At 38.4% G+C, this 144,179-nt stretch overlaps 1 protein-coding gene across 9 annotated transcripts; it reads left to right on the forward strand.

Moving 5' to 3' along the window:
* Positions 1 to 10,261: 10,261 nt before the first annotated feature.
* Positions 10,262 to 113,297, forward strand: LOC127432849 (myocyte-specific enhancer factor 2C-like). Of its 9 annotated transcripts, none has more exons than XM_051684314.1 (11): positions 10,262 to 10,454; positions 22,223 to 22,332; positions 59,049 to 59,233; positions 74,073 to 74,276; positions 96,685 to 96,831; positions 98,512 to 98,656; positions 99,494 to 99,568; positions 107,739 to 107,911; positions 110,044 to 110,173; positions 111,097 to 111,232; positions 111,917 to 113,297. In XM_051684314.1, exons 3-11 carry the CDS (start codon positions 59,180 to 59,182, stop codon positions 112,278 to 112,280), a joined length of 1,428 nt encoding a protein of 475 aa, XP_051540274.1. In that variant the 5' UTR covers positions 10,262 to 10,454; positions 22,223 to 22,332; positions 59,049 to 59,179; the 3' UTR covers positions 112,281 to 113,297. The 9 variants fall into 9 exon arrangements, with proteins under 9 accessions (XP_051540274.1, XP_051540337.1, XP_051540265.1 ...); XM_051684377.1 differs by lacking the exons at positions 10,262 to 10,454; positions 22,223 to 22,332 and adding exons at positions 26,920 to 27,186; positions 96,939 to 97,076 and having other exon boundaries at positions 96,685 to 96,744; positions 99,494 to 99,541; XM_051684305.1 differs by lacking the exons at positions 10,262 to 10,454; positions 22,223 to 22,332 and adding an exon at positions 26,920 to 27,186.
* The last annotated feature ends 30,882 nt before the right edge of the window (positions 113,298 to 144,179 follow it).

A 144,179-nucleotide genomic window follows, 5' to 3' on the forward strand; every position in this document is an offset into this window, starting at 1 on the left:
TCGTATGTATAATGTGTGTGAACTGGAAGAAGGACAATGGACAACAACTGGAGCAAGAATAAATTATAAAGAAAAAACAATTATGTGGTATATGTAATAATTCATGCATAAAAATGTATAACATGTGGGTCATCACAGGGGAAAAAACCATGTCACACACATCACCCTAAAAATTTAATTCTAACCCAAACCCTACTAATATATATATATAATTTTTTTATTATTTATTTTTTTATTTATTTTATTTTATTTATTTGTTTTTATTTTTTTATTTTTTTTGCATTTTTTTGCATTTTAGCATTTTTAGAATTTAACCAATTTTTCCATTTTTCCAATTTCAGATTTAGCTCACTTCCAGTTACAATTGTGTCCCCACACTATACACATACATACACGCATATACACATAGATAAATATTCATCATCAGTTTAGGTCGGCTAAGAGGGCAACCAGGGCCCTGGTCACATAGCCATGACCGTTGACATGCCTAACACCTCTGAGTTTTCATCCTGATGGCTTCATTTGTCACTCTCGACTACCACCAAAACAGCGTCACGGCAGCTATGGTGAGATTAGATAATTACACAAATGGAAGAGTGGAAAGGTATAATTGAAAATGGCAAAGGGTTGAATGGCTTAGACATTTAAAATGAGTGCTCTGTGCTGTTAAGCTGGCAGGATGTTGGGAAGTCTTGGAGGGGCATGCAGAAGAATCATTTCACTTTGTGACAAGGCTCCAGGACAGCGTCCATTGGAGAAAGCTGGCACGCCATGCACAGACAAACAAGAGCAGAGTTTAATCACGGAGATTACTGCACTGCTGCTGCTGCTGCTGCCATGACAGGGACTAATTGAGGAAATACAAGACACCTTGTAATGAACATCTAATTAAAGCCACACAATATCCCAAGAAGCTTTTTAAAGAATTTACTATGGAAAATATACTTGGTTTCCCAAAACCCTGAGTGGAACATAAGTAGTGTGCAGACTGCTTCATCTTTGCAGCTTGTTTTCCTAAAGCATTTACACATACAGCAAATTCAGTTGTAGATTAACATGAGAAACCAGTCCATGATTTGAAGTTTAGTGCAATTGTGGTTGTAGAGGGTGTATTTTTGTTTGTTTGTTTGTTTGTGTTTTTTTTTTTTTTAATTATTGTTTTGCTGAAAATGCTGAAGTCGACCTGAAATGCTGCTAGCAACAAATTTAACATATGCAATCTGATGTATTTCTGAGTGAAAAAATAAAATAAAATAAAAATAAATTAATAAAACAAGGGTGAGATTTGATTATATCTATTGGGAGTTGATTGGAACATAAAAAGTGGGTGTTACATAATAGAGCCATATGGTTGGATTAAAGGATTTGAAAATCTTGTGATGTTAGTTAAAGAAAGTCATTTCAGAAGCAAAGCAAATTATTAGATGTTTATTAAAATGTTTTTTTTTTTTTTTTTTTTAAATAAAGTGCACCACTGAATAATGCACAATAGGAAAAGTACAACATGCCATAAAAAATAAATAGGTTACATTTTGATTTCATGCTGATTTAAAATATTTTTAAGTTTTTCAGCCATTCAAGTTGAAGTTCAAGTTGAAAAGACATTTTAAATTAATTAGATTTTCTAATTTTTTTTCTTTTACCACCAATTAAAATAATGCTAATTAAGGCCTTTTGTAATTCACAGAACAATTGGCATGCATGAAATGAAACTGTAAGCTGGGGAACCATCATGGCTTGAAGCCTTTCCTGTGATTTATTCTTTACGAGTGCACTTGAAGACACAAAGGTCATTCCACAGATTTAGTGGAGATGCAATTGGAAACATCAATGAGCTTTATTAGTAGCCGTCTTTTTTTTTCTTTGATTGCTGGCCTTCTGGTAATGACCCTATATTTCCAGCTCACTGAGGAGCACATGTTTTGCAGAAGAATGACCAATCCTCAATGCTTAACTTCCCTGATTACTAAGCCCTCTCCTAAAGGACCTCTTCAGGACAATGTCTTCATGTCAGGCTCCTCTTTAACACCATCGACTGACATGCATTTAATTTAACCAAGGTGTCAAGTTGGATGCCAAGAATGTGACCTTAAATGGTACCTTAATTTGGACCTCTGCTGCTCCCATTAAATTTAGATTTGCAGAAGTCTTGGAGTTGCATCAGAAAATTACCCTTAGCAACCAAGTCATGTAACAACAATATTATCTGCATTCTAACAAGCCAGGGACATTTTGGAGAGCCTTATGACATTGCCATTCAATTCTGTCTTGTATAGGCGACATAATGAAGCCAACTCTGAGGACGTATGCCAAGGATGAGACGCATTTTCAAGCTGTCACTTAGCTGGTCAAATTTCACCCTAATTTGGATATCACCGACCTGTTTTCCCTGAAAATATGTCATGGATTGGCCTTGTAATTGTGCTGTACCTGTCAAAGGCTGTAATATCACACCAAACAACTCAACTTTTGCTTATTTTACCTGCATAAAGTAGACTTTTTTATGATATGTAACCTTAGAAATTTTGTATGTACCATAAAATAACACGGAAGCAGTTTATCTGCACCCATTTAGTGTTTCTTCGTACACCAGTCTGCAATATAAAAACAATGGAACATATTATTCCCTTCCATTGCCAAGTTTAATCAAAATCTTTCAAGTTTTTCCATATTAAAATATAAGTTGATGCTCAAAAAGTTTTTATTTTTATTCATGGGCACAGAAATTGACCCAAGTTGCTGGATACCACTAAATGTTGGGCTTTCTCTTTTATTTTCCTGAAGTGCTGTCCAAAAGAGTTGGGGTTATTGGAATCTCTTTCGTTTCACTATGGATGACCTGGATCAGAAACCAAATTCTATTGATGTAAATATACACTAAACATAATTTTCATTTGTAGAATGTGCTTTTGGACATCCTTTACTATGTGTATCTGGTGTTGGCGATAACATTATAGCATGATAATCTTTATTTTCCATTGTAGTACCATGTGCAAGATGTTAAATAAGTAAAATAACATTTTGTGAAAAACGTCATCAAGGATGTTGGAGGATAACCATACATTTGGAGCCAAAAAGTGTGCAGTTTAGCTGACTAGTTATTTAAACTTTAAAAGATGCCAAGAATGCTTACCATCACAAATCACACCAACATCATTGGAGCTATTGTTTCATCTACATGTTTACAAGAGCTAAATTTGTACAAAAGAAGAGACCAGGACTTTATCTTTGTGTAGGTTTTTCTTGGCTTTCAACCCAAATAATCTGCCACCAAAATTTAGTCAGGGACAGAAAAATGGTAATAGAAATAGCCTTCAGGTTAAAACCCATTTTTACGCATGTTTTAAGTGACAATTGCCAAAATTCAAAGCATGAACATTAATTAAAGAACTCTGAGAAAAAAATAAATAAATAAATAAATCAGTCCAATTTACCCACAGGAGATTTAGTGAGCGGGATTCACTTTATCAAACAGTTTGCCAATTTTATTCTTCACTTAGTAGCTAATATGTTTGACAAGTCCTTTAAATCAGTGATACTGAGAAGGCTGTTTGATTGGACTAGTTGTCACTTAAAAAAAGGATGCCTGAGGCTGCTGATTGACTCGCTTTATATGGAAAGAGAGAGCTTTGTGAGGGATGCTGCACTGGAAGTGTCCATTAGATTAAGAGCTATTATGGGAACATCTATTATGACACCTAAATCATCAGCTGCAAGGCACAGCCAAATGCGCCATGAAACATACCCGAGAAGACCTCTATCCTCACACTCCATCTGTGCTACTTGTCACACGCTTTTCCGCAAGTGGAGACAGAACTGCAAAGAGATTGGGCTGGAGAGAAACAGAAGGGTGTACATATGTAAGCACTTCATATATTCAGCATGTGACATAGAACACATGAAAGGGTCTCATTTATGTGCTTGTCTTGGGTAAGATTGGGGTCCTTCCATCACCCCTCCAAAAAGTCATGCACTGCATTGCGTTGTTCTGTGTCACCATGTTCACCAAGGTGAAATGTGTAATCTACAACACCAGCATCAACAAATGGAATTGCAAAAATAATCACTGTTTTGAAATGTTTTTTGGGCAGACTGATACAATCGGAAACAATAGATTGACCTTTTGGTAACACTTTACATTAAGGTTCCCTTTGTAAAGGGTTTATAAAAGGGGTTCATTAAGGACTAATAACTCATCTATAAATGCATTATAAATAATTTATATACAGTTATAACAACAGGAATATAAAGGGTAACTTTCATGCAATACTTGCCAAATATTGAGCCAATTTATACTCACATGTTATACATGTTTAATAAAGGTACTTATTAATACCTATTTTAATTAAAATCATGAAATTTCATAATGATTTATGTCATGATGCAACAAAAATGGACTATAGTGAGATTAAACTCAATAAACAGGCCATGGTTGTCCAACTTGCATTATGGTACCATTTTTAAGTTTACTAAATAAGTTTGTAAATCCACCTTATGTTAAGACTTGTATAGCAAGGTACAGATATTGTCACTTAATTCATTAATGACCAATAAAATGAAGGGACATAAAGAATATAGAAATACTTTTGATAAATGAGGGAAATCAAAGTTACAGGTATACACTATTGCTGTGGATGAGCATGAAGACCTGAAAGATGTTTGGCTGAGACTGTCCAAGTTTGATATGTAGGTTACCACTCTGAGTAGAGGCATTCTTTTGTCACCAACTCGACAAGCAAAGTGACATGAGTCAAGACATTAGAATAATGAATAAAAATAAATTAAAAAAAAAAAAAAACACTTTTTATTCTCTCAATAATAATCTTTTTTTTTAATTTTTTTTATTTATTTATTTATTTATTTATTTTTTTGCTGCATCATGACATAAATCAGAAAATATGACATTTCATGATTTTCAAATTAGTATTAATATGTACCTTAATTAAGCATTTATAACATAAAACTGGCTATATTACACTTGGCAAGTGTCATATGAAAGTCAACCTTTTTATTCATATTGTTGTAACTGCATATAAATAATTTAAAATGCATTTGTAGATGAGTTATAAGTCATTAATTGACCCCTTTATCAACCCTTCACGAAGGGAACCTTTCGGCAGTGGTAAGTTTTGTTGGGCGTATGGTATGAGCAAGTGTCAGCTCCATTTTCAGGGTGTATTGTCCACTGAGGGGTGCCAAAAGTGAGTTGAAAAGTGAGTTGTTTTGAGCTGTACAGCATGTGAAACAGTAAAGAGGAATGCATATTTTATAAACTCTACCAGCTAACCCAAACCCCAAACCTAAACCTAACCATCAGTGAAGTAAAAATGTAATGTTTGGGGTAAAAATGCTACCTCTGAATCGTGCTTGTCACTGATTATGCAAACGTGATTACTTCCTGGTTTCAATGCGGGATGCAAACCCAGATCTACCACACTCCTGACGCAACGCACTACCGGTTGCACCACAAAGGAAGGTAAACACGCTGGAGCCAATGCAAAAATGTCTGATGGGAGATGGTACTTGTCAGTGAGTCAGCATTATAAGGCTGATCCTAGGGTACTGAAACGTTTGGAAACAGCATGCCAACTTCCTGTGTGATTGTGTTGTTCTGGAGCAGTCCACCTGTCTGCCATTGGTAAGACAAAAACCAGTAGTCCTGCCTCAAATTCACACAACTGGTTTAGCCAATATTGCAGTGTCGGGCTTGTCAGGATGCTCAAATAAACAAAGTTATAATTGACAGAGCCACATTGTTTACACTTTTTAGGGAGAATCAACCTGCAAATGCCTTATTTTTGTTTCCGCATGTTAAGACAAGAACAATCTATGTGAACAGTCCCATTACTCCCATTATTAAATGTAGTCTTTAGAATAAATCCTGAAATATGAATCAGATATACAGTACAGAGATAACTTGGATCAAAGGGCCATGCGGGGTCTTGCCCCACTTGCACTTACCTTGAGGTGAGTTCCTTCCATCTAATTAGAAGATAAAAGCTGCCACTTTCAGAGTGCTCAGGGCATGCTCAGAGTGAAGGAGAGAGAGAATGAATGAGTGAGTGGGAAAGGTTGAGTGTGCTCTCAGGTTGCCATGGACACCTGCCAGAGCATTCAGGTTTGAGCTCAGTAAGTGCTGAGGAGACAGAGATTTCTGTGAAGATCTACTGCATTTTCAACTGAAACAAATTAAAATTAAGCTATATTATTCATACATTCAGTTTTTTGTGATTCAATGCTGAAAGTGTTTATGGACAGTAACACTGGTCTTAAATAATACGTATCACACATAGTCTGTTTTAAAGCATGCGTAGATAACCCATTGTAGTTTTGAGAGCTGTTCATGAAGCAGCAGGGTGGTTGTCATCATAGAGGGTCTTCATGCAAGCCAGTGGCTGTGTCTGTGGCAACCAGAGTGGTAATAGGTGGAAAAAAATAAGCTGAGGCACCAGCCGTAATCCTGCCTTCAGAAGATCCAGATGGCTAACCTTTCAGTCAAAATATTGTTTTTGGAAAGAGGTGTGCAGACTCCTACCTCTCTCCAGCTCTCTGTCTCCCGCTCTCTCCTTCCCCCTTCTCTAATCCTTTTCCCTTTTCTGTACTTCATCAGATCTATTCAGGCTTCATCAGTGTGTTACAAACTGGAGTTGAGTTTTAGCATGGAACATGGAATCATACGATGTGTATAGCGTGTCCAGACACATATGTGTGTGTATGGATGGATGGATATGCGTGTTGAATGTGGGCTTCCCTCAGTCTCTTGGGCAGGACACACACAGAGCGACCTTGTGTTAAGGAGAGGGCTGACTCGAACCTGCCCACACCACTCAGTACCGCTGATATAGAGACCACCAGTTGAATTTCCAACACATAAACACAGTTGCTGAGAGTTAGCTAAGTAGTACATAACATGTGCTATGACATATGTTATTGAGGATATTTACAATATTAAAATGGCCAGACGATTTTGATTATTGCAAAAACCACCATTCAAATGCAGCAGGAAACAGTTAAAGAATTCCATTTACAGCTTTGATAAACGAACATTGTTTGTATTACTTTATTCGTAATACTTTATTGAGTCAAATTAGATGTTAATAAGTTAAATATAATACAAAGTGATAGTTAAATATTTAAGTACAGTAGCTGAGTGTTTTTAATTAAATCGTTTTTTTATTATTTGAAATATTACAGTGATATTTTGTGCTTTAAAGAACTTTCACTTACTGCACTGCAATAAAAACAAATCACAGACACAAAAATATAAATCTGTCAGTAAATTCATCAAGATAATTACTGTTAATGTGCTGCCAATGATTAAAAAAAAAAATTCTAATTGCACTAAAGGCTTAAAGAAAACAAATATGCCATTTCGGGCTCCCTGATAGTCTTCTGTCACCTTTAAGATAACACATGGTGTATAATACAGACATACTCGCCACACTTAAATATACACATAAAAAATCCAACAAATCTGACTCTTATTCTCTCTCTCTTTCTCCCTCATGCGCAAACACTTGGGTCCAGTCAGTGTGCCTCATGGGGGGAGCCGGGCTGGCTCCTGTGGTTGATGGCTGGGGCGTCTCTGCTGCTGTGCATAGCCACACTGGTCCTCTTTCCTTAAGAGCTGCACAGACAGGCAGACTCCTGCATGCTGCTGCTGCTCCTGCTGCTGCTGGAGCATGCAGCCTGTCAAGCAATGAGTGCTCTAACTGCGCCTGGCCCCTACACACAGTCATTAGCTGGCCAGTGGAGAGAGAGACATTCAGCCTGAATATTGGTTTATTAAATATAAGAAAGAACTGTCTATGAGTAATTTAGTGCAGAGGAGAGACACAGCAAAGAGGGAGAATATAGAAAGGTGTACTGACTCGGACATGCACTTATCCAGGCAAAAACCTTGTTGACCTGAATGCTGAATGAGGGTAGTAGGGGACCTGTTTACAAGATAACATATCGATGTCTGGGTTGCAATAAAATAATATGTGATTCTTTGTTTAGAGGATAGCAATATTAAGCTCATTCATCTTCAATGGACTTCGGTACTTTGCACAACAAGTGCTGAACTTTCTGCTTTACTTCAACACTTAGAATAAGAAGCACTATAGCATAGCATAAGCATGTCAGTGGCAGTAAAAAATAACAATGTGAGAGAACAGTGCACCTTGGTTCCAGCATGTTTATCATTACATAAATACCCAATCTAGCTGTATGGAGGATCTTTACATTCATCCTTTCAAATGTAGCAATCGAGAGACTTATATTGTTAGATTGTTAGAGTTTGCTATTTATTTGTCAAATAGAAATAATTGAGTGTTATTTGACATAATGTCACATTATTTATTTATTTCTATTTTTGTCTTCTTATATGCTTGCTTTGAGTGGTGCAATGTTCTTTTTTTTTTTTTTCAAAATAAATATTGTTGGAAAATGTAACTAAAAATATTGATTCTTTACATTAGAATATCAATCCAGTATGCTTTTTTGTTTTAAAATACTATGTTATTAAATGTATTGGTTAACTCTCAGGGCACCACTACATTTAACACAATTTCAGTGAAGAGTGCGACAGGAGTGAAAGATGTTCTGCAGACTTTATTAAACAGGAAAGAAGGGCTGATTTTCGCTTCAAGTTAACTCTAATAAGTATGGTTCTTTGATCCTGACACAGAGGAAAAGATATAAATGTAATCCTGACTATGCACATTACAATTGTGACTTTATTTCTTGTAATAATCAACTGCAAGCAGTAAATTCACAATTGATTATTACGAGTTATAAAGTAGTAATTGAAAGAAATAAAGTACCAGTTGTGAGATATAATGTAAGAATTGCCTTCTTTATTTTCCTCATCTCTGTCAGGATCAGATTTAAATAGCTAAGTGATTTTTCTGTGAGTTTTTTTTTTTTTTTTTTTTTTTATTTCAACAAGTTTATTAAAGTTAAAACTAGGCTGGTTATGCAGTAATTATGCGGTATTAAAATATGCATTTTCTCTTTTCTAGGGACATCACTTAGAATCAACGAGAGCAAAATCAACCATAATATTTACTGATCTCAATAATAGTGATAATAAAGGTTCAACAATCGTCAATGTGTCATTTTTGGTTTATAATATCCCACATAAATCAATATGCATTATTAATTACAACACATGGCAAGTGATGGAGATTTACTGTAAGTCTGTTCAAAGAGCCATATTCACTGTGAAACAGTGTTTTCTTGAATCATATTGAAGCCTTATATTCAACATGCATGGGCTGCCACTGAGTACATTTTATAATGTTATAAAGTGCTCAGTACATAAAGGGATAATTACTCGTATTTATCCTCAACAGTTTCCTCCTCCCTTGTGACTGACCCAGGCTACTGTACATCCTGTTTCAGTGTTTTTTTTTTTTTTTTTTTTTTTGTTTTTTTTTTGTTTTGTTTTTTTACAGTAAGCACACACCTTTACTGCTTTATGCCATATTTTTTTGTGTCCCAACTCCCATAAAGATATTGTAGCTATATATGATGAACTCAAATTCCATCAAATCAAAACCCATTCCCATTAAAGGTCAGATATCCCCAGGATATTGTAAACAGAGTCAATACAAATGTGATGTCACAGAGAGAATGGAATTCTGTGACCTCCTGGGAATAAATGTTTGAAGCCGTAAATGGCTGTCTTCCCTGTAGTTGTGCTATTTCAGTTAAAATATCATTTAAAATTAGATTGTTATAAATTCAGCTTGAAAATTCATGTTGTGACCCTGACAGTATAATGTGTATTTGTGTGAGTTTGAACTGTAAAGAGATACAGCTAATTAATGCCACATACAGGAATGGACAGTATGGTTTTACACCACTAGATAGATAGATAGATAGATAGATAGATAGATAGATAGATAGATAGATAGATAGAATTTGTTTTATATTATTTTCTTCATGACAGCAGGGGACAGCAATCCTGGACTGCCATTCCAGCAACGATAAAGGTCTGGGTGCCACTGATATCTCTAAAACCTAAATATACCTCCACGACTGGAGAGACAGGAACAGGTGGAGATCAGACACTGGCAAATACTTTTGCAACGGGAACACAAATGTTACGATAGACCTTTTCCCATGGGGGTGTGTGTGTGTGTGTGTGTGTGTGTGTGTGGGGTGGGGGGTGGGGGGTGGGGTGGGGGGTTAGGGAGCAAGTGTCTCATTTCTGTGGGTACGCATAGCAACCGTTTCAGATCCAAGAGAGTTTGCAGGGCAACACAACCCAGATCAGGGTTTTCGTTCAAAGCCAGCTGGTCTGGCTATATTAATGCAGGGCATTTGTTTGGTTTTGATTTTTCTTCTTTTTATTTATTTATTTATTTATTATTTTTTTTTATTAAGTTTTGAAATGGTTTGATTAACCTGGCCTACAGCTGGACCTGCAGGGTGTGACTTCCTGGGGAAGCACAAGATCGGCACCGGTGAGTTTTTCCTTTCAAGCTCTTCTCTTCCTCCTTCCCCTCTTGTGATGAGCCGAAACAATGTGTCTGTGGAAAAATCGAGAGCTGCACAGTGACCAGGCACAGTGTGTGCTGACTGTCTGCACCAAAAAAGTATATTTTTTTTCTTTTATCTTTTGTAGGAAAGGACTTAAGAATTCAGAATGAGCTGTGAAGTTTGGGGGTCTGAAACAGTCATTTCAGGCAAAACAAAAACTTAAAATCCACATAATGATTTGTTCTTATTGTTTAAGTACAGTAAGGGATAGACATATTCTAAAATATATCAGAGGCAGGACACTAAAATTATGTGGTGCTTTATGTTGACCTAATTCCTCAAAGTCAGACTTCATTATTACTCCTGTTTAGAGTAATTGAATCCAGCAACTATTTGCTTGGTTGGAAGTGAAGCATGGGGGAAACTACCTAGCCTCCGCACAGTGTTTGTATTAGATTCTCCTCACTTTGGAGCAAGTCACCATGACATAATCAATATCAATTTGTATCACTCTGGACTTAGTACAAGTTTGACATTGCTAGTTTAAGTTTGAAATAACAAGGGAATTGGTGAGCTTATGCTAGCAGGACCAACGTGAACAATATGAACAGTTTGCAAATGAGAACTTTAGAGCTTGGGGGAACTGTAGGGAGAGTTTGAAATCAAAGAAACTTCGAAAAACACATTTTATAATATTGTTTTCCTTATTTTTATTAATAAAGATGAATGGCTATATTATTCTGAAAACAATATGTCCGAAAGGCAAAAAGAGATGCAAAATATAACACATTGGGGGTCCTTGTTCGTTTTTCATCAACCCTCGGGTCCACTGTCATTTGAATGGTTTCTTTTGGTTGACCGTTGCAGGCCACCTCTCACCCCGGGCCCTAGGGCAGCTGCCGGCTGCCCAAACTGCCCTCCCTCTAGTTACGCCCCTGTTCAAGACACAACAATGTAACTGAACTTAGTTTTGACATTAATTCGGTCCTTTGACAATAAAATCCCAATTACTTTGGCTTCTTCCTCTAGGATAGTATATATACATTCTGAGAACAATATTTCTGAGGCAGCATATTTTTAAGGAAGCATCTCTCACAAGCTTTATGCTCCCTCTCTTCTTGGGTGTTCAGGGTGTGACATTCTGCACCCCCACCAACCCACCTCATTGGAGACAGCCAAGGCAGCTCTGACCCAGTTTACCAAAGCTCCCATGTTTGTCGTTTGAAAAACTTTCTCACTGCCAAAATAAATAAATAAATACGAATCTTTGATCTGCATTGTGGTTGGAAAAGAGTGTTGTTTTCTTGCAGCAAAGGTGGTGCACTTTGTAGAGGAGGCACCCTTTTCTGTTTGAACACTTCTATGTCTATTCGCCAGTGGCTATGTCAGGATTCAGTTTGTCTGTTTGTGTGTGTGTGTGTATTTGCCTATTGCTAGTCCCCTTCTCCTAACTCCCGTAGGCTCACGTTATTTGCAAAATCCATAATAGCCCCAAATTAACTGGAAATTACACAAATATGGCAATCTGCCTTGTGTGGTTTTCTTCTTATTTATCACAGTGTCTACAAGCATGAGTGATCTGGCTTTAGCTGAGAACTGAAGTACCACTACTTGCCGGTAAGTGAGAGACAAAGACGAACCTGTTTGCGTACTGATGCAGCTATTAAGCCTGCATTAACTACGAAACATATACGGAGTCTATGGAATGTATCCCCCACATTTATTTATATTAATCACAGTTGGCACGCAGGCGTCACAGTAGTTACCATCCTTATGTTGCATATTGCAGATCCAGATGCTATGTTCTTAGGTTACACGACTCTAAATTATTGTCTGTCTGAGGAGTATTTCATATTTAAAACAAATTTACAGCAAACGGTGACATATTAAACACATGGAAGCAGTTACATCTCTCCAGCAGTGAAAAAAGGGAGAATAGTCTTTGTTCTGCTACAATTGCTTGCGGTAACGGCTTAGTTTTTTCTTTCTTCTCTCTTTTCACCCTTTCTCTTTTTCATAATCTAATTCCAATATTTCACATTGGGGCTGTAGTCTTGGCCCTCTGTCGTTAATCAGTTCTTTCTTTATTGTCTCTCTCTCTCTCTCTCTCTCTCTCTCTCTCTCTCATATCTTACTACTCTCTGCCCCTTGGAGAGGGTGGCATCTGTGCAGCGCTCCATTCCTCCATGGATCTTACATGTTGGATGGGACCCTTCTGAATCTACAAAACACAAGTGCTTCACCGCCTTTTGATCTCTGGCTAATCTCTGTTGCCTGCCTCCAGTCTCATCTTGTTTGAATAAGAATGAGTCTGGGGTGCTACTGAAGGCACAAAGAGGTTTAGACGGCATCCGTTCAACAGAGCAGCTCTCCGCTGGTATGTGTACACCCAGCACCAAGAGTCGGTGCGCTGCGCTCCTATGCTTCTGTATTCTCCAGTGTGAAGCTTCTGTAGGCATCTGTGGGCGAGCAGTTTTCTGACATGCTTTTATTAAGTAAAAGTACTGCTACTGAAGAAATAATTCACTTGAAATTCACTAAGTAGAAGTACTTAGAAATATAATGACTCAAGTAAGAGTAAATAAGTAGTTTGCCGAAAAACTACTCAAGTAATTATGTTACAAGTTACTTTATGTAAATTATATTCTATGTAGTATATATACGCTTCAATTTTTAGAACACAAAGACATTTTTGTTTTTGAAAGAAACTGATGCTTCCTTTCACCAAGGATGCATTAAATTGACAAAAATACTGCCAAAATCATTAATTGCAAATTATTATTATGGTTTGAAAAAACAGTTTTAAGTGGAATTTATTAATTTTTTTCTTTACCCGTGATGGCAAACATATACGGTGTCACCTATTCCTTACAAAAGCATTCTAAAATGCCAATTTGGTACTCAAGAACATTTTCTTATTATTGGAACAATTGAAAATGGTTGAGCTACCATGTGGAAATCACAATACAGTTGTTGATTTTTCCCCATTTGCTGAGGTATTGAGTTCTTACAAGTTGCTTTACACTTGCAAGTCAAATTTTGGTTTTAAAAATAGGCAAAAAAGAAACACATTTCTTTTTTCTCCTAAAGTCTATTGTTTTAGAGCGATGAAGGCTATTCCATGCATTACTGTTTTGAAAACCTCTAACCAGGATAGAGAGGGAAGTGGACAGCCCAGATGCACAACAAAAAGACAAGTAAATCACAGTCTCTAGTTTGAGAAACAGACTCCTTACAGGTCCTAAACTAGCAGCTTCTTAATGCCAAAGATCTGCATTGCTGCAAAAGGATTCTTGGACAAACAGAACATTTTAAGAAAACAACATGTATTTACATAGAAATAGCCATTTGTAACATTCTCAATGACTCTAAATCGTCTCTAAACTATATGATGTGCTTTGTGACTGAAACACATTCCTATTTCAGGTTTATTCTCATTCATGTATGCCCAAGTGTCCAAGTATACTGTAAAAAAACTAATATAATGCAATATCATAGAGTAGGAAATGTATCCTCTATGATATTGCAGCAATTATCCAGATATGGAATGAGACTATTAAGCAAACTGTTATCAACTCCTACATGCCAACTGAATAAAATAAGGCAAAAATAAACATTTCACACAGTGTTTAGTGAGAGATACGATTGATTCAAACACTAAAAGTGGCTGTTCTGTATATGTATTATTGTATTTCAGTTGTAATAATAAAGTCTTAATTAACATTATTTTTATTTAACATATTGAGATATTATTACGTAAATTGTAGCATTTAGATACATTATGCTTTGTGATTTCTCATACATTCTTAATATAACATCCATACCTTGTGTATTTTTGGCCTCTAGCGGGTGAGGCTTTTCACCCGCTAGAGCAGTACAGGGCAGGGAAGTACAGTACAGCATCGTGAGCGAGAGTGTTACCCGCTAGAACAGTTAATTTTGAACTAGAGGGGCAAATGGTTACGGAATTGAAAGTGGGAGTACAATACCAAACTGATGCGGATTGATAAGCGGAGAGCCCGTCTGTGCGTGCGATGGTGCGAGGAACCGGATGGCGGGGAAAAAAATAATGTTCAGTGAAAAGTCAAAAGAAGATCACAATGTTTATAACTGTAACTGTATCAAATATTATTAATAAAACATGGGAACTCGTTGCGTGGGCATTTTTTGCCCCTATTTTGAATTTCAGTGATATTTTGTCAATTTCGGTGGCATTTTTGCACCGAGTCCCCGTTTTTAAAAAGTTTGTTTTAGACATATAGTAGCAAGTAAACAAGATATCCCTACATATGTGTCAAACTACATTGTGTTAATGTTTGACACAGTTAAAACATTGCCTACCTTAAAAACAAGTGAAGTTTGATCAGTTGTTAAACGTGTTCAGATGGTTCCCTCGTACCTGAATGAACAGCCCCTTTCCAGAATAAAATGAAATATGAAGAAAATCACAGTATTACAGTTTTTGTATAGTGACAGGGCAGAAAGTCTTGAAGAAGCTAGAGAAGAGAAGACACCGGCGGCAGTTTATGCAAGCTGCTGTGCTCATAATGCTGTGCCCTGTGGGCTCCCGTCGTGCTGCACACAGTGCGTTTTAGTTTATAAACAGATTTAGTGCTTATAACTTGCCGATTTCGTCTTCCCAAAAAACTTCCCAAAAATTCTGAAATTTTCTTTTTTTGTACTTTGTAATTGTGGTGAAAAATAATTGTAGCGAAGTTGAATACTTCATTTGTAATCAACTCAAGTAAAAGTAAAATTACTATTATTTATTTATACTTAAAAAAGTAGAACTTTTTGAGAAATGTACTCAAGTACTGTAATGAGAGTAGTTGTAATTTGTTACTTTCCACCTCTGTGTTAAATATTGTCTGGATAGGAAATTGTTGACTTTTCCTGCAAACATAATGAGGATGTGTGATCCAATAATTTTTTTTTTAAATGACATTGAAATGGCTCATTTAAAAAGTCACCAGTTTTTTACCGTATAAAACTTCACATTTGTAAATCTCAACTGGTTTTGCTCCTGGAACCAGAGTTTATGCCCCAACTCAGTACCAAGATTATTTATCATATAATAGTAAACAAAATGTCTTTAAATTGAAACATAGAAATGTGTTACTTATTTGTGTATGTATTTATTTTTATATATATTTTAATGTATTTATTTTTTGTCATATTTATTAAGCCAGTAATGTACTATACAGAACACATTGTAGCTGGAACAAACCATGTTTATCCTTGTTGCAAGTGAACCTGAATTTCATGTACTATGGGTCGTTTTTTTTTTTTATTTATTTTTTTACTTTGCTTAATTGTTCAGTTTCAAGGATGAGGACCTGTCAATGTTGGCTAGCTTTGACCAAATGGCGCCAAACAAGCAACCTTTTTGTAGTCAATTTTATTTCATATTTGTATTAAGAATTGTTTCTCTGATATCTATGAACCTATCAGAGCAAACCTGCAAACAGTTATTGGGTCGCAACACACCAATTGAGAAACCCTTATTTAAGTTGTCAGAGCTTTGTGAATTGATACTTAAGGCTTGTTATAAAAGCACAACCTTTTCATTGTGATGTGGTTCTAAGAGCAAGTCAGTTATGCAGTGTCTGTCGCACAGAGTGGGCCTTTTCATTTTAAGTCTCAGGTAAAACAAAACAGCAGTCCTGGTCCAATTAGATTTTGTACAAAAAACAAACCCTTAAACCCTTATACATTACAAATTATTTTATTGTTACTTAACCCCACACCCATGCACAGAAAATGTAGACTGTCTGGTGCAGCAACTATTATATGGCCAGTTAGGCATAAATATCAGAAAATACAGTAAGATTTTTCTATTGCCTGTCCATAATGCCCAACATCTGTTACGGCCCGACATCTGCACTAGCTCAGGAAACACCGGTTGGCACTCTGAGTCTGGAGACAGAAAAATGTGATGTTGGCATCTTTTTTATTGCCCCCGTCCTGAAAAAAAGTGTTGAAACAATGAAATAACTGTGCAAGTTTTGCCGAGGTTATGAGTAAATTAGTTTCCAGCCTTTCAAAGGAGAAAAAATAATTATAGGTGTATTTTTTATTTTTCCAGCTTTTAGTATTAGACAAAGGGAACGTTGAGCTGAAGGGTGACATATACAAAGACACAACAGTGATCCATCTAACTTAGGAATTCGGGATGCAGCAGGACCTGTCTATTTCAGAAATGTGAATACAGAAATAAAAGGAGACAGTTGGACTCTCATGTGTGACAGACAGTATGTACCAGCATTCTTACTGGTTAATTGAGATATTTGCATGTCTGTATATATATATATATATATATATATATATATATATATATATATATATATAATTGGTAATTTACTCACCCTTATGTTGTTCCAAACACATTTCACTTTCATTGGAAAAAAAGATGCATTAAAGGTTTTTCAGTCCTGACAATGCTGTCATCTTCCTTTGTGTTCAATGGAAAAAAGAAAGTCATACAGGTTTGGAACGATATTTCATTTATGTGTGAACTATTTTTTATTTATTTTTTTACATGCTTACATAGGCTTTATAATGCATATAGCATATGTTAAGTCATTTACCTTTCAGTTATACTATAGTTTTTTTTATCTTTGATGGACAGAAGGCCTTAGTGTGCCCCTGCTGGAATGAGTGTGCATTACAGTTACACATTTATGTCAGAGACAGAGATGTCTTCTGAGAAAATGCCCTTTAAGCCATGCTTATACAAGTACGAAACTTAAACAAATATAGTTTTCAACTTTTACTGCCATTTGACACTAACTCTGATTTAGGCCTCCATTAGCAAGTGGGACAGAGTACAGGTGTATTGACAGGGGACATAAAAACTTCAGTAGAGTGCAGGGTAACTGGAACTGGGGTGGCTTTTTCCAGCACACAGCTTTAATACTGAAACCAGAGCAGCAGCATTCTGCACAAAGGCTTAACCGTGTTGTGCTGCTAGTGGTTCATCTATAATGAATCAAAGGTGTAGCGTTCATGCGCTGTTTGCCCAACAGAACATGCAAATTACCAAATTTGTCCCCACACGAGTCAACACTTCACTACCAGTTTTCTTCCAACCACAATATGTGTTAGCGTGCTCAGGTGCTATTTAAATGCCATGAATAGAAGGCTCAAACCATGATGATTGCATCAGCTATGCACTTTTTAGAAGTTAAATGTACACTTGGAAAGTGAAAGTTGAACTTTTCTTTATTACTTTGAGGTTCATAGAAAGTTTCTGAGATAGAAACTTGCTATAGATAAGGACTGTGAAGGGTCAGAAGGGATAGGTAATGTATTCTTGCATGAATTATGTTTCTATTGAAAACCATATTTCTGCTGTATTTGCATCAATCAAATTGATTAGTTAGCTTGCAGGATCTTTTAGAACTTAATGAATGCTAGTATTAAAGGTGCAAAGAGACCCGTCTAATGTACAGTTTGGAATTTGTTAAGCATAAATTATCATTATGCTCTCGGGTGTTTCATTATATGTTGGTTTCAATTTCAAAAACAGAAAAGAAAAAAAAAAAAAAAGAAGGACAAATACATAGTGCACTGAAGCAGAAACAAAAGAGCCATTTCGTAGCCCTTTAAAGCCATTTCTAGACTCTTACATAACTCTGTGTGCTGTATATATACCCCAGTTAGTACAGTAAGTCTGTTTTTCTTTCCTTCTGTCTGTCTGCCTGTCCAATACTTCAAAGTTAAGGTGAGGGAAGAGAGGAAATTAGTTAAATTAAAGGTGGCAGAGAGAGAAGCAGAGGGGAGGAGTGAGATAAACTGAGATAATGAGGAGGGAAAGAGTCAAATCTACGTCTGATCTGGCCAGACTTCGGAGACCAGACTCATCCCCTGTGATCTCTTGCACTGTGAAAGCTCAGTGCTGCTGTTTGAGCACTTGACAATGTTATCAGCAGTGACAGCCAGATTGTGTTTTCACAAGCACGATCAGCAACAGATTGCACATGCACACTTGCACACATACATACACAAACGGCCTTGCTTGTTCCTGTTTGCCAAAGAAAATGTGTTGATGTTTATCGTGCTCTTAAAATAAAACGAAATAGAGGCCTTGTCCCTCCTTCCTCCCCGAACACTACTTATGTCTGACTGAAGATAATAAAACACATGTGGGTAACTACCGGGCTCCTGAAAAGAAAACAACGTAGGAGGGATTGTTGTCAGCCACTAACATTGTGTATTTATCTTCCATCTCCTTACAGCTGCTCATTGCGAAAATGAACAGATGAGGCCAAAACCTCAAAATTAACTTTTACTGAAAAGCCTCTCGAATGTGTGCACAAAATGACATAATAGTTACTGAACACTTTCTACGCTGTTTTGAAGTAATTGGAAATCATGTTGTTGATCCGAAAGTAACAGCAAGCAGGTTTAATTTGGACCCATACGTTAGTGTTCCCTTTGTTAAGTGTTTACAAAGGGGTTCAATAATGACTAATAAGTCATTTACAAATGCATTATAAATCATTGTTATAACAACATGAATAAAAAGGGTGACTTCATGCAATACTTGCTAAATAGTGAGTTTTTCAAGTCACTTGTTTTAAATGCTTTATAATTACACTTATAATAATCAAATACATAAAATGCCATAATTTGTGATTTATGTCACAACACAGCAAAAATAAACTATAATAGACCTTATTCACAGCAGTGTCATCTTTGATTTTTTAATGGGAATGACAATGAGGCTGTGAGGGATAGATGTACATTCTCTTCAATGGGATGAACTGCAGTTTAAAGTGTTTTTGGATCATTCCGCAGACAAAACAATGAAAAAAATATCTGTCCAAGAACATCCAGTATACAAAGAACTCCAGAGAGCATGAGTTGTGGAAAATCAGATGTGATATAGGCGTTTTATACAGCTTTATACCGTTCATGCCATTGAAGAGATGGTAAGTCTATCCCTCAAAGCCTCGTTGTCATTCCCATTAAAAATCAAAGATGGTGCTAGCATGAATAAGGTCTACAGTTAGATTAAATTTATATATCATATAATAAAGCCTGATGACCATTTAACAATACAGAACATTATGGTTTCTTATGTTGGCAACTCCTAATAAATTATTTATATATACGTATATCTATTATATATATATATATATTACGGTCAATTTTCATTAGTTACTTAATAAGTAACTGTAATAAGTGTTATTAAGCTTTTATAACATCTAAGGTAAAATGACTCACTATCTCTCCATTTTTGTTTATTTTGTAACAACCACACATCAATGATTTAGAATGCATTTGCAAATATGTGCTTATGTATGAGTGTTTGTAAATTATAATACATCATTAATTCTAAGTAATCATTGACAGAAATCCCATTTGGAGATATTTCAATAAGGTGCCTTTTGGGAATATGTAAATAATAGGCCAAATTATAAGTAATCTTAACAATATCTCATTAGTCAACTTTTCTTGAGAAAACATCTTTATACGTCCCCTTAGTTATGAAGCAAAATGCATAGCAGAATAAACTGATTTAGTGAAAATATCCAGCTCGTTGGTTGCATTGTATCCTATATTTCTGAAATAATCCTATATTGCTGTTAGAAGTAAAATACCAAATTGCTTACTACATACAGGTGCATCTCAATAAATTAGAATGTCGTGGAAAAGTTCATTTATTTCAGTAATTCAACTCAAATTGTGAAACTCGTGTATTAAATAAATTCAGTGCACACAGAATGAAGTAGTTTAAGTCTTTGGTTCTTTTAATTGTGATGATTTTGGCTCACATTTAATAAAAACCCACCAATTCAGTATCTCAAAAAATTAGAATACATCATAAGACCAATAAAAAAAACATTTTTAGTGAATTGTTGGCCTTCTGGAAAGTATGTTCATTTACTGTATATGTACTCAATACTTGGTAGGGGCTCCTTTTGCTTTAATTACTGCCTCAATTCGGCGTGGCATGGAGGTGATCAGTTTGTGGCACTGCTGAGGTGGTATGGAAGCCCAGGTTTCTTTGACAGTGGCCTTCAGCTCATCTGCATTTTTTGGTCTCTTGTTTCTCATTTTCCTCTTGACAATACCCCATAGAGTCTCTATGGGGTTCAGGTCTGGTGAGTTTGCTGGCCAGTCAAGCACACCAACACCATGGTTATTTAACCAACTTTTGGTGCTTTTGGCAGTGTGGGCAGGTGCCAAATCCTGCTGGAAAATGAAATCAGTATCTTTAAAAAGCTGGTCAGCAGAAGGAAGCCTGAAGTGCTCCAAAATTTCTTGGTAAACGGGTGCAGTGACTTTGGTTTTCAAAAAACACAATGGACCAACACCAGCAGATGACATTGCACCCCAAATCATCACGGACTGTGGAAACTTAACACTGGACTTCAAGCAACTTGGGCTATGAGCTTCTCCACCCTTCCTCCAGACTCTAGGACCTTGGTTTCCAAATGAAATACAAAACTTGCTCTCATCTGAAAAGAGGACTTTGGAACACTGGGCAACAGTCCAGTTCTTCTTCTCCTTAGCCCAGGTAAGACGCCTCTGATGTTGTCTGTGGTTCAGGAGTGGCTTAACAAGAGGAATACGACAACTGTAGCCAAATTCCTTGACACGTCTGTGTGTGGTGGCTCTTGATGCCTTGACCCCAGCCTCAGTCCATTCCTTGTGAAGTTCACCCAAATTCTTGAATCGATTTTGCTTGACAATCCTCATACGGCTGTGGTTCTCTCGGTTGGTTGTGCATCTTTTTCTTCCACACTTTTTCCTTCCACTCAACTTTCTGTTAACATGCTTGGATACAGCACTCTGTGAACAGCCAGCTTCTTTGGCAATGAATGTTTGTGGCTTACCCTCCTTGTGAAGGGTGTCAATGATTGTCTTCTGGACAACTGTCAGATCAGCAGTCTTCCCCATGATTGTGTAGCCTAGTGAACCAAACTGAGAGACCATTTTGAAGGCTCAGGAAACCTTTGCAGGTGTTTTGAGCTGATTAGCTGATTGGCATGTCACCATATTCTAATTTTTTGAGATAGTGAATTGGTGGGTTTTTGTTAAATGTGAGCCAAAATCATCACAATTAAAAGAACCAAAGACTTAAACTACTTCAGTCTGTGTGCATTGAATTTATTTAATACACGAGTTTCACAATTTGAGTTGAATTATTGAAATAAATGAACTTTTCCACGACATTCTAATTTATTGAGATGCACCTGTATGTATATAAATAGTGTGTCTAGGAAGGAACAAATATGTAAAAGTTTTAACATGACCACAATAGTCTTTGAAGATTGGAGGCAGAACCTGATAGTAAAAAAAAAGGCCCAAATAATTGTAAGAACCAGGCAGAGAAGAAAAACAGGGAGAGCGAAGGAAAATGGTTGGAAATAGCAGGGAAAATTTGTGCAAAGTGTGTGTAAATATTTGTAATGATGGCTATTTTCTTAATAAGAGAAACAAGACATATAGAGCAAAGGATTATTTGTAGTTAAAGTGGCAAATGGCTTATGCAGAAGTCAACTAGGGCAACATAAATGATATACAGTATAGTTGCTGTAGTTACTGTTGTTTCTGTTCCTCTTCCTGTTGTTTATCTAGTTTACCTAGCACATGAATATGCAAGTGGCAACTCAATAACATTGTTTATATATTTATTTATTCCTTTTGTAGTTCCCCCAGCCATGTAGTGCATCATGAATGCTGTGCCTAGATATGGCTATTAACACAGGAATAATTTTTCTCTCTCTCTTTGTGTCACTAGGTGCCAACTAGACAACCAAAACCGCTCACTGAAACCTAAAAGGGCCTTCCTGGTGAAACCAAGGCAAACTCCAAGCTGGATCCAGAATAACTGAAGGAACTGTGAACGTGGTAAGTATTGAATGATAAATAGATTATGCTTTTGCAACTGTACATATATAAAGGTTAATAAAAATGACATTGTGGCCCTCTGTGCTCTTTTCATGACACTGAAGACATTTTCATTGGCTTGTACAGTAGACTGTCAAAATGTGAGGAACTGTCAACACAAAAACGTGGTGAATCAGAGAATCTGATGAAACATAGCACGTGGTATCGCATAGCTGGTGGAACCAAAGCTGTATTGATCTGGATATTGAAATTACCAATAAAAATGAAATTCAAGATTACAGTGTTTTGTGACCCAGAAGTGGGATCACACACAAGCTGACACCACTGGGTCTAGTTACAGTCTGTCAGGCAGATTAGCAGGTTTGTTTAATTCATTAACTGATTTCATGTTTTACCTCTACCTCTGGTTGTCTGACAGTGACTCTAGTGGCACTTAAGGTTGATTTTAAGGCAAGAGTTTTGTAGAGTGATGGAATATCTACATGAAGAAATTCGTAAGCAGATGTCAGATTTGGAAGTCAAAATGGGGAACTGAAACAACAGCAAAATGATAGCACTATGTAACACATTTTTTGTTCCTGGATAGTAAGTGTTATATCCTAATTGCTTATGCCTCAAAAGTATATAAAATGGCTATTATTCCCTACAAACTTTGCTTTTGTGACCTGGACAGTGATATTTTGAAATTTCCAATGAGAAAATGGGCGAATTTGTGTCTTTCGTTCACATAAAGTCAGAAAAAAACAACATATGAATCCAAATTAACATGTATTTATACTAAAATTATACAAAAATGACTACAAAAGATTTAGAAGTGAGTAGTTTTTCGAGATTTACGATTATACTGTAAATCACTTTCACGAATCAGCCCCCAAATGTAGTCTCCCATCATGTTCTCGTTATACTGTCCTTGGTAGTCCAGTATATCCTGATGGAAGTGCTCGCCTTAATCCTCCGAGTACGGGCCCATGTTCTTCTTAAATTTATCAAGATGAGCATCAAGGATGTGGACTTTGAGGGACATCCTACAGCCCATTGTGCCATAGTTCTTCACCAGAGTCTCAACCAGCTCCACATAGTTTTCGGCCTTGTGTTTGCCCTGATAGCCCCGAACCACTGCGACAAAGCTGTTCCAAGCCGCTTTCTCCTTACTAGTGAGCTTCTTGGGGAATTCATTGCACTCCAGGATCTTCTTTATCTGTGGTCTGACGAAGACACCGGCTTTGACCTTTGCCTCAGACAGCTAAGGGAAGAAGACTTGAAGGTACTTGAAGGCTGCCGACTCCTTATCTAGAGCTCTGACAAATTGTTTCATAAGGCCCAATTTGATGTGCAGTGGTGGCATCAGCATCTTCCGGGGGTCCACCAGTGGCTCCCACTTGACGTTGTTCCTCCCCACAGAGAACTTGGTCCGCTGAGGCCAGTCCTGCCTGTGGTAGTGCGGCTTGGTGTCCCTGCTGTCCCAAAGGCAAAGATAGCAGGGAAACTTGGTAAAACTGCCTTGGAGACCCATCAGGAATGCCACCATTTTGAAGTCTCCTATGACCTCCCAGCCATACTCATCATACTTCAAGGCATCCAGCAATGTCTTGATGCTGTTGTAATCCTCTTTGAGGTGCACTGAATGAGCCAGGAGAAGAGATGGGTACTTGTTACCATTATGGAGCAGCATGGCTTTGAGGCTCCTGGATGAGCTGTCAATGAAGAGGTGCCACTCATTCTGGTTACAGGCGATTCCGATTGCCTCGAACAGACTGGTCACATTGTGGCAGAAGCAGAGCCAATCTTGACGGGTGAAGAAGCTGGAAAAAGCTTCCTCTGATCTGCGACTTGCACACTTTCATTCAACAAGTTCCACTGCTTGAGCCTAGACGTCAAAAGCTCGGCATTGGACTTGGTGAGACCAAGATCTCTAATCAAGTCGTTGAGGTCTTTTTGGTTGGGGTAGTATGGGGTTCTCTCCTCAGCTCCACCTCTGAAATCCCTCAAAGTCCATATCCTTGATGCTCATCTTGATAAATTCAAGGAGAACATGGGAGCGTACCCGGAGGAGCAAGGCGAGCGCTTCCATCAGGATATACTGGACTTTGAACGCAGCTAACAAGGACAGTATAATGAGAACATGATGGGAGACTACATTTAGGGGCTGATTCGTGAAAGTGATTTACAGTATAATCGTAAATCTCAAAAACTACTCACTTCTAAATCTTTTGTAGTCAATTTTGTATTACTTTAGTATAAATACATGTTAAATTGGATTCATATGTTGTTTTTTTCTGAATTTATGTGAATGAAAAGACACAAATTCGCCCGTTTTCTCATTGGAAATAGGTAAATTTCAAAATATCACTGTCCTGGTCACAAAAGCAAAGTCTGTGGGGAAAAATAGCCATTTTCTATACTTTGGAGGCATAAGGAATTAGGAAATAACACTTACTACCCAGGAACCAAAAAAAAAAAAAAAAAAAAAAAAAAAAACATTTGTTACACAGTGTAGTTTCTATTCCTATATCAAGCATCAAACATGGATTGAATTATTATTTCTAAATATTCTTAAGGTGTTGGTCATTGGAATGGGGAGGTTTTGTGATTGTAACCAAGGTGTCTCTCTGTATAAATTCTCATCTGCTCATCTGGATGCGTATGAATCATTTCATCATATGATAGAACTGCACTCAAAAAATAACTCTTTGGCTGAACTTGATTCAATCATGGACCGTGGTTCCACATGTTTGAAATGAGTTTCCTTAAATTAAAATCACCATGTAATTTCAGCTTAAATACTTTAAGTAGAAGAAGCCTTACTGAATCAAGTAAACCCTACAAAATGTGACATGTCTAAATAACTCAAATGAAACTCTTTCAGTGATATGCAAACTAGTGACAATAGCTATGTTATCCATGCTAAACATGTGCTGTTGGGGCACATTTGAGTGCCACTTGGGCACTATGCTTTTATTAACATAGCAATTGCTTAATGGAGAAAGCAATATGTAGTATGTTCAAAATTTACCCATCACTATGATGGTAACCCCCAAAACTACAACATTACAGAAGTATAACAAAAAATTAAAAGCTAACAAGTATTTCCCTATATAGTCATCTTGCACAAAGACACAACAAATAACACTTTAATTTAAAATCTACTGTCCATGTCAAGTTTATTATATATATATATATATATATATATATATATATATATATATATATATATATATATATATATATATATATATATATTAGTGTTGCGTGATTTACTCATCTTTTGTAGTATATTCCAGTAATAAGGAAACCCTTTTGAATGAAAGGTAGAGAGATTTTCTTCTTAGGGTAGGAGAAAGCACTTAGCAAAAAAGAGAAAAAGGTGATTATTATAAAATGGGCCATTTTTATGCATATGAATACTTTTATCTTTGATGTTTTGCTGTTATTTTGTCATTTTAAAGTCTTCACTCTTAGATAATGTGATAATGTGCAGGTACAGAGGAACAAAATATATCAAATGTACCTTTAAAGGTAAAGAATACGGCCTTAGAGTACAATTTTGTACCCTAAACAAGTTATAGGCTATTTTATGTTTATAGCATTCTTTATGAACAAGTTATAAACAAGTTATAGGCTATTTTAACTAGATACTGTACAAACTAGGTATTTTATTGTTGTTAGAAAATAAATTTTAAGTTTAACAACCAACAACAACAACAATTAAAGAAATAATAACCTATATATATATATATATATATATATATATATATATATATATATATATATATATATACAAATCGCTTAAAAAAAACATACTAAACTATGATTTATTGAAAATGTAAAAATGCAGAAAGTTTTTTGTGAGGGTTTTGTTTAGGGTTAGGGTTAGGGGATAGAATCTATAGTTTGTACAGTATAAAAATCATTATGTCTATGTAGATTCCTCATAATGATAGCTGCACCAATGTGTGTGTGTGTGGGGGGGGGGGGGGGGGGGTGGCAGGTTTAAGTGGTTTACGGGGACTTTTTTTAGGTTACAAACTGGTAATTACAAGGATATTATGCTAAAAATTTGGTTTATAAGGAAATTTCTAGTGTCCCCATAATTCAAATAGCTTAAAAAACATACTAAATTATGTTTTATTGAAAATGTAAAAATGCAGAAAGTTTTTTTTTTTGTGATGCTTAGGGTTAGGGGATAGAATCTATAGTTTGTACAGTATAAAAATCATTATGTCTGTGGAGAGTCCTCATAATGATAGCTGCACCAACATGTGTGTGCGTATAGGATAACGTTTTTTATATACTATTATACTCTAAAATCAGATATATAAATAAAATCAAAAAGCTAAAAGTGCGACTGTGCGCATCTGACAAGCTTCAGTCATCCCTGGTACTTCTCAGTCACCTTAAAGGTGTGGTTTCACTTTATCAGGTAGGAGATACAAGTGCATTAGTATTGCGCTTCCTTCATCAAAGCACTCGAGTGATCTAAGCCCGTCCCCCTTCAAGAGTAAACCCGATTATTCGTCCTGCGTGAGAGAGAGAGAGAGAGAGAGAGAGAGAGAGAGAGAGAGAGAGAGAGAGAGAGAGAGAGAGAGAGGCTGAGGCTCGCTCGCAGCTCAACATCATCAGTCGCGATAACGGCTTAATCATTCCTCACCGTGGACGACCGACACCGAGCTCTGTAACCTCGCCATCTGAAACACTTCATTAGAAAAACACGCGTTTAGAAAACGACGCTTTTTCTTGGTGGTGATTTTTTTGTGGATTTTAATAAGTGTGAAGCGGCGAAGTCCACCCCGGCGGCTCAACACCTTCCGTCACGCAGGACAAACTTCATCGGGCGCACTTCATACACACCATGAAGTAAGTAGATATCAGTGATACCTGACAGTGGTGTGTGTTTGCATATTGTGAAATTATGTGATTGTGTCCAGTAAACAATAATCTCAGTTATTTCCTGAGTCCACGATGGAGAAGAGTGTTACAGAAGACTCCGTTAAGAAGTTGACAGAGCCCTAACATGACAAACGCATGTTAATTCATGGACAAGCACATGTTATTTCGATAACTACTAACATGTACACTAACAAGAGAGTTAGCTAAAGGCGAGACTTTATTTTAAACTGGGGCCCGTTAGTTTTACTCTTTCAAAGCGCTTTATCTTCTCGCACGATAAACCAACTCACTTTCAAGCAGTTTAAAACAAATCTGGGAGATCACGAATTAACTTATAGTAAGGTATTTATTTTGACGCTTATGGCTGTTATGAATGTAGTTAATAAAGAGCTGAGCGGTAATGTATGGAAGTCCGGGGAGTCATCAAAAGATAAATGCATTGATGAAATAACAGGCGTCCGATTAGGATTAACTTTCATTAGTTTAGTTGAGACTATTCTGCTTTGTATTTGTTGTTTTTGTTTTTTATGCATACATTTATTAATTTAGCTACAGCCTAAATTTGTTTCAGTGACCAACTTTTTCCAAAAAATACAAAAATAAATAAATAAATCAAATACAAAACTCAGCAGAAAAAAATGATGTAGATCAAGAATAGCAAACTATATCCAAAAATCCATAATCAGATGTCCATTTTGTGAGCTCATGTGACATATCTGTCTTTTCTTCATTGAGACTGAGAACTATATATATATATATATATATATATATATATATATATAGTTATGTGTAAGTTATGTGTTAGTTGTACTGTATTTTATTGCCATTTAAATGCCATTGAAACTGAGTGACGGATTTGTGAGGTTGATTTTAAATAAATTAAAGGATACTTCAAGACAAAGAGGTGACATTTTATACAAAAGAATGTAGCACTTGTAATAAATGTAGCAGTTGCAAAGATATGAATCAGTGTCTACTACCAATTTTTTATAAGAGTTTGTGGAAGGAGCTGTCATAACCTAATTACATTTTTATGCCACTAATTAAGCTGGTATTTGCAAAAATATGAGAATTAGCATAGTTCTTCAAGTAAAGGTGAAGACAGACCCAGATGTAAATGACTGAAAGTGATTGTTTAATTAAGAAGCAAAACACTTTTTTTGACACTTCTTTATCTCAACAGAGATTTTCTGTTGAATTCCTGTACTGAACTGTGAAAGAATATGATAGGTTGCTTATCACAGTTCTCTTTGTTAATATTTAAGTAGCACTTCAAAATTTCAGATATAAATAGACCTTCTCTTTCCATATTGTATTTCTGTCACTTCAACCTCGAGTGCACTCTCTTTTTAGACTATAGTGTCGGACAGGCAAACACAATCAATGAAGCTCCTGTGTGTGTGTGTGTGTGTGTGTGTGTGTATGGACATGTGTGTGTGAGTGTCTCACCTGTTGCTCTCGTGGGATTTAGTGTTTGGTTAATCTGGCCAAGAGGAAAATGAACAAACTCGCATGTGGACTCTCTTGATTACACTCAGAGGGTCCTCTCATAGACCTGCACATATACGCATATAGACGCACACACAAACACGAGTGTCCTCCTCAGACCTGTCGTCTCTAGGAAATCACCGGGGATTAGGCTTCTGTCAATTCACAAAACCAACAGTGACAACATGGCCTTACACTTCTCTCAAAGAGGGATCAGCTCTCCACGTGTCACTCTGATTGGCTGAGGTACTTAAGCCGATTGTCAGGGACATTTACAGGCAGACTTTGTGTGCTCCTCCGAACTAAAAATCTGCCGTACATAATAATGGCTCTAAATGTTTGTAAATGGTTCGCAGATTTTTTTCCTGTTAAACAAACAAACAAACAAAAATTATGTAGTATATATAATTTATTTATTTTTTTATTTGGAGATGACATATTGGCAAAATGAAGCAGTCCATGTATGAGTTTTTGTGCCCACAGATAAAGAAAGCAGTGTAGTTTTTGTCTTCAAGAGAGGCATTATATAGAATATTTCATAATGATTCATATTTTAAAATTATTTTATTTAATATAAGTAATGTAGTGACATTAATCTAAAAATGTAGTAATTTCTTTGACTAAAATAAATCATTATACATTATAAGTGTGTAAACCAAATATATCCTAATATGTTTCAAGTGCTCACAGTGAAAGAAACAATCTTTTTTTTCATTGCAACTCTTAAGCAATAATAATAAAAAGACGTAATATCAGTCCATTTTATTACAAAGCAGTGTGTTAATGTTGAGTCAAACATTTTCTCATTTCAGTTTTCCATACTCTCTCGGCTTCATTTATTAGGCAAAAAATTTTTATTTAATATAGCAAATGAACCAGCTTCAGATCAGAATTTTTTTTTACCTTTGAAGAAGTTATGATGTCTGGTATTATGAATGTACCCAGCTCATTTGAGTCTGTCCTGGTTTTTGCCTAATGACTTTAACTTTGCTTCTGTCTATTTCGTAATTAGCAGTGGCACTTGGCAACTTTCTTTCGCTCTGTAAAGTGGAAGGTAGTGTATGGAGTGAATTCACTTGAGTGCTGCATGATCACAGAGGAATAGTTCTGCCTTTGATGTTTAATTGTATTGTAAAATGCATTTTAGAATATTTCTGCATAAAATTGAATTTTTCAGCATTCGTGCGCTCTCTGTTCTAAAGATCTGCTGTGGGCTTACGTGGTATATACAGAGCGGCGTGTAATTATTATGTATGCAGAAAAATTCTGCCTGTATGTGGCTGGAAATAGTTCTGAGAGTTGTGTATGTGTGTGCATTTGCATGATATGAAAAACTATATTTTAGTGTGTGTTAGTGCATTAGCAGATGATAGAACGCTGTGAAAGATGGTAGAAACTGCCATGAGGAGACTGTGATGACAGACAAGTCAGTGTGTGTGTGTGTGTGTGTGTGTGTTTGCAACATATCACACTGTGAACATAAAAGAGGACCTGTTTAATAAGATCAGATGGGTAGAGGTGACTCCTGTTTCTCATAAACTCTCATCTTCACGATAGACACTCTCTGCTCAGGGTGGTCTAGCAAAGAGACTTCTGGCCTTCCTCCCCTTAAACTCAAAAATTCAAACCCATAGACATCCAAAAACTCTTCCATTCAGGTCAGTACCTTTGAAGGAAAATATAAAGAGTTTCATGCAAGATAAGAGTCCACAGAACAGTAAAACAGAATGAGAAAGTCATCTGTTTAGAAAAAGGTTCACCCATTCACGGGCGTAACACATTTTATCTCGTCATGTGTATTAGGATTGACTCGTTTACAAAGTGTTTACATACTTTATGTGTGGTTCGGTGAGAGTTGGCCTTTTTTTTTTTAAATATTTAGTCTAAAAACAGGCAAAGTTCAGAGACTTCACGGTGTCCCATTTCCAAATAAACCATAAAAACTTATCTGGTTAAGTTTTACTCCTAATCAGTCTGGTGATTCCAGTAGTCTTGATGGCACCCAACTTAAATTCCAACTTTTCTTTAACGTGCCGAGACTGTGCTTAGACACTGTAGACAAAGGGCTTGTTCCTTAATAAAGCACAGTGTGTGCATCTCGCTTCATGGCAGAGGGACCCATGGCACAGTGGTGGACGTCAGCCAAGAAAAAAGCGAAAATATAAAAAAAAAAAAAAAATAAAAACATGGGAGACGAGTCGAGAGGGGAGGAGAGAGGAAAAAATGCTGAAATATTTTCCAGCAAATGTAATTTATCTTTGTCAGTGGGGCAGCATAGCCCAGTCATTCTGTAAGGTTCTCCGGTGAGAGGGGGGACAGAAAGGCTTCTGTGCCCCAGCTTCACGTAACATTCATAAACCCCGACGTCTCTGTCGCTGGAGCTACCCGTAGCACAGTGCCATGTGGCAAGGCAAATATTTTTAGCAGTTCCTGCACTTTCAATGGACTTGAAGGCAGAGGTTCCCTTGACATTTTTAAAGTGTTCCGATGATGTGATTTTTTTCACATTTAGATGCCACGCATCTCCATTGGGCGACAATTGAAAGAGATGCTTTAAATGCATTTCAGCATAAAACAAGGGGGAGCAAATAAGAGTTTCCTTTCATTAGTGTGAAGATGAGGTATTTCATTCAGCAAAGCTTGCAAAGACAGCTTCTCAGCACAGATCTGGTGCTCGCAAAAGCAGCTCTCACGAGCAGTGTCCTGCCAAGCCACACACGTGTGTCTTTCTACAGTCATCTGCACCTTTCTCAACAACGGCCTGTCAGCATCGGAGGCTGAAGCTCCGAAAAAAGCATGCCTTGCTGGACGGTCTACATTCAAGACAGAGAAAGAAAAAGAAAAGTAGTGAAATAGAAGAGGAAATGTGTCTCTGAGCTTGGCAATGTGACACTTAATGCCTTTGTGTTTGTGGTGCTGTTTGCACAGGGTCCTTCAACAGGCTGTCATCCACCTCCAAAACAACCAATCAGATGAGCCAATTTCAGCAATTGGCTGTCTGCTCTGTCTTCAATCAGTTTGATTTAAAATCAGTGCTGAGCACATAAATGTACACGTTTAGACTAATGACAGTAATAAATGTAAGGGTTTTTTTTTTTTTTTTCTCACAGAGCTCTAGCATTGCTTTAATTTTTTAACCTCTAAATTTTCATCTTTATGCAGTATATAAAATAAGAAGCACAACATGTCCATTTACTTTTTATCTTTTGATGAACATCAAGATTTTAGTTATATGAATGTGTATGTCTGGGTCTTTCCGTTTATATGTCCATTTTTTGCTTTGTCTTATATCGGGCAATGGAAAAAGATCAGGCTAATGACTTAGGAGCTATCCATTTTATTTATATATTTATATATATATATATATATATATATATATATATATATATATATATATATATATATATATATATTCTTAAAGTGTTTTTTACATTATCCTCTATACAGTGTTTACTTTGATAAATAACTTTTTTTCCAGTAGTTACTGCAAAGTACAGCCAATGATGTCAATAATTTTATTACAGATGCTCCATCTGGAAAAGAAGAAAAATTAAAGAGAGAGAGAAAGAAAGAGAGAGGAAATGTACGGCACAAAGCTGTATGCATAATTATTAAGCACTTCATTTGAAACTTCAAGGTTTGCTGGGCATTGCAGGGTGGACTGTGAAGGGTGTGGGGGGGGGGGGGGGGGGTTCCGATCTGCTTTGTATAGTAAAGTACGGAGGTGGCTCCTTTCACCTGCAGCTGCTCAGTTACAGCCCCTCTGGAAAAACAAATAACCTTGTGTTTGTGTTTGTGTGTGTGTGTGTGTGTGTGTGTGTGTGTGTGTGTGCGTGAGTGCTTGCTCTCAACCCTAACAATGGCGGGAGCTCCTGTGACAAGAGACCACGTGATGCAGGTGTGTCATTAAGCTGCTAGCTGGCCTGTGGCCCACACTTCCTAAACGTTGCTGTCCCGACAGATATAGCTCTGCCATGAGATTGACTTTTTTGCCTGTGTTTGTCTGCCTGTGTGTGTGTGTGTGTGTGTTGTGCATATGTGTGCCAGGGACTACGATTGTGAGCCTACAGTGTTGTTCAGGTTAAAATTGGTCACTGTCTTATTTTTGGATCAGTGCGCCTCACAGGTTATAAATAGAAGAGGAAGTGAAGGGAGATACCTGCCGAGATTCTGGCTAGCGCTGCCATCCCCCCATCACCCAATATCCATGTCTTAGTCCTTGCTCTGTTTCTTTCTCTGTACAGCCTTTGATCTAGGCTGTTTTAACTGGCATTGTTAAACTTATTAAATGGAAAAATAGCACATTCTCTTTTTTCGGTCACAGCACTGTACATTAGGCTTGAGTGCTCTGAGAAAAAGCTTTCAACCTGTTTTTAGTTTTTTTGGGGGTGGGGGGGGGTGGTGTTCACTATTGGCAAAGAGAGGTAGTGTGTGAAGAGAAGTGCTAATTTTATTTCTTCATTACAAGCTGTTTATGAGCACTGAAGTTTTCCAATCTCCCATTGAAGTACCACATATTTGTAACAACACTGGGTGAAGATAGTTAATGTTTGACTTTCAAATGTGTGTAGAGTGAAAGTTTGAAGGTGTTTGATAATGAGTCTCTAATTTCAATTGACATACTGTTTTTCTTTATGACTTATCTATATTTTATTCAATTAAGCTTCAGCATAAATAGCTCTTCACCTATATTAACAAATTACAATGTCTACAGTCCTGTTGCTAGCACTGTTAAGATTTTGAATTAATGATGTGGCATGATTGAATTTGACTCAGCAAACACTCCTGCTAGCTTGCCTCAGTTACCTGCTGGTGTTTCTCTGGAGGGATTGTTTATTGAACCTGTGGACTCTACGTTAGCACCTGTAAACCGCAAAGAGAGGCCTGAACATAGGCCTGCCACCTTGGTTAGATTAGAACAACTTTAAAATTAAAGAGTTGTAGAGTCTGAAGTTGTAGTTGTGCTTTTGAAGGTGTCCTTTTCTGAGGGTGAGCTGCTTCCTAGTGAAGTTCTGTATTACTTAGATGTGATGCAAAAAGGTTCCAGTGACAAGCAATTTTTAAGACCACACTGAAGGAGAAAATGCTACGTAACACAACAGAATCACAGCCAAACAGAACAGAGTATGGATGAATCTCTGTATTTGCGCACTCACTTACCAATGCACTGTACAGCTAAAGAGCAATGAAATGTTCCTTTTATTTGCATGACTTCCATGATGATTCTACAGACAACATCCTTTTAATGTTTACATTGTGGAACTTGAGGGATTTTTCATGCAATATCTTCCACTATTAATCTCTTCTCGTCCATGTTTGATGTTTAATATACATGAGAAGCGGGTGAGTTTTCAGATGGGGCAGGGCTACCTGACACATTCCGCAGAAATGGAAACCAAGCGACTGACAAAATGCTTGTTGCTATTGTTTTTTTTTTTTGTATTATTGAGTTTCTCCCCATTTTTCTCCCTAATTTGGAATGCCCAATTCCCAATGCACTCTAAGTCCTCGTGGAGGTTACCCCATGTGACTCTACCCTCCCTAACAACCGGGCCAATTTGGTTGCTTAGGAGACCTGGCTGCAGTCACTCAGCACGCCCTGAATTCAAACTCACTACTCCTTGGGTGGTAGTCAGCGTCTTTAATCGCTGAGCTACCCAGGCCCCCTGTTGCTATTGTTTAGGACACAAAAAACTCCAATTAACAAACACGATCACATAAGAAATCAACATGTTGATTTCGAAAGTTCATGTACCCTGAAATCTACCCCATTCAGCCGAATTACTGACAAATGCCGTCCCCCATCAGACATTCATCAATCCAAGCATGAACACATTTCCCTCTAGCGTTACTGATGACAGGTTCTGGTCCATTGTAAACCAGGAAGTAATCACATTCACATAAACAATGGTAAGCATGATTCGGTGGTTGTATTTTCACTTTAAAATAAAATTTTTACTTAAGTTTGGTACTTGAGTTAGGCCATATGGTTAATAAAATATTCTTTCCTGATGAATGATTTCCATCATTTACAACTAAAAATGCAACTGTTTTTTGCGCTGTGAACTTTTCATCTTGGAAATTGGAGCTCACACAAACCAATACGTTTAACAACACTTCCATGTTTGGCCACTGGGGGACAGTGATTCAAATTTAGGTAAACACAGACTGATTTCAACAGCAAAACATTTGATCTACTACTGCTGAATTCACAGTGTGATCAGTCTGAATTAACATGAAAGAGATTTTTTGCAATGCTGCATTGTTGTGCCTATTTAGGACCACAGCATAACTGACAACAGGAAAACTGATCTCTAAAATATGTTTCTATCCAATTATACTGTGATTATCTCTTTCAACAGCACTGCATGTGTAGGTCCAAACAGAGTGTAGGACACACAATGGACATATTTTCATTATATCAGCATGGTTGCTGCTTGCGTTTATCCTCAGTTATTGTTTCCCTGGTCAGATTAAAAGCACTGTGCACTGTAGGCCTGTTAATGGATAGGTATAATCTTTTTGTAGATTTGTCATCTTTATTGAGAAAGAGGGAACTGCTCTTGACAAGTTTCAGTGCACAGATGAAGAAACCATTTACCTATTGTGTTAATAAAGTGGTAGTTAGCCTTTATCCCTCTTTCCCTGTATGGGAATGTGTTGTTCTTAATGTGTTTATGACAGGTTAATTGGATAAACAGTCCACTCATAAAAAGTCTACAACTTTTTTTGCCAGGGAGAGAGCAGACCTTTTTTTCATGTTCTTCAAAATGCTGCTAGGCAGCCTGTCGATGACCCACTTCTAAGACGGTCGAGAAAACAAGGAAGAGCAGAGCGCAATCCGTGGAGAATGCCAGAGAGAGAAAATGAGAGAAAGAGAATGAGACAGAGAGAGGGCAAAAAAAAAAAAAAAAATTTAATTTTGTTAGGAAGTCGATTTTAAATCCTTTTTTCACTTTCCCTCCCTTTCTTCCATCTCCTGAACACAGCCCACAGCAGAATCAGAATAGAGAGAGAGACTGGGTATGCTGGTGTGGATAAGCTTCCGATGCTTGGCTAACCCCCTCGTTTAATTACATGTGTAATGAGTTGTTTATTTGGGATAATGCACAGCAGGAACGTCTGCCTAACGCCGGAGCTGGGAACAGACCCAGTGAGAGTGAAGGATAGGATAGGAGGATGGAGGAGAGTAGGAGAGTCACCACTGCCGGCGCCAGAATGAGAAAGGGGAGGATTGGTGGAGGTGGGGTGGCCATTCTCATCCCATCTTAGGGTCAGACAGCCATAGGAATTTTCTCAGGGTTAGGGGAAAAAGAAATCTGAAAAAAAATTATAATAATAAATAAATATATATATATATATATATATATATATATATATATAAATGAGGAAAAAATTAAAAAACGTACAAGGGGAGAAAGGAGCTATACAGTATGTACCCAGCAATGCAGATGGGAGTGGAAAAGTCCATGGGTGCAAATGCAAGGGAAGTGGGGAGGGAGGAAAGGGAGAGACAAGTTATGCTATCATAAGCCGAGGGGGACAGCTGGGGTTATGTGAACACTGCAGCTGGATCGGGAGTCAAGGGAGAAGGCTGGGCAGGTCCCTGTGCTGCAGAGTGGCTGGAGCCTTGAGAAAAAGCTTCCCTCCCAGTCGCAACCTTCTGCAGCCTGTACTTTCCCAACCCCCCCCCCCCCCAAAAAAACCCAAGATGGTATAGATAAGCCTCTGGATCACGAATGAAAACAAACGCACACACACACACACACACACACACACACACAGAGAGACCTGATTTATACAGAGCTGGCTGTAAGCACTTGCTTTTCCTTGTTTTTCTTTCCGTAGTTATCAGCTCGAATCGAGAAGTGGTCATTATTTAGTGAGAGTGAGCGATAACCATCAGAATAACAGCAATTAGAAGGGTGATTATTTGTTATATAAATTCCTGAAAAAACAACATGATATGTATCTCTCAATTTTTAATTTTTCCTGTAAGTAGAGATTTTTCCTTATTTTTCTCCTTCATTGAAACAGAAAAGTGAAGTTGTTTAACATGACCTGCAGCATCGGAAAACTTTTGCTGTCACTGTTGTCTGATCACATAAAAAAAAAAAAACAGATCCGTCACAGCTGCAAGACACAAGAAACACACAGTAAAGGAAGCTATGCAAATGTATTCAACCCTGACACACTATTGAACAACAAGGTAAAGCCTGAGAAAATGAATAAAAAATAAACTAAAAAAAATACACAAACACATTACACCTGGATAGTCCTGTAAAAGATATTTTGGGGGATTTGAAAGGCGAATGGAAAATAAAAATGTACAAGTTGTGGAACATGCTCAAAAAGAGAGAGACTGAGAATAATTGCAGCGATGCATGGCAGAACATTTTGAATGTCACTATGAGGGTGAAATTTGTTGTAGAAAAAAATATTTAAAAATTACCCTTAAAAGGAAACTTACATGTATAGATTATTTTAAGATAGCTATGTTAGGCACTGTAGTGTTGAGTGCCAACTAAAAATAGCTCACAGGACGGAGTGGGAGGGGTTTGGCATGAGGGGTCATCTGTGTGTAATCTAGTAGCTTTTTATGAAGTCACATCCAGTCAGCATGTGTGTGCGTGAAATAAATTAATGTTTTGGTGCTTTTAGTTAATGTGTGAATGCTTTGAGGCCATCTATGTGCTAGTATACTCCTAAACAAAATGTACTTTTCGCAGATATGTGCATTTAAAATTCACAGTCTTTCTCTTCTGGGAAAACAGACAAAAAATATTCATAACTCATCTTGCACTACATGGTGTTTTGTCCAATCAAATGCTCTCTAAAATGAGAATGTGGAGTGGTGGTGGCGTAGTTGGCTGAACATAACTGGTTACCAGAAGGTTGTTGGTTCAATTCCCACAGCCATCACCATTGTGTCCTTGAGCAAGGCACTTAACTCCAGGTTTCTCCAGGGGGATTGTCCCTGTAATAAGTGCACTGTAAGTTGCTTTGGATAAAAGCGTCTGCCAAATGCATAAATGTAGCAAAATAGGCAAAAATGTAGGCAATGATTGATACACAAATGGTTCTTCTTGATAATTTTAATAATTGCATTTATTTATCACGTTATACATTTGCACATATACAGTGAATTATTTTTTTTCACATATCCCAGCTAAGCTGGGGTCAGAGTGCTGGGTCAGCCATGTTACAGCACCCCTGGAGCAGACAGGGTCAAGGGCCTTGCTCAAGAGCCCAACAGTGGCATCTTGGCAGTGCTGGGGCTTGAACCCCCCACCTTCTGATCAGTAACCCAGAGCCTTAACCACTGAGCCACCACTGCCTTTTGTACATTTAATATACTCTTGTACATTGTATATTGCAGATACAGACATTTCCTGCAGTGAAAATACTTAAAGATTTGTTTTTATGCTTCACAAAACCCAGCTCCGGTTTATGTCACGCCATCTTGGAAATTACGTCAAGTGACACTACTCACTGAAGTCGGGGTTCATCGATCTACCCCGAGTTCACAAATTAGATGTCCGATTTCAAGCAGCATTCCAGTCATTATTTTCAAGTCGGATTTGGGAAAATACTGAGTTCCAAGTTGTCTGGAATGCAGTATCAGCAGCAAATCATGCTTCTTGGATGTGATGTAATTAAAACGTAATGGCTTTTTTTTTATTATTATTAAAAAGGATGAGCCGTTTGATATGTCCCATATAAACTTCCTGTTTCAATATGAAATGCGTTAATGCTTTAACACACTACCAGTAACAGCCCCTCCACCATTTCAGACAAAAATTTAAAATGTAATATTTACTTGTGCTTTTATTTTGTTCTTTTTTTTTCTTTTCAAGGGTTAACCAGCAGTGCTCTTTATCAGATCTCACCAGCTGAGCACTCTAATCCTCCCGTTCATGTTTAAGGTTTTTCTTTGAAAGTCCGGGCTGTTTTGATTCACCACAGCTGCGCTGACTCTTTAATCAAATGGTATCTTTTCACTGGTTTGCCCCATCTACCCTTCCCTCTCTCCCTCCCCTCCCTCATCCCTTAACGCATCTTAATTGGTTGCTTTCTATGACAAATTACGAGTGCACCCTTTGATGAGGTCGGGCCGAGCCGGTACTGGAGTAACTTGTGCCAGCCCCTGGTGGTTCCTCTCACCACTACAAACGGGGCCTGAGAGACTAATGAGAGACTGAGCCTGGGGCTGCCTGGTCCCCCTGCTCCTAGATGAAGAAGAGATGGGGGTTTGCAGGTATCTTACCACAGGGAGATTGAATTGGTATATAACTATATTTTCATTTAAAAAACCAGTTAGTTCCGGTCCTCTTGTCTGATTGGACAAGCGTTCCCAGAGTGTTAATATTTAGTATAACAGCACTGGACAATGTCACTGTTTGTATCACTCTGGTTGTCTAAGTTTGTGGCATTCCAGACAGGCTGCCAGTCTATGCTATGTTTGGCTACATGCAACGGTTAATCCTGCTTTAGATTCGTTTGGAACTATTTTCGTCTAAACTCACCCTGCGGCCTTCTGCTGCTGACTGATCTTACTGTGAATTCTGCAGTAGTAGGTCGCCAGTTTTGCTTCTGGAATCGGCTTGTGCTTACTGAAATTTGATGTCTGATTGGGGATGGCACTTGTCAGTAATTTGGCTGAATGGGGTCGATTTCAGGGTACATAAACTTTCGGAAGCAACATGTTGATTCCCTTTGTGATCTTGTTGCCGAATCACAGCCTCACTGATATTCAGTACAGCAGCTCTCTTGCTCGTGTGATATTGAGTACATAAAATACTATGTGTGCTTTGAGGTTGCAGTTGAGAAATTGTAACTGATTTTGTTTGTGTCCTGCATAGACCTTATTCACGGTAGCGCCATCTTTGATTTTTAATGGGAATGACAACGAGGCTGTGAGGGATAGTCTTACTAATCTCTTCAATGGCACACATGGTATAAAGCTGTATAAAGGGCTTAGATTACATCTGATTTTCCACAACTCATGTTGTCTGGAGTTTTTTGTCTACTGAATGTTCTTAGAAAGATATTTTGTCAATGTTTTGACTGTGGAACAACCCAAAAACACTTAAAACTGCAGTACAGTCCATTGAAGAGACTGTACATCTATCCCTCACAGCCTCATAGTAATTCCTATGAAAAATCAAAGATGCCGCTGCTGTGAATAAGGCATATTAAGAGAAGTGAGGGAAAGAAATAAAGGGAGTGAATAAAAAAGGAAGTGTACAAGAGAAGGGAAATATAAAAAGAGATATAGGCGTCACCTAGTAATTTTTGCACTCATGTTTAGACAAACACTAACTGCAACAATCACAGTTTAATGATTCACATTTAATCATGTCAAAAACACAGCAATGCTTCCAAGGTAACACTTTATAATAATGGTCCATCATTAATAGGTAAACATGCAGGAATTAATGCAGGACAAATGAGTAGTACTACATTAACACTTTAGTTACTACTATTAACTAAGATGGAAACATGATTAACCAATCAGTAGAGTATCATAAGGATGTAACCACATATTTAGGATTGATGGGGACCAAATTTAATAATGTAATAATTAACCATGGAAAAAAACACGGGGGGGGGGCATGTCCCCCTCAATGTCGATGGTGGTTACGGCCATGATCATAATTAGTTTACTTTACAGAAATATAGGGATGTATGTGCCCAACCTGTGTATTCCTTGGGATATCTCAATTACAATTACAATTAATTACAAATTATAACTTCTGCATGTTTGATATTGCTGAAGGTCTTTTTTTTTATATAATTCTGGTAACCCATACGTAATAAGTCAAGTGTTACCACATAAACATCAAGAAATTACTAATTATCTGGACCATAATTACATAGGACCATTATTATAAAGTGTTACCGCTTCCAACAATCAGGCAGATTGTGGTGAAACTGAATTGTGACATCATTTTGGAAAACTCATGGGCAGGTTGGGGGGCAGGGGAATGGCATAATATTTTACAGCAGGAGATCTGAGATAATGTCTGTGCTCACACAATCTCTCTCTCCTCTTCCACACTCTCTTCTTCCTATCTGGGTTACTCTGTTTCCCCGCAGAGCTTTGGGAACACTGAGAGAAAAAAAAATTTGGGGGAAAAGAGTCAGGTCAATTTATGAAGGACATCCTTGTTGAATGGGTTTCAACTTCAAACTATGCTATCCCGGACAGATCTACAATGTGTATCGTGATCAGTGTAGATGGCTTGAGGTCACCTCAAGGAGGTTCAAAAATGCAGTGTGTGGTAGAGCATGTTAGGGCAGATATTGATTCATTTCTCTGGTCAGTGTAGGTACAGTTAACAGTCATTTGGAAATATTGCTTTGTCAGTTTGCAACCGTGCCCCTGCAGTTCTGAGAGTCATATAATTTGCTTACAGAGCAGGTCACATTACAAATTATATCATCTGCTTAACAATTTGAGTGAAAATCTTAATTTAATTTTTTTTTCTTTTTTTTTTTTTTTGTATTTTGAATGTCCCCCATTAGCTTTAATAACTTAAGAACTTCACAATTGTTTGCAAAATCCATGTTATCCCAGCATGATTTAAGAATGCTTCAAACAGCATCATGTGTGCTTCAATTGAAGCAAGGAAATATGTCAAACATATGCTTAATTGTGACCTAGAAACTGGGAAGAATCTTTTTTTTTTTTTTTTTTTGTTTTTTTTTTCACACATTATAATATTAATTTGTTTAAAATTTTTGAAGATCTTAACAATTTCTGTTTATGTATAGGTTTAAATTAAATTTTGAATCCCAGATTTTCAGGGTGGAGTCAAACTTTTGGACCCCACTCTCTGAAAACTCCATGACACTTTAAATGACTTTATGTTTTGATGATATAGTCATAGCTGTCAGCTTTTTAATTATTTTTTCTTCTTTTAGAATACAGTGAAAGTGAAAACAACATCTGGTAGCCTACCATAATTGTTTCACCATCATTACTGAAACATTACTTATAAAAATAACTCTCGCGCAATCACTGCTGATTGATCAGAGGCAGATAGATGTTGCTCAACTTCCCTTTTCTACCTTACCCCCTCAACAACCCCCCACGCCCCCTTCACCACCCCCACTTCACCCAGCATCTCGTAAGGCCACTGCAAGAAGGAACCAAAATACCCGCAATTTCTATAAATCATTACAATAAGATTTAGCCAAGTTGCTTATGAAAAATCTAAAGAAAAGAGAGAGATAAAGTGGTGAAGGAAGCATCTTGGCCCTCACTCTTGCCTGGTGAGCCATGTTAGCCTCTGGGCTTAATTGAAACCAGGAGGGAGCATTTAATAATTGCTGTCAGAAGATCAAATTTAATTCTCTTTTCACAGGACCGCTGTAGGGTAGAGTGAAATAAATTGTCATCGGAGATTTCCAAATGAACAAAGCTTTTAATTAGTCTGATTAGAATGCTGTGGTGGTGGGAGAAGAGGGTACGAAGAAGATGTGCAATGAAATAATCAGAGGATCAGCCAGGCATGCTGTCTGGTGTTGCAGGGAGGTCACATTACTTTATCTGCAGTCACCCTCTCAACCCTCGACCCCACCAACATGGCTTACATCATGAGACATTGTCATCCTCAGCTGATAACATGTTCTCTTTTTTTGTCTTCCTTGACCTTTAATGTGGTATGTTTACCTGCAATGGTTTCTATGTGATTATCAAGGGTGGTGTGGAAACACCAAATTCTGTTTCCATTTTTTCCATCAGCAGTGTGCATCAAAGTAGAGGATCCACCTGGGTCTGGTCCGGTTCCACTAATTCTGATAAATGGAAATCTAGAGTCACAAATGTAAGCAGAACTACATTAGAATTGTAGATAGTGTTTCTTACAAATGAAATAAATTGTCAGTTATTCAAACAAGTCTGTTTCTCTCTACTCTCTCTCTCTCTCTCTCTCTCTCTCTCTCTCTCGCTCGCTCTCTCTTTCTCTCTCTTTAATGACATACTCAATTCATAGCCTTATTTCAGTTCTCCTTTCTTTGTTCAACTCTGTTCCACTATACTAAGAACGCACCCAGAAGTCGGAACACTTCTTTGAGGTAACGTCTTTGGCATTTTGACCTATGAAACAACCTAAAACAGCACACGCAATCACCATTGTGTGCCCAGCGCAGGGCCATAGCCCTCTTCTCAAGAAGACCTGAAACCACTGGGCTGAAAATACTAGCTTAGATCACTTTACATTCCCTAGTCTCAGCTGTTTTATTCTGGGTTTTGCTAGTCTGTTGTTAGTCTAGCTGGTGAACCAGCATAGCCATTTTTTTTTCACCAGCAAAACTGAGCTAATGATGCTGGTTGACCAAAGAGTCTTGCCTGTTAAGCTAGTTAAAATAAAGGGAATCAGCATTAAACCAAAACACTTGATGGTGACGAGCTATGCTGGTCTTTTAAGCAGGGCAAGCCACTCTTGGGGCTATAATTTTGCCTTATTTCTCTGGTAAAGCTGTCCAGCCAGAACAGGACAGTGATCAGTCATTACACGATTCACTCAGTATGTATCTGTTAGCTGAGCAGCTGGCTTCTCCACGCCTCTTTTAGTAAGGGTTGACACAGTTTGTTATTCCATGCTTTCCTTGGGCCAGTAAGCAATCGCTAATTGAAAGACAACTCTCACTTTCCACAGTTCTGGCTATAGTGGGCCACCCTGACTATTTACTGGGTTTGTGAAGGATGCAACTGCTGTTAACACCCTTTCATCCCATTTTACACTGACACTTTTTTATTTATATTCATATATTTTTATTTATAGGCTACCTTTATAGTACCAGGTTAGTTTCTTGAGATTACATATCTCTTTTACGAGAGAGACTGAGCAAAAATGGAGGCATTAAATGTTGTAATAATAAACATCAAACACACAAGTAAAAACAAGTATACAAAATTTGGTAAATAAAACAAAATAAAATAAAAATTAGGCTAACTATACATTAAAACATTTAAAAAGTCTCTGACTTGACTCCTAAAGACAGTTTCCTAAAGTTTTTGTCATTTCAAAGTTTGCTGAAGAACATTCCAAGAAAAAGCAGCAGAAAATCAAAAAGCTTTCTTTCCAAATTCATTTCTCACCTTAGTGACTAGGACCAACCTGGCCTCATAGAATGAGCGTTACTCTATATAAATTTTTTGCAAACTGACTTCTACGTGCTGCTTTCTAGGTTTCGCTGCAGTTCCCTGTTGAAATGAACACTAGAGGTGCTACAACAACTGTGTGGTTTAATCATTGTCACACAAATCACAAGTACGATTGCTGATTTTTATTTGATAAAAACTTGTTTGTCACTCTTTTACTCACCCGCTACATTATGATATCAAAACACTTTTACTTTAACACATGATTTGAAAAACTGAACATCTTAACACTTGTATTACGAACCCACCTAAATACTATATACACACTTATTCCTATGTCATTAGCTTGCTTGGTAGATCACCTGATAATGCATTCAACTTTGGGCTCGACGGCCACAGTTCAAGTCTAGCCAATGACGCACGAAAGTGAAAGTGGCATAGATGTGACACAAAATGACATGTTTGCTTAAGTGTAACACTTGGGACATTCTCCCTAGTGGCCACTAGAGGTCGCTGGAAGGATAAAAACTTTTAGTTTGAAGATTGGTTTTTGTTTTTGTTGTGTCTCTGTTCTCCATGTTCCCCTTGATTGATCCCAGCTGTGTCTTGTTAACCTTGTTAGTTCTTGTGTAAATATTGCCCTGGTGTTCTCTCTGTTTTTGTCAGTTGTTAACTTTCATGGATGTAACGGTTTGCTCTGTTGTCGTGTTTTGAGTTCTTTTATGTTTGTTTCTCTGAGTTTTAAATAAAAAGCCTGCACATAGATCCTCCTTCTCTCGCCTCTTTCCTGCAAATGTTACAGAACAACTGACCAGACTATGGATCTAGCAGATTGGCAATTGTTATCTCTCAGACAAGGAGGTGATACCATCAAGCACTATACAGAGCAGTTCTGCAGTCTTGCCCAGGATTTCAATTGGGGAGATATTTGTTTCAAGGGCTGCTATCGGTTCGGACTTAATGAGCCTGTCTGCCAGGTGGCAGATGTGAACTTTCCTTGGTCAAATTAATTGACTATGCTTTGAGGCTCACATTCTCCCCTTACACTGTGGGGTACAGTAATCCCGTGCCGCTGCCAGTGGCTCGCCTGCCATGGTCAACGAGCCAGTGCCCACGCCTACCACAATCAATGAGTCAGAGCCAGTGCCTGAAGCCTCGACTGTCCCAGAGCCAGCGCCCGAAGCCTCGACCGTCCCAGAGCCAGCGCCCGAAGCCTCGACCGTCCCAGAGCCAGCGCCAGAAGCTTCGACTATCCCAAAGCCAGCGCCTGAAGCCTCGACTGTCCCAGAGACAGCGCCTGAAGCCTCGACCATCCCAAAGCCAGCGCCTGAACCTCGACCGTCCCAGAGCCAGAGCCAGTGCCTGAAGCCTCGACTGTACCACAGCCAACACCTGAAGCCTCGGCCGTTCCAGTGCCAGCATCCTCGGCAACAGAGGCCGTACCCAGAGCAGTGCTCCTGGCCGTCCGGAAGAGGAGGAGAAGGGCCCTTGCTCTCCAGTCACAGCCTGCACTCATGGTCACAGAGGCTGTTCCCCTGTTGTTGACAGCTCTCCTGGCTATGGAGGTCGAGCCCCAGTCTCTGCCGGCACTCCCAGCCACGGAGACCATTCCCCAGTCGCTACCAGCGCTCCCTGCCACGGAGGACGTTCCCCAATCGCTGCCAATGCTCCTGGCCACGGAGGACGTTCCTGAAGCCTCGACCGTCCCAGAGCCAGCGCCTGAAGCCTCGACCGTCCCAGAGCCAGCGCCTGTAGCCTCGGCCTTCCCAGTGCTACCGGCCATCCGGAAGAGTAGGAGAAGGGCCCTTGCTCTCCAGTCACAGCCTGCATTCACGGCCATGGAGGCCATTCCCCTGTCGGAGCCTGCACTCATGGCCACAGAGGCCGTTCCCCAGTCACTGCCAGCTCTCCTGGCCACAGAGGCTGTTCCCCAGTCCCTGCCAGTTCTCCCGGCCACGGAGGCCATTCCCCAGTCACTGCCAGCTCTCCCAACCGCTGAGTCTGTTGACGAGCCTGTCCAGTTCCCCGAGGCTGTCGACGAGTCTGTCCAGTTCCCTAAATCTTTCCAGTTCCCCGCACCTGTCCAGTTCCCTGAGGCTGTCCATGAGCCTGTCCAGTTTCCTGAGGCTGTCCACGAGCCTGTCTAGTTCCTTGTACTCATTGAGCCTGTCCAGTTCCCTTAGGCAGTCCACAAATCCGTAGCGCCCCCAGTGACATTTGAGCTTGTTCAGTCCCCTGTGACCATTGACGATCCTGTCCAGTCCCCAGCAGCTGTCGACCAGTCTGTTGCTCAATCCAGTGGTCAGTACCTGTCAGACACAAGCTACCAGTCTGTTCAGTGTCCAGCGGCCTCCCAGTTCCAGTATGATCTATGTACAGCAGCCGTTCTCCAGTCTGCTGACCCCTGTCCAGCAACTGCCGTCCAGTCTGCTGATCTCTGTCCAGTGACTCTGCCCTCTGAGTCTCCACCTCCTGTGGCTCTGCCTCCTGCTGCTCCACCCCTTGAGTCTCCGCCCCCTGAGCTTCTGCCTCCTGCAGCTCCTCCACCTGAATCCTTTCCTCCTGTGGCTCCATCTCCTGTGGCTCCGCCTCCTGCAGCTCCACCCCCAGAGTCTCTGCTTCCTATTAACTATTTTTTTGTTTGTTTGTTTTGTTTTATATGTTATGGAGCGTCAGGAGCCGCTCTTTAGATGGGGGGCTCTGTAACACTTGGGACATTCTCCATAGTGGCCACTAGAGGTCGCTAGAAGGATAAAGAATTTTAGTTTGAAGATTGGTTTTGGTTTTTGTTGTGTCTCTGTTCTCTGTGTTCCCCTTGATTGATCCCAGCTGTGTCTTGTTAACCTTGTTAGTTCTTGTGTATATATTGCCCTGGTGTTCTCTCTGTCATTGTCAGTTGTTAACCTTTCATTGATGTAACAGTTTGTTCTGTTGTCATGTTTTGAGTTATTTTATGTTTGTTTCTCTGAGTTTTAATTAAAAAGCCTGCACATAGATCCTTCTTCTCTTACCTCTTTCCTGCTAATGTTACAATCAGTTAATGTTTTTTTTTTTGTTTTTTTTTTGTTTTTTTGCATTTTAAAAACACTATCGGTTAGGTGTTGGTTTAGGGTAAGGATGTCTATTCTGTTAAACTCTCATTTATCTTTTCAGACACTATTGGTTAGGTTTAGAGTAAAGTTTTAGATTAGGGCTACGTTTTACTTATTAAAACCTCCATCTAAAATTCACCTTAAAAACCGTGTCTGATCACAACATCATTTCGCTCAGCTGTTGATTCTTGTAGAAACAAAAGGAAGGTATTGCAGCAGAGAGTCCTGAAAGAGCACCCTGTATCACATAAATAAATCTCTCCACCCAGTGCCTTAATCTAGCAAAATACCTGCAAAGAGATATTCACTAATCACTGCAATAACAGAAATGCAGTTCATCCATAATTTTACACACTTGCTAATAAAATTTCACATTTCGAAAATGTCTCTTTTCATCTTTGCTTTTTTTTCCTCAGGGCTGAGTTGAATGAATTTATGGCAAAAGAAGAAATGAATAACTTAAATGAATTGGAAAATAAGCTATCATAGAATGAGATTGTTTTTTGTGATTAGGGAGTTCAAATCTAACAAAGGTGTGAATGCAGTGAGGTTTTTGAAAAAAATGTATGTATGTAAAACTTTGTTTTGTACAGATTTGGTCATCATTTTGACCAAGTGCTTGCGAAAAATACAAATAAAAACTTTTCGGTCAGTGTTTGCATCAGAGAAGCCAGTTTGATTACAGTCAGCTGTGGTGGCTCTAGTCCTCAACTCTTTTTCTCTCTATTCTTTACTTCGTTTTGCTTCTTTTTTTGGTCTGGACAAGGAAGCACAGGAGTTTTGGTTCCCATTTTGTGCATACTGGAACAGTTTAGGAAAGGAAACACCTTTACACCTTTGATTGTCTGTGGCTGCTGATGTCACATCCTTCCACCATGCCATGTGTGTATGTGTATGTTTCCTGTCTTACTATCTATCCAATTGTACAGTGGGGGGTGTTGAGGGTATAGATGAGTGTGGAGGAACCCGGAGAGACACTGATGAACCCTTACAGTAATGAGACAGTGTGCCTTAGCTGCTTTTAGTTTCTCTGTACTTGGCTGCAAGTGTTTTGATTACATTCAACATACAGTCAGTGGAAATTAGGGGGAATGCAAATCAGAAGTGTGTCATATCTATACTAACCACTTTTCAGCAGTGCATGTCCAAATATTAGCTTATAGGCAGTATCACCGTAAACAGGTAATGAAGTATACAGTACATCTGATTTGCATTGTGTAATTTGCACTTATACACAGTATATACTGTACTGTATACACACACACACATATCTCTAACCACTTTGTATTAAGTCAAACATAAAACAATAAACGGAATTCACATGCACAGCCAAATTTAACCTGTGTGCCAACCCATTAGGCTAGCACTGATTTAGGAGACCCCAAAATGAAAACTCTGTCATAGTTTTCTCATCCTCATGCCATTCTAAACCTGTATGACTTTCTTCTGTGAAACACTGCAGCTGTCATTTTGCCTAACATCTGCTTTGTGTTCCATGAAAAAAAAAAAAAAAGAAAGAAAAAGAAAGTCATACAGGTTTGGAACAATATGTAGGGTGAGTAAACGATGACTGAAATTAATTTTTGGGCACCTCCTACACTCATCCTGATCTCACGTTCAGGTCACACATGATGTGTCTTTTCCACGGCTGAGATTTATAAGCACTCGTCAGCTAAGTCCTGCAGGCAGACGCTGCCACACTTAAGAACCATAATGGCATTATTCAGACAATAGGCTGTTAACTCTCTCCACATTGGCCTCCCTGCCACTCTGTAAACAAAACATCTGCACCACAATAAGTATGTGCATATAAGAAAAACCTTTTGGGTGTAAAAAAAATGCAGTATTAATTTAGTTGTAAAGATTACAACATGAAAAGTTCTAAGAATTTAAATGTGAATACATTTTTAGAATTCAAGACAGTCCAAAAGCATGCCCTTGTATTCAAATTGTTCAAAAGACGTATTAAAATTTGTTTTTTTGCCTCTTCAAGGAAATGGGAGTTTATTTTAAAAGAGTGAGTGTTTATTTAATGTATCATGCACCTCCTAAAAGGTTTACTTTCTGCCTTGTAATATGTTATTTCAAATCTTTGCGACCACATTTCCCCATGAGGATAGAGGATACTGCCCTTTTTTCAAAAACACGCTTGTACCAAATGTCTTGCAGATGTGCTGTGAAGAAAAAAGAAGAGAGTAAGTTGAAGGGATGGAAAAGGAGTTTACGAAGGGTGACAAGTTTGTGCTGAGCCCGATTTCTTGAAAAATCAGCTCCTGTCTGATTGTAATAATAATGTACAGATGATTTAAATGTGGTTGGAATTAAGCAGGGCTGTACATTAGCTCCTCCGTATCGCACAGATAGAGTCAAGACTCAATGAGAGTGAAACTTGTTAGAGTTGTGTATCTCGTCAAATTTTCCATACATCCTCTTTACAAGTGTTTCATTTTCAGATACTGTTTCTGTACTTTTTACAAATGTAATTCACAATATTTGTTTCTTAATAATTTTTCATTCTCAGCACGAGACCCCTTAGAGAAATAAAAATAGCTTTATTTCTTTTTCTTCTCTTACAGTGTTATATCGCTGAGCATGAAGAAGTCATATTAATTTTAATAATAGGACTTTGACAAAACAATTGCGTGCAATATATATATATATATATATATATATATATATATATATATTTTTTTTTTTTTTTATTTTTTTTTTTGGGAGGAACACTAGGGAATGAGATGACACAGAATTCTGCCTGTTTGTGAACGCACTTATTGCCCTCACAATTCCAGTTCTTAAAGGGAGAGAGAAAGAGAGGTATAGAGAGAGAAGAACACACAGCAAGGCAGTACACTGATTTTTATTGAAAAGAAATGTCTGTGTACATTTTCAATTAATCATGGCAACAGCAGCTTATCAAATAATGATCAAATGATGAAGAACAGTGTTATAACTTAGCATATAACCAGATGAGTGATGTTGTCAAGCAAACTTTTGGCATGTTACAGAAATGATTCTTGTGTCTGGATCACAGTAGTGGAGTGATGTTGTACAGTCCCAGCAGAGTGAGCCAGATTGCGGTAGTCTACTACATCCTCCACTGTAATCAGAATTACATGTGCAAACTGATTTTGATTTATGGGCACATTTGCTCTGTTGCTTGATTTGCATAATTCCTTTAGTGAACCTGCACTAAACAAGCACAGACAGCATGTGCAAATAAACAAAGCTTTTACTGGCACAATTCATACTTAGTGCACCCTACCCCAGTGTGTTCTTTTGAAAAAGTGAGTCCCTGCATTCTTTTTCATTCCGTCTAGCTTTTTTGAAAGCAAAAACACATCTTATGAGTGAACCTCCTAAAATATGTGTAAAATCACTCTCAGGTGAACCCTAATGATACAGGGCTTCCTGAAGATGGATTAGTTATAATAAATTATTAGGTTGCATATCCCTAAATTACATATTTTCAAAGTCAGTGGATTATCTGAACAATTTTTAAAATCTGTAGCTTTTCACATCCCTAGTTTAGGGTTAACTTGTCCTGTCTTTCTCTCCTTTTTCTCTGTGACCCTTCAGCCCTTGGTGGTGACACTTCTTCCATGCTTTCTTGTGCCAGTCACAATAAGTCAAGCCTGTCTTGGGGTTCACTTTGAGGGAGGAATCTTTCTCGCCCTTTTCTCTCTCTTTCTCTACCGCTCCATATGCTTTGGCTATGGATTAGTGAATAGGCTTATCATGGCAGAGAAAGCCTGTTAGTAGCCTCTCTCCACCTCACTCTCTCCCTCTCTAGCATAAATGCACTTACTAAACACTCAAACCCTCACATACACACATATTCAATCTCAAACACACATATACACACACATAATATTTGCTCTTATGCTTTTGTCAGGGCTACCGGTCAGTCACACTTGAGTGTCAACTGCAGCATTGCCCATTTTTCAGGTTATTTGCTCGGGTTTTGCAGAAGTGCATGTGAGTTGGCACATGTGAAGTACTTACGTGGTGGAAACGGGACTGTTTTTACATCTTAAATGCCTCTGGCTGCTGATCAACCACAGCTTGTCTGCGCTGTAGTTTGGCCTTACTGGTGTAAATTGGATTGTGCTCATCTGTGGTAATATGAAAGCAGATGAATGTGAGCATGTGTACATCTGAAGGAGGGGGTTGACAGAGAGAGAGAGTGGAGTTGGGAGGGCATACTGTGTGAACTGATTAAATTATTAAATTACATTTACATTTATTGATTTGGCAGCAAGATTATTATAGTTTTAGAAATCTATTCTGAATATGTTATCTAAAATAAAAAGACTAGTTTGCAAAATAAGGAAAACTAAACTGATATATTGTAAATAGGCAAAAATAATAATAATAATAATAATATAATCTGACTTTATCAATGTACAGTGTTCTGTCAAAAAGACACAACTAAGACTAGCAGCAGTCATCTGATTGACATGTAAAAGCAACCAGTCACAATTTGCTTTGTGTTTTCAGATAAAGTGTTGTGTGTGTGTGTTGTCAGATGGAGAGATTTGTGGAGTTAAAACTAGTAATGAAATGAGCTAAAAATAAACTATGTAGTATTTTTTTTTAAAAAATACAAACAAAATAAAAACAATTTACGAGCAATTAAAACTAACTAAAGATCAATTGAAATTGAAAATCAAACTAAAAAAAAAAGAAAAAAGAAATGAAATGAAAACCTTTTTCCCTATCTGTCACTCACTCGACGTTGTGTCGATGTAGTGACACTAGGGGTCACTCTTGGGAGCCCGAGACACCTCTGGTTTTTGATAAAAGGCCAATGAAAATTGGCGAGTGGTAATTTGCATACCACTCCCCCAGACATACGGGTATAAAAGGAGCTGATATGCAACCACTCATTCAGATTTTCTCTTCGGAGCCGAACGGTCGATGCTCACTGAGCTGAATTCCCACGGCTGTTCATTCACCTCTGCTGGATCTGACGGCGCATTTCAGCGGCTTCTTCCCCCTCTGCACTGGTGCACTGCAGAGAATGCCCCTGGGTGCTTCGGCAGAAATAAAAGAGTATATTTCTCTAAAAGAGTATATTTCTCTAAAAGAGCGGCACACACGGAACGTCTTTTTAAAGACGCGTCTTTTTAAAAATGCCTTTCCGTTTGTGTGTTATTCCTGGTTGCGTTCGTTATCTCTCACCCTCTGATGGCCACGATCACTGTCTTTCATGTCTGGGCCCTACTCACACGGAGACAGCGTTCGTGGATGGGTCATGTACTCATTGCGGAACATGTCCATGGCAACAATACGGTCGCGGCTTACCTTCGTAAGAAAGCAAGCCACCCCAGAGGCTCCACGCCTCAGTCCTTCTACCCATGGGTATGAGGCCAGCGCAGCTAGCACTGGGGGCAATTTGGGGACCCCAATAGGACCACCTCCGCCGGGTATCCCCCCACAGACCACCCATTCCCCAGCACGATCGGGCTTCCAGATGAGTCCGCCGACTCGTCTCACGGCGAGTTCAACCTCTTATTCAGAGCCCGCAAAGGTGATGAGCTCTCGAGCACAGCATCGGAGAGCGGGCTCATCCAGTCGGACGCGGAAGCCTCAGCTGGGCTCCTCCCTTCGGGTGCGGTCGCCCAGTCACAGGCTGATGCAGAGATGATGACATGCTTTCCCAGGCGGCCACGAGTGTTGGGCTAGAGTGGAACCCTTCACTCTCCCCTGAACCCTCGCGGCTCGATGAATGGTTCCTGGGCTCGCGGCGCTGCTCACAGCCACGCCCCACCCCCGTTCCTTTCTTACTGGAAGTGCATGGAGAGCTGACAAGGTCGTGGGAGGCACCTTTTACTGCCCGGTCCCAATCTTTCAGCTTCCCTACCCTCACTACCCTCGATGGTGAAGCGGCCAAAGGCTATTCGGAAATCCCCCTGGTGGATAAGGCGCTTGTGGTGCACCTATGCCCGCAGAGCACCGCCACCTGGCGCGGGCGCCCAAAGCTCCCGTCCAAGGTCTGTAGGTATACATCATCCCTGATGGCCAAAGCCTATGGTGCCGCTGGACAAGCCGCCTCCGCCCTGCACGCCATGGCTCTCCTGCAAGTCCATCAAGCCAAGGCACTAAAGGAACTGCACGAGGGTAGTTCTGCCCCAGGATTGATGCAGGAGCTGCGCTCAGCGACCGACCCCGCTCTCCGGGCGACGAAGGTCATGGCACGGTCTCTCGGGTGGGCGATGTCCACCTTGGTGGTCCAGGAGCACCACTTTTGGCTCAACCTGGTCGAGATGGGAGAGGCCAACAAGGCACGGTTCCTTGCTGCCCCCATTTACCAGGTTGGCCAGTCCGGCGACACCGTCGAGGACTTTACCCAGCAGTTCTCAGCAGTGAAGCAGCAGATGGAGGTTATCCAGCACATCCTGCCCCGGCACGGCTCAAGATCCCACACCCTGTCTGCTTGTTGCCATGGGTGTGCAGGAAGCAGACACCACCCGTCTCGCGGCTGCCAATAACTCGCGAAAGACTTCGAAGCGCCCCTGAGATGGGCGACCCAGGGACGACGAAACCCGCTGCTCTGGAGCTGGTAAGCAGACCACTCCATCCCCCGGTGGAGGGCTGGGAGGAGAATCTTTTGTTACCTTTGCATTTAATTGTGCCACATGCCCAAGTGGCTGCGGTACCCAAGAGTTCAGCAAGAGTGGTTTCCTTGTTCCCTGGGTCACATACCCGGTGTGCACGGCCGTCATCACGACCACCATCCACCACTCCATTTTGGCAGGATTGGCGCTCCAGCGGCATTCTCCCCACCCTTGAGCACCCAGCTGTGGCACAAATCTGCCCCTGGGAGTGGTCACAAGGAGCCAGGTAAGTACTTCGATGTCCCTGAACTCAGCACGGCCATGACACGTGTGGCACCTCAGGCTTCGCCCCGCCACGAGGCCCCACCCGCCAGTACGTCCGACGAGATTGTCCCTCCGGCCAAGATGAAGAAGGGATTTTACAGCCCCTACTTCATTGTACCAAAAAAAGGCGGTGGGTTGCGGCCAATCTTGGACCTGCGAGTACTGAACCGGGCTTTATACAGACTCCCGTTCAAGATGTTGACGCAAAGACGCACTCTAGCGTGCATCCGGCATCAAGATTGGTTCACGACGGTAGACCTGAAGGACGCGTACTTCCACGTCTTGATTCTACCTCGACACAGACCCTTCCTGCGGTTTGCATTCGAGACTCAGTTTTGTTGATGGTGTGCCTCACGAACGAGCGCGCACAGTCGGTGCTGACCTGTTTGAAGGCGTTCAGACAGAAAACATCAGTTCCACTGAAACTCTTTCAGAGAATCCTGGGGCATATGGCATCCTCAGTGGTGGCCATTCCACTCAGGTTGATGCATATGAGACCGCTTCAGCACTGGCTTCAGACTTGAGTCCCGAGATGGACATGGCGCCGCGGGACACATCGCGTGGCCATCACTCCAATCTGTCACCGCCTCTTCAGCCCTTGGACCGACCTCACGTTTCTACGGGCAGGCATTCCCCTGGAGCAGGTCTCCAGGCATGTCGTGGTTACGACAGACGCCTCCAATATGGGCTGGGGTGCTGTATGTAACAGGCACGCAGCCGCCGGCTTATGGACAGGCCCGTGGCTGCGTTGGCACATCAACTGCCTTGAGTTGCTGGCAATTCTGCTTGCCCTGCGGAGGTTCTGGCCATTGATCCAGGGCAAGCATGTGTTAGTTCGGACAGACAACACAGCAACGGTAGCATATGTCAAATGTCAAGGTTGTCTGCACTCCCGTTGTATGTCACAACTTGCCCGCCGTCTCCTCCTCTGGAGTCAGCAGCACCTCATGTCGCTGCGAGCCACTCTGCGAGCCACTTTAGCGGTCTACCACCCGTGGTGGTAGACATGATCACTCAGGCTAGGGCCCCCTCTATGAGGCGCCTGTATGCCTTTAAGTGGCATCTGTTCGCTAAGTGGTGTTCTTCCCGATGCGAAGACCCCCAGAGATGCACAGTTGTATCGGTGCTTTCCTTCCTGCAGGAGAGGTTGGAAGGGCGGCTGTCCCCCTCCACCGTGAAGGTGTATGTAGCCGCTATAGCGTCACACCACGACACAGTGGACGGTAAGTCCTTAGGGAAGCATGACCTGATCATCAGGTTCCTGAGAGGTGCTAGGAGGTTGAATCTCTGCAGACCGTGCCTTGTTCCCTAATGGGACCTCTCTGTAGTTCTTCAGGGTCTACAGAGAGCCCCTTTGAGCCCTTGCAGTCAGCTGAGCTTAAGGCATTCTCTTTGAAGACTGCCCTCCTGACTGCGCTCACTTCCATCAAGAGGGTAGGAGACCTGCAAGCGTTCTCTGTCAGCGAAACATGCCTGGAGTTCAGTCCGAGCTACTCTCACGTGATCCTGAGACCCCAACCGGGCTATGTGCCCAAGGTTCCCACGACCCCTTTTAGGGACCAGGTGGTGAACCTGCAAGCGCTGCCCCAGGAGGAGGCAGACCCAGCCCTGACATTGCTGTGTCCGGTGCGTGCTTTACGCATCTATTTGGATCGCACACAGAGCTTTAGAGTCTCTGAGCAGCTCTTTGTCTGCTTTGGTGGACAGCGGAAAGGAAGTGCTGTCTCCAAGCAGAGGATCGCCCACTGGCTCATTGATGCCATAACAATGGCATATCACGCCCAGGACGTGCCGCCCCTGGTAGGGCTACGGGCCTATTCTACCAGGGGTGTAGCGGTCTCCTGGGCCTTGACCAGTGGTGCCTCTCTAACAGACATTTGCAGAGCAGCGGGCTGGGCAACACCCAACACCTTTGCGAGGTTCTACAATCTCCGGGTGGAACCGGTTTCGTCCCGTGTAGAGGCACGCACAAGCAGGTAAGTGCGGGACAGCCGGCTGGGTGTATCGCTTGCGCATAGCGCCTTTCACCTCCCCTGAGCTGAAGACGTGCGCCGTTGACTCCAAGTAGTGTTCACAAACTGTGTTCCCTGGTTGATTTCCTCCGAGCCCTGTGGCAGACGAGTTTGCGGAGAAACTCGGTGCCGGCTCAGTACACATGCTAACTAAGCCCTGTACTGGGGTAGGTGCTCCGCATGTGCTGGTTCCCAGTAGGTAACCCCATGTGACGTATATTTTCCGCTAATTCATTTCCCTGTTGGTAAACTGCGTCTTCCTTGGGCAGAGGCCCCTCTGCCCCAGTCACCAGGCTTGTAGTAACTCCTCCCCCATAGGGTAGGACCTACCATGGGACTTCTCCACATGGCATACTACGACAAAGCTCGGCAAGGCCATGTGACGTATTTCCACTTAAATACCCCCCCCACCCCCCGCCTCTGGGCGGGGTGTGGTCTCCGCGGTGTCTTCACCTTGGGAGGGACACCCCCCCCCCGACTAGACCAGGTGGCCCCAGTTGGTTAATTCCCCTTTTTTTGGGGGGAGAGGGAAAAAAAGGGGATAAGAGGCCACGACTGGGCTAGCCCGTCTCTATCTTTTGGGTAGTTGACTTGTCCCCAAAGGGCCGTTCGACACTCATAACAGTGTTGGGGGAGGTTACGTGTCACCCTGGTGCACTGGCTACGAGGCACACAGTGGTCTACCTGTCACACACCGCCAGTTCATGTAACACAGTTCAGCCAGTTGCAGAGTTTCATATAGGGACCCCTAGTGTCACTACATCAACACAACGTCGAGTGAGTGACAGATAGGGAACATTCTGGTTACTTGTGTAACCTCCATTCCCTGATGGAGGGAACAAGACATTGTATCCCTCCTGCCACAATGCTGAACTACCCGCTGAAATGGCCAGGACTTTGTCTCGGCTCCTCAGCACAAAACCTGAATGAGTGGTTGCATACCAGCTCCTTTTATACCCATATGTCAGGGGGAGTGGCATGCAAATACCACTCGCCAATTTTTGTTGGCCTTTTATCAAAGACCAGAGGTGTCTCGGGCTCCCAAGAGTGACCCCTAGTGTCACTACATCGACACAACGCCTCGTTCCCTCCATCAGGGAATGGCGGTTATGCAAATAACCAGGACATTTTGCAGACACTTTAAATTCAAAGCAACTTTCAAAGTATTTACCAGTATGTGTGTTTCCTGGGAATCAAACCCATATTTTTGGCTAACACCATACTTCAGTTGAACTGCAGAAACCTTGTAGTTCCTTAACTAACCCCACATATAACAGTGCCCAGATGATGCCCATTTAAAGCTGTTTTAAACTACATAAAGCACAGCATGTTCATGCATGAGACAGTGGTGTGGTTGAATCAGGGATAACAGACCTATCGTTATCAATGAGAAAGCTCCTCTGAGATCTGAAGACCCTGTTTGAGTTAACTACTTAATCAGCTTTCAAATGTGACTGACGAAACCACACATGTTAACGTCAAGTTCTTCTGGCTGCACGATGGGTAAATATTTACATAGGCGTCCAGACATTATCACCAGCTTGTAGTCGAGTTGTTTTGCTCCTTGTATTATGTCTTTTACAATGGTCCTCTAAACAATCATCAAGCCACTTCAGATTCCTCCACTTACACGTTAAGATGTGCTCGTTAACAGTCCTGCTAAGAGCTCCTTGTGAAGTACGAGTAGTGTTGTTTGGATGCTAATAGAGTGTTATCGTATTCACAGTTATTATTGGAGACAATGGAGCACAATGGAATAAACATTATATCAATAGCACCACAAGGATGTATTTGTAACACAGAATATGTATATATATATATATATATATATATATATATTGCAACTCTATTTCAAAAGCTATAGAGGAATCCAACAATGTTGTGTGGAATTTTGTCAGTTAGCCACACCATATTATATGAAGATGGATCTGAGCCAATGGAATTAGAGTTTGCTTGTGGTTTTACACGTATGCAATGGAAAAGTCTGTTAACCACTTGAAACCTTACTCCACCCATAAACACTTGATTATTAATAAATGAGAGAAGGATGGAAGTGCAGATAGATGTAAGAATAGAGAGAGTAGCATATCCTTTAGGCCTATCTACATAAATGTTTCTTGCTCGCCGTGGCAGGTGAAATCTGGTTCAGAAACTAGCAAAAAAGAAGAAGAAAGAGTTGGAGTATAAACCATAAGCAATGGAGGGCTTTTAACGTGACACCACTGACAGCTTTACTGCATTACACCGAGCTTAAATAATGGGACACTCATTTACATAATGAGGGACGTTATCACCTCTACTGTCAGAATAAAACACAACACTTCTGCCGCTCCTCCCAGAGATGAATCGGTTTGGCCTACTTTACGGCACCAAAGAGGTGTGCACATGCACACAAACACAGCAACACACAAGCACACGTGTGTTCTCTGATTACTAGCTCTCACACTGTGTGGATCTAAGCTACGAGCACTTTATAGAAAGCCTAGGTTAGTCTCTCGGGTGAGGGCAACCTTCCAAAAGCAGAAAGAGCTCAGCATGAGGGCCTGATAATGGCCCTGTACACCTCTTTCTCTGAGAGTAGAGCAAAGCTGTGACGTGATAACGGGATCATATTCCAGATCGGCCCTGGGAGCTTGTTTGATGAGAAGTAAATCAGGGTGGCTTAGGTTTGCATTGAGGTTCTTTCTCACATCTTCTGATACCTGAATTTTCTTTGTAAATAAGTCATACTCTACAGTACAGACTCATCTTTTGAGCCTCATCTGCCACTGTATCTCTGTCTCATTGTCTTCAATGAGCTGATCCTACAGTTTCAGCTAAAAGGGAAATTCCAGTCTGTTCGTTCAGTTTAGATTCTACAAAAACAAGTTGGTGACAATTTTGTGTGATGTTACACCATTTTTTTAGGAAAGCGGCACTGCTTGTCGTTCAGGCGGTAGTAAACGTTACACAGCAAGTGATTAGAGCTGTTAAGTTAGTGGCACTTCCAAAACACTGTCAAATTCTCTGTGACTGTAGAGGAAGCATGACAGTGCTGTCTAGCCTCATAGAAGCAGCTGAAGCTCGAGAATCTGATTTGCATGATATTGATGGCAGAAAACAGCACTGCCTCAGAATGTCAACGGATTCTTTTGTCTTTATTTGCTGTCCCATGTGGCTTCGACTCTGCCTTTCCCTGTTTTTAACGCTGCGATTTTGCCATATTTCATCTGACTTAATGCCTTCCTCTCTCTGTCTTTCACAGGTTCAGCTACTGGAATCTTTGAATTGAGTGGAGCAGTCAAGAGAAGAAAGTCTGGGTTGAAGAAACGCAACAGAGGGACAAAAAGCATAAAGTTCATTGGTGAAAAAGAGAGAGAAGAAAAAACGGGGACAATGGGGAGGAAAAAGATTCAGATCACACGGATTATGGATGAACGCAACAGACAGGTGAGTTAGGCTGAGCAGAAAGGTCCAGAAATGTTAAGGTGAAGAGTTATTTCAAGCTTAAATAGACCAAATAGGATGTGTACTCACAGTAATTGTTGGCGTCAACCTGGTATGCCTCCACCTTTTGCTTATGGCAATGGAATATTACTTCAGTAAGGGCAGGGTGGGTGGAAACACAAACACGAGGCGAATGGATATGGCAATGGTGGAGTGATGCCGCATGTTTAGGGCTCTAGGTGGAGTCAACACAGAGGGAGAAGATGGCCCTCAAGGGGCCCTCCTGCCTTAGCTAGTAGTTTAACCTCTTTAGTTCAGCTTTCAGGCTGAGGTTGCTGAGATACTGCCCTGTGACATCTCTCAATGCTTTCATGGTTAGAAACTTAAAGGCCTCTCTAAAGCTGTAGTTCCCAACGTAATAATATTATATTGTGTTACAATATGATTTTACTAAACTTTTTTTCCTGTGTTAATAATTCACCAAATTATTATTTTGATGCAGGGTTGCCAGTAATGCCGATATACGCGTAATAAAAATGTTTTTCTATGTTGGTAATTCATTATTTTCCAAATTATTTTACATAAGTTAAATAGTAAAAGAATTGTAAGAAATTTAGTGGTTGACGACATGGGTTTTTCAATAACCAGCGCCGATATCTATAGAGCACTGTGGCCAATAATGCCAATATATGCATAATACAATATATTTTTTTTCTATGTTGATAATTCATTATTTTCCAAATGATTATTTTTATGAGGGTATGGCACTAAAATAATAAAATAACTGTAAAGATTTTATAGGTTGACCGATATGGTTTTCTTAATGACCAATGCCAATACTGATATCTACAGAACAGGGTGAATGATAATGGCAATATAATACAGTTAATAACAGCAAATGAGATGTAAACAAAATTGCTAAAAATGAAAGGAAAACAACAGTTTCTTCCTAATTTCACTGAAATGTAAAAAAAAAAAAAGAAAATATTTATCCTCTGACAATAATTTTGGTATATTTTTGGACTGACACAACGGGGGATCAACACTATAGGATGATAATCTCAAAATGGCAAAACTACTAGCTGATTAACCATCCTTGTCCATAGTGTTTAATCACTATTAATTTTGCATTTATTTGATTTATAAATTCTTATCTAAATTTTCCTCAGCTATTTATTTCTTCCAGAACATCTTATCTCTGTTTTTTTATTTTTTTATTTTTTATTTAACATTATACAAATTTAAATAGTAATAATAATAATAATTAATGAATAATAAATTATATAAAAATACTTCGTTAGTTGTACCTCCACTTACCTGGCCTTGAAACAGATTGAAGTCAAGAACACACAAAAACAGTCAGATATCATACATTGCAGATACTGAAGTTGTATTGATCTTATTGGTGTCAGTTACAAAGAAGCTTGTTTTACTGCAAAATCAATAAACTGTCTTTAGGCCTGATATTTACATGTGTCCCCTTTTGGAGAATGCATAGCATTCAAAAGAATGACCTGCCAGAAAACAGCACAGCTGGGAGGCACTCAGAGTTTGACAGAAAATAACCTTTACTTGTTTGAGGTTCTTCTCTTTGTCTTCTAGTGTCACTCATCACTTTGTGTTGTAACTTGCCTTTCTGAACAGTCAACCAGAGTCCTCACATCCTTTCACAGGATGACACTTTGTCACAGAAACAGATATTTGTAGTTCCTCAGTCTGGTCTGGAGAAAGACAAAAAAGTTGATTTTAGGGGGGGAAAAAAACTTGGTTTACAGTTGATGTGTGACTGAGGGAGACCATACTGCTGCAGTTAATGGCTGCTGTCTGGACTTGGTGGGCTGATCAATTATTGAAGAAAGTGTGAGGGCCCAAGGAGAAGTACAGAAAGGAGAGGAAAGTAATGGGCATGTCAGGCGGAGCAGACGGAGGGGGCACAGTGACATTAGTCATTCAGTACTTGTGGATTGAGTAAGTTTTCCCCCTTGAGGAACCCAGAGGCTCACATGCATGTGAGCTCTCATGCCAAACACTGAACGAATGAGTCAAGGTACTTCTCAAACCAGAAACTTCCCCCTTCTCTGTTTCTATTTATTTTGAAAAACCAACAAGTTGTGAGGTTAACGAGGCAACATAATTAATTTGCTTGTGAGATTAAAATAAATACTGAAAATTGTATACATTTTAGTTTATGAAAAAGATAAATTTATCATCTGGTTAATTTTGGTGAGTTTATGTGCACTTATCCTTTTAAAATAGTTTCACTGCTGAATATTATGTTTTATTCTACTTTGCATGTTCAAAGACAAACACAGTTTATTTTACTAATGATGAGGATAGATGAAAAGGAATGAGGGAAAGAAACAGAGAGAAGGAGGGCCGGGGGTTGAGGTCAGGATGTTTTTGGCGAGCTATCGGATTGCACAGAGAGCATCCTGTCTTGGTGTTATACCGTTCTCTTCTTCTCCTTCTCTCTCTCTGATTCTCTCTCACTCCCCCCCACCCCCAACCAGACTTCAAGATCAGAGATTGATACAGGAAGGACACCTGATGAGATTAATTTCCACAGATTTCCATGTCTTGGGTCAGAAAAAGAGAAAGGAGAGGGCACAGAGAGAAACAAAGAAATACATTTCCTTAAATAATGCTGAAATTGAGTCTTTACTCTTAGTACTTTTGTTCTGTAATTGTTAGGCATATACTGTACACAAATGATAAGCAATTTTTAAAAGAATAATTCACTCAAAAAATAAAGTTTTGCCTCGTGTCGTTCCAAACACATTTGCAGTATTTTGTTCTCCCACGGAACACAAAGGAGATATTTTTAAGAATCTTTACGCAGCTTTTGCCAAACAATGACAGTTCATGGTGACCATGGCCTGTCAAGCTTCTAAAAGGACCAAAAAAATAAATAAATAAAATGAAATCCATAAAAGCTATTTTATGCCTTCGCTGTATGGACTACTTTTATGGGGCTTTTATAGTGCTTTTGTCCTGTCAATATGAACATTTTTGGCAATAGCTGTGTGAGGATTCTCACGGGATCTTCCTTTCTGTTCCGTGGGGGGGCATTAAAATAACAACTGCATAAGGGTTTGAAACAACATGAGGGTGAGAAAATGAATTAAAATTTTTGGGTGAACTATCCTCTTACCGATAAGCAATGCCAAAACCTACTGTGATAAAAATACGTTCATAAATTCTGCAGAGAAGTTTTGGTCAGCAGATAGAAGATGCTTTGCTGAAAACAGGTATCATAAAATGTAGTGTATTTTTAGAGCACATGCCATGTTCAACAGCTGGCACAGGGGTTATTATTGACTCTTGTCATCTCGCTGCCATTTATTTGAAGCTGTTGCAAACAACCTGCTTCTTTGTACTGCAAGAGAAGCATGAAGACAGACATCACAAGACAAGAATGGGGGACCTTTGACTTACAAAGGGTTGTTTCTTTTCTTTTTGGATTTTTCTTACCCTTTCAGCCCTTAATATGTCGAAGACGTGGCTGGGGCTGTGCATATTTCCACTTCCTCTTAAGGAAATTGTTCCATACCAAAAGCCAAATAAACAACAGACTGCTTCAATGGTGTTATCTTAAGCACAACATTCTTGAGATGTTTGATGTCTTTTCACCCAAATGTTTCAACTTTTATATTATCACTTAATCTTACGGCCAAGCAAAGGTGAAAATGTGGAAAAATAGGCTTAATTGTCATTATCAGATATTTTTGATCTAATGATTGTGTGCACTTTTCCCATTTCAATCTATCAGTTATTTGTAAATTTTGTAGCCTGGTTCTTTGGCAACGATGAACAATGATGGGTAGGATAGCTCAGAATAAAAAGGCAAATTATTGTCTGCAGCCACAAAGAGTTACTTTTATTCTATTGTATGGTATGACCACAAAATCTTAAATACAAAATAGAGACGCTGTCTTAACAAAACAAAAAAAAAAGCATTTAAAGTCTGAATTCTCTCTAAGGTTTGAAATCTTTGGCCCGGCTGTTGTCCCACATCATTTCCTTGCTGATATCACCGCTCCCAGATTGGCAGCTTCTCTGCGGCCCACCCTGCCTCTGGCGCCATGCTTATGGGCACAAGGGCTCAGTCGCCCTGGGCGGCCACTTTGGCTCCCTTGCCCACCTCCTGAAAACACTTGCACTGAGCACAGGCACCTCCAGCAGGCCTCTCTGGCGTTGACTGGCTGCCCAGAAGCTCAGACAGAGTGCATCAGTGTGAGGAGCCTGGCTTTCTTCCCCCCAGCCACTCAAACACTTTCCTGGGCACATCATATGAAAGGACCCCCTGTGTCATAAAAGTGTTAGCCATATCGCTAACAAGGCTAACAAGCACATGATTAAGGACTAATTTTCATGCTGCTGAATACACAGCACTGAAATATAATTATATTTAAAATAAAATTCTAGATAGTCAGTTATAGTTAGTCATTTTATAACTTGTTCAGAGGAAACCATGTCAGAGTGGCTTCAGTTGAGACTGGCATATATTAAGTGCTGATTCATCTTCTGTGCTGTGAAACACAGTGGAGGCCAGGACTCATTTAGGGAAGGGTAGGGCAGGAGTGACACTTGGATGGTAAGAGATACATGAGGGGTTAAACCATTACTCATTGGAGGGATAAATTGTGTTGCCACTGACTTGCCTTGTTTTGCAGGAAAATAAATAAACACATATGTAAAAATTGAACAACTTATAGATTTTGAAAATAAAATTAGGCTAGTCTGAGTAAATGTTATGGGGCATTTGATGTCACATCTAGTGAGTTTGTGTTCGGCAGTGGTTCTCAACCTTTATGACTCCAAGACAATATCCAAAGGCCCCAACATATAGACCAAGATATTTCCCCTGGTGTTTCTGCTGTAATGAAGACAAAGTTGATTGTTTTCAAACTTTATTAACAGGAACAGGGAGTGTTAATTGATAAAAAATAATTCATTATAATTGTTCTGGTTCCAGAGGTTTTAAGAGCTGTATTTTTCCAAGAAAAACAATAGTTGAAGGGAGTTGAATTAAAATTAGAAATATGTTTGCATGTTGACCTACAAAAAAATCTTGATTTATAGTGATTTTCTTCTTTTGTGTGTGTGTGTGTGTGTGTGTGTGTGTGTGTGTGTGTGTGTGTGTGTGATTTTTATTTTAACATTTTAATGATTTTTTATTATAATAATTTAACATTAAATAATTGTAAGTAATTCTGCAGCTCCCTTGGAAGTTTTCTGCGGCCCCCTGGTTGAGAGCCACTTGTGTATGTGACAAAAGAAAAGAAAAGGAAAGAAAAAAAAAAGAAAAAAACGTATGCACCAGTATAATTTATATTCAGTTTATTTGTATTAACTTGACAAGGACAAGAAGGAAAAAGTCACTTTTCTACAATGTAAAAAATGGTAACATGCAATTGTGACCTTAAAGATCTATTTCTGCTTTATCTACTCTTGTTGGCATTACCTAATGTAAGCAGGTTGATTTAGTCATATTAAAAAATATATTTTTTAAGAAAACCGGTTAATTTAGGTGAAGCATATTTTTGGAGTTGTACGAATAGGGGCTTTAACCTACTGTACAAAGAGCAAGCAAAAAAGGAACGCCAATGGCAAAGATGACCTTTTGCAGAAAGGCTCAATAAAATGGCCATTTGTCACTTATTGCTTCTGCATTAGAAATATTGAGTGTGGAAGGCGCCATGTGATCAAAGTTCATCTTGTATACATACTCTACTTTAATTGGCACTCAACATGCACTAGATGTGGTTCTCACCCCTCTTAATGGCTTGGCAAAGCAGACAACCACACGTTCTGTAGCCTTCTGTTACCTTTCAGCCACCCATGACAACAGAGGCATCTCTCAACAACAGAAAGGTGTAAAACAGTTTGAGTAAAATTAACAGCAAGAAAATAATAAGGCCCTCTGGGTATCCCATCACCCCTTGCTCTCCTCTACACGATTCCCACCTTTCTCTTGTGATCGTTACCTCTGCGCCTTTCTCCTCACGAAGCACGCTGTGCATGGTTTTTCACTTATTCGTCTTTCTCTCTCTCTTTTCTTCTCTGTCGTCTTCTACTTCTTCACCAACATCTTCTCAAAAAAGTCCTTGGCTTCCGTGAAGTCTAACTTCTCCAAAATTCTCGTCTTAGTATTTCTCTTCTTAAAATTATTTTGTTCCTCTTATGCTAATTGTTATTCCACTTTTCTTCTCATTATTTAGTGCTGTTCTCATTTTCATTTTTCACACAGGTTTTGTTTCTTCTTGTATTTCTGCAGATAACCTTCAAATCATTCTCTTTGTTACAGCAAGTGATGCTCAATTAGGTTTTGATGCTTCATATCACATGACATAAACAGTAGTTACACTTATCAAATACCAAAGCCCTTGTCTTTATATGGAGTAGAAACCAGCACCATTTATTTTCATCTCTTTGGGCTCTCAATGTCCAACATTTAAATATGACATGTTCAGAGGATGCCAAGAGTGGAAACAGAGAACATTTGTTGGGTTCAGCATATTTAGATCACAAAAACACCCCCCCTGTCAATACAAACCTTACTGTCAGACTTCACCATAAGCATTCCCATTACAGTGCAACAATCATGAAATCGTAAAGATTCGTACAACTTTTCTAAATTTGGCGAATTCATATTTTATCGTACGACTTCACTCATATTCATTTATATGACTTTCACTGCAGCCAGTGACGTCGCTCAACATAGTTTCCATCTTATATGCAAAAATACTTGCTTCTGTCACACACAGCACAGGAAAGGGCATAATATTAATAAGCATGTCCATGACGCCTCGCATGCGGGCATCCAGGCATTTGCACATGATCTAATCATACGAATTCATACGAACGTAATTGTATGACAAAATTGGCAACTCGTAATATATGTACAACTTTTCATGAGATCAGGTTGTACAGTGAGTGTGAGTGGGTAGATTTGGGGGAGCGTGGGTCGCATGAATCAGAGTCCAGGGGCAGATGGTGACAAATGGACATTCATCCTCCCTGTCTCTGTCCTCTAGAGGAACTACCCAGGGGAAAAAATGGATTGGAGGCGGGAAGCAGAAGCGAAGCCATTGTGAAGGGGAAGCTGTCAGGCACTTCCTGTTATGAGAGGAAATGCATACAAATGTGCTTCCTGACCTCCCCCCTCACACACACGTGCATACACACACACATACATACAAAACTAAGGTTGGGAATCAGGCCATTAGTTGTTGTTGTTTTTTTGTTTTTTTTACCTTTTTATTCTTTCTCCATCTCATTCTTGTTCAGTGGCTGTAGAAAGTGATTATGAGTCCTGATTGCATGATTTGTTCACCCAAAAATTATGTTATGATGTACTCACCCTAATGTTGCTTCAAACCCATATGGCTTTCTCTCTTCCATGGATAACAAATGGTAGTTTAAAAAAAGACTTCACATGGTTTATTTGCTTGAATGCTATATCTGTTAAGCTGGAAAAAGGAGGCAAAAATACACCATTGATATGACTCGTGCACTACATTCCAAGTCTTCTAAAGTCATCAAATATTGTGGCTACATCGATGACATCAAACCTAATTGGTTCTCATCTCATGAAGCCATGTCAGAAAAACATCCTGGTTACTTTCGTAACCTCCGTTCCCTGATGGAGAGAACGAGACGTTGTGTCGATGTAGCGACACTAGGGGTTGCCCTTGGGAGCCCCAAACATCTCTGATCTTTGAGAAAAGGCCAGTGGGAATTGGCGAGTGGAATTTGAATTCCACTCCTAAGGACATATGGGTATAAAAGGAGCTGGCTCGCAACCACTCATTCGCGGGTTTACCAACAGGGAAACCGTCTCACGGAAGATACATCACACGGGGTTACAAACAGGCAACCAGCGCATGTGGATCACCTACCCCAGTACAGGGCCTAATAGCACACATACTGGGCCGGCATCGAGTTTCTCCGAACTCACCTGCCACAGGGCTAAGGAGGAATCCAGGGTCCACGACCTCGTGAACACGGCTGGGGGGTAACAAGCGCATGTCTCCCCCTTCAGGAGGGGAAAGGCACTATATACAAGCAGTACACCTGGCCAGTTGTCCCGCCAACTTACCTGTTCGTACCTGACAACACACGGACGAACCGGCTCAACCCGGAGATTGAGGAACCTCGCGGAGATTGCCCAGCCCGCTGCTCAACCGATGTCTGCCAAAGAGGCGCCATTGGTCGGGTGTGGTCCTGGGTGTAGTATGCCAACACGATGGCATCAACGACCCAGTGGGTGATCCTCTGTTTGGAGGCAGCGCTCCCATTCCGCTGTCCTCCGAAGCAGACAAAGAGCTGCTCAGAGCCTCTAAAGCTCTGCGTGCAATCTAAGTAGATGCGCAAAGCACGCACTGGACACAGCAATGAAAAGGCTGGGTCTGCCTCCTCCTGGGGCAGCTTTGCTTGCAGGTTCACCACCTGATCCCTAAACGGGGTCATGGGAACCTTGGGCATATAGCTCGGTCGGGGCCTCAGGACCATGTGAGAGTATTCCGGACTGAACTCTAGGCACGTGTCGCTGACAGAGAACACCTGCAGGTCCCCTACTCTCTTGATGGATGTGAGCTCAGTCAGGAGGGCAGTCTTCAAGAGACTGCCTTTAGCTCAACTGACTCCAGGGCTCAAACGGGGCTCCCTGCAGTACCATGGAGAGATCCCATGAGGGAATAAGGCGTGGTCTGGGAAGATTCAACCTCCTCGTGCCTCTAAGTAACCTGATGATCAGGTCGTGCTTCTCTAAATACTTACCGTCAACTGCATTGTGGAGTGCCGCCATAGCGGCCACATACACCCTCAAGGTGGGGGAGACAGCCACCCCACCAGCCTCTCCTGCAGGAAGGAAAGCACCGACCCGACTGCACATCTCTGGGGGTCTACACGTTGGGAAGAACACCATTTAGCGAACAGACACCACTGCAAGGCATATAGGCACCTCGTAGAGGGAGCCCTAGCCTGAGTGATCGTGTCTACCACTTAGGTCTTCCGCATCCCATCCAATGGCCAGACATGAACATTCCTGAGGTCTGGTCGCAGGTGCCAGATGGTGCCCTGTCCCTGAGAAAGAAGGTCCTTCCTCAGGAGAATTCGTGGGGGGGGGGGCTGTCGCGAGGAGCATGAGATCCGAGAACCACGTCTGGGTGGGTCAGTATACTCACTGGGGGGAACACATACTAGCGCGGCCCCCGGGGCCAGCTGTGTGCCAGCGTATCTGTGCCGAGGGAAGCCTAAGTCAGGGCGTACCAGAACAGGCAGTGGGAGGATTCCTGGGAAGCGAACAGGCTTGCCTGCGCTTGACCGAATTGACTCCAAACCAGCTGGACCACCTGGGGGTGGAGTCTCCACTCTCCCCTGAGTGTGACATGTCGCGACAGCGCATCTGCCACACTGTCGAGGTCAAGTGGGATGTGAGTGGCTCGCAACGACTTGAGTTGCTGCTGACTCCAGAGGAGGAGGCGGCGGGCGAGCTACGACATGCGACACAAGCGCAAGCTGCCTTGGCGGCTACTGTATGCTACCATCGCCGTGTTGTCCGTCCGGACCAACATGTGCTTGCCTTGGACCAACGGCCAAAGCCTCCGCAGGGCGAGCAACATTGCGAGCAACTCAAGGCAGTTGACATGCCAATGCAGTTGTGGCCCTGTCCTGGAGCCAGCGGCTGCATGCCCATTGCACACGGCGTCCCAGCCACGCTTGGAGGCATCTGTCGTAACCACGACACGCCTGGGGAACTTGCACCTAGGGGACTCCTGCCCGCAGGAATGCAAGGCCCGTCCAAGGGCTGAACAGGTAGCAGCAGATCAGCGTGATGACCACGCGATGTGTGCCGCGGCGCAATGCCCACCTCGCAACTCGAGTCTGACGCCAGTGCTGAAGCGGTCATATATGCATCGACCCGAGTGGCGTGACTGCCGTTGAGGACGCCATATGCCCCTGAAAATGCTTCAGTGGGACCACCGTGCTCTGCCTGAACAACTTCAGGCAGTTCAGTACTGACTGTGTGCAGTCGCTCGTGAGTCTAACTCCAACCCGAGAAAGGAGATGCTCTGTACCGGGGAGAGCTGCTTTTTCCCCAGTTGACCCGAACCCCGATCGGCTGAGGTGCCTGAGCACCAGGTCCCTGTGCACACACAACAAGTCTCGAGAGTGAGCTAGAGCCAGCCAGTCATCGAAACAGTTGAGGATGCGGACGCCCACTTCCCTTGGCGGGGCAATGGCTGCCTCTGCGACTTCCGTGAAGACGCAAGGTGACAGGGACTGACCGAAGGGGAGGTCCTTGTTCTGGTGCGCCCGGCCCTCGAAGGCGAACCGAAGAAAGGGCCTGTGCTGAAGAGACACCAAGACGTTGAAGTACGCGTCCTTCATGTCTACTGCTGTGAACCAATCCTGATGCCGGACGCTCACTAAAATGCGTTTCCGCATCAGCATCTTGAATGGGAGTCTGTGCAATGCCCGGTTCAGAACTCGCAGGTCCGGGATTGGCCGCAACCCACCGCCTTTCCTTGGTACAATGAAGTAGGGGCTGTAGAACCCCTTCTTCATCTTGACTGGAAGGACAAGCTCTACCACATCCTTCCGCAGATGGGACGCAATCTCCGTGGGGCAGGCGGATGCCTGGCGAACTGAATCGCATAGCCAAGTCGGATGGTCCCGGTCAGCAATCGCAACGGGTTGGAGAGCGCAAGTCATGCCCCCAAGCACCGGACGAGGGGGACTAAGGAGACAATCGTGTCGGACGTACCGGCTGGTGGGCCTCGCGGCGGGGCGGGGCGGAGCCGGAGGTGCCACGTTGAGGGGGCTCAGACCCCGAACTCGTGGCCATGCTGAGTCTGGGGACATCGAAGCACTTACCTGGCTCTGGCTACCCACCATAGGACCGGTCAGTGACAGGGGAGGAGGGAACCGTCCTTGTAATCCGTCACAACGATGGAAAGCCGTGACCGCAACGTTGCCATGGTCATGTTCTCGCAGTGAGAACATGACCCGTCCACGAACACTGTCTCCGCGTGGGCAGCGCCCAAGCATGTAAGACAGCGATCGTGGCCATCGGAAGCGGAGAGGTAACGACTGCAACCAGGAAATAAACAGAGACGCAAAGTCATCTTTAAAAAGATGCTCTCCGTCAGTGCCACTCTTTTAGTGGGAAAATATACTCTTTTATCGCAAGAATATATACTCTTTTTAGACTGTTGAAGCGCCCGGGGCATTCTCTGCACTCCACTGGTGCACGAGGGGGAGAAGCCACTGTAATGCGCTGTAAATCCAGCAGCTTTTTTAGAGGTGAATGGAACGGCAGAGGATTCAGCTCGCTGAACACAACTGCTCGGCTCCGAAGAAAAAATCTGAATGAGTGGTTGCGAGCCAGCTCCTTTTATACCCGTATGTCCGGGGGAGTGGCATGCAAATTCTACTTGCCAATGCCCATTGGCCTTTTCTCAAAGATCAGAGGTGTTTGGGGCTCCCAAGGGTGACCCCTAGTGTCACTACATCGACACAACATCAAGTGAGTGACAGATAGGGAAGTAATGAGGTTTAATTTTACATATTTGTTTTCAGAACTTTATGAATGATATAATCTGAGAGTGAATAGTGAATTTTGTGTTCCACAAAAAAAAAAAAAAAAAAATATTTTTTTTATTAATTATGTAAAAATTAAATCAATGTAATTACTAATTATAAAAATATATTAAAATGTTTAAATATTTTTTTTAGCTTTATTTAAAAATTATAAAAATACTTTTATTTATTTTTTCCATGTTTATATTATTATAAAAAACAAGAATATAAAAACTCCCATTTTAAATGATATTTTGAGAAAGTTACACATTTGATTATTACAAGAGAAAATTCCAGAGAACCAGAGACTTTTATTATTAATAAAATGTATTATAATAAAAGTTTTATTAATAATAATAATAATATTCAATCGCATTATATGCCCAATAAATCCTAAACATTCAGGGGATTTTTTGTGTTCCACATTTATATATATATATATATATATATATATATATATATATATATATATATATATATATATATATATATATTTATTTATTTATTTATTTATTATATTTATGTAAAAATAAAATTAATTTAATAATAATATATTAAGATTTGTAAATATTTGTTTTCAAAAGTAAATTATAAAAATACTTTTATTTATTTTTTCATTTTTACATTATTTAAAAAAAAACAAGAATACAACAATTCGAGAGTTGCACATTTGATTATTACAAGAGAAAATGCCAGAGAACCAGGGATTTTTATTATTAATAAAAGTTATTATAATAAAAGTTTCATTAATAATAATAGTAATAATAATAAACACAATGACACATAAAGAGAACAGTCATATAGAATTATAGGTAATGGTCAAAGGCAATCATCTCTGATGGTTTAGATGTAACATAAAAGCCAGAATGGTTTAAAATTACATTAAAATTACATAATTACAAGATCTGTCTGACACCGTGCATCGAAATGTTAAAATGGCATTTTCAAAGTAAACATGGATTTACAGTACCTATGTAGTTTAATAGCAAAGTGAAAGTATAGGGTAACATTTTGGGAAAGAGACACCTAACAAGTTCTAACATGAGGAAATGGCCATGCAGTTTTTACAATGAGACTAGTGTGAAGGATCCGTAAAATATCTTTAGTATTTGGTGTTTGCGTGTGACTGTGGGTGTTGGTGTCACTGCCCACAGTTGTTAGCTTGACCACATGGATTTATTTAAGGTCCTTATATCTTAATATCTGAGCTTGTGTGATTCTAGTTCCCTTTTTCTGTAAGCTGCCCAGTGCAGTTTGCTGCATTTCTTTTAGATGTGTGAATGAATGACGGACAATGTTATTTGTTATTGAGATAAGCTAAACTTCTAAGTCTGTTAACCGAACACATTGTTTAGTTTTTCCTCCCTTCTCAACCGGTTGTAATACTCAAGGTCAAACAAACCAAATGACAGGTTTTTGGCTTATCCTTTTGACATCTTGTCACATTTGCCAAATCTCCAGAACCTCTCAAAACTGTGAAGATGATGATGATTAAAACTCTCACTTTGGCTTGATTTTGATTTCAACTTGTGAAAATAATACATATTTGTTACCCCAGCTGACAAAAAACAAACAAACAAACAAAAACAAACAAACAAACAAACAAACAAACAAACAAAACAGCTTAAACCAGCATAAACATTTTTTTTTTTAATTATTAATTTTATTTGGTCATAGCTGGTCTCCCAGTCTGGTCAGGACACTTGGCACTGGTCAGACTGGTAGAACAGATTACTGTCCATCTGAAGACCAAATTGGAGAGGCTAAGACACCAGCTCAGGAGGACCAGCTTGACCAGGCTGTGAGACCAGCTAGACCAGTTTAAACCTTTTAATTTATTTTTTCATTCATTAGGCATATTACTTCTCTCATAAACAATTAGAAATATGACAACCCTGGGGTGACATGAAATAAAATCTACATACTTTTCTAATTTAACTGAAATGTTCTTTCCATTTATGTTTTTCAAGGCTACACTTTGGTCAGTGTCAAACTTTTACATTTAGACTATACCATTATTTTCAAATGAAAACTCATAATTCAATCAAAATTAAAGATGTAATCAGGACTCAATCTTTATCATGCATTTCACATACTAGAAGAGCTAAATTGTTTCACCATGACAACTTCAGAAACAAATTAGCAACATCAAAGAATATAATACCTTATGCTAATACATGCTAATTCTTTTTCTTAGCAAATTGCTTTAGTGATAACAACATACGCAATATATTTTTTTAATATTATGCACTTTTACAATTTAATAAATAATGTATAGGTTGCCAGGAACATGTGTCACATTAAAATTTGCACAGGGACATTTGGTTACACTCAATAGTCAGAGGTGAAGAGTTTAGTGTTTTGGCCTCAAGGTTCCTCTGTGTTTTTTTTTTTTTTTTTTTTTTTGTCATAAGCTGCTCTGAGTTTGTGTGTGTGTGGTTTCTTTGACTGCATTAAAGTACTCAAGAGACGTGAAATCTATGAGGTCAGACAGAGATGTTTCTTATTTTCAATGCTACTAATTTAGATGAGAACATGCACTGAGAAGTCATTAACAGCCACTAAAACACTCCATGGCAGCAATAATCTTTGTGTGTGTGCATGTGTTTGTTGGTCTGTGCATCTTCTGAAAAGTGCATTTGCACACAGATGCACCACGCAAAGAAAAGTAGTCTCCTCAAGTAATACAGACTTTATATTCCCCCCAGTTTGCTTAACCCTTATTGCGATAGAAAAGCCTAATTATACTGTTGAACTTTTGTATTAGAGGGGCAGACAAAGTTACTGTCAAAGTATTAATTTTACATGAAGGGTTATTGCAGGGCATTTTGAGCATGTATGTAATATTTTTATTCTTAAGAATTTAGGAATAACAGCAAAAGGGAATTTAGTATTGTATACTTAAAAAACTGAATCTGAAAGATATCTATGTAATCATGGTTGATTTATGAGAGGAAAGTGTCTTATTATGCTATTGTCTATTTTTCAGATAATTTGAAAGAGCACAAAGGAAAAGAAAGTAAAGTAGGTTGAAAGAAAGAAAAGTATCATTGATTTTCCAAAGAACACTGTATTTAGGACAACTCAAGAGTCAGGAATATTTAAGAGAATCAACTCGCTGAGCCAACACACACTCTCACATACAGAGTAATCATCTCCATTTTTATGCCACAAACTAATACTTTGTGCTTCACTTTCAGTGCAGCCAATGACCTTTATTTAATTTTTTTCCCCTTATTTTATTCTCTCACTCTAGGTGACGTTTACAAAGAGAAAGTTTGGCCTGATGAAGAAAGCCTATGAGCTGAGTGTGCTGTGTGACTGTGAGATCGCCCTCATTATTTTCAACAGTACCAACAAGCTCTTCCAGTATGCCAGCACAGACATGGACAAAGTATTGCTGAAATACACCGAATACAATGAGCCACATGAGAGCAGGACCAACTCTGACATTGTGGAGGTGAGTTATCAGACAGACAGTTCTACATACAGTACATTAGCCTGACAGTATCACAACAGTGCAGTCTGATTGTTTGTGCATCTTAAATGATTTTGGCATGGCATATGTCTTGACCTAACATTTAAAAACAGTTAAAATAGGTTTTTGATGTTTTATTTTGGGTCAAATCTACCCAGATTTATCAGTGAGTGAGTATACAGAACGATGTAAAAGAATTAAAGTGGTTTTTATGTGTGATGATACTTAATAAGTAAAATAGAACATTTACTCTATTTGATCAAAATGATTAAATATGTTGTTTTAATTATTTCTAAATAACAACATGTAGAGATGTTGTCAAATTCATTATAATTATTCACAGGTTAGAATTACTTAAATTTCAATGGGGCATTTTAAGTAAATAATATAGGTGAAAATAATAGTAATAATAAAAAAATAAAAACATTTCCAGATTTGGAAGGTGCAAGCAAACTATGTGGGGTAATCAAAAATAAAAAATCAGATCACTTTTATTGTCACACAACCATATACACAAGTGCAATAGTGTGTGAAATTCTTGGGTGCAGTTCCGAGCAACATAGCAGTCGTGACAGTGATGGGACATATACCAATTTACAATAAACATCAGATTTACAACACAATTTAAAATCTAATATACACATAATTACACATAACACAATATACAAATAATAACATACAATGCACAGTATACAATACACACAATATAGAATACACATTATACAATAAAAAAGTATATATAGTATATATAAAATGTACAGTAGGTTGTATTGTACTGTATTGACATTCAGGCTGTCGGTTGATAGTAAGTTGCCAGTGTGTTGTTAAGAGAGAATATAATATAATAATAATATCATTTATGACAGTCCGGTGTGAGATATAAGAGTAAGAGTAATAAAGTGCAGTGCTGATGTATTTTGATCGTGGGAGATCAAGAGTTCAAAAGTCTGATTGCTTGGGGAAAGAAGCTATCATGAAGTCGGCTGGTGCGGGTCCTGATGCTGCGATACTGCCTGCCTGATGGTAGCAGTGAGAACAGCCCATGGCTCGGGTGGCTGGAGTCTCTGATGATCCTCCGAGCTTTTTTCACACACCGCCTGGTATTTATGTCCTGGAGGGAGAGAAGCTCACCTCCGATGATGTGTCTGGCAGTTCGCACCACCCTTTGCAGTGCTTTGTGGTTGTGGGCGGTGCTAATAAGTAATAAGTAATCACAGCAGTGCAGATTTAGAGCCATATCGCATGATTGCGAGTGTGATATTGCTAATATACAACAGTTCAATGAACATCAATGAAAAACTGAATACGGTCATAAAAAACGCATTTGTGCGTGGAACTACTTTTTTACGCCATGGATCAGAATCTACCGTTGCTAGTTCAAAACAAATGATGCTTCCAAGCCTCTCAAAAACATCACTTTAGAACTACTAGTATCTAACATGTTATTGGAGAAACAAGGATGTATGTGTATGTGTGTGTGTGTGTGTGTGTGTGTGTGTGTGTAGAGAGAGAGAGAGAGAGAGAGAGATAGGGAGCATGTGCGATCACCTGTTAATGATGCTGTAGTCTGTTAGTCAGCTTTCTGAAGATAATGTCATTTTGGTGAAATTCATCCTATTTTCTCAATGGAATAGCCATCCAAGCGAGGGTATTCCTCCCTATTTTGTGGTAGCTGGTACGCAAGAGTCTTTCACTGTAGAAACCTCAATGTCCTCCAGCATATTGAACAGTATTTCCTCTCCAATGTGGAAACTCCAGTAAGAGGTAAGTGCCTTGATTTTGTGTAATTAATCAGTCTATTGTGTCTTTTAGCTGTGATGAGTCTTAATGCTTAAGTTGTTAGTTTAAAGTCATATAAAGCTATTTCCTAGCTTTAGTAGTGTAGTAGTAATACGAGCGATCACAGAGTGCTGTTGAATGTAAACACTGAGTGATGCTGACCCACTTCACGTCACCAACTGGCTCATATTACACACAAAAATGGTCTTTTGCCTCCACTTGCTGGCTAAAATATGTAAGGTCACAAAATTAAATGTAAAGAGACATAGCTCTTAACACATCTGCACTGCTCTTACACTTTAGTTTAGAACGGCACGAACACAAGCGGAGTGATACACACAGTGAAGCGTCCGAGTGCTGATGGTGTGAGACGTCTCTTGTCCAATCAGATTCGAGGACCGGAACTAATGGTTGTATATATATAAACTTAAATGATTTAAATTGTTAAATCTGTCACCAGTACTGTATACGTATGCAGCCCAATGCTTGTCAATTAAAAGACACTATGCAGAGGAACCCAAATATACAGAAGAAAAGCCTTTAGATATAGACTTTTAGACCATGCAGCATCTCTGTGATAGTTATTTTAAAAAACAGTACATGACTATATCCATCCTATCTCCATCCATGTAATGCTGTATCTCATTTCACTGCATTCATTTTTAAAACACCTGCTTTGACACCTGTATTCTATCAATCAGCTTAACAATCCTAAAGGGACTCGAGCCTTAGAGACACGTTGTCTGTTGGCTTCTACCTTAAAGCTAAGCTGAAGTCAGGCTATGCTAAGCAATTGTAGCCGTCAGGAGGCAAACATCCAAAAGCACATTAAGCACAGAGTAAGCTGGTTATGTAAGCTTTTCTGAGAGGTCACAACGTGTTTTGATGAGCAAAGATGACACTACATGGGTCGACAAGGTGGTGCCCTGAGGGGCTTAAGGGCTTAAAGACGGTGTGCGCATTCATGATCCATGCCAGCGTCGCAAGAACAGGTCCACATCCACCTACAAAGTTTAAATTGTCCAACGAGTTTGAGAAGTGGGTTGTTCACAATCTAAGTGCAATCCAACAAGCTATTTTTGTTTTAAGACACTCCTTTGCTTGTAGATTGAGTCAGACAAAACATTTGTCTACTTCTTTTTTTTTATTCTGAAGTATTGTCACAAGTCTCATTCCCACTCATTTTGTGGTCCTAATCTCATCTACATTTCAGTTGTTTTATTCAGTATACATCTTGATATTTTATTATATTTACATATTCAGCAAGGTCCATGTGTACACTTCCATATGCATCACATAGCAACTAGTTCCCCATCTCCTCTCATGATTTATATTTCAGCGGTTTATTCAGTTTGTTGCACTAGGAAATACCATCTCCAATCAAAAGGTGGATTTTTGGACTACAGTCCTTGTTCTTCCTGCAATACATCAAAGCACAATTATAAAAATGCACTCCAAGGATAAGAAGCTGTGCATGGCACTTGATTACAGTCTGAAGTAGATATACACTTGAATACTGAATTTATTGTGAGTTCTAAAAAATACTTCATGCATTACTCTGATTCATATTTAATGTCTTATTTGATGCACATAAGGGTTGAGCAGGATGGCATACTGTATGCTTCATAATGTGTATTGCAGTCAAAGCTCCACGCCAGCCATTTAGATTACTTCACAAAGAAATTGTAACAGTTCGGGAAAGGAGGTTGTGGGAACCGGAGTAACAAAGAACTTTAATCAAACAAAACATCAAACTGAACATAAACTGCAAAACAAACAATGATGCACACACTGCTTTGTGCACTCTCTCTCTCTCTCTCTCTCTCTCTCTCTCTCTCTCTCTCTCTCTCTCTAACTGGTGTCTCCTGCTCGTCCTTATCCCCTTTCCTGGAGGGGAGGTGTTGCCCTTCCGGCCGTCCTTCTGCCGGCAGGTCTTCCCCGCCTCTTGGACCCTGGGAGAGATGAGGGGAGGCAGAGGGAAAGAGCGAGGGGGAGAGATAGAGAGAGAGAGAGAGAGAGAGAGAGAGGAGAGAAAGAAAAAGTGGCTCGACGGTCCCCGGACACGCTGTCGCCTGGTCCTCAGCCACTTCTCTGCCCCCTGGCGGATGACAGCCGCTCTTCCCCTGGCAGATGGCAGCAAGTCCTTCATCCCATGATGGACGGCAATGGCTCCTCCGGCTCCCAGCGGATGGCAGCGACTCCTCCGTCCCCTGGCGGACAGCAGCGGCGAGGACTCCACGACAGCGCATCCCTCCTCCTTCCCGGACTTCGGCACCAGCATAACAGTTCAGGAAAGGAGGATGCGGGAGCCGGAGTAACAAACAACAAAACTTTAATCAAACAAAATATCAAACTGAACATAAACTGCAAAACAAACAAAGACGCACGCACACACACAGCTTCATGCGTCTCTCTCTCACTCTAACTGGCATCTCCGGCTCGTCCTTATCCCCCTTCCGGCTGATTAGGACGATTCAGTGCCGGGCATGCGTCCTCACGGCCCGGCCATACCCTCCTCCTCATCACAGAAATTGATAAAGAATATTCACTTTACGCTGATGTGGTGGTACAATAAAGAAATAGAAGTTGCAGTTTGTTTTTCTTTTTTTTTCTTGGATCATGAGGCTAGAATTTCTAAAGAAAGGATAGCAAGACCCAAAATAAAAAGAAATGTAATCGTTTACATTCATATTGATTCAAACACTTATGACTTTCTTTCTTCTGTGAAACATAAAAGGAGATGAAGTTGGGCAGAATGTTCAGTCTCAGTCACCATTCACTTTCTTTGTATGGAACAAAGATGCAATGAAAGTGAATGGTGACTGAGGCTTTCATTCTGCAATGTAAAAAGTAATAACGTGCAATTGTTACCTTTAGATTTTTTTTCCCCCAGTTTAACCATTAAAGTTAAGTTTTATGGTGCAATCTAATGTATTTAGGTTGATGAAATTATGTTAAATAGTATTTTTGACTTGAATCAAATCAGTTAATTTAGATTTTATTACATGAAGGAAATTTTTTTGGTTAACTGTTTTTTTTTTTTTTTTTTTATGTGCTTCCTTTTCATTGTACCTCCATTTGTGTGGCATGGAGCAGAGAAAGTCATATGTGTTTGTAACAACTATCATTTAATATCTTAAGGACTCAGATTGTAAAATCACATTGTGAAATGTTTATACAGACTGGTTTTCACATTTTAAATCCTTTTAGAACAACTTCCGAGTGCTGCACTCAACTTTAAAAGCAAGTCCTAAACATCACAGCTAGCTCTACCTTGGGAGAACAGAAAGCACACCGGGAGAATCAGTGCACACAAACATCGAAGTGGAATGAGAATAAAAAAGAACATAGTGTGACTTGCTCCCATCACCAAGCAACAGCTTTAGTGTAGCTTCTTTCCAAATTGCCAGATTTCGCGCTAGAGAAATCGATTCGAGGGTGGCTAAAACGACATCCTAACTGGATTTGTCGGCGAAGTGCCGAGCTCCTGCAGGGCCCTGTTTTTCTGCTGCTAGGTTACATCACGGCCAGGGGATGTGGGCGGTGGGAGGTAAAGAGGAACAAAGAAGATTTCCTGTTGTGATGGCAGGATGGGAACAAGGCCTTGGGGTGGGCCAGAGGGGGAGCTTGACATTGGGGTATCAGTTCAGATTTGAGCTTTTAGAGTGTGTGAGGGTTTGTGTGTAAGTGGCAGGGGTGGACTGGGAAGAGAAATCAGCCCTGGATTTGAAATAAAAACCAGCCATTCAGCCCCGTTTCGCAGCCATCCGGCCCCATTTCGCAGCCGGCCCACCGGGAAAAGTCCCGGTTCTCCCTATGGCCAGTCCGCCCCTGCATGTTGGATACAGTGTCAGATGTGTACTGTATATACAAATTTAGCATTGTTTAAATTAGCAGAAAATACACACACTCACACATGTATAAAACACACAAATACAAATGCAAGCAATCTTTCCTTTCTTTGCCTGGAGTGCCTGTGGGGTGCAGTGGGAGGATAAGGAGAGGCAGTGGAGCCGGGCACAGCGTGTGGGCGTCTTGAAGAGCAGCCCGCTACATTAGCAATAAAGCTCCATGTAATTAGCATGTCTTTGGTTGATAATTAGCGTTGTTGAGAGAGAGGCAGTGAGAGGCTTGCCCAGCCCCTTTAGCTCTGTTTATGAGAGGCTAGAGTCTTTTCTACTCTACTCCACTCTCCTTGGCTCTTTTTTTTTTTTTTTTTTCACCATAAACATCTTCCGTTGTTGCCCATTTTTATCTCAGCTTTCTTAGGTCAGGAAATTTTTCATTCACAATGTGCTCTACATGCCCTTCCCCATTTGGTATTGTCAGAGTATATATGAGCCTGATCTCATGAAAATGTTGTGACTGTGGCGACACTTTGCGAAATGTTCAGAGGTGAAATGTCCACTAGATTGCACTAAAAGTGAATTAAGATTTTAAGGTTAATGTTCTATTGAGTTTTAAATAACCTAAACGGATCTCCGTATCGTAAACCTTTAACCTAAACCTAACCGATAGTGTCATAAACATAAAAATGCAATTGTTGATACAACTAAAACATTTTGTGGTGCTTCTGTGACACTTTTGGCACGCTACTCTGGAGTCATATCCCAGACGCTTCATATGTGTAATACTCTATCAGTTGAGCTACTGTGTAATTGGATCACACTCTTGAACATGCTTATAAATGTAATATTTATGTAATGAAAATGTTAAAATGGATCTCCTTAAAGTCAGCCGTTATAGTAAAATTGTTTTGATGTCATAAGATAGCATTGTGTAAGGAACAGGGCCAAAGTTTTTATGAACTCAAGTAGTCTGCCATTTTACTTGTAATTTCTGTAAAAGGGAATAAATGGGGTTGTTGTTTCTGCGCCTCTTGTGTTAATTAAAAAATATATATATTTTATAGTGTTTCTATGAGACCAGTTTAAGATACATGGAAGAGGCAAAAAAGTTGAGAACAATATGTTAATTTACTAAGGAAAAAAAACAATGGTATGTTAGGGTGATAGATTCATGGATTCTGACTCTGTTAAATTAAAACATTGTCACACACCCAAAAATTTGTTTATGGTTATGCAAAACATCAGAGGTTGCCAGCAGTGGCGGCCAGTCAGAGGAAGCAAGGGAGGCTCAGCCTCCACAAAAATGTATTCAAAAAGAATGTTGTTTTAATCAGTTTACTTATTAACATACACAACTCAGATGCCTTTAATGCAAAAAAGATATTTTTCTATGTATCTTTCTTTCATGCACGGTAGACAAGTGAGTTTAATCTACTGTATGAATCGGAATGAATGCCAGAGGAGGCTGACGGCATAATGCCTACTCTCGTTAGTAAACTGACCAATCAAAATGGATATTCATTTGGAGCAATGTCATCTGCTTCTGTTCAAAAAACTTCCAAAAAAGGCCCAACGGAGGCAAAATTTAATTTACTTCCTTCAGTGTTCATAACCAATCATTATCAAAGATAACAATTCAAGCCAATCAGTTTTCAGTATCACGTTTACGCTTCATCAAGCCTGCTTGTGGATAACGTGACAGGTGAAGAGAAACTTTCAAAATATGCCAAAATATCGATGGAATAAAAGTTATTGGAAGATCTAAAACATGTGAAAGACTGAACGATATGATCATATATATATTTGATGCAATGGAGGATGGAGTTCGTTTACACATACAGTAGCCTATTTGGTGAGTAGATGTTACTGTACATTGAATGGGGCCCTCCAGTAATTTATAAATGTTTGCATTGATCATAGTCTGTAGCTAGCGCTGCGTCATTTGTTCCGTTTGTTAGTTTTATTTACAAGTGTTGAGTTGGTGATCGGAAAGTGCTGAGATGATGAGAAGAAAAAGTATTACACATCTGTAGGTATCAAGACAATTTTAAGATATCAGGGAGAGGACATCATCTGATGGGTATGGGAGCATAATTGCCAACAAAAAACATATCATAATATTTTATATTTAGACCCACTGTAATCTTTTATTGGATTGATCTTTCTATACTAATTTATATATTTCCCTCCTCTGAAAATTTCGTCATGGACCGCCACTGGTTGTCAGTTATAAATTCTATTTTTGTGTGTGTGTGTGTGTGTGTGTAGCTCTTCATACTTTAATAGAAGTATCTTTCCTAGCATGTTTTTCCTTCACACAATAACTCATTAAAAGTCTCCTGCGTCGTAACATCGGAGGCTAGACAAAAGGTGGGAAGGTCCAGATAATTACACCTTAAGTCTTGAAGAAAGAACAAATTACGAGTGCTTGTGTAAGGTAAAATTAGCTAGTTTCAGATTAGCAGGGGGGAACAACAAAAACACAACTACATGGTTTGGTTGTCAAAATGCTTTGCACTGTTAGAATGCAGAGTTTATTTGGCAGGAGATTGAAACTTTAACAGATATAGATTTCCCATAATGGTGCCAGTCTACCCAACAGGTGAGAAGCATTATAGCTCAGCTGAGGTGGTTTAGACTTTATTCACAGTAGCGCCATCTTTGGTTTTTAAAGCTGTATAAAGCTCCTAGATCCTATCTGATTTTCCACAACTCGTGTTGTCTGGGGTTTGTTGTCTACTGATTGTTCTTGGAAATATATTTTTTGTCAGCGGAACGATCCTAAAACACTTTAAACTGCAGTACAGACTATTGAAGAGACTGCACGTCTTTCCATTGCTATTCACATAAAAAATAAAGATGGCGCTGCTGTGAATAAGGTCTATTGGGGAGTGAGAATACACATACATAAATACTGTACATACATACACATATTTATATTCCTTTTTGAACAAGATTTAGGATTAGTATTTTGATGCTCAACTGTTTCATTATTATTTCATTTACTAGTTTTACAATGTAGAAAGTTGTGAATTGTTGAAAATGTCAGTCACAGTCAATAGGTGTCCACCAATTATTGATCCTGAGCAATTTTTTGGGTAAAAAAATAAAAATATGCGTTAAACAATAATACAATATTAAGTTAAGTAAAAAATGTTTTAAAAAAGATACGCTAAAGCTGAAGTTCAGCTAAATGTTTCACTGTCCCTCCTTCATTAAAGCATGCTGAAGGTAAAGTAAAAAATGTCCTGTACAAGGATATGACTCTGTACATAAATAAACATTATTTTTATGAAAGTAAACATCATTACAAATTGCTGTATGTAAATTAGGACTGTCGATTTAACGTGTTAATTTGGTGTGATTAATTTTATAAAAAATTACTGCAATTTATGATGCTCCGTCACGTGTACAGATTTTCCTGCCATAGGAGGAATTCATGTTTGAAGTAGGCTTACATGTGTTTTTAAGAACCGCGTCAATAGGCGGCAGCACGCCTCAACAAACTAGCAGTGCAGCCACAGAATAAGAGCAGCTCACTTAGGAGGAAACACAACAGGTGGGTGAAGGAATCTTGAGACGTAATTTTCAAAGTTTCCACTACTTTTGACTTGACACAGTGTCCAAAAATGTGCCGTTTATGATGCTGAATACCAGTGATATGCTCCAAACACATCCGTCTGAGGCACGCACATGTACATAGAGCGACAATTAAAAATAGTGAAGACGGAACGCAAGAATGCGTACTATGAGAACTGGGCACAATTACGAACTTAATGCAAAACAGATGCTGTGAACTGTAGGCTTGTTCAATGAGAATAAAAAAAAAAGCTATATATTAAGTTCTTAAGCAGTTTTGTTTATTATCTAATCAATGCTTTATTCATTTCCCACAATAATGCAATTTATTTCAGTCTTAATTTTAATCCGTATTATATTTATCATAGGCCCTAATGTAAATACATTAATATGGTGCTATACACAGGTTTTTATAGGCCTGTGTAAATGTCAGCAGACTCAGCACTCAATGTTATACAATATGAAACAGGGGGTCCCTGCTCATCTTTCTATCTGCTTGGGGTCCAGGAATTGAAAAAGGTAAAAGACCCCTGCTTTAGACAAAAGCAGCAGCTAACTAATAATAAACACCTTTTAAGGTTTACATATTTTGTTGCATTTATGTTTTTTTATTTATTTATTTATTATTTTATAATTGAGGACAGTATATTTTAAAATTAGGCTTGAATAAGGGCAAAACCTGGAAGAGATTAACATGAATGTAACAGAAAAGAAGCACATTGTGGCCGCATGGTAAACTCATTCAACACTCACACATGAATCGAGAGTGTGAATAGGACACAAACACTTAAGAGTTCGCCAAACCCATTCCATCGTAGATCAGCTTCATCTGAACATCCATCTTTTAATCTTCTCTCTTCTCACACCACCACAACTTCTGAATGAAAGCACGATAGAAAGTAGCGCGTTTAGCTGTAGGCACAGGGAGATTGAGAGAGAGAACTTCAGGGAGGGAGGCTGGTGATTATTTCCAAAGGTCACACTGTTAATGACTACCTGCATGGTTAATGAGATTTCGCAAAGCTCAGATCAGAGAGAGGGAAATATTTGTGTATACCACCACCAATCCACCACCGCACACACAAACGTGCTTTTAATCACGCAAAGAGTCAATAAGTTTATGGTAATTAGCTGAGTGATGTACGAGCCATCATTCAAGCAGGATGTTTTTGCCAGAATTTGGGATTAAACTCTGAAGAGGCTTTATCTAGTTAAGCAAATAAACCTTGTGACATAGTCAACAGTGCAGGGATTGTGGAAAACAATGCATATATCACCAACAGGATGCTAGGGGAGCGCTGAAGTAAGTCTTTATTATACCCATGTCTTAATTTGTTTATTAAGCCTTGATTGCCTTAATGAATTAAAGACACTGTCATTCAAACAAAGACACAATATTCAGAGATAAAAATCAGAGATTATTCTATTAACACTTGCTATGAGGCCTGTATATATAATAGGGGTGCAAATTGGACGTTTCATCACAATACAGTCTTATATAGATTCTCTTGGCCTGCAGTCCTATATTTGCCAATATTTCAAAGTTTTATATTTCAAACGATTTCGATTTGATTTGATTCAGGGCCCTGTGATCGATATTCCGATATTATATGCCTATTTTACACAATCAATTAAAAAAAAATTGCCCTCAAATGCAACCAAAATATAATCTGAATATTTTATTGAGCTCTCTGAAAAGTGCAAATTTAGTATCCACATTGGGACATCCACAACAAATTAAGGTACTTCAGATGTTGAATAAAATTATACAGATAATAATATAAAAAATAACGTAACATACAAATGATCATCAATCGTTTGATTACAGCTCATTTTTCAGTTTAGTCCAATTCAGAATACTTACCCATGACTTGTTTCCAACTATCCGTGCTATCTGCGGTTTTCTTGGCTACAACTTCCACAGTTGTATTGAAAAATTCTGTTACAGTTAACAGGGATAAATGTTAGTAAGGGTGTTGATGTGTAGATGTGTAAAGTTTTATAACTGATGCTGGAGCTGAGCGGGTGTTTCTCTTGCCCTCGTTAGTGCTGTTCAGAATGTCGTCATTGTCAAGACTTTTCACATGATGGTTGAACTGCTCCATGGTACTTTTAAATAGCAAATTCTCACGTAAATTTCAAATGGGTCGCATGCGCAATGATATCGATGGAAGCCCGAATTAATCACGCATGTGAGCCGCTCTCACAAGAGCTCGCATTTTAAGGGGTGCCCAATTGACATGCATTGATCCTGTCACTGGTCTGGAGCTCGTGTTTCGCGGGAAGCTCGGTTGATGCGCGCACGGATAGCAGAGCACAATTTGGTTTCACAGACCATGCGCACATCCTTGTCCCACATGAAAAAAGTATTTAGCACTCATAAAGTGAAATTAATGTAATACGGTTACTTCATCGCCTGACAGAAATGCGTACGGACTTGGCTGATGTGAGAGTATTAAAATAAAGGTGCATCTTTAAAAAAATTATATATTGATATTTACCGATAACATTAGAATGTTGGTTATTGGATGAATGTATCGATCCAGATTGATGGACCATTACACCCCTAATATATAATGCATGATAAAGTGCATTGCAAATAATTCATAATGACTTACAATACACTTTATAATCAGTGGTATGTTCTTGTATTGTATTGTATTGTAAGTATAGTTATTGGACATAATTATGTACTATATATATATTCAAAAATATATATTTTAAACATGTAAAATAACAAAGACACAATATTCAGTTATTCTGGTAACATTTTCTATGAAGCCAGTATTAGAGAGGTGTAAGTAATGTATTATAATGCATTCATAACATGTTAAGCATAAAATTATGTGTTATACCTTGTGTTATGATGCATTATACTAATTAAAGATGCAATCACAAATAGTTAAATATTATAATGTATTATAACTGTAATTACAATTATTTGCAAAAAAAAAAAAATATATATATATATATATATATATATATATATATATATATATATATATATATATATATATATATATATATATTAATAATAAAATATTAAAGAATTCCAGAAAAGTTGTGACAGTATGAAACGTGAATAAAAACAAAAAGGAGTGATTTGTAAATTATATTCAGCCTTTGCTATATTGAAAGCACTACAGCTACACATTATATGATGTTTTACCTTGTGAATTTCATTGGTATTTTGAAAATGTACAGTAATTTCAAATCAGTTGATTGCAACACGCTCCAAAAAAGCTGAGATGGGAAATTTAAGACTGATAACAATTTAACGAGTTGAAATAACAAGGTGATGTGAAACAGGAGATGTTAAACAGGTGTGGCAATTGTGTCATAGTACTGTATACTGTATAAGGAGCCTCCAAAAACAGCCTAGTCCTTCAAGAGCAAGGATCATTCGAGACAATTTTCCAAGAGATGCTTCAGCAAATAATCCAGCACTTTGAGAACAATATTCCCCAAAGACAAATTGGAAGGATTTGAGGCATTTAACCCTCTACAGTGCACAATATATTTAAAAGATTCAAGGAATCTGGTAAATCTCGGTGCGTAAAGGGCAAGACGAAAACCACATCTGAATGCACGTGATCTCTGATCCCTCAGACGTCACTGACTTAAAAACATCATTCATCTGGATATCATGAACATGGGATAACTTTAGTAAACCTTTGTTAGTCAACACCACTCGCCACTGCATCCACAGATGCAAGTTAAGAATTTACTATGCAAACCAGAAGCCCTACATCAACACTGTCCAGAAGTGCTGTAGAACAGTGCAACTGTGTTTTTTGGTCTGAAGAGTCCACATTTCAAAACATTTTTGAAAAACACAGCCGTCGTGTTATCCGGTGCAAAGAGGGAAAGGGCCATCCAAGCTGTTATTAGCATCAGGTCCAAAAGCCAGTGTCTGTATGGGCCAGGGGTGTGTCAGTGCCCATGGCATGGGTAACTCGGACATCTGTTAGAACACCATGAATGCAGACAGATATGTACAAATTTTGGAGCAATATATACTGCCATCCAGCACTGTCTTTTCCATGGAAGTCCCTGCATTTTCCAGCAGCACAACTTCAAACCACATACTGCCCCGATTACAAGTGTATGGCTGTGTAAGCAGAGAGTGTGGGTGCTAGATTGGCCTGCCTGCAGTCCTGACCTGTCTCCAATTGAAAATGTTTGACTCATTATGAAGCACATCATACAGCAACGAAGACCCCATACAACTGTGCAGCTAAACACCTGCATAATGGATGAATGGGGGAAAATTCCACTTTCTAAGCTTAACAAACTTCAGTGCCCAAATGCTTAATAAGTTTTATTAGAAGAAATGGTGATGTTTCACAGTGGTAAATACTCGACTGTCCCAACTTTATTGGAGAATGTTGCATTTTGGGAAAAAACAAAAACAAAAAACAATGAAATTCACAGAGTAAAACATCATGTGTAGTTGCAGAGCTTTCAGTATAGCAAAGGGTGATTATAATTTACAAATCACTCATTTTTGTTTTTATTAACATTTTTCATACTGTCCCAACTTTTTCAGAATTGGGGTTGTATATTAGGCATTAAAAAAATACATACAGTACAATATATATAGGCTTTATAAAAAGTGTTATCATTATTTTTTTAAAGAAGTCCTTATATTGTGCTGTGCTATATTATAGGTTGATTTGGCTTCTTGCAGACCGTGATGTTGTAGAAGTCTTTACAGTGTAAACAAGTCAGGTTTACAGTCCTATAGACCCTTGATATGTTGAAAAATAACTGTAAAATTTGACATGCATGTGAGACCACTCCTGAGCCTTCAAAAGCAGATGACATCACTCAGACGGTGAAGAGCAGCACCCCCAGATCTAGTCCAGATCATGTTGATCCAACAGCCTTACAACTGTAGGCCTCATAACTGCTTGATGTCAATGAGGAAAAAACAAGAACATTTGTTCTGCCTCTCTCTCTCTCTTTGTCTCTCCCTCTCTCTTTTTCTCTCTGTCTAAATCTCTCATGTTTTCTCTACACTTCCCTCTGATTAGAAACAGCTGCAATCTATGGCAACACATTAAAAATGAGTGCATTTCATATGTGTCCAAATTAGGAGCCCCCTTCCTCTCCCCCTTCCTCCCTCCGTTTATGTGTGTAGTGTGGGTCTGTGTGTGTGGGTTTTTTTAGTATCCTTCCCCTAATAAATGTCTCAAAAACTGGTAGTGGTCTAAAAATAGTGTGCTGTGTTGCTAAATTTAGCACTTGGCTTATTGTGCTTGTGAAGCAAATGGAGAAGAATAGGCATGGAGAGACAGGGTTAGTAAGCTAGACTATTTATTCAACAGCTTGTGATGAGGCCTCCGGTGAACTGCTCCCCTTGGATTGCAGTCTCCCCTCCACTGCCAGACCTGGGGGTGCCACTAAACATCTGATCCTGGAGATAAAACTGTTATTATTTATACATTTTTAATGACTCTTAAAAAATAAAAGTCAGTTTATTGTTTTCTATTTCAACAAATTTCTTAAACAACTGCTTGATTTCTTATTAAAATATTTTGTTAATGTGCTTAAAGATAAAGAATCAAAGTTCAGCTCATCTTAAGTTGGCTATATAATCCATATCATCAGGAAAAGAAAGGCATAGGCTGATCTTAAATCAGATATAACCCCAGAGTTTAAGATAAAAGAAGCAAGGCTGTCCTCTCTGGTTGTCCATCATACTGTGAGAATGAGCGATCTATTTCAGTATGTGGTTGTAGATGGCAGTGTCCCATCCCACAGGGCCTGAAGGGTGTGGAAACACAAGGTCATGCCAGAGAGGTCAGATGCCTGCGCATTGTTCCTCAAACCCTCTGCCCCTTCCTGTAATGCAGCTGCTTGATAAGAACCCCTACAGACAAAGGTTGATAACTGATGTGTGTGTATGTATTGCATGTGTGTTCGCATTGTAACTCATCATGTCCAAAAAAAGAATTGCAGCCCTTTGTCCATATAAGAATATGTGTGTGTGTGTGCATGTTAGGTGTCCTTCTGTCCGTCTAGAAGTAAAAAAAAAAAAAAGACATAAAGACATATTTAGCATGTTTCAAATGGAAAGATGGCCTTGGTATAAGCACCCCTTTATTTAGCTTGACTGAGTACCATTGTGTGCATGTATGGGATGGTACATTAGGTCATATGAATGACTTGACTGTCTTTCTTACTAATATAGCCATGGAGAGAGAATATGAGATGACATGCTTTACGGTCATGCTATGTACAGACTTAATCAACTGATAGGCTCATGGAAAACATTGCACAAATGTTCTATGGCTTTTCACTTTGTTTAAAAGGTAGTTTTGTGTGAACATCAAATATAGACCCTAAAGAAAGAAATGAAACATACCCTTTTGAACATTGATTTTATGGCTTAAATGGGCAGTAATAAGTCACTGAACTAAGAAAATATGACTTTTTTCATGTTAACCACACTTTCAATGTCCTTTTTATTTTTTAGAAGTAATTTTCCTCTATTTTATTTAGTTTATCATAATTATGAATAATGATGCTGTACTCTGAAGCTTTGCTAATTTTCTATTGTATTTCTCTTTTAGTCATGCCTTTGTTTTGAGAATAACCAACATTTTTTAAATGCCTGAATGGAGTATTTTTATTGGATTTAAATTTTCACTCAGTTCATCCATTGCGAGCTACAGACAGCTGTAATTAGGTGGTTAATGTATGATATTACCATTACTTAACCATCATTTATATTAACCATTGGATTGGTGGCCTATAGTTTGTCCCTTTGATGTTTGATTACAGTGTATAGGGGATGGGCTCAGCGCAAACAAATTACAGTAAAGTAGACATGGTTTTAGGAGGGAAGAGTTGCCCATTTCCAAAAGCCTAAGAAGCCTGATGGAACAGTTTAAAAAAGAATAGTATTTTGTGATACTCCACCTCACACTAATGTTATGCTGTGCACAGATACACAGATAATCACATATGGAGCCCATGTCCCTTATCATCTACATCCGTGTGTCACTACACGTTCGTAGCATGTTCAAACCACACTTAATGAAATGGTGGCTTCCCTGCTTTCACTCCAGCCATCTGCTTCCAATAAGGTCAAGACAGACTGGCTCTCTCCCTGAATTTCTAAATTCACATGTGCAACAGAAGCAAGAAATTCTGCGGTCCCCCAGAAGAATTGAAAAAGGCACAGGGTTTTCGTTGAGTCTGGATCTGCAGAACACTTTTGGATAGGGATGGGTACTGCAAAGGAATACAACAATTCTTGTTCCAGTTCTGATTTCATTTAACAATTCTGTTTCCATAACAGATTATTTTAATAAAGGAAAAATGACAATGTTTGGAAAGCAATTCTTATTGTGTTCACTCCACAGCCAAACCTGGTTTCATCAGGTCTGGCTCAATGGGGTGCTAAGCACCCTCAATTGTATAACGTTTGTGCTTTATTATGTCTTCACTTTAACTACTAGCACCCCCACTAAATTCAGAAGCACCCTCAGATTTTTGATCTGGAACCAGACTGAGTGTCATGACAAGTCGTACTAATTAGTACAAGATGGTGAAATCATAAGATATTTGTAAGTTGGCTCATACAAAAATGAACAACTTTTACTCCCATGAGAAAAATAAATGAACCAGCGATCAATATTATTACTAACCCCTTAAACAAACCTTAAACCTAAACCATGATTTTAAAAGGAAAATCACTGTTGTGTACCACGGAAGAAAGAGAAACTTTTAAGGTTTGGAACAAGACAAGGTAAGCGTAGTATACTGTAGGTAACTGACATCCATTAGTCAATTGTATTGCATAAATAAAAATGGAATGAGTAACCAAATTTGTACACTGATGTTTACTTTCTTAAAAATAAAGTGTTGGATAGGAGGCTAGCTTAAATTGTATGCCTGTACTGATTGATTTGAAAATCTGTTTGTTGATTTGTTGGTATCTATGGGAATAAAAGTTGTACCTTTTGGTAAAAGTTTGAATCATATGAATTGTTACGAGTTGTCACAAGACCATGTTGCAGCAGCCTATTTTCAAATAATAAGATCATTTAATATTTTTAGACAACAGAGAAGTAATAATAAATCAGAAATATATTGTGTTATACAATAAAAAACAAACTCATTATTACCCATCCATATTTATTGTATTTAGCAATTTTGCTGTCTTTGTTATCTCTCCTAAACTCATACCTTGTATTCAGGTTCTCTATAGTATATGAGGCATGTCATAAAAAAGGTCTAAAGTACTGCAAAGGAAATGTTAGGTGTGTTTACACAAGTGTTTGTAATTGTTGGAAAAAACACATTAAAAGTTTTGCTGATTCTTGTGCACAGCTGACAAAAAATAAGTTGCACACTTATTGTCATGTTTTGTACTGTATCATGTTCCATCTGTATTGGTAGAGGAATTATGATTTTTCAGAAACATTAACGAAAACACACATCATGAAAACCTTTCAGTTATAGTTGTTTTAAATGGTTCTCGATTCCCAACCCTACTGAATGCACTTGTCTGAATGCACCAAACTTTTTCCCTCCCCTTCCCTGACTTCCATCCACTGTTGTTGAAGCAAGGAGTGTGTACAACTGTGTGCAATAATCAACCCGCTCAAAGAACACACGAGTGTGCATCCAACACACACTTGCAGAGCACACATGGTGAAGGCATGGCTGTTAAGGCACATGATGTCATCTTTGTAGGCCTAATGGGACCACCTCTGAGTTTGTGGCTTCATGGTGAATTGTGATGAGAAGAATAAGTGGAAAAAACACTAGTACATGTGCTGAGCAAGGAGAGTTAATGAACTGCCAAAATAGAATACTGTGTGAAATTATTTCTTTATTTTTGTTCTTTTCTTTTTTTTTTTTTTTTTTGTGAACCACTAACGTGAGCTAAAGAAAACAAATGTAAATGTTTCTCTTGAACCTCAAAGTATATCAAGAGTGTGAATTTCAGCAAATTTCAGTGGTGTGATTATCAGTGCATGTATTTTGGATAAGTTCTACAGGGAGAGAGCGCTGGCACACCTTAAGTGCCCTGTCCAATTAAAGAAGCTGCGGCGTTTTGTATTTGTTGTCAGGCTTGAGGATATCATATAAATACAGATTGTATGTTCTATCTCCTGGTCTCGATAAGCAGACTATTGAATGTGGGCTCCTCTCCAGACCTCCCTACAACCTGCCAGGTCCATCCCAAACTTGGAAGCTGGAGAAACCCTCTTGAAAATAACACCTAAACCCTGACAGTCTGTCTGGGTCAGTGTCACTCTCCAGTCTGGCCTGGTTTTAACTAGATGTCTAAAAGAGCATCACTAGACACTGGTCAGACTTTGAAAAGAGGCCAGAGACGGTACAGCAAAACGATCAGTCTTAAGGACAGCAGGGAATATTCTTTGGCTACTCAAGCTAGAGTTTCTCTGGCTAGATTACAGCTGGAATTGCAAGACCATAGTTGATATCAGTCCATTATTAAGGCTTTAGCTCAGAGAGAGGAGGTCTTACAAAATGAGCCAGGAAAGATAAGTGTGAAGGAGTTTAATTAGGAGCATTCCATTGAAGGAGGCATTCTTTCACTCTCTATCGGTTACCCTTCCTTGCCTCCCCTGTATATCTTCCTTCTTCTAAACCACTCCAACTCCCCAACCTCTTTTCTCTCAGCTCTCCATTGACTTTCTCAGTGCATTTTACCTTTTTATCAACCATCCCCCTCCATCAACCCCCTCCTGGCCATTTTCCACTTTGCTAGATTGATTACTCCTCATCGATAATGTTTTGGATGGAAGATCACGCAGCTTTCATCTACCGAAGCTATTAAGATGTCAGAATGTTCTCGCTGATCGATCCAAGTACAAAGTGTTTGTCATCTACTGTAACTTATTTTTAGACAAGAAAACTAGAAACACTGAAGTCGCAGACTTTGTTTCTTGGGAAATCAATTGCTTTGGCTATGTGATTTTTCCTTTTAGAAATAGAGAGCATGAGAAAGAAATAGAGCATCATAAAGAGGTGAATCAAGCTTGGCGAGCCATTTATGGCTGTCTTCTGGATTAACTCTCTGTGATTGGCTAACTATAACCCTCCCCATCCCCTCCTACAGCATAATGTGTGTGTGTGTGTGTGTGTGTGTGTGTGTGTGTGTGTGTGTGTGTGTGTGTGTGTATGTGGGCTGCTGACAGGTGTGGACACTCTGACAGGTGCACATGTGTGGAATGAGTGGCATAGTGGCAGACCTTCAGGGGGTTCACAGCGGCTGCATGCTGAGTCTTAAACTGCCAATCCCTGCCTGAGCGCTCACTCAGCCAGCATGCCCTCCCATCACCACGCTATAGTATGCACTGCTTCTTCACACTCCGCTGCCTTAGATCAACGCCAGTCCCTCTACACCATAATCTTGGTGCTTAATCCCCTCCGTTACCAAGGCAGTACCTGAGTTCTGCTAATTAGGGGGCAACCTATCATTTGAGGCAAATAATTATTTGAAGTAACCAAGTTCATTGAACTACAACCCAAGACACAGAAAGTCTGAAGCAATGCATTTGCTCTGTTCCAAAACCTAGTGAGCTGCCTACTAAGGCAGCATTTTAGAGGGATAGTTCACCCAAAAATGAAAATTCTGTCAACAATTATTCATCCAAATAGTTTTCAAACTCGTATGACTTTCTTTCTTACTGTATGTGGAACACAAATTATGCTAGGCAGAATGTTAGCCTTACGGTTAGCTTTCAATGCATGGAGAAAAAAAAAGCAACAGTCTCGTGACAACTCGTAATAATTTATACGAGATGGGAAATTCTTAAGATACTGTACGAATTGGCACGTACAAAAAGATAACATTTTTAGACCAACCAATAATATGCAGTTCCCTTGTTTCATTCCAAACACTGATATTTTCCTATTAAAGACAAGGTTTATGTTTAGGGTTTGGGTAAAGGGTTAGATTTTATTGTTAGATTTAGGTTTGGGTTAGAGGTTAAACTTTGGGAAAATCGAAGAAAAAAATGGTTTGTATATTATTGTTTGTTGCATACGATTTCTTACAATTTTGCCACCTCATGCTATTATTAGAACAAAAAATGAAATGAAAGTTAATGAGAACTACACAGTGCCTAACATCTACTTTTGTGTTCCATGGAAGAACGAAAGTCGTACGAGTTGGAACAACATGAGGCTGTGTAAATGACAGAATTTTACTTTTTTGTTGAACTGGCACTTAATTATGCTGCCTCCTAAGACACCTTGTTTTGGGCTAAGTCAAAGGCAGCATTGCATGTATCCTGCACGGATACAAGCTCAGTAAAAAAATAAAATAAAGGGTTAAAGATGGTGGACTAGACTAAAAAAACACATATTTATTTGAATACTGAAATGTATTATTAAAAATAGTTCCGTATAATTAAAACTCATGCATTATTTTACCCATTATTTGTGTGTATTTGTATAAACAGTGTGTTGCACTTATAACCAAAAAAATTTTTTTAAAAAAATAAAAACATTTTTGTTTTTATGTTTTGTGAAGCACTTTGTGCTAAATTGCTAAAAGGTACTATAAAAATAAAGTTATTATTATTAGAGTATTAGAACACCATACTAACGAGTTTGTGTGACTTGCAAATTTGCTGCTTTTATAGAGTGCTCCAAATCGGTCACTTATAAGGTTCCATGATGTTTTGGGGGGGATTGTTGTTTTAATGATTGAAAGAGAGACAGAATTTTACAATATCTCAAAGTTTCCTCAGCTTTACTTTCCTTTTCTAGTTCAGTCACATAAAACAACCATATCTGTACTCTTCTTCAAAGCTTTTGATCAACTCAATATTTTAAAAGCTCACATCATGACACAGTGCCTCTCTCCACACAATCCTTCAACACCTAATAGAAGCATGTCTTACCAAAGACAAGAGGATGAGAAACCCGTCTTCATCAAGCGCTCATGTCAGCAGAGTAAATTAATTATTGTGTGATTAATGCAGACTGGCAGATGAAGGCAGAGATGAACTACTGTATGGATGAGAGCGGTAGCTGCACATATATTAGCGGGTGGCTAATATCCCACCATGCTGATCTCCTCTGTTAAAGCTAAAGTTGATCTGGTGGAACGCATCTCACTTTGATGAGACGTCAAACTCCTCAAGCACCATTTACAAATAATGATGCAAAACAGTTGTAGACTTGGTGTTGTTCTGTGTAACTTTTAGTATGAGGCTGTAGAAGTGCCTGAGATTTTTATTTCTGATTTACCCCAAATGTTTATTTTACACAAAATAATTTTGCCTGCTATAATTTTGCTGCACATGGTGCTATTAGCACATTTGAACTGGAGAATTGGGACAGCGGAGTCTTATTCAGTACCCTAGTGAATGAGCGATATGGTGACAAGTGTAAATTAACAAAAGTAACTCTTCCCATTTGGCAGACTCTCTATCACAGGTTGACTCTACTCTGAGAGGTAGATGTCATTCCTACTAGAAGGTGGCCATCAGGTGGCAGAGAGTGAAACTGCTGCTTTAATATAGATTGGAGAGGCCATGATTCTTTGATGTTCTGTGTTTTTATAGCTTGTTTGCTCAAGCATGTCACAACTTCTATGCTCCATCGCACATTTTTTGGTTATGTCAAAAGAATCCTTGTATTCTTTTTTTTTTATGTCTTTTTGGTTCTATTTGGTCCAGGGATAGGCCCTCTGTGGTCAGGAGCAATAGGGACACTCCTTACTGCTGGAATCACATTTAGATTTTTCTCTTCTCTTCTCTTCTTTTTTTTTTTTTGGCACCTAGACCTAGTTAAATGTTGATATATTTACATTTTAGGTTGGCCGTTCCTGTGAGTTTATCCTGTTGTCTCTTGACAGCCTCCTCTAAACCATCTTACAAGGAGCGTTTATGCTTATTTTATATTATATTAGATAAATATCCTTAAGCAAATGGTCTAAAACCAAACAAGACATGAAATAGTTCGTGAAAAAAAAAAAAAAAAACTTGAGATTTGAGTTTCTTTATTTGTATGAATAACCCTTTTCCCTCCAAGGCCGTTTGTGAACTCTTGTTTGAACTCTTGTTTAACAAGAGAATTCTTAGTAAAACTTAAATGTAATCGTGTTTAAATACAGTATGCGTGGCAAACCCACCTGAGGGTGTTCTTGGTTGGTATTTGAATTGTGTGCAAACTTGTATTTACAGACGTTGAGAAAGAAGGGTCTAAATGGTTGTGACAGCCCTGATCCCGACGCAGACGACTCGGTGGGCCACAGCCCAGAGTCAGAGGACAAGTACCGTAAAATCAACGACGACATAGATCTGCATATGATCAGCAGACAGAGGCTTTGTGTAAGTACCTACATCTCAAACAAGCTCACTCACACTTCCTTCTCTTCCTCTCTTTTTCTGTCTCTCTCTCTGCTCTGTCTCAATGTTCGCGCTCCGCGGGCCTTCAGGCGTTGAGCAAGAAGGAGAACAAAGGCGGCGAGAGCCTGGAGCTCGAGTCTGCTCTCGCTCTCACTCCACGCACAGAAGAGAAATACAAGCAGATTAATGAAGAGTTTGATCTTATGATCAAGACTCAGAAGATATCTGTAAGTACAGTGAAGAGAGAAGAGGCGAGCGCAAAACTAACAGCTCTGTGGAAAAGCTAGCAAAGCTAACAAACTTTTTTGGAGAAACGGAGTGGAAGTTCATTCTAATCTTAATTTAGCCTTGCAATGATCTCATGTAACATATACAGATTTAAAATAATCTAGGAAAGGCATGATGCTTGGAAGCATAGTAAGTAATTGCATTTCTGAGATATTAGAATCTTGTATTTATTCTTCTGTAAGTAATATATCATTTAAACCACCTGTTGAATGTGTGTTGGAAGGCATTCCACTGGTTCAGAAATACAGTAGATGACTCTTAACATATTCTATGAACCTGCAGTCTGATTGTTTTAAAGACATTTGAAAAAAAAAAACATTAATTTTAAGACTATCAAGGTGCATGTGCTTAACTAATAAAGGTATAATAGAATTTCAGATAAATAAAACATTTATTCAGCAACTGATTGTGTGCACACACTCCACCTGCTCATTACAAGCTTGACTAACATAGATTTTGGAGTAAAATAGGACTAGGACATATTTTTGATACGTTTTGTAAGAATCACCCTTATGAAATTTTGTAGTTATACTCATATTTCATTGGCTATAATTGTTTCTTTGAGAGTGTAAAATGATTTTTGAAAAATTCTTATCAAGAAATCATGGATGACTGAAAAAGTCATGGAAAAATCATGGAAATGGTCAAACGGAATCCCTAATGTCCCTAATTTCAAGCTTAAAACATGCAAGATATGAAATCTGAAATCAAGGAAAGTAGTAAAAGGATGCTAAATATTCTCTTAAAGACCTAATGAAAGTGAAGCTGTGTTCACTTAAACCTTCATCGTGGAGAGAAAATATTTGCCTGCCTCAAGCAATGATTGCTGTAGCCTTGTGAGTTAATGAAGAATGAAAGAGTGAGAAAGAGAGAGAGAGGCTCCTCTTTGGTTTCTCTCAGCTGATGCTCTCCCAGATGAGCACTTACATGGCCTTAGGACATGTGGCTACAATTAGGGGCTATTTTGTCCTAAGAAAATAAATGTAACATGAAGGAGGAAGGACTCTCTTGCAGCGCTTCAAGGTTAAGTCTCTGCCTTGCGGAGTGGCATGAATGAGAGATATTCTCTCTAAATCTTTTGGCTTGTTCATTTGAAATTGAAAAGAGACAAACATTTTGGGTTTTCTAAGACTTGAATAGTTTTTCATTGTGTTAAATTTATTAGACTGAGTTTTTGTCTGTTACTAACCATTCAAGCTTATCCTTCAACAATATTCTCACATTTTACTCCTGTTTCTTTCTTTTTTTTCTTTTTTTTTTTTTTTGCTTCTCTTCTGTAGTGTGTTTAGTGTGTTAAGCTCTTTTTTTCACCATTATTGTTGTAGTTTATGTGACCAATTCCTAGTAGTAAATATTTATTCTGTCTCTAACCAGGCTGTGCCCCCTTCCAACTATGAGATGCCCATTCCCGTGAATAACCAGATCTACCCGGGTAACCATAACCTGCTTCCCTTGGCTCACCATGGCCTGCAGAGAAATAGCATGTCACCTGGAGTCACGCACAGGCCTCCTAGTGCAGGTAGAATCTATACCTCATCAGTGCAATCATTGTCTTCATGTCAAATGAAACACAAAGTGAAATGTTCGCTTGTGATTATTCGTGATGTAAACTTTTCTTTGTCATATTTTTAAGGAAACAATTTAATCAGATTTGACCATTTTTACTTAATGTAGCTAAATAAATGTCCCTAGTCGTATTATGCACAATTATTCTAATTAAAAGCACTAATAGCATTCACCTATATTTCTGTCTTTTCCTCTGTATTTGTATCATTTTTAGTGACGGATGTTTATACACGATTCCATTGGCACTCTGTTATTGCTGTGTTGTCTTGGTTCATTAGATTGAGTCTTTCACCCGCAGCTCTGTCATTAAACTGCTTTCTCCTGATGCAATCAGCCCTGTATTCCAGGAGCGCTTAACTAAATATGAGTTTTGGCTCAGCCCGTACCTCTCTGACCACACTTGCTCCTCTGCATGCTTAAAAATAAAAATGTGTAATTTTTCTTGGACACCACGGCCGAGCCCCGTCGGCCACATCGCTTCCCCCTCAGAAATGTGTGCTGAGGTGGAAAAGGACACTGTTTTGTTCTCTCAGACAAACACATACACACGTCTCTGTCACCTTATATTTGTCTTTTGGTCTCCCTTGCTCTTACACTCACTGGGAGGAAGATCTCTGTGGCTTGAGGGAGCTGAATAAATGACCTGACAGGTTTAAGAAGGAAGATTTTCTGGAAGGATATGGATGTCAGCTGCAATGAAGTGACTGAAATTTCTCTCTCTCTCTCTCTCTCTCTCTCTCTCTCTCTCTCTCTCTCTCTCTCTCTGTGTGTTTTTCTCTTCTCGTGCTAGGTGGTCTGATGGGCGCTGATCTCTCCACTGGCATGGGTACCAGTGCTGGTAAGGACGGCATCCCCTCATACTACCGTATGTTCCCTATCCATCTTGACTTTTACTGCCACTAACTGCACAAGTTATCTTCCAGCTCAAACCAGCCTCACAAATGTTCATGAGAATGTTATGTTTGTACTGTATAAAGCTGGGCTTGTATTCACAGCCATTTCTTTGCAGACTATGGTCATTAACTGAACTGGACTGGTTCAAACCAAACAGCCACAGTAATTGAAATAGTTCATTTTGTTTGTTCACCTTAAGTCTTGCAAAATAATTACTGTACAATAGCAGTTTTGTGCTAACTAATTTTAACACTTGCCTCATTTTACCCACCACAGTTAAAATAAAATACTAATAAAATTATGATAAATTAAAATAAAATAAAATAAAAACAAAATAAATATACTTGAGAACTAAATTTCTTTCTTTTTTTTTTTCTTTCTTTTTTTTACCTAATTGGCAAATAATAATATATTATCTAAGAAAATGTAGTGAAGTTTACACTTCAAAAAAAAAAAAAAACTTCTTAGATGTATTTTCTGACAACAAGACAACTTATTATCTACACAATTTAGCTTTTTGTATTTTATGCTATTTCAAGTATCAAATCTAATCTGTGTATTACATTCAAACAATTTTCTTGGTGAATTTGAGGTTTGGCAAAATCACATGCTCACAGGTCCCCTTGTGTGCTCTTCAAGTATGTCTCTATAAGCTTTGTACATAACAGAGCTTTTTTTAGTGAAGAGGTAAACATTCATATTAGATTTAGGTATTTGCTGCAATATTTGGCCCGTTTCCTATGTTTGTTTGCTTCAGCTCCCATTGTCTGATCCAAACTGAACACGACAGCACACACAGCTCCTATTTCAGTCTGCTCTTCTGCTTTATGTCTCTTACAGGATAACGACTATCATATGTTTGGAGTAAAACATGCTTGGAATACTTTACCATGCAGTAGTCCACTTACCATCCTTTTGGAAAAATTTGTGTACGGGTTTCTGTATACAAGCACAATCCACTTGAAAGGGATAGTTATGGGGCAGCATACAGCCAGAGTGCTGCTTTGACTTGTGGTTGCCGCAGTCTCTGGGTATATGTGGACGTCTGTGTGTGCATGTGTGGGTCTGTCATTCTCAACCACTTACCAGTGGTCACTACAGAAGCATGGCTTGGATATTTAAAGCAGGACAGTAGTTCCTTTGAACTTGGCTTCTGGGTTGCTGAGACACAGCTGGGTAACCTTGTCTGGCCCTGAGGCCATTGTATGAGAGTGAGGGGAAGAACTGTCAACTGACCCCCTCTTCTCACTGTCTCTGATTGACAAAAGTGCCACTTGTTAATGTGGCCCTTCTGTCCACATTCAAGGTCTACGGCCATCAAATGTAGCCATTGTGCTGGCGCACAGGCTAACAGAGGGCACAGTGTGGAGTTGATGTAGGCCACCACTCTGGAAACAAGAGTTGAAGAGAGTCAAACGACACAAGTGCCCTCAGAATTAATGGTCTGACAGACAATACAACATGTATATTTAGTCTTTTTTTGTCTTTAAACAGCCTTAGATGATTCCAAGAAATGTAGTTTTTCATTTATGCATTTTAGCTACAGGAACACTTTAGTATCCTTCTTGTTTAGAATGTATTATTAGTTGAAATACTAATAGTTCATTTTAGTATATTTGAGTGAACGTGTTTCCTAGTTACGCTAACTTGTGGTAACCACATAGTGAAATATAATTTAATGACAATTAGAAAACTTGCATATATATATATATATATATATATATATATATATATATATATATATATATATATATATATATATAAGGGCTGTCGATTTAACATGTTAATTCAGTGTGATTTATTGTATAAAAAATAACGTGTTAAAAAAAATATTGCAAGTAATCTTGTCCCCGGACCATGATAAAGAATATTCCTTCCATCTGAGCAATTCAAGCTTGAAATACCACCTTTTTTCTCCAGGGGGTAGTAAGCGAAATTTCAGCTGTTTGGGCAACGCAGTTATACAGAGAACAAACCACTCTCACCGACAGCAGATAACACAAGATGAGAACACATTCTTGCATTCAAACACAGCTTGATGGAGTGCAAATACGAACACAGGGATCTCAAGACATATTTTTCTAAGCTTCAAACTATGCTTAACTTGACACAGCGACCTAAAAACGGTATATTTATGACGAGATGCTCCAAAAGCGTCTGACGCAGGTGTGCATTGACACGTCCTCATAATAAATCTATCTCGGACTGATTGACGAATTCAATTGCAAAATGGATTGTGTGAACTGTAGGCTAATGATAGGCAGATGACATAAGTTCAGTAATATGGAAATAAACAAAATAAATCCACTTTTTGAATTGTCTTTTTGGTAACACTTTACAGTTTTTACAAGGTTCTATTCATTAATATTAGTTAATGCTTGAGGTATCATGAACAGACAGTTAACAATATATTTTTTACAGCATTTATTAATCTTTGTTAATATTAGTTAATAAAAATAACAATTTTGAATGCTTTACTCGTGTGCTACAATGATGTAATGCATTTTAATTTTCTATATTATTATTTTTTATAATACATATTTTATTTATAATGATTTAAATGTAACTATTTATAAGTATTTAATAATTATTTATTTAATTATTGTTATTTGAGGGGCTTTCTAAGCAAATATTTATATATGCGATTAATTGTGATTGATTCGATTAATTAATTGGCATACCATATAATTAATTTGATAAAAATCTTTAATCGATTGACTGCCCTAATATATATATATATATATATATATGTGTGTGTGTGTGTGTGTATGTGTGTGTATACGGTGTATATATAAACTTATATTTTTATTCTTTTTTATTCAATGCTTGGCACAGAGTGCGTCAAAATTAACTTATGTTGTTTGTTGCAAATGTTTTTTTTTTTGTTTTTCGTTTTTTTTTAACATAAAAACAAATTGTGCCCATCACCCTGGCATTCTCAGACAACCACAAATCCCAATAAAAAAAAATTATTTATGCATTATTTATGTGTGACCCATTGCATTATGCTAAGAGATATGGAAAGGTTTTGCCAACACATCAGACAGTGTGAAACAGACCACATTTTTTACCTCTTTGGTAGAGGTTTTGGGTCTTACAGACAGTGTGAGATCTTGTTTATTGTTAATTTACTGCTCACAGGCATCTGCTCTCACCACACCTCAGCAGTTTAATACCGGTCATTGAATTAGCTGTGCATGTGAAATTGTTTCAGTTGCTTGAGCCAGGGCAATGCTAAAACCTCAACACCGAATAAACAAACATGGACAACAGGATTAAATGAGGCCGTTAGACCACAATAAGATATCAGAAATGGTCCAACATGCAAGGAAAGCGAGCGTGCACTTAACCACACTAGCCGGTCAGCATACTTTGACGCTAAGTGGAAACTTTGGCCAAGCCCATTTACAGTTAAGCCTCCTCTGCGGAGCCCCGAAATAGAATCAGGTCCTTTATCATCTGTACACATCAGGCGATTTGTGTGCGAGGAGGGGACCACTAGTTTCTGGGCAGCTGTAATTTTAGTACTTCCCCATTGTGAGGGCAATAGCTGGGCCTCAAACTTACAGGGAAGAGACTCGTGTGGCTTTTGCAAGGGAAGCAGTGTGAATCAGAAAACTTTAAGAAGATGGACACTGTTGTGGCCTATAGTGCAGCGGTTCTCAACTGGTTTTGCTTCAGGATACAGATCTTACATTGGAAATCATGTGGTGACCCAACACACATCAAACATCGAAATGTATTAATATCACCACTGCCAAAGCCTATAAAGGCTCTAGTTGTTAATGACAATTATTTGCGGCATGAAACACATTGTGTTCCACACAAACCATGTTTGTCGTCGTTGCATGTATTCAATGTAGCCTGGATCTGATTTATTTTTAACCTTGCATAATTGTGCGTATAGTTTTCTAGGATGAGGGCTTGTCACGCAACCTGTCCATGTTAGCAACTGCCTAATTTGGCTAGTTTCGACGCAGTGACAGGTGAATTTGCACCAAAATGCTGTTTGATTGGTTGCAAATACTTCAGTCAACAACAAAAGAAGTGGGAAGCGTTTTCTCCTCCCATTTAAAGGTTAATAAGCCTATTTATTTTACAACTATGTGCATGTGTTAAGCATTTTATTATCTGCATTTACCGTCACGAGACTCACTAGTTAAGAACAACTAGCCTGGTGCAATGGTTTTATGATACCATGCTCAGACTTATCGATCAAGGCACTGTAAATGTCAGTGAATAGCATGAGAGAAATTAGTGTAATGCTTTTTATTGGCCACCTGAATCCCAACTGTGCTTCTTCTGATGAATAATTCAAGCAGCCGTGCCGCATTCATCACTGGTGTCTAGCACAAGTCCTTATATGAACCTGTCTTCTCTGTCTGTCTGCTCTCTAAGTGTCACTTTAACACTTGGAGTCAAGTGTCACTTTAACAACAAAGCTCTGGTTTTTAAATACACCCCGTGTTGCGTGATCTGAATGGTCTATTTGTTTCTTGATTGGCTCGGGATGTACTGTACTGTACAAGCCCCTTTAATTAATCTTGCACACATCATTAAATCAGAGGTTTCTATGGTAACCAGAGCAGAACAGAGGGCAATCGTCTTGAATGGTTCTATCTCTCAATCCTTTTGTTCAGCTTTTGTACAGTGATAAGTTAGTTACAGGAACTGCTTGGACTTTCTAATTGTGCACTTAGATTGTATTTGCTGTAGATGTGTTTATATGAGTAGTGTCAAATCACCTGAAAAAAAAAAAAAAAAAACACTTCACTTGACCATAAATAAATAAAATAAACAAATAATTAAAAACCTCAGTTATATATTGAAACTTTAAAAGTTAATTTGTTGAAAGACTTTAAAGGGATAGTTCACCCAGAAATGAAATGGCATTCCAAGCTTACATGACTTTCTTTCTTCTGTAGAACACAAAATTAGATATTTATGAATATTTATGTCCAAGCTGCTCTTTTGCATATAATGAAAGTGGATTGGGACCAGGGAAAGTCACAGCCATGCTTACCATTCATTTTCATTGTTTAAAAAGAGCATGTTTTGAATTAGGTGGGAATGGGAGGTGAGTAACTAATGGCAGAAATTAAATTTTTTGGGTGAACTATCACTGTATGCAAGGGCGTACATTTGGCTTGAATATTGGGGGGTTGCAGCGTGAAGCATCTACATGTTTCCATTGATCATGGTATTAGTATTGGGGGGGGTTGTACTTGTTTGTTTTGATTATTGGTGGGGATGGGGGGGGGGGTGGTTGTTACCTCCCCCTATCCCCTCTGGAAACTATGCCCCTGGCTGTATGTGAGGCAATTTATTTTTAGGGTATTAAATGGAATGTTATTTCTATTTCCTCATCTCCACTCATTCAATTGAACTCAGAACAATAAGCTGTGGCTGTCTGGCTCTGTTTAAGTGTTTAGAGAAGAGCTCTAGCCAGCTGTTGAGGCCTGCACTTCACTTTGTATGAGGAGACAGGAAATGTATCAGCGCACATGGCGCATACATCCACCCGCACACACTTGTAAAAACACAATCTCTCACAATCACAGTTACTCTTCCTGGTTCCCAACTCCTGTCCTCCATACTTTCCTTGAATTGTGCAAATTGCGCTTTCAAGACTTCTCATTTGAAAACAACAAAAACCATCGCCTTCAAATTAAAGAAAGATCACCAGGGTGAAATTGCAGAGGACGACATCTGCATCTAGTTTTCCTCTTGAGTGTATGATTGGGAAATTCATTTATGTCTACCGTATAATTCCTAACCCTCTTTTAAGTGGCAAAAACCATGCAGCACTCCACATTTTCCCCCTCGAGAGCAAAGACTCTGTACTTCTTTCCTCCAGTCCTTCCTCTTTTTTTCAGTGTAATGTACCCCTCTGCTTCCGTAGAGATGATGAAGTCAGGCTAGCAGTTGTGGATGAGGAATAAAGATTGTTTGTCTGATCCACTTCTGGTAGTCATAAGAGTAAGCCGCCTGTGCACACATGTATTTAGCATTGATTGCCAAATGATGGCCTTGACTGTCAGTAGTTAAGGGGCATGCATTTTATGTCATTTATAGGGACTGCTTGCCTTGGGAAATGACATGTGATAGTGGCAACCTTCCTTTGTGCTCCGGATGGGCCTTGGAGGGATCTTTTACATTTGAAATATAAGGTCTTAAAATGACTTGGATATCATACAAAATGTATGTACTCCCTTACATACATTCTATTTGTAAATTCAATGTAATGGATATTTCTTCCAAATAAGGGAATTAATTTGATGGATAAAAAGCTCTAGAGTAATGCTGCAATACAAACAGAAGTGGTCTGCCCGCAAATAAAAATAATACAGAAAACATTTCAAAATGTTTCCCCTAATATCAGGTTTTTACTGTTTCACTCTTTGACATCAGTACTACAATTACCCTAAAGGACTAAGTGTTACCAATGCCACCTGTCTTGACTCATCAAACACCTGCCTCTTTTCTGCCTCTTTTCTGCAAAACCACAGGAGGAACGAATGAGTCCCATCTCTCTCTAATCAACCCCCCCCCCCCCCCACCAACTTCTCGAAAGAGCCATAATACCGCAACAGATTGTTCTAAAACAGACAAATTCTCAAACCAAAAGTTAGCTCTCCACAGCTACCTGCACATGGGTAGTTAACACATAACATTTCCATGGACATCAAGAATTTGGGAAAAATTTATGTAAATGTATAAGGAAAAGTTTATATCTGAGAACTGGTCACTGTTTTTTTCTTCATAATTTTTAAGATTTTAATCATTTCATTTTCATACAATTTTTTTTGCCTGCACTAGGTCATCTTAAATGGTTTTGCAGTGTGACAAAAGAATTTTTAAAAGTACAAATATCCTATTATAGTTAATTCTCAGTTAATGAGGTCAAAAGCTGCATGTATAATATCGCATTTGAATAACTATATATATATATATATATATATATATATATATATATATATATATATATATATATATATATATAATCTATCTATCCACAGGAGAGGATCACTAAATTAGCTCATTGTTTTTTACCCCTTTGTTTCTTATTTCAAATAATTTATTTTTATGCACAAAATAAGTATTAAGCTTGTCCATGATAATCATCTGAACTAGGAGATTAGATCTTATATATATCTATATATATCTATATATATATATATATGTGTGTGTGTGTGTGTGTATATACACTACCGGTCAAAAGTTTTGAAACACTTGACTGAAATGTTTCTCATGATCTTAAAATCTTTTGATCTGAAGGCGAAATTGAAATTGATGACTTGGACCAAATAAAAAAGAAAAGCAGCCAATAAGTGCCAAACATAGATGGGAACTCCTTCAATACTGTTTAAAAAGCATCCCAGGGTGATACCTCAAGAAGTTGGTTGAGAAAATGTCAAGAGTACATGTCTGCAAATTCTAGGCAAAGGGTGACTACTTTGAAGATGCTAAAATATAACACAGTTTTGATTTATTTTGGATTTTGTTTAGTCACAACATAATTCCCATAGTTCCATTTCTGTTATTCCATAGTTTAGACACTATTATTCTAAAATGTGAAAAAAAAATTATAATAAAGAATGAGTAAGTGTTTCAAAACTTTTGACCGGTAGTGTATATTTATATAAAGAGACCAACAAAAATACATATTTTCAATCACAATTCTACTGCATCTGTCAGAATCAGTTGAGTGTGACGGGGTGATCTGGGGTTGCTGAATTTGTCTGGTTTGGTTTGATGGGGGTAGAATGAGAGGGTGTGTTTACAAAGTGCTTGGTACAAATGAATGAGTGGTGGTGGAGGTGAAAGCTGTGTGAAATGGTGTGGAAACATCGAATTGAAAGAGCACATTCTTGCTGAAAGATGGTTGCAATACTCCAGAACGGATAAAATTGTGTTTAAAGGCTGCATGTGGTGAAGGCTCACTGGAAGCGTGTGGAGAGCTGAAGACAGGGTTCAATGAAAGCTTCACAGCAAATGACGCTGGAAATGGTGCATTCTGGTGGAGGCGAGAGATGGAAATGAAGCTTGCTTAAATCATGTGGCACAGTGAAAATATGATGTACTGAATTTGGCACTGTTGTTTCTAATGCGTTTTTCTATTTCTCTCTGTCTCTCATTAGGAAATGGCTATGGAAACCACCGTAACTCTCCTGGACTGCTGGTGTCCTCTGGAGGCATGAACAAGAGCATGCAGGCCAAGTCTCCTCCGCCGGTGAACCTGGGGATGAACAGCCGTAAGCCTGACCTACGCGTGCTCATCCCACCTGGAGTCAAGAACAACATGCCCTCGATTGTAAGTCCATCTAAGTGTGTTCTCTTCATAGACATAGACATAAGAACGAGAAATTATAACAACCCCTTTCCCTTTTCTTAGTTTGAGCAAAAATGTATAGCACCTCTCACTCTTGCTCTTTGTGAAGACAAGTACAGTTCCACGTCCTTTGGTCACAGACATGATGCCTGAGACTATAGTTCCTCTGTGGTTCTCCTCTCCTTCTCCAATAGTCTCATGAGTTGATAAGCCCATGTTAGACACATAATAGAAACATCCTGAATACTCTCCTCCGCTTTGGTCGTGTTTAGGAAAGTGCTTGTCAGTAGGTTATCATAGTGCCATAGTGCCACAACCATCACACGCCATCAGCTTCACTCACCACTACTGTTAGCCAATGACACTAATTCTGGATTTATCACCCTCCCTTTACCGCCATCAGTCTGAGGATATTGACCTTCTGTTGGTAAGTGAGAACGTCACTTAAGCTAGTGACATAGGCTGATAGACTTGAAGGCCATCTGTCATCCCCATAGACATATTATATACCTATTTGTTTCTGTAGCTCAGTTGATAGAACACAGTGCCAGCAATGAAAAGGTTATAGGTTCGATTTCCAGGGGACACAAAAACTGATAAAATCCATAATTAAATGCACTTTAAATGCACTGTAAGTAAAAGCGGCTGCCAAATGCATAAATGAAAATGTACAATTGACCAGGGTCAGAAATAAAATACCACCAAAAAGGACAAAATTCCATCATCTTATATATTTCTTAAAATTATATTCTAAGACTAGTTCAGATGGAGAATTAATTTTAATGAATCAAGTTTTTTAAATAAAAGGGTGACACAGTATTTTTCATGTTGTTTATATATATATATACATATATATATATATATCAGTACTGTGCAAAAGTTTTAGGCACTTGTGAAAAATGTTTCATAGTGAGGATGTCTTCAAAAATAATGACATAAATAGTTTTCATTTATCACTTAATGTCATTCAAAGTCCAGTAAACATAAAAAAGCGAAATCAATATTCGGTGTGACCACCTTTGCCTTTAAAACAGCACCAAATCTCCTAGTTACACCTGGACACAGTTTTTATGGTTGTTGGCAGATAGGATGTTCCAAGCTTCTTGGAGAATTCGCCACAGTTCTTCTATCTGTTTAGGCTGTCTCAATTGCTTCTGTCTCTTTATGTAATCTCAGACTGACTCGATGTTCAGTGGGGGGCTCTGTGGGGGCCATGACATCTGTTGCAGGGCTCCCTGTTCTTCTATTCTAATCTTTTCTATTTGCAAAAGTAATGTTTGGGAGTCTAACATTTATATTTCCTATTGACACACTAAAGCTGAAGATATAAATAACCATCTTAAGACAAATGTTTGTGTGAAACATCTTATGTGCCTAAGACTTTTGCGCAGTACTGTATATATGTATATATATATATATATATATATATATATATATATATATATATATATATATATATATCTAGATGGTAAGTACTGCCCCTTCATAAAGAGCTATTTAGTATGTAACAGTAGAAATGTCAATACTGTATCCAGTGTTGTTTATCTGATACTCTTATTGGCAATACACATGAAGCCTGTAAAAATGCTTCAACATAATTGCTTTAAACAAAAGTCTTGTTAGTGGGAAGGGAAATCTGCACAGCTCCATATTGACATCTAGTGGTCATGTGAGTCATCTCACTGCCCAGAGACAGCCACCTAATCTTTTTGACCCCCTTCATTTCCACCTCTTTTTTCTTAACCCATATATCTAATTATTATTATTATTATTATTATTATTTTACATCATTCAGCATTCACACAAGCAAGACAAAAAAGTAAAAAAAAAAATAAAAACCACATCCAACCCCTCTATTGCTGCTTCTGTTGCCGTGGAGACCTTGAGTTTCTATAGCGACCAAGAGTCCTCTGAGAGATTGTAAATCATAGGTTGAGAGGGTTCGGTAGTGCTTCATGTCAAGTGATTATTTTATTCTTTCATTATTTTGGGAGGTTGTGCTCATTCTCCTTGCATTGTTTGATATGAACATAGATATATTCTGTCCTGCTAACTTGACAAGAAATCTTATACAGTATATTCATGCTTTCTCTCCTCTGTCCCTCTTCTTATAGAACCAGAGAATAAACAACTCTCAGTCTGCACAGTCACTGGCGACCCCTGTGGTTTCTGTAGCGACACCCACTCTACCAGGGCAGGGAATGGGCGGCTACCCGTCAGCCATTTCCACCTCATATGGTACTGGTAGGTAGAAATCTGTCTGTCATTAATAATAATAATATTAATAATAATAATAATAAACATGCTCAGAATAATCTCCCGAGACTACATTCACCTACATTGTGCTGGAATATATTAACACTACACATTGAATGAAACACTGTTTAATATTTCATGCATTATTCAGAATGTTTAAAAGTTTTTCTATGGAAAACGTATTCATATTTTATAGTTATGCATCATTAAATTTATTAAATTGAGTGTTTATTAATACTATGAATTAATGAATTATAAATTCAATAAATAATACAAATATTAATGATAATTCTTGGGCATTTAATTACAAATTAATTAACTTATTATGCAATCTCAAATACTGGTCCATCTATTACTCATCATTGTAAACTAATAATCAGATAAAACCATGAACATTACTATTTGTATTTCAAATGTAAAATTATTTATAGTTTTTATTTAGTTTATAATTATAATTATGTATAATTCATTTATATATATATATGTATTGGTAAACATCTAAATCTATGTAGGATCTCATTGATTTGTCTAGCCTGTATGTAATGCTTTTATCTCTCCAGCAGGTGGAAACATTGTTATCTATAAGAGCAACACAAAGTCTGACCATAGTTTACAACAGTGGTTGGACCGGGGCCCACAAGGGAGCCTCAAGATGATTTCAAATATCTTGGATTAGTTTGATTAAAATAACTTAGATACTCAATAACTACAAACGGCTAAGATTACAATGTAAACTGACTGATATTTCTCACTCTGGTGAAAATGCACTGTTGAGCACTAATTCAAACAAATCTTTTGAGAAAGGGAGGGGGCCTGTGGATGTTGTCAGTGGGGTTACCTTGGAGTCAAAAAGGTTGAGAACCACTGGTTTACAATGCAAACGTTAACTGTGGTCATATGTTTTCTTCTAGAATATTCTCTGAGCAGTGCAGATCTGTCCTCTTTATCTGGCTTTAACAGTGCCAACACTCTGCATCTGGGCTCAGTGAGTGGATGGCAACAACATCAGATCCAGAACATGCAGCACTCTGCTCTCAGTCAACTGGGGTGAGTCCTAACATTCAGAGACTCATTACATCGCTTATTCTTATCCTTTTGCATTTATAACATGCAACTTTCTCTCACTCTTTCCATTCTTCGTCACTTTCTTAAAAATAAACCTCTCTTTTCATGGTGCACTCAGTAAAAAGTTTTGCTAATTTGATAATAGAAAGAAATAGTTATAGTAGTATAGTAAATGTTTTAAAATGATGTACACTCACATGAGATAAATAAGTTAGTAAAATCAGTATTAGAGAAAAATCTACTTTATTTTACTTACGGTGTTGGGTGCACATTCATGAGTGCCTCAATGTTGAGATCATATGACCAGCTGAATATTACTTGCTTTAGATTGATAATCCACTTTCCAGTTTCAACATGGTGTACAGCAAATTACATATTTTTACAATCACACTGGTAACTGACAACTTCTGTTTTCGTGTGATGCAGCATCCATGGCACTAGGTGTCAGAGCAACATGAACACAGTGCAACTTTTACATCAGTCTCTAAACTTTTTACATGTTTGCAACAAGTTTTTAAAATAGCAATTACATTCCACAGAACCACATTTTAGTATATAATTTAAATGTCAGTTATTTGATTGTTAGTATCTTTGTCACCTGTGTACATGAGTGCCTAAGCACTTGTTACAATACGTAACCCCCTACATTTCCTTTCCTTCCTACAGAAATTGCTCTAGCACTCATTTATGTCAGGGTTCAAATCTCTCCTTGCCCTCTACTCAAAGCCTGCACATCAAGTCCGAACCTGTTTCTCCTCCTAGAGATCGCTCCAGTAGCGCCACGCCCGCCAGCTACGGCCCACTACCATCCCACCAGCAGCACCAGGGCCCTCCCCCACAGGGGCGGCAGGACTCGGGCCGCTCCCCAGCCGACAGTCTCAGCAGCTGTGGCAGCTCGCACGAGGGAAGCGATCGCGACGAGCACCGTCCCGACTTCCATTCGTCCCTGGGATTGGGCCGACCCGGCCTGGACGAGCAAGACAGCCCATCCATCAAGCGAGTCCGCCTTTCAGATGGGTGGGCCACATGATATGCAACACCCCTTAAACAGCCCCAACCTCGATCTCGACCTCCCCATTGTGGTTCCACAGTGCCACATAGCTCACAAGTTCTCTTTATCTCGCTGCCGTTTATGACGAGTCACAATCATTACTCCCGCTGATTCTCTGTTTTGCTGTAGAGAGGGGAAGAAGTACTCTCTAAATTACCTATTACTTTTTTCTTTTTTTTGATCAGAGTGTGGCTGATATACATATTGTTGTGATTGACGGGTCAATGGGAGGGAAAAGAGAAGGAGGACTGTTGTACAACAGGGTCGGGGAGGGTTTAGTGGGTGGGGTTACTATGCATAACTTGTGCAGTGTGTGGAATAAAATGTAAAGAATTACCATAAATGCATATATATTTCCACGTGTGTAAAAAAAGGTGTACATGTATGCAAAGTAACAAACCAACAAAATGTTTCAGGTACTCTTGGATTTTCTTTTGTAAAAATGTACTTCAACTTGCCTCAGTGATATTCAGCCACAGGAGAAGTATAGCAGAGAGTGTATCACGGAGGTGACAGCTTAGCACTTGTTGTACCAGTACAATATGTACAAATTCCTTTTCTTAGTGCCACTCTCTTCAGAGGGCCCCTTCACTAAATGCATCTTATGAGTGACAAAGTCATGTTGCAGGTTCAACGTATTGTACATAGAGAAAAGGCAGGGACAAGGGGGACAGGTCAAGGTTGATAAATATTACTGATTTCACACAAACAAAACTGTTATGCAAGAATTTTGGAGGATTATACAGATACTGTACAGTATTTGTGGGTTCCTATGTTAAGTTATGTGTTTCAAGACCTCCAGTGAAAAATAGAAAAACTCTCCTGTTGAAAGAAGGAAAGAATCAATAGCAGGACAGAGAGGAGTTGAATAGATGAAGGATTTTAAATTAAGAGCCATGTTACTTCATTCTGATGAAATTCAAAACCTAGGACTTGCATTTGTTGTTCAGTATTAAAAGAATAAAAAGATTAAAAAAACAAATAAAAAAAAAAAAACAATACAGTTGCTTATATTTTCATATCAAAAGGAATACAATGCAAAGCATTTTTGTGGCTTTTTGTTGTTTATAAGAGCCAGAATGTGTTTTGATAGCTTTGCTTATGTGGGAAATGATAGTAAACGAATGAGAAACCTTGGGCTTTTCAACCCTAATAAGCCATGAAATCTGAGACAGTGAACCCTTGCTTTGCTCAATGTCACCCCCCCCCCCCCCCCCCTCAAGTTTTGTTTTTAAATGTGTATTTCTAAGTATATTGGATAATAATAATAAGAATCTTTTTTTTTTTTTTTTTAATCTGTGAAATTAACATGCTTGTGTATAGCTTTCTAATATATGAATATATATGAAAAAAAAAATTATGGTCATGACTTTTCTTTTCCCCGAGTGTGGGACTATGTGCAATTGCACATGTTAATTTTATTTTTTGTTCCCTTTTGTTTTGTTTTTTTTTTTGTTTTTTTTCCACTGGACTGAGTATTTCACGTTTAGAACGTCAGTTTCAAGTTCCTCTTTCAGACGCTTCCATGAATATCCCTCATGGCTCCTTTTTGGGACTTTTAATAAGCACAATAAATTTGTCTACAGTAGATCTCCTCACAACCTCTCTGCTTTTAAAAATAAAAACTCATAATTTCCAGTGTCACAATGATCATTCAACATTGCACTGAAAAATTCAAATATAAGACAGACAGCACAGTCATTATTACCTCATGACTGCTTGTGTAAGCTTGTATCATCATTTACTGGATTGTGGCTAGTTTTGTTAAATTGATATATATCTATCATTGTGCATTCTGTGATATTGACTTGACATATGTTAGTCTGTTTTTTTTCTACCAAAGACGAAAAGTGATGTTTGTCGATCCATTATACTTTCTGGATTTGAGACCATTGTGTTTCTTCACAAGTTGTTCAAGCTAGTGGCTGGTACCTCTGACTCACCCTCCCAGTGCCTCAGATTACCTTTCAATGAGTTGGTCTAGTTGAGAATCGGGAACGATCACCCCTACAATTTGTACAGTATTGTGTTATATAACTATTAATTGTGTTATATTAACTATTTGTTATATAGATATCAAATGTCCATAAATGGCTCTCAGTTCTCAGTTTTTTTTTTTTTTTTTCTGTATTTTTCTCTCTCTCTTTCTTGAGTCATCAAGTATATAAATAGCAAAAAAAAAAAAAAAAAAAAATTGGGGAAAAAAATCTGAAAAATTCTGTAGTAACAAATGTAGCTTGTATAAACCTATGAGGGGTAAGTTTGAAAGAAAGTGTGTCTTTTTTTTTTTTTTTTTTTTTTATTTTTTTATTTTTTTTTTGGTTTTGTTTTGTTTTGTTTTTTAACCAGGAGAAAGAGGCTTTCAGCGGCACAAGCTGGACTTTGTCGCCACTTGAAGACAAGATGTCATTAAATTAAAAACACATCTCTGTATCTCAAGGGACTTGATTCAGCTGTATGTAGTAAAAATGTATGTATGGATTAAAAAAAAAATTTTCTCCTGCTGGGACTGAAAAAAAAAAGGTATTTGTATTTTGCAGAGATTTCAGTAAAGTTACTGGCTTTCCTAGTTACACAGACGTCCTGGAGTGAGTTTTTTATTTTATTTATTTATTTATTTATTTATTCATTTATTCATTTATGTGCATGTTGTAGGCTACAATTTACTGAATTACATCACACCTGGTTCATCAATCTCAGATTCATTATTATGATGTGTTATCTTAGCAAAACATAGGCCTATACTTTTAAGGTTTCTCCACTGACTGAGATCAGACAACAGCTTTGTCATTAACGTATAAATCAGCGTATGTATCAGTGGATGTGGAATAAGCCCATTTGTTGGTTGCAAAATAAACACACTAATCGCTAGTCAGTGAATTCATTGGTGAGCTCAGCCAGTTCTAAGCACTTTACCGCTGCTCTTTAATATCAATTCAAGCACAATTCATTCAATTAATAGCTTATATTATATTACATTATATTATTCCCTGAGCAGAAGGGGACATTTATTTTTATCTAATCTTTCTGGGAAATATGTTAGCTCCTGAACATTAAGCTAATATACTATGTACTAACATTCAAACAAAAGAGGTAACATTTGTTTAGGAGTCAGAGTAAAGTGTTGTTGCCAGAATCTTACTTGGTGAAACTTTGTGTTGACTTCTTAAGCTTTAAAGAGCATATGTATACAGTATATATATATATATATATATATATATATATATATATATATATATATATATATATATAAATTACATACCTTGGTGTTTGAAAAGCAAAAGGCTTTTGAAGAAGCAATGAATCCTCTTGGCCACAAGATGCCGCCAGTGTTTCATTTATTTTAAGTCATCTATGACGGGCAGTGTGGCCCTCATGTGATTGCATTCAATTATTTACTCTCAGTCGCGTTATATTTATATTGCACAGATTCAAACATTCAGATTTGATGTTATATCATAGACATAGAAATAAATAGGCTACATATTCATTTCCATCACACATTATTTTTTTATTTTATTTTTTTTATTATTATTTGTATTTTATTTGTATTGAATTATTAACACTTACTTATGAACTGTTACCGCAAGTAGATGTTTTGGTCTTGCATCTGCACCACTTCTTATAGTTTGTGTAACATCACATCTCTTGTTCTGCTGTTATAACACATTTCTCTTTAACGCAAGGATAAATTAAACTGTGCAGAGGAGTGTAACGAAATCATTTGTGTTGATTTGCTTTGTTTGTCTATCTTTACGGTATTTCTGACTACTTGCTTAGACCGCGTTATTCGTGAATGTTTGATCCGAACTCAATACAATCGCAAAACATTTCCAGTGCACAACATATGTCAATTCCCTTGCATAGATTCTGACCACCAACTCTCTGTGTGGACAGCTTCATATATTCTACATACGTATCTTTGTTCCCTAAAATGTGAGGGTATGATGATGTCACTCAAAGGCCTATTATGTAAATGATAAGCAGAATATGCTCCAACTTTGATGTTTATCATTTAAAAAATGTGTGTACCCACATATAAAACATCAGACTTATTATTATTATTATTATTTATTTATTTATTTTATTTTATTTATTTATTTTTTTTTTTTATCATTTTCGAACATCAGCGATAGTCAAGAAGCAAGTCACAACAAACAGATGATCTGAAGGTTTAATCATTTGCACAGGTTATTTTCCATCAAACGTTCCCTCCTCAAAATGCTACACAGTAGATATCAGCTATCCTTTGAGTTACACTTTCAAAATTCTTTCAAAAGTACAGACGAACACAACAAACAAAAGAAGAGAATCAATCAAATGCACACTTTTCAATTTGACATCGAAAGGTTTTATTTATTTGTTTATTTTTGACAGGCTATTGAAAGCATAAATATCCTAAATAAATAAATAAAAATACGTTGATGTTAATAGCCTGTGAAGCATAAAAAAGGGCATTTTAAAGCTTGATAATTCCATTTAAAATGGTCCATTACAACCTATGTCACAAAACATATGTCCAAAGTTAACTTCCACGACAAGCCAAAACTCGAAGGTGCATAACAGATAAATAGATCACTACAGAATGCTTATTCTGATTCCAGACATAAATGAAGAAGGATATTCTGACTTTCAGATGTGTTTGTGGGTCTTTGTAAAATGAACAAATGTGAAGTTGAGCAGCTTTCGATTAAAACCCATGAGATGTTTTTATTTATTTATTTATTTATTTTTATTCATGTTTGATTCAATATTATTTGCGATAGGCTGCTGTTGTTGCAAATATATTGGGGATAGGTAAAAATCGAACATTAGAATATTTTTCATTTCCAAAATGTAGCCAATCTTTTTCTCTAGATTCTATTAAATTAATCCATACAAATACATGAAGCCTACAAAGACATTTTTTTTTCGTGAAAAATAAATAAATGCATGCTATTAATAATAATAATAATAATAATAATAATAATAATAATAATAATAATAATAATAATATACAATTGGAAGACATGGAGGTAAAAGGTAATTTTGACCATAATCAAGCCCAACCTTATTATTTATTTATTTATTTATTATTTTTTAATTTGTCGAACGACTGACAATATTTAAACAAAATTAATGGACACAACGCGCATTAATGCGTTGATATATGTTTGACATACGGTTATTACAATGTTATAACCAGTTGCGCCATTTAATCTGTCACCCTGCAACCTCAGCATCGGCCCGCTGTCGCCTTTTTTAACGAACTTCAGCGGTATTTAGTCCGTTTTTTTTTTTTTTTTTTTTTTCTCCAAGAAAATAAGCCTATGACAGATCTTTTTAATTATTATTATTATTAACAATCACATGTTATTGTTATTGAGAGCTCTGGCTTAAATAGATAGCCTACACCATGAGGAAGAACAAGGGTATAAACTTCAAATCATTAATCTATTTAAAGTTCATGTATTTACAAGTGTGTATTTCCCGTCAACTGAACAATATATATTGTGGATATATACAGTATTTACAACAAGAGCGACAATAGTTGCGAGTAATAGCCAAAAAGTTTCACAGTCCCACAGAACAAAGAGATATACATCATAACCCGAGTACAGATCAATATTTAGTGTGAAATTATCTTGTTATTGTGCACGGGTGCTACAGGACTTTATTTCCTGAAAAGGACAAGACATAAGGGTCTTAAAAAACAGAACGTAAACCTCATATAGCAGTGAGCTATATTTGCTTACAAATGACAATTGTTTGCTTATATTAAATCACTTCAGATATTCCGCTTTGAGAGAGGACTATAGCCGTCGGTTTGTATTGATGGTAACTTTGAGAAAATAATTAAATAACTAATCATTAAATTAATAATGGTAGAATATTTGTAATTTATGGATGATATTAAATTACACACATTAAATTATTCTCGCTCTTGCCCATCTTACAGTAAGTTGTTCAATTTGTTTTCTGCACCAGTTATCCGTGAAGAGCAGTAGGCTACACCACTAGATGTCGCCAAGTGTTACAAAATACTTCAAAAAAATAAAATCACGTTCTCACGTCGCGTGAATTGCTAGGGAATTAATAGCTGAGGCAATGCTTAGAAACAGCTAGTAACAGCTTAAATTGTCACAGGCAAATTCTTTATGAATGGTGTATGCACTGTACTTTCAGCAAAGCTTAACAGTGGGAATACAAATATGAATATGTCTATCATCTATCTATCTATCTATCTATCTATCTATCTATCTATCTATCTATCTATCTATCTATCTATCTATCTATCTATCTATCTGTCTGTCTATCTGTCTGTCTCTCCTCTCTCTCTCTCTATATATATATATACTTACCTATCTATCTAACTGTCTATCTATCTATCTGTCTATCCTCTCTCTCTCTCTCTCTCTCTCTCTCTCTCTCTCTCTCTCTCTCTCTCTCTCTCTCTCTCTCTATATATATATATATATATGTGTGTGTGTGTGTGTGTGTGTGTGTGTGTGTGCGTGTGTGTCTATCTATCTATATATCTATCTACCACATTTTTAATCCTTCAACATTGAACCACTGAGCAAGAACAGGCTGGTTTAGATGCTAGATATTTTATATTTTCTTTTTCCTTTTGTTTTCACGTTGGAATATGAAAAGTCTTAGACACGTGAGTTATAGACGGTGAATTTGGCGCAATTTTTGTACTTTTCAAGTTGGCTACATGCGATGCTAAAGAGATGACATTTTAAAATATTGTGTTACTTATTTCTCATTGTTCCCCTATTTATTTACTATAATCACTACCGAAATAATAAGAATGACATTGAATCTCTCTCTCTCTCTCTCTCTCTCTCTCTCTCTCTCTCTCTCTCTCTCTCTCTCTCTCTCTCTCTCTCTCTCTCTCTCTCTCTGTCTGTCTGTCTCTTTTTTCTTCTTCTTCTTTCTTAGAACTACAGTTGTCGGGAAGGTTTGAAGGAAAACAGTTGGTAAAATATATATATATATATATCCTGGTCACATAAATAAAATTCTGTCGAACGGTTTATCTATTAAAAGTTAGTCGCTTTATGTAAGATGTGTGAAAGAGAGAGTAGACGTCTATTTCATGAGACGTCTATTTCTATTGACTTTATGAACAGTTTTAAAGTTACTGTCATTCTTTCGAATAGGCTGAGGGTTTAATATGAATGCTTGAAAACCTGTTATATTCTTCACGAGGTCGAAAATTCCTAAATATATAGTGATTTAGGCTAAATACATCTCGAACTGTTTAGCCTGCTAAGTCTTCAAGACGCATAATCGGCAAAAAATAGTTAAAATGCGCAAAATGTCATTTAATGTCAACATTCGTGAAAATAACAATAATATATCATTTTTATGTTTAAAATTTGTTTGGATAAATAAAGCATAATATTATTATTTAAGACGAACGGATGAGACATTGCCTCCCTTCATAGTTTATTACGAAGCTGTGGGAAAGTTTGAATTCCTTTTCTGTAAAGGTTTTAAATATGCATAAGTATGGTAATCGCGGTCCTGCTGTGTTGCTAACAGGCGCAGCCCATCACACACATGTGCGGCACAACTTCGGAGTTCGGACTGTACGAAGTCACCAGGATGAGGACATGGAGAGTCCAAGTAAGTCCAGTTTCTCTCTTTGACGCCTGTTCATATAAAGAGATATTGCGAGCTATCTCAAGTTGTTTAAGGTGGACAACATGCGAGCATATGACAGCACGTGTTTTGACCCATTGGGAGTAAATCTTTACGCGTGCCCATCTGACCTCTTCTATTGGGTGCCAGATCAGCTGAGCAAAGGTTCACAAGATGAAGGAGGGAGCGGTGCTGATGTTTGCGCAAAAACAAAGTTCTGGAAAAGAGTCATGTCTCGAATGTGAGCGCAATTATAAGATATTAATAGGAAAACGGATATTAGGCCTAATGTTGACTTTAGGGGTAAGTTTTAAGATCAGTGATATTTGTGTGAATGGCAAGTTAGAAGCAATAGGTTTCGTGTGACAGCTATTTTTTTTTTTTTTTTTTTAAGAATGTCTTTATTTTAAATTTGTTTTGTTTAAAATATAAGTTAAAGTAGCCTATCTTTTATTCTATAAATAGAGAAATTTGTATATGACAGATTGTTAAATTAAGAGTAATTATGTAGGCTATTAATTGGAAACAGATATAGACTTTTGATTAATCAAAACGGCTTATAGCATAATTACAATGTGTTAATGCTCGAAAAAAGCTGCATAATTTTAAATTTGCTCATTTTAGTTAGACGGCTCCAAATTTTATGCATTTCACTATTTGCTTTTAGGACAAAAAAAATTAAATAAAAATACATTAAATAAAAAAATCCCTGTCATTAATGTATACTAGCTTTCAACAGACTATTTCTGAATGTGAGGAGATGTTTTAAATAAATGATACGCTAACGACACAAAACGCATATTGTCCCTTTTGTCTGAGGCGTTCAAATCTCTTTGTGCGCTCATAATGCTTTTCAATATGTACAGTGCCATGTTATACCATTTAGTTCAAATAACGGATCCTATCGAAGGAATACGAATAATACAAAAATCATTCAGAAGTACGAAACCTTCTCTAATCGTTCAAATTGAGCAATAATGGAGATAATACTATACAATATAAAATCCGCATCCCGAAGTGTCAAGCCTTTGCCAAATCACTCTGCCAAATGAAAGGGTAGCCTATATCGGCAACGTATCCAACGTGAATGCAAAGGAAATTCAAATATACCTTTTAAATATGCATCAATATTAAAAAATAATGCACAGGCAGGGACCAACTGCGGTGAAGATGTAAGAATGGCGGAGCAGGCGTCTCATTATGCATGATGGGCGATTTCCCTGGCAAAGCATCTCCGCTTCTTGACTGCACACGATCCAGTATTCACGGTAAAGAGAGGTGCTTCCTTTCAATAAAGAAACAACAACTTACATATTCTTCTCATAAAGAAACGAACCACCACGAAGCCGAAGAGGGCAAATTACTCCGACCGCTGAAAGAAAGGCTATGTTGGGGGGATTTGCATATTTGATGCGCTAATTTCCCTGATGTATTTAAATATGGCTGCACGTAGCCGATAGGATTGCTACGTCATTGGACGTGACCTCGTTGAAAATCTAAACGTCAATTCGTTTTAGTCAAACACAAGTGCGAGAAATAATTGAGAATTACGAAGGAATAAGAATTAGCCAATATTATAAAAAAAAAAAAATAAATAAAAATAAAAAAAAAGGGTCCACAATCTCAAATCAGCATACTTAGAATCTTAACTGGAACAATAATAATAATAATAATAATATCGTTATTGCAATTATTATAAAAAATATAAATAGACACATTATTATACCTATGCCCATTGTAGCCTATAGGCTTATACATTCATGGCATGAGGAAAAGTTGTATGTAGCCTATGCAAGGCCCTTTTGTGCCTGCGGACATTCTTGTGCATGAGGTTATAAGGGACGTATATAGGTTACTTATTAGTGTGCAAGTTTTCTCCGAATTAATGATGTCCTCTCAGTGGCAGAGATGGCCATTGCCAGTCAAAACGTGTTGGGCAGAAGCGCTCGGAGCAAATTCATTACCACAGTCAATCCGTAACCTGGTCTGGGAACTCGGGGATAGTCCACGCCAATAGAGGAACAATGCCTCCTCAGTTCAAGTCCAACAAAAGACCTGGCGAACTTGTTTGAATTTCAGAGCACGTCCTTTCTTTCACAGAGAGGACTGCCCCCTCCCGAACACCCTTCTTGAAAAAAAAGAAAAGAAAATGGGGTAAAAAAAAAAAAAAAAAAAAAACATGCTCAACAGTGCACTTTTCTATTTGGTGCTGCAGACAAATAGGTTATGGGAAACTTCTCAACCCCTCCTCCTTCTCATCCCCTCTCACTGGCTCTTGCTTATACGGTAGCTGTCGTTCTCGTGCGCTTGGACTGTGCTCGTGCAGGAATCAGAGCCGCTGAGGCACACGTAATGAACTGAGAATTAGCGGCAATTTTAAACCCAAAGTTCCCCGCGTGTACGCCAGCTTGTTCTATATCTACCGCAGGAGTTGCATCTGCTCAAGTCGAATTCGGCGCAATTGAAAAGTGAGTACATCTGGAGACATTTATTTATTTGTTTGTTTATTTATTGGAAAATGATGTGTCACTTTGACAAGGGCAATTTCACTTAAAGTATAAATGGTAGTTTTGAGTAGAGTTAAATTTCTAGGTATATTAGAATGTGTTAAGTAGTAAACATATTATGAATCCAACTTATCAAAAGGGCTTGTCTCAAGGCCATGCTCTCATGCAACGATACCACAGGTAGTAGGTTTAAAAGTTTCATGGCAACTTGTGATTATTGTAATACAAAAGGGGATTTAATGTTGCATTTTGGCACAGAACTTGTCATAACTTGTTCATCTGTAGTGCTGCCAATAGACAGTGATTTTGATTGCATCAATACATCAATAGCAGCCTTCATCTTCTATCAAGCAAATGTATTTTTGTGTTTTATAACTAGCTGAGACTTTATATGAGTCCATTATTTAATTTAAACACTGTACTGAATTTAGCCTCAATACTTCACGCGTATCATACACACCATTAATTGTTCCTTCAAATAAGGCCAACAACTTTAACATAGAAATGTTCTTCAATTTAAAACATGTAGTTCAATATTTGCTCATGATCTGTGATATAATGGAGTTACTCAAACTCTCCATGAGTTAAATGTTTTTACTCAATGATTTATTGGTTTTATACACTGTGCTTTGATTTTGTTATTAGGTAGGCCTGTGCTTTGATTATTCTAACCATATTCCATTTGGGCATTAACAGAGCCCTCTTATAAAAGACCTGAATGAGCCTAATGCCAAACTCAGGGCTAACTTAGGGCATATGGGCTAAGTGTTCCAAATGTAAGCTATTGTTTGTCTTATACAGCGGCACTGAGTGTGTTCCCACTGGGCCAATGATTCGAAACGTGACATTGTTCACCCAGTTCAGTCAAAAAAACTAAAAACATCATAGATTGTTAATTGCTAATTATATCTGCCTTTGGATTTTTCACTTTAGTAAAGTTGAAACCTGTCTGGTTAAAATGATAGCCATATAAGACAGGAGTCCCTATTTTAAAGAGCATTATCTGTGCACATTTTATATGGGCCTACAGCAGTAAACCCTCTGTGCTGACATCTATACAGTATATTGTGACAACTTGTCTCAGATAGACTAGACAATCAGTGACACGGCTAAAAATGAATTAAAGATAAATTTTGTAAGATCAGTGAAAAGATAATTTCACTGAGCATATTTTTCAGCTTCACAACTTCTTGAGAACCACTTCAGACACACACACACACACACACACACACACACACACACACACACACAGAGAGAGAGAGAGAGAGAGAGAGAGAGAGATGGACTGTAAGTGTCACATTCAGTAATTCAGTAATCAATATGCTGGAAACTCAGCATCAGGTTTTGAGTGATAGGTTGGTTTATCCATACTGCACTCATTTACAGTTCTCATGGAGATGAAAGTAGGTTATGCATGAGGTATGTCAATGTAAAAAAAAGGGGATTCTGCAACCTACAGGTCAGTATATGAGGGCATCACCATATACTAGCAACAGAAATCACATCCATATTCTAGATCAAGATCAACCAGGAATGGCTCTGCTATAGGCTACTAAACATAGCCTACATTGCTTGTTGACTGTCAATGCAAGTATACGATTGCAAGATTCCTCTCGTCGCTGACGAACAATTTCCAATACATTTTCATGTAGCCTACTCAGTCGTACAATAAAATCCTGTCTATGCCATAAAGTATGCTCGTCGTTGTAGCCACAGCCCTGGCAAGAAAATACATTATGCGTTTAGCAACAGTGCGTGAGGATCCTTGCTTCAACCTGCCAAAGGGATTTGCCACTCTGGAGACTTCTATTACATCATTATCACAATCATCATTGCCTCACATTCCCGCGGTCCGAGACCTTTGACCTTCTCTGGCTGGTCCATATTTTGGTACTGGAAGCCCGTCCCCCCGGTTACCCCCTCCGCCCCCCCACTCCTCGAGATGTGGCCCTGTTCCCTCTCTCAGACCGCTGGCAGCAGCAACACAATCCTCCTCTCGTCTCTCTTATAGCAGCTCTCGGGGATCTGTGGCATTAGCGATCTCATCCGTGCACGGACGACCGGCCACCACTCGGCCAAATATAAGAGAGAGATCTCTCCATTCAGCAGCGAAATGAACGCGATGTTATGGAATCGGATTTTTCCTTTGTACTATAATCTCGCCGCTGGTTCCGTGGGATATCCATCGCTGGTGCCACGATTTAATAGAGCCAAAGGAACCTTTTGTGAGATTGGGAGGTAATTTGCAATGCAAATGATGGCCTGTGCGAGGATGACTGCTTCTTAATCGACAGGCTCTCTCACTCCAACTCTCATATTGTTTTAACGTTAAGTGCTCCGATGTCAAATGGATTATAGCGTCTGCTTTGATTCTCATTGCCATATGAAGAAACTGCCATTTGTTTGCGACTTTTAAAGACTACAAATTGGACTACGGATCGGAATGACTGTACAATTGAAGTTTGGTGCCTGTTTCATTCTGTTTTAGCAACTTCTCCACTTGGATTTATTCTTGCACAAGACACACTGGTATCCGGGGATTACTCTTGTGGAATTGGAAGCAAGTTGTTATCTTTGGTTATCTAGCTGTATGAGTGTGTTGGACTTCATAAAGCTAGGTAACCGAAAGTAAAAACTGCCTCCAGGCTCATCGAACTCTGGATGCTTAATAAAAAAGAAGGTTCTATATATATATATATATATATATATATATATATATATATATATATATATATATATATATATATATATATATATATCTTCAAGTCTTATATGAGTAAAACACACAATGTCACACAAGAATTTAGGTTTTCATTTTTTTCCAGGTTTATTTTATAATGTTGTTGTATAAAGAACTCGGTTTGTGTTAATCTGGCACGCCTGACGCGCATGAAATGCGCACAGGTTAAAACTAACAAATAAGTGGTTTTAGGGAAAGGGATAAATTAAGAGCCGGTAGATATTAAATTAACGTCTTTCCAGAAATTGGTCGAGTTTGTATGATTTCACCAATTTACTTCAAATGACATGTGAAGTGACAGAAACCCACGTTCTCACTATTTATTTCAACTCGGTCGCCTTTGGCCAGGAAACGGTGTTGGCATTCCCCAAACAGAAATAATTAGGACATATAGAGAGAGTTGACAAAAATGAAAAGGGGTGGGCACATGGGGAGCGAGGGGGTCGGTCCTCCTTAATTGGTTCCGTTAAACGGAGCGCAGTAGATGTGAACGACTGGACGCTCATATTCCCACGCTCGAGGGCAAGTGGCAATGCCACGGGGGAGGGGGGTCATGGGTGGCGACATGGGTCATGAAAAGATGTCAAGTGCACCCGACTCATCTGCATCCCTTTTGAAAGTGGCGACCGTTCCCAGCCTCAGCAGATGCGGGCCCCAATGCAAGAACAAGTAGCCTAACGGCTGTGAATATCTCACAGGCATGAAATATCTACACTGCTTGTGAGGGGAATTGTTTGTATGTGTGTAAAATAAGTGCATGCCGTATAAAGGTTGTTATTGAGGTTGAAGTTTTTAAGCGTTGCTTTACTGCAGGTCTTAGACGGTGTTTAAAGGATGACATTACCACTATTGTCCTCACTTTTGTATTTGAACTTGAGAAGAGTGAGATTTTTTTCCGTCAGGCTTAACGCCCTCTCATTGTAACATCTTTATTCTTTGTAACAGAGTTCGAAATATAATTTTACGAAATTGGAATTCATTCCACGTCATTGTAGACTGAATGAGATATTTTTTTTTTTAAAGCAGAGTAGACTTCAGTAGATATTTAAAAGGCCTAACACAAAACTGAGCAATAATTAAATTGCTCTTTTACCATCTTAAACCGTGCATTTAGCATCGTCAAGAAACGTTTAAGTTAGAGACTAAACACTTTCACATTTTACAAACTGAAATTGTAATTTTATTACGTTATCCTAACAATAAAACATCCCAAATGTATTTTAAAATTGATTGTTTATTTAGCCAATTACAACTGGAAAAATATGTGTATTAACAAAAAAATATTATTATTATTATTATTATTATACATTTTTAATAATTGTGATGTCACATTTGGGCTACTGGCCTGCATAATACATTTAGCAGTTAGAAGAGGGAACAACAGTCAGAGCTTTGTATACACGCCAGACAATCTGAAGTAATTTGAAATCTTTGACTCTTATCTGAACACCTGCAATGACGGCACCTTGTTTACTGAGAACATGGTATTGTCAGACACTGAATAACCAGAATCCACTGTCAAAAGAAATAGTCACCTTGCTTTTTATTTATCGTTTATTTATTGTGTATTGTCTTCATATCCCCATAAAAGACACCAATTGTGTGTCTAAAGCTTCAAAAACATCCTTTTTATGTATACTTGTCATGCTAAATTAATCTGACATCTCTGAATTTTGATAGATCCCTTATATATGAATTCCAGTGCCCTTTTTCCATTTTTTATTTTATTTATTTTTTTGGTCTGGTTGTTCAGATAATTTTTTAGCATCACATAAAACATGAAACCATGTATTGTTTTCAGCAGACAAGTCAAACTCATCATAATTCCTCTTAAGATAATGTTAGGTGCCTCCTCGTTTTATCTATGCAACGCCTGCTTTGTTTGCACCAGGGTTTGACAGTCAACCTATTCAAAATGTCCGCTTTGCAATTTAATGTGTACTGTTGAAAGGTTGAACGTAGTATTGAATGTTTGCAAATCAATTTTGAGATCACTCCTATCATTACTGCTAATCCAGATGCTTTGAGTGATAGAAATGGGTTATGTTTTTATTTTATTTTATTTTTTTAAGAATATCAATGATAGTATGGAGAAGACAGCACTGCATGCCATAAGCCTGTGCTGTGACATGTAAGAAAATACATATTTGACTTTTCGACTGTTAGATGTTAGAATTTTAAAATATAATCTCTCGTGGTTGCTGTCTCGGATGTTTTTGTGAAAAAATACGTCTGTGTGATTACAGGGCTTCAAGTAAATATTCAGTATGTTTTACATGGTTTAGGACCTAGATTAGGTGAAATAAGGGTGCTTTTGAGTATTATATTTATGTGGTAGGCTGGCCACTTGCAGCTCTATGAATGGACCGTTTGCCATTGTGTCTTAGTGCAGACATATTGCTGTTTTGTAATTGGCTGAATAGTATTACCATGGCGACCATGGCAGCTTATCAGTATTCATGGGGCAAGCAATCTTCATATTTTTGGCTACTCCACTTCCTCCACCTGCTCACAGACACAAACCTTTCACAGTGCATCTGCACAGTTGTCTTTAATACAGTGCTCACTGAAGTATTAGCATTTGGCCAGCTGTCATGGTTTGTAATTTCTGTTTATTTATCTAAAGATATTTTGGTTGGTCTTGGACTTGGTCATTGGATGCTTAACCTGTTTAATATTCAGCATTTGTGCCCAGCCCCATGCTTGTGATTGTTATGTTATAACTGACGTAAGTAGCATTTTTAACCTGCTCTACTCAACTATGGGACACAAAATTTAAGACCAAATTTACTTAACTTTTTTAATGTTTCAAACTGAGGCTATAGATGCATGTTTTTAGTTAGACGTTCACCCAAAAATGAAAATGTGTCATCATTTACTCACCCTCATGTTGTTCCATATCTATATGACTTTCTTCCGTGGAAGACAATAAAAGATGTTGGCAGAACGTTGGTCCCAGTCACCATATACTTTCATTGCATGGAAAAAGATGCAATGTAAGTGAATAGTGACTGAGGCTAACATTCAGTGTAACATCTCCTTTTGTCTTCCACGGAAGTAAATAATTCGTACAGGTTTGATACGACATGTGAATGAGTAAATGATGACAGAATTTTCATTTTTGGGTGAACAGTTCCTTTAACAGGCACCAGCCATCTGTGTATGTTGGATCAGAATAATATTTTCGCTTGATTCATTAAGTGACGTTTAGTGAAATACAGTACATGCAGCAGATTGATACTGAATCATTTGGAAGTCTATAACTTCCCTTAAAAGGGTATTAATAGGACAAGTGCAGCTTCTCCATTCATTCTTACCTACAGCTAACTGATTTCAGATGTAGCATCTAAAATCAATTCTAGATTCACTAAGCTTTCATGCTTGTGTAAGTTTCTTCCTGCAAACTAACGCAATAAAGTGCTTTGAAATGTGCTGAGATTTTAAACAAGCAGATGCATGTTGGCTCAGAGCATCCTGTAGGCCCACCCCTTCCTCGACCAGGTCACATGTACAGTGTCGATCCTGCTGGTTGGAGTCGCTGTGGCAACAGGGGGTGATGTCACTTGCGTATAATGGCAGTGTGCAAAAGCAGGACAGGTTCCGTACACATATATGTATGCCACATACATACTGTATATGTGTACGGAACCTGTCCTGCTTTTGCACACTGCCGTAATACAGTATGCATGTGATTGTGTGCATTGAACAGTAGAAGAGTACCTGTCTATAAATGTACTATACCCCTTAGTAATGTTAATTAGTCTATCTATTTACTGTATCATAATCAGAGTGATGAGATTTAAAATTACATATTCATATGCACATATTCATTGGTAATGCTGAAAGAATAGTTATGAGAATATTTCAGAGTAGGCAGCTCCAGTCAAATCATATCACAAATTGAAAAGTTTCTAATTGCATTGTTCTGCTCAGCAGCATTTAGTAGCAGGTACCTCAAAACCAGATTCAGTTGAGCAAGTTTTTAAAAATGGCTATTATTGATTTGATCTCTTGCTAAATGTTCCAGTTGCTTTGTCCCAAAATCTGTTTAAATGTATTATACATCATCTAGTACATCAGCTTGCAGTATGTGTAATTGTTAATATGCTGTTGAACTGATAAAATGGTACATAATATTATTATAAAATTACAAGGAATATGAATTTTACTCAAAGCCAAAAGCGGTATGTGTAATATGTTATTACACTGTGGCAAAGTATGCATTAGTATTGTTTTGTACTGCTGTACTGCAGCTGATTGGCTGCGGCTGAGTATCTCTGTTGCCTGCTGAATTTAGATTATGCAAATTCCCAGAGCTATACATAAGTCATTTAAATGTGTCTCAAATGTCCCTCAGGTAAGTAGGCCTAAATAATATGCATCATGCCAATGAGATGGTTGACTGTATTAAATAAATAAATGGATAATAAAATTATTTTGGTATCATAATTTCCATCCATGGAGGGTATGTTCATTTTTATTAGTGAATATAAAGTATATGAGGTAATATTATTGTGAAATACTGTATTTTGTTTTTCATGCAATGAATAGTACAGTTCAAATGCTGCTGTATAGCAGGTTTCTTAGCTGAAAGACAATTAGCACCATGACCCCAATAATTAATTCTGATTAAATCAGCAGAACTATGGTTGTACCACCCAAATTCTCAGGAAAAAAGAGCAGAGGTTCTTTTCATGCCTAGGTTGCTATCAAAAGACAGCATTTATCACATCTGCCAGTAATGTTGCACCTCGCTGCACGTTAGCATACTTACATTTGAATCCCTCACTCCTATGCAAATTTAATGCATGCGGACTCATGCATACATGCAGACGCTCTAGTCTCTCTGCTTAGTATCCTTATTAGTGACATGGGAATTAAAAATTTATCATGCAGGTGGGGTAGGCGAAGGATGCCCCACAGTCTGCCCCGAATTGCATTGCAGACTGTGGGTAGGGAGGAGGTGGGCTGGGCTCTGTCAGTGCAGTAGCATTTCCTTCAAGGTGCCACCATCTTAAAGAATTTAGCAGTGGTGAGCATGCGAAAAGGATAGACCTAAAATGTCCGCTGGCACGCTCTTGATTACGTTCCCACCTTGCATGTTCCAAAAAGGCGCAACCGCTTTCACATAATCTATAATCAATTATGCAATTAGCTAATGTCGCTGGCATTGTGCATGTCAAGCGAGCCATTTGCATGCATAAACGCACCCCACTATTGTCAGCCACATATGCGAATTGTTTGTGGCAAGCCTTGCACATTTTCAGCACAACACGTGTGCAATATTCTAACACAGCATGGAATTCTCTACATTTCACTCACTTTGCATTCATCTTTATCCATGTATGGCTGGAAGATTCTGGGTGAATATTCATTTAATGCATTTTGACCTGTCTCAATCTGATTGTGTCCCATGTGGTCACACTGAATTCCCATTACTATTGTTGATTGCAATTAATATCAAATAATTTCCATCGTGTGCATTTTCTTTTTTTTTTTTTTTTTTTTTTTTTTGGCCAATGATTATAGTAAAATAGGCGGAAATAACGAAAATTAAAATGCCTTTTTGGCAAATGTAATGCACATTTATATGGAAATGCTGCTGGTGTAACATTTGCACAGCAGTGTTGGCTGGTGTGTTGCTATCTTTACAACAAGGAGTCACTCACCATTTGGGCTCCACTCCATTCCAGAGTCTTAATTATTTCTAAGGTGGAATGGAACTCACTGTATGACACTTCCATTTGCATTACCTTTCATCTCTGTGCATCCTCTTGGCACCACTGAGGCAGGAGTGCCAGAAATTACTCTTAATGCTTAGCTTATTTTATATCACCTCCATACAGACCCACAAAAACATATAGAACTCAGGCTTGAATGGTGGTCCATGCGTATTCATCAATATCCAGAAAATATACTTTAAGTTAAAATGTGTATTTGTGTTAGCTAAAAGAAAACAAAGTATCCCTTGTATGATGATCCACCATCAAACCATCATCAGCTTAATGGCTGAATGTAAATAAAAGCTCATAAGAGAAGGCCAAGCAAAGTGTTAGTTTTATGCTTCTCATCTTGGAATGTGCCATACGGATCCATCAGCAGGACTGACACGAGCTGTCAGAGAGTAATGGGCTCCTTTAGAGTCCTCTGAATCCAGTGCAGAGGAAAGCATCAAAAAGACATGACATTACAGTGCAGAGTGGCAGTGAGGCATTCCAATGGAGCATAGACAGTTACATGAATCAGACCGCCATATTCCCATGTCATCCTGGCTTGGACAGAGTTGGGCATTAGACTGCAGCAGAGATGGTGATATGGTGGCATCAGTGAAGACATGCAGTTGTGTGTAATTTGATTATTTGGGGTTAGTTGTGTGTATATACTGTATTATACTCGCTCACACACATTTGTTGCAGCGAATATCATGTGCACCTTCATCTACACATATTGTTCAGGGACGAAAGGTCTGTGCAAATGTCCTCTTGAGACTGTCATGTAGACTACCATCACTCAGTATATCTGAGGAGTTTTAATTAGCATGAAAGTGGTCAACAGAGGTGTCAGCAAAACTCCCTCCCTCTCGCACCAACCCACGCACACACTTATATAACTGATGTGTGCAACCTACCTCCACTCCAACCAACCATTCCCAGAGTGTTGTAGATGTAATTAAATTCCTGCATGTTTTAGACCTGTCATCTCCTGCTCTAAATGTGTTGAAAAAAATGAGATAAGAATGCATAAAGGTTGGTGGCATTGACAAAAAGGACAACAATGTAGACAATAGGTAACAAACAACCACATAGTTCCAATCATTTTCGTGCCACATGAATACACAAAGCATTATCCACAGCTGGACTAATGTCTCTGTTATTTAGACACTCGAAAAAATCTAGATTTTTGTAATACCAGCACAAAAAGCTGTTTTTTTGTTTTTGTTTTTGTATTCAGTGTTATTCCCCATAGACATATTTGCAACCAACCGCTTGCTTGTGTGTAAGCATGAGCGAAGGTGTGGGTTGTTTTTGCATGTTTGTGAATGCTCGTATGCGTGATTATCACTAAATGTTTTAGTTTGTAGTCAGTCATGATCCATGAGGTATTTGGCTACGAGTGTGTATGTGTGTGTGTGCGCGCGCTCTTGCTTCTCAGCCATCAGATGTGATGCAGACTGTCAGCTGGGGAATCATACCTGGCTCCATGCTAGAGCAGTCGGCCTTCATATATAGTCCAGTAGCCACTGATTGTCAGGACTGAGGTGTTGGCAGAGGGATCCAGTCAGTGCAGACGCTGAGGGTGTAGAGAGAGAGGGTGGGGGATGGGGAGGACTCAAAGACTGCCAACATCAAGAGCAAAAAATGGACCTTGGTTTCGCCGTACTGCAGGCAGTACAAACACATGGGGACTCTTTAGCTTTTAAGTTTAGCAGCTTAGCTAAATTATTGATATCTTCTCTCCAGAGCCAGGAGGCATATCATAAATGTATTAAATAACATACTATCACTTTATCAAGCAATTATATAAAGCAACTTACCAGTTTCATCTTATGTTATCATTTGGCAGCAGATATGTGCTGTACTTGGAAACAATTGATTTTATTGCTATCATCTGCAGATTCAAGACAGAACATGCTCACAAATGAACTGGAATAGTTCCGTGTCTTTTGTCAGATTATTGTTTTATTATACAAATTTTCCGTGCCTTTTATTGTATGCATGACAACAATATTTTGAAAATAAATGCATATTTTTCATTTAGAACTGGCTCTTTTGTTTTTGCCTTTTCACATTCATCACAACAGCTGTCAAGATTAATAGCTCAGCTATTAATCATGAGATTGAACCATGAGATATTGTTTTAGATTTTTCTACATTAATTTATTGTAGGAATTATACGTCTTATAAATGTCTTATAAGCGCCTATGGAGTGAGAGGGACCCCAAAAGTCTTTCTTTCCATCTAACCTGTACATTAATTATAGATACCAACAGAAAACATAATCAAATTCAATGAAAAAAACTATATATTGTTCAATATTATTAACCTATGTAAAAAATACAAAATAAAACACTGTGAGCGATGCATTGTGTAACAGTAGTGTCTAAGTCAAGAGCAAGCCGAATACAGAAACTTAATAAAAGCTGACAGCTGTCACTCTGACATGTCAGGAGAAAGCTACCTTTATATGGACATGGCCCTACATTGCTCCTTGAGGATTTCTGTAGATAACACTGCACTGGTTTACTAAAAATGACTTGCCTTTTTCAAATCTATATGGTTCAGACTAAAATTCCAACTGAGCAACTGGCTTAAATGTACTGAAAAATACATTAAAGCCATCTTCATTTTAATTTATCTCTAAAAATAAATAAAGAATAATTAAAAAAAAAAAAAAAAAAAAAAAAAAAAGAAAACAAAGAAAATAAAAAGCTTTCAGGTTAAGAAATATGCACAAATAGCATTTCTTAAAAAAACTGGTCTCAATCTAGAAGCTAATGAAGTAGATATAAAAAGATACACATTTGGCTTGAAAAGCTGCAGCCCTCTGGCAGTATGTGTAGTAGATGTGTTACTTTGCATGCTGCACAACAAGCCATCCAAAAGCATTCTGTTAAGCTGTCAACATCTTTGTCAGTGCAGCGCTATTTTCACACACCAATATTATCTACATGTAAAAGCTAACTACATATTTGTAGATACATAGAAAGAAAAATATAATTTTATGTCTTAGATCTGTGAGAAAGTAGAGCAGAGCAGTACAGTGTGTGTGTGACTTCAGGGAATGCATAGCTGCAGAGATCTCTGGCTCTGCTGGCCAGGGAGATGCTTTGAGGTGACAGTCATGCAGCCTCTGCCAGCATTCTCCCATACACAGGACAGTGTGAAACAGAAGGAGTCATTTTGACTAAAAGTCACCACGGTGTGCCCCTCCAGGTATAACTGCAATGCTGGGTACACTAGCTGCAGCAAGTCTTGATAGGGTGTCGTTCTGGACTATCAGAGATGATGCACTGTATATACCTATTCATACTAGTACCCAGTGTTATTATAGTTTTTGATTTTTTACTTAGTTTTTATGTCTATTTTATATTCAATTTGTCATGACAATTTAGTTTAGTTTTCATTATTTTTAACAGTTTGTCTGTTAGTTTTAGTTTAGTTTTCCTTTTCTCTGTGTTTTGTAGTTTCAGTTTAGTTAGTTTTTATTTTAGTTTTAGTCTTAATATTTTTTATGGCTGCCAAAGCTGAGCGTTAACTGGTGTAATTTAAAAAGTCTAATGTCAGTCTTGTGTTTCCTCTATCTAGTGGTATTTTCATGTTTAATGTGGGTTGTAAATGTTGCAAATTTTATAATATAGGGTGAATACGGGTAAAGTGACAAAGGACATTTAAACTTGATCCACATTGTATCCATATGTATTTCCTTAAATGATTATAAATCATTACAAACTAATCTTTTGGGAGTAAAAAAATCTAAGAGATAGTTCACCCAAAAATAAATATTCTCTCATTATTTACTCACCCTCATGCCATCCCAGATGTGTAAGACTTTCTTTCTTCTGCTGAACACAAAAAAGATTTTTAGAAGAATTTCTCAGCTCTGTAGGTCCATACAATGGAAGTCTATAGGGGCCAAAACTTTGAAGCTCCAAAAAGCACATAAGGGCAGTATAAAAGTAAGCCATAAGACTCCGGCGGTTAAATCCATGTCTTCAGAAGTGATATGATAGGTGTGGGTGAGAAACTGATCAATATTTAAGTCCTTTTTTCTGTAAATCCTGACACTAGCTGTCTCCTTGGCAATCATGATTTCAAGCTTGATATTTCCCAGTGCCATCTAGCACTCTGCGGACTCTACTAGTAAGTGTAATCGAGCTTGAAATAATAAAAGGTCCTGTAGACTGCTACTGTAAGATGCGCAGTAAAAAGGAGTTACATTTTGGTCTGTTCTCACCCAAAACAGATTAGACCACTTCAGAAGACATTGATTAAACCACTTATGGATTTAGATCATAATTCAAAGTGTCACGGAAAGTAAAACTTCCAAAGGTGTCCTACTTTGGCCATATTCACCCTAGTATAACAAAAACTAAACTGAATTTGAGATCATTTTTATTTTATTTTAATTCATTTTGGAGTTATGAAAAAGTATTTTAGTTTCAGTTTTTTTCCAGTAATTTCAGTTTTTATTTTTAAGTTAGTTTTCATTTTCGTTAACTATAATAACACTGCTTGTACCCCCTTTCATTTACATATATATTATCACATATTCTAGTAGAACAGTTCTACACATTTTCATACACACAGCAACATCAAACTGCTACAACAACAACACCCACAAACAAACTTCACAGCATATTACTTATGATGCATGATTGCTTGTTTCTTGTTCTGTTTTGTCTCCTCTTGACATTATCTCTATCTTTTACATTTACGTTATATTTTAAAAATTTTGTGATATGTTAAAATAGGTCACAGACTGGCATGTGTGTGTAACCAGTCAATGCACCTGCTTAACATACGGTCAATTTACGAAATATATGAAATTGTATGGCACTTTCTTCATTTGTCATAAAAATGTGTGTTTATGAGGTTGAATCTAGCTTACACTATCTTTCAAATGTTTTGCCAGTTATTAATTATTCCCATTTTCCTTTGTGTTGCAGGGATGAAGAAGTAAATGTGACCATTTCTCACCAACTGAATGTGAGCAAGAGGGAAATCAATGTTATCAACTGATTAACTAACTTATAAACCAGCATAAGGTGAGTTCAAGTTAAGACAGATGCTCTGTCAATCAGAAGTTTCATTCTGATATTAGTTCTGTTTTTATTGCTTTACTTATCTATTTATTTTTGCTTGTGTATTTCTGTGTGTAACAGCAGCAGAGTGTTTAACAATATTCTCCCAGAACACAGATTAAATGCAATGAATGCAGTTTGAAAAGATTTGATCGCTGCAACCTCACACCTGAAATACTTTACTCTGACCCAAACTAAATTGAAAACATATTTCTTGCATTACTAATTGATCCAAATGTAAAATTCAAGGCTAAACAAGTAATATCATAACCCATAAATAGCACTAAATAGCAAGTAGCCATACTTTTATCTGTGCTATTTTATCTGACAGGTTTAGTTTGATCATTAATTACACACACCAGCATAACACTCTTAAGACAAAAGGCTTTATTCTTAGCATTTCTGTCATATGGATATTTCATCAGTATCGGAATAGTCAATACTCCAGAAAAAGAATTACAGAATGCACTTTATTGTCATATTAATTTCTCAGATGCATCTCAAATCTATGTTCTTAGTTGCCTTCTACCATTAATTTTCATTCCACAACCCTATAATTTGTCTTCTGCACACCTTGGCACAAAAATATTTCAAACACTCCACAAACTCTCCCTTTGCATACCCGGAAAGCTGACTAGCAAACTTTTCAAATATAAGAAAAAATGGCAGAAAACAAAAGAACAATTACTACTGACATGCATACTATCAGCACACTATACCTGTATATCAGCACCTCACAGACCAGACCTGGCTGTTTTGTGCATACTATTTAGCCCCTCCCCTCTTGTGCCTTGCTGTGGTGTGATTAGCATTAGCCCCGAGGAGCTAATGAAGTCTGGCGCCTGAGTTTGCATGATTACAGTTGGCCGCAGCACAAAGGGAAGTGCCCACGAGCACAATAGATGCCAGCCCATGCTTCTGTTGTGTATCAAATAGCCTTCAGTATATCGCCTTGCTTTATGAGACAGGTTTGAATGCATTATGTGTCATCAAATTAAACCTGTTTTAAACACCATTCAAGAGCATTTCAGTGTTACTTTCATTGGATAAATATAGTATGTGTAAAAAATATTCATTAATGCACGTAATGGAATACTTTAGTTCATTTTATTAGGTCATTATAACGGCGACGTGCAATGCGTTTGTAACCCACATCATTCTTTCCCTCTGAGAACAAAGAATATGCACATGGTAATGCCATGCAAATGTATGCAGATTTCAAGAAGCAAGGGGGAGGAGTAGGAGGGAAAAGCAGTAGTGGATGTTAACGGCAACACTGAATGTTTTCCTATATATTCTTGAGACACATTGTTTAAAGAATTTCTGTAGAATTCCAGAATTGAGTTGAAAAAAATCATGCATTTTAATATAAACCACATCATCTGTGTCCCCACACCCAGGAGAGATTGTTCTATCTTAAACAAGGATCAACTGTAGCACCAGAAAGTTGTTCTTGCCTGAGAGTTTTTTTTTTTATTTTTTATTGCTGCCTCCTTTATCATCCCTTTGCGATGTTGGAATATGGGGCTTTTGTTTAGCTAGACAAATGGTGATATAATATAAGATAAATAAAAAAATAGTGCACAGATGTGTAAGATGACATAACCTGTGACAATTCATTATAAGGCTGAATATGTTTTGGTAACACTTTACAATAAGGTTCCATTTGTTAACATTATTTTAAACAACATTATTTAATATTAACTAACAATGAACAGTACTTTTCAGCATTTATTAATATTGGTTAATGTTAATTTCAACAAAGTATTCTAAAACATTTTCAAAATCTAAAGTTGTATTTGTTAACATTAGTTAATGCACTTTGAACTAACAAGAATTGCAATTTTATTAACTAACATTAACAAAGATTTAAAAATGCTGTAAAAAATATTGTTCATTGTTTGTTCATGATACCTAATGTATTAACTAATGTTAATGAATGGAACCTTATTGTAAAGTGTTAACTATGTTTTGATACAGCGCTCTTGACAACGAGATTTCATTAACAAATGTATTTATTCACATTAAAATTTAGGTAATGGAATTTCAAACAGATTTTTTTTTTCTCTCAGCCTAATAAAATATTGGGTTAAAAAGAAAAAATTAGGTCAGTGCTTTAGCTTTTTCAAGTTTAGATATTTTTAAGTGTGTCAATGGCTTTTCATTATTCTCAATGAGAAGTATTGCAAATATCAAATAACCCTCCCTACTAACTCCCCACGAGTTTGAAAATGGGACTTGATGATATTCATAGCTGATTATATTTTTTGTGAAGCTGCATGATAAGTAAACACTCGTGTGAGTGTAATATCATTTTATAGCTGTTCAGCACCATTTGGAAAAGTATCATTCAAAATGTAGTGAAATTCTGGAAATCTGTTTTAGTGACATTCTGATAATCTCTAAATACATCTTTCTTTCTTTCTTTCTTTCTCTCTTTCTTTCTTTCTTTCTTTCTTTCTTCATGATTTATGGAGACTCTTCCATAGAGCATGCACACTTTTATGTGTACTTTTGTTTAGACATGTGTGATAACCTAGCCTGGGCATTATCTGCAAGACAGTTGTGGAACAATGGTGTATTGCTACAATTTATAAACGCGGGTGAGTGGGTGTGGTTGTCTGTATGCGTGTATGTGTGAGTTCTTCCATTTCCAAAAAGATCAGTGATTTGTGTGCACCAGCACATAAAAAGGCCATTAAAATAATGCCCATCCCCAGACAGGAGACACAATGCTGCATTAGTCTGTGGCACACACATGCATGTCTGGGCCTCTGCTCAGACACAATATGGTGAATGGTGTGGGAGAGAGAGAAGAGAGGGGGGGTGTGAAAGCACAGACAGACACTCAGAATAATTCATAATGATGTTAACATTCCTGCATGTCTAAAAGAGCAGGACTCAGCCACACAGAGATGCACCAAGTCATATGAGCATGTGTGTGTGTGTGTGTGTGTGCGCGCGCGCACGCGTGTGTGTGTGTGTGTGTATGTGTGAGAGAGAGAGACCGTGTACTTCTGCCTGAGACAGCATGCAGAGATGATAAATTAATTTGGCCTCTTTATTCGAGGTTATAGCAGCGAGTGCTGGCCCGAGCACTGGGAGGTTTAGCCCAATCATGCTAACACGTTACTGTACTGTATCTCTCAGAAACACATATAGAGTGTCCATTGTAGGCTTGATGTAAATAGAAACTCGTTTTGAACTTAACTAAAATGCTTTTGCAGTATTTCGGGATTTTAAAATATTGCTACGCTTTTGCAGTGCTAGATTGTGTCTTCGAAAAAGTGTAGAAGAGTGTGTGCATGCAGGAAGAGTAGATATGACAATGTGGCTCCATCCAGCATGCACATGCATATTCGAAATAAATCCTAGTGGCTACAAAGCAACGCTCCTACCCCATTTCAAAACCATTTCATTCTCCGACCTGGGCGACTGTATTATTTTAATTGGGAGCTTAGACTGAGGTGAGATTGTCCCATTTCCATTTATTTCATTTTGTTAACCTCACATCAGGCAGAACCTTACCAATGGGACCATCTGAATTGCATATGAAAATAGACAGGAAGCATTTGTCGAGAGGGAGAAAGAGTGAGAGAGAGACAGTCATCTCTGGAGGAAGGAAAAGCTCATTTTCCGTGGCCACCCCGTGCCGTCTGCATTGCAGATCGGTGAAAATCCTGGCGAATATGACGGCAAGGCTCGGGAGAGGGTTTATGTTATCTGTGCCTTTGGTACGCTTCCTTCCATATTTTTTTCTCTCTCTGGTCTCCATATAATGTCAAGTTAATTTCCTGGGTGGTGTGAGCGACGCTTCGCCATGTGCTGTGTGACATGATGTGTGTGAGTGTGTGTAGGGAAGGTAGTGGGGGAAGAGGTTTGCAAGGAGGAGCTCATGCAATGTGCCAAGTTACATGCATGTGTGTGTGTATGTGTTTTTAAAAAAAAAAAAAAATGCTATATACAGTATTTGTATCTGAGGGGGTGTATGTCGGCATGGCTGCATTTTATGTGAACAAACAGTTACTATGCACGTGTACTGTAAATTAGCCGTTGCTGTTACACTGTGTTAGTGAGAGTTTCAGGACCTCATCTGAATGCAACACAAGTTGAAGGATTATGAGCTGATGATTTTCCAAGATGATTCAGACCTGAACTGTATTATAGGGTTCACAGAAATCCCCCAGCAAAATTAAACTCCCTCCCCTAAATAAGAACAGTCTGCCTGCCTGCGTGATTATATGTGTGATTAAGGTATATATATATATACACACACACACACACACACACACACACACACACACACACACACATACACATACACACACACACACATATATATATATATATACCTTACTCACACATATACTCATTCAGGCAGGCGTTCTTTTTTAGGACCGTATATATATTCTTATTTAATATATAATGCAACATTCAGAATGTCTGGTTTTAGATTCTATTTTTTAACTGAAATAAGTTTGAATAGTATGTACAGTATATACATCAACATATACTGAACAAAAATTCCATGAAATTGTTCAAAATAGTGAGGAAGGAACCATTTTGAAAATTTATGAATTGCAAAGTGTATATATGTGTGGTATGTGAATATAGATGTGAGTGTCTCTCACTGTTTATGCACTGTTTGTTTGTTTTTTGTCCTCTCAATAACTCACAAATTGATTATCCTTGAAACTTAGTCACACAAATGATTTCAAAACTCTTGTAATTTTACAGAACGTCCTTGATGTACAGAGCAAAAGCACCCTGAGAAATCTTCATTATCCAACAGGAAATCTCCTCTTGTTCTTCCTCCGGTGGTGTTCTCCATATCAGTGCAAACATTTGCCTATGGCTGTGGCTTGTCAATCAGGAAATTAAACTGAGTGAATAAGTAGTGTAGGTGTGTGTATATGCAAGAACATATTCTGATAGACCTGAGAAATGTTGAAATGTGGAGGAAGGCATTTGTCACTCTCGCTTATGCTGATCTGTGCTTCTGCCCCACAAATGTCACATCCCATAAGTCGGAAAAATCTCACCAGCCTTGCCTAATTGCACATATTCATGATGGCGCTTTGCATGTCGCTTGGAGTGGTTACGTAGTGATACAGATATATCATATATATATAAATATATATATATATATATATATGATGGGTAATGGGAGGGTGATTTCACAAATTCAAATGTGCACTGCAAAGATGTGAATTGGGACTTAAACACCTTTTAATAATGCCATCTAACCGGGTGTATTTACACTGAGCAGAATAAACAAGCATTCTTTTATTTATTTCAATAAATATTTTTATTTTAAAAGATTGCAAAAGATAAGATTCATTATAACAATTTTAAAAATGGGCTGTGAGTCAATAAATGTTTGAAAATTAATTAAACACAAGTTTTCTGTAATTCATCGCAATTAATTGCAATTAAGTTATGGTACATGATGCATTACAACAAATGTTTAAAAAATCATCATAAAAATATTTACTTTATACTTTGTCTCAAAGAACTTGCAAGAAATTGGTTGTATGCATGTTAAAATATTATTTGTATGAATTTCTTTTATATATTAAAAAAGAAATTGCAGATAGAGTTAATTCGACACATTTATACAGGTATTAATCGTTGATACAAGTATATCTAAACATGCCATGAAATCAGTGGACATTAAAGTAATTAAAATCTTATGCCATTTTACAGTGGATTTTTATTTATTTATTTATTTTTAAATAATATTTGCCCAAAGGGACACCTTTCTCCTATCGCGTGAGGTTTCAGGAAGTAAAAAAGAAACGCACATTTTTTTTATTTTATTTTTTTTACGTGTTAAATTTCCCAGCCCTAAAAAAAGTCACACACACACATATGGGGACACTAGAAATGTCCTCATAAACCACATTTATAGCATAATACCCTTGTAATTACCAGTTTGTAACCTAAAATAATTTCCTCGTAAACCACCCATATAACATTTATATTACATATTACAGTATATATTTATTTATTGTATTATTATTATTACTATTATTGTTGTTGCTTTTGCTGTTGTGTTCTTGTCTGTTTGTTTATATCCTTTTTCCATAGTTTGTCTATTTTTCTAACCCACAGTGGGTTTATGTCTCTGTCTCTATAGCTTTAGCATCTCCTTACAATTTTTGCTGATGATCCATGTGCACATCAGGAAAAGAGTGCTCTTGCATAAGTATTGCATAGGTAAAACAGATACATGTAAGTTTATACATGTAAGGGCATGTTTGATTGCGCTATGATTAGAAAAAGGTATCTGTGGATGGTGTATAATGCTATGAATGAGTCCCTCATTTCTGAATCACTGTAGCTGAAAGGTAGTTTTAGAGTGGAGTGCACAGAGCAGACTTAATCAGGAGCCTTCTGATTAATTAACGGACACAGCGAAGACCTCTGCTGCTGCTTGGGTAAACAGCAATTGTTTTTGGCCCCGGGCTTCCAAACAAGGGGGTAACAATGACGATATTGTCCCGTTGCCCCTCATTAGGGAAGTGTGAGGGAAACTTAGGTGGAGTGTATATGTGTGTGTATGCATTCAGTCTCCCATGATCCCACTGGCTCCTATCACATCTCTCGTGCCAGTTGCGGAGAGAAAGAGAGCAAGCCTGTCATAGCATTTTCACATCAAAACATCCTATCTAGGAGAGAAAGAAAGGGGAAGGGGGACGAGGAGAGAAATAGAAAGAAAGAGAGTTTTGTGTTTGGACTTCATAAGCAAAGAGGAAGAGGGGCACAATGGAGGACTTTACATCCTTGTTAGTGAGAAGCAATCAATTAGCAGGACCAGACTTTCCCTGGATAAAGCACTGGGGTCTTTGAGTGAAATTTCTCTCTCTTTCTCTCTCCCTGATGAATAATTGTTGTTGTCATATGCTTGACGCATTGGACTAAAGCAAGTGACAGTGCTTTTTTTTTCATTTGTGTGCATGCGTGCGTGTGTGTGTGTGTGTGTGTGTGTGTGTGTGTGTGTGTGTGTTTGTGTGTGTGTGAGTTTGTTGCTGTGTGTGCAACAGAGAAAGAGAGTGATAGAACGATGGCATATGATTTCAAAGGCACAAAATATACCTCAGTAAAATATACCTTTGTGTACATGAAGAGTATAGAAACATATCTGTCATCATACCCTCTTCAAAGTTATTTTTGTTACATTTTCTGTCTGTCCATTTATAAATATTTTCATTAACCATTATCCCAGAATACTATGATGTTTTTCTCCACCTGGGAAGCCTAGTAGCTGCAGTCTATATCTAAAAAGCAAGGGATATGTCTCCTTCCCCCGGCCTACTATGACTTTAGTCTGGAATCTCTAATTAAATGGCATGCGTGTATCCAGTACTGTGATGTCAGATTGCAGATGCTTGTGAAAAGGTTAACTTCAGAATGACAGTTTTCTCTTAATATTAAGATTGTTATTAATTGATTGATTGAGTACCTAAATGTTGGAAAGGGAACAAACAGTTGTGATTTAAACATATAAAGATAATGCACTTTTAAGGAAAAGGGTCATCATTTAACCTTAAAAAATATGTTTTACTTTTTATCTGTCTTCATTATAAAAGACAACTGAAACAAATGAGTAGTGGCTGTATAATACAGTAATAACAATGTTATTAATATGTTATTCATGTATTATTAATAAGTTATTGATTTCATATATTAAAAGAGCAGAGATAATTTGAATATCACTTGTATATGGCACAAATCAACAAATTAATAACATAAATTAGTTTTTTTAATGCAGAAATATCTTTTTTTATTTCTGAGTGTAATTTGTATGGTGCTTTCCTTTACTTATAATTTGTCTATATGTGATGGTCTGTTATTGCTGAAGGTTTCCCATTCTCACAGACTGTGTCTTCTCATTTTAAAACATTACAGTCAAATATCGGTTTTATTGCGTGGCTATACATGACAACAACCTCTGTAACTATGGGCATCACAATCCCAGCAAAATCATCTGGAAGACAAGGACACAGTCTAAATTTAGGGCCTTCATTTCAAACATCTTGAATTTCTCCACATCATCACATCTGAGTTGTATACAAATAGAAGATTTGCAGATTGTGTCGTAAAGGCATCTTCTGTTAAGCTGATGGTCTCAGCCAGCTCCTTCAAATATCTGTCAAATAGCGTACACACACACCCTGCATTTTCTAAAATGCCAG

The sequence above is a fragment of the Myxocyprinus asiaticus genome, chromosome 4 (assembly GCF_019703515.2).
Source record: "Myxocyprinus asiaticus isolate MX2 ecotype Aquarium Trade chromosome 4, UBuf_Myxa_2, whole genome shotgun sequence".
In the NCBI taxonomy this organism is placed as follows: domain Eukaryota; kingdom Metazoa; phylum Chordata; class Actinopteri; order Cypriniformes; family Catostomidae; genus Myxocyprinus; species Myxocyprinus asiaticus.

Excerpts from the sequence above, each read along its gene's own strand:
- LOC127432849 (XM_051684377.1), top strand. The coding sequence starts at position 59,180 with ATGGGGAGGAAAAAGATTCAGATCACACGGATTATGGATGAACGCAAC. Across the intron at positions 59,234-74,072 it reads TGGATGAACGCAACAGACAG|GTGACGTTTACAAAGAGAAA; the intron begins GTGAGTTAGGCT and ends CTCTCACTCTAG. Across the intron at positions 111,233-111,916 it reads TCTGCTCTCAGTCAACTGGG|AAATTGCTCTAGCACTCATT; the intron begins GTGAGTCCTAAC and ends TCCTTCCTACAG.